The sequence below is a fragment of the Halichoerus grypus genome, chromosome 12, assembly GCF_964656455.1.
Source record: "Halichoerus grypus chromosome 12, mHalGry1.hap1.1, whole genome shotgun sequence".
Classification (NCBI taxonomy): domain Eukaryota; kingdom Metazoa; phylum Chordata; class Mammalia; order Carnivora; family Phocidae; genus Halichoerus; species Halichoerus grypus.
The window spans coordinates 48,700,119-48,844,297 of record NC_135723.1 but is presented as its reverse complement, the minus strand read 5'-3'; the positions used below and the strand labels follow the sequence as shown (position 1 = coordinate 48,844,297).

General features: G+C 35.1%; 2 protein-coding genes across 2 annotated transcripts in view; both read left to right on the top strand.

Moving 5' to 3' along the window:
* Positions 1-40,417: 40,417 nt before the first annotated feature.
* On the top strand, positions 40,418-106,210 carry MEOX2 (mesenchyme homeobox 2). Its single transcript, XM_036068888.2, has 3 exons — positions 40,418-41,273; positions 89,959-90,131; positions 104,807-106,210. The coding sequence occupies exons 1-3, from the start codon at positions 40,760-40,762 to the stop codon at positions 105,029-105,031; spliced, it is 912 nt and encodes a 303-aa protein (XP_035924781.1). The 5' UTR covers positions 40,418-40,759; the 3' UTR covers positions 105,032-106,210.
* A 4,177-nt stretch (positions 106,211-110,387) lies between these two features.
* AGMO (alkylglycerol monooxygenase) overlaps positions 110,388-144,179 on the top strand; it is a 372,856-nt gene continuing 339,064 nt past the window's right edge. The window contains exon 1 of the mRNA XM_036068884.2: positions 110,388-110,432. The gene's annotated coding sequence lies outside the window, so the exon portion shown is untranslated. The remainder of the gene's footprint in view (positions 110,433-144,179) is intronic.

Below are 144,179 nucleotides of genomic sequence, written 5' to 3'. Positions count from 1 at the left end.
AGTCTCTATTAGGGTTCCCAAGAATACTAGCTGTGATGAAATATGGTTTCTCAGAAAGCCACGCTCCCTGACTCTCCCTTCTCAGATGGTTTGCATTGCCACTAGTCTAGATAATTTTCCACTTTAACTCCAGAAACTGAGAAAAGTTTTTCTCGAAGTATAACAAAACAGAGTGGTTAAGATCATAGACTCTAAAACAGGACTCAATTGGTTTTGCAATCTGCATCTACCACATTTCAGCTATATGACTTTAGACATGTGATTTAATCAATTAAGCCTAGGTTTACTTATTCACATGACAAGCATGATAATATTTTATGAAATTTTTACAATTCAATGTTATCTTCCATATAACATTTGTTGTTATTGCTTTGGCACATAAATATTAACAATCATCATTATAATTCCTCAAAATGACAGCATTTTTTTCTTTTGTTTTTTTACCAGTGTATGCATGAAGCCTTTTAAAAGTACACAGAATATTTTTGTTCATGGGAAGAATATTCTGACCTATACTATATAAAAAGAAATAACTGACTGATACGAAGTATCAGTAACTTTTAAAATGCTTTCCTCCTCTTTAAGCTCTTCTTGCTTTTCCAGCGTCCCATAAACCTGTGGTTCTTTCCACAGTCTGGTCTTTTTGGTGAAAAGCCTTCCTTGGAAACTTGTCCATCCAAGAGTACACCTCTTTCTTACCAAAAGAAAATCAAAGTACATAGGTATCTATCTATATTCTGGAACTCTTTATTATTCTTCCTAATTAAGGACAGTGTTATTTTAGTGAACCCAAACTAGCTAAGTTAAAATGAATGTTTCGGATAAATACAGGGGAATCTCCCCAACTAATTCGAACGGAATTTAGCAAGGACTCCCGGAAATCAGAAAGTCACCAGGATCCTGCTCATGGGTTGCTCCTTCAACTCCAGGCTGTTGAGGCTGTGCTCATTAAACCGAACTTCTTTTAGTGACAAGGGTCCAGGCGGGGGCTGCAGTGGGCAGCACTGAAGATGCCTCTGCTTGGCGAGGTTCCTAGGACTAAGAGTTACCAACAGCCTGGGCCTGAGGGTTGTCCCGTCTCTTCAAAGGTGGGTAGGCCGGCCTTCGCTTCTGCATAGAGCAGCTGGCGCAGGAAAACTGGTCTTCAGGACGTAGTGCGTCGGCTGGCTCACTTCACATGTTCGGCGGCCTGAGAGGAACAGTAATACTCCTTGTGGGCGATGAGGGTGGACAGACAGCAGTACTTGTGGTCCCCTCGTTGGTAGTCTGGACGCCTTTGTCCAAACGGAAAGGGGGCGTCGTCAGCAAGGACGGCAGCGCGTTCGGGCGCTGGTGAGATGCTGTGGGCTGAGTTGGTGGCGGCAGACCCGGGTAGACAGGACGTGGGCTGCCATCTACCAGGCCCAGGGGCCACTCCTTCAGCGCTTGGTCTTTGAGGTGGTCGCACGGGCCGCCAAGCCCGGCGCCTGAGGGTGGGCCGCACAGACCGGCTTCCGGCGGGGGGATTCCCCCGACCCCAGCAGGCAGCGCGCCAGGCGGAAGTGACCCCTGAGGTCTCCGGGGGCCGTGCCAGTCCGGGGCTGTAGGAGCACTGCCAAGATGTGGGTGAAGGCGCGCAGAGGCTGCGGCGGGGAGGAGCATGAGACCTTCTTGTGCGCCAGGTAGGCCTCTGGGCTGTGGAAGTTGGTGCAGTCGTGGTAGTCGGACAGTGAAGCAGGCCGCGCGCGGTCCCGGAGGCGAGGCCGGCGTGCGGCGGTTACCTGCTCCCGTGGACTAGGTCCGCTTCCGCCTCCAGGCTGCGGCGACCGGAATCACCCTGGTCGGTCTCTCTTACCTCTTAGTCGCTCATTCTAGCGTATGCTCATTAAGCCAAATAGTACATTTAATTTGCAGCCAGATTTCTCTGTTTAATTATCAGCTTCCACATTGCTGAAATTGGCCGCCAGCCCTCAGAATAGATAGCCTTAGGTTTCAGTGTCCAGCACCCTCTGAATATCAGTGGCACATTAGCAGCAGTCTCTTTTCCCTTAACCCCCACTCACACCAAGGTTAACGTCTCAAGAGAAGCGTCACTAATTACGCAGTCATACGGCACTAAAGTCTCATCATCTGTTACTGTTACTGAAGTGCTATGATCTCTTCTATTGTTGCAGTATCTTTTTAACATTTAACATGGATATAGGGCCTATTTCAGATCACATATTCCATGCAAGGGAGAGTTGAGTTTAGAGCAATGGGAATTTAGTAAGAAAATACCAGGAATTAAAGAAAAATTAGGGGAATTGGTTATCTGTTCTGTACTCATTTTCTTTGACCACATGCCTCAGCCTCCAGGGGTGGAGGGAGGGCTTTCCAAAATCAAGACTGAATAGGACTCCGGTATTCTTTTCAAGACAGAGTCACACATTGATGGTAAGGAATACAATGATTTCGTCTCTTCCACTTGGTCCTCATAGGCATACTTGACTAGCCGCATTCCCAAACTAAAACAGAAGGAAAGAATAATCTTCAAATGCATCATTCTTTCCACATTTGACTAGTCAGTATGTATTGAGCATGCAGCATCCCCTTGCCTTGGAAGTTGTGTGCAGAAATGATGTTGCAGAGCGAATAAAGGGTCAGGCCATTCTGGTATTTCACCTGAAAAAGTGGAAAGTAGAGATGGTCAGGTCCAGCCACACATTAGAATCAGATGGGAGGTTTTATAACCTACTGTGGCCCAAGATCCACCCCTGACCAATTTAATCAGAATCTTTGGTTACGGGTTCACACATTGGTATTTTTTTTCAAAAGTTACCCTGGTGATTCTCATGTGTAGCCAGGTTTGAGAAGCATAGGCTAGCCCTGAGGGAAATAAAAGTTATTAAGAACACATGGGAAGCAGAGTCTAGCCAGCTGGATATACTTCTCCAACCTTAAAAAAATTTTTTTTTTTTTTTTTCAGAAAAACCCAAGTATTTAAGAAACCATGGAAAATAGGGCTAAGTGGGCAGCCTGGTTACTTCATAGGTAGGGCTGTCACTCAATCGTAGTTCCCAAAGCTGTGTTCTCTACCTCAGGCATGGGGCAGAAGCTACTAAATTCAAACTTCACTGTTCTAGATTACACACTTTGTTTAGATAAAAAGAAAAAAGCAAAGCATGTTATTCTTACGAGGCCATTGTATGTAGCTAGATTTAGTCATAAACTAATGTTATTGATACTAAGAATTTTTAGGAACTGCTATCAAGATATAAGAAGGGGAAGGAACACTGAATGATAATTGTCATCTGAGTTATAATGCTATTTTTTTTTTCAAAGAGTGGACTTAGGTCTCTTAAACTACCTCTCAGTTTCCTTGTTTCTAAAGTTACTGAGTTGTTTCTTTTCTTTTTTTTTTTTGTTCTATCATCCAGTCCATTCACTTACTCAGTGAACTTATACTGATCAACAGTCTCTAGTCCAGTGCTAGGGTTACTAAATGGATCAGGTATGCATTCTGATAGAGGGGTTCAAGTGATCAAGAAAGAGTTCTCAAAGTAGTGTCATTTTAGTATGTACTAAAAAATGAGTGAGGATGCTCTAAGCCTATGAGTTTGGGGGATTGGAGTGTGTGGGGGAGGGAGCGAGAGAGTAGGAAGGAGAGAGAGTGCAAGTGAGCTCAAGATCTTTAAAATAACTGTCCTCTGTTCAGTGTAGCTGAATTTCAGGTTTGAGTAGAGAAGTAGGGTTATGAAGTCTTGTCATGAGGGAGTGTTGTTGAGGACCAGTGTGTATTTTTATGCAGCAATGGAGAGGTAAACCCCTTAGAAAGATCAATCTGATAACTGTGGGAAGGATGTATTGAAGAATGGTGAGACTGAAGTTAGGGAGATAGGGAGGGGAGCCATACCCAGAGGATAAATTATGAAAGTCAAATTCTAAGTTAGAGAGAGAATGAAAAAATTGAACAGAGAACCTCCAAAAAAATAATACCTACAAAGTTTTTTAATGGCAAATTCAGAGCACAATTAATATATACATATATAAATATTTAGAACTTTGAAGCCAAATTTCCATTACCTTCTTTTAATTACCAGTGGAAAGATTATATTAATGTGAGAATGAATAGACCTATAGGAAGGTTGACTAATAGTACTGGGTTTGAAGATACCCACAAATTTTTAAACAGCTCTATACATCTTTACTTATCTCATCTCTGACATAGCCCTGGGGATTTTTGGAAAAATAGCATGTAATGTCAACTCTGTACTTAAACTATAACAATCAAACCCTTGGGAACTATCAAGTTATCAGTCTTTACTACTGAAAACATAACACAGTTTAAGTAGAGCTACTCTAAATGGTTCAGATTACATTTAAGTAATATTTTGAGTGAGATGAAGACAGAGAGATTTTCACCCAAACGACTAGTTTGAATTGCCTACATTTGTGTCCCAGATTGTTTTTTGTGAAGTCAACCAACGGTATAAAAAGCTTCCTTTCCCAAAAAGGAAAAGGCCTTTATATTGCTGAGGTCTGGACAAGTGCAAACTGAATACTTTTTCTTGCTAAAAGCAAAAAAATTGGAACATTATTTGTGGGGCTTTAAACTTCTTTATAAAGTTTTTAAAGAAGAAGTCAACCAAATAGAGCTTTATGATCCAACAAATATTCTTTTCATTCATTTCATTTGTAATACATAATGGAGATTATATATGAAAGAAGAAATACCTTGAGGCAAATGACAAATGTGTACAACTTTTTGTTGTTTATGCATATAAGCAAATTATCTTTTTCAATCTTTAGAATAGATTCAAGTACCAAAGCCGATTTGATTACCCATGGGGAAGCATTTGTGTTTCATCTTGAAAACTTGCTCACCCTTCAGCCTCACAGTTTGGGGTGGTTCTAGAGTTTGCATAGCCTCTTCTGCTTTTCTAATTGTGTAGTGAAAAGAGAGACATGTTGGGCCCCAGAAGGACATTTATTTCAAAATGCTCAAATAATTTCTCTGCTTCTGTCAGAAGAGGAGGAGAAAGAGGAAGAAGAAGACAAGGAGACAAGGAAATGAGAAGGGAGCCAGCTGTTAGTTTTGGAAAGAGAAGATTATATATACCACATACCAGCGACAGATTTTAATGTCTTTTAACTGAAGCAGGGGTTCCAACGCAAAATGTAGCATAGCGTGCTTCCCATTCTATAGGCTCGAAACCAAATAACTATATGAAAACATCTTGTGATAATGCTTTAATGATTTAGTAATAAGTTTTATTTCATTTATTTTCAAGTATCACAAGAGAAAAATAAAGACTAACCTTCTAGGCCTTTAAATGTCCAGCTCATATCTGTACTAGCATAAAAGATAGGATTTTTCTGGATCCTAGAGAAGGCCAATGATACGTAAAATATTTACTGCATGACATACCGTCACAGTTAGAAAGACATGGACAAACTCTGAGCACAGTATATTGTCCTGGAGAAATGTTGGTTGTGATAAAAATAACTGAATTTTCAAATATTAATTGATCTAGGAAACTGTATTTTTGTATGACATGTAGATCTCTACATATTCATGGATTATGTGACTACATATTTTCAACTAACTGGAAACCACCTACATCATTTATTATGAGGCCATAGAGAAAATATAAAATGGTGAGTTCAAAATAAAATGTTTCATATTAGACACAACTGCATATTACATGATTTAAGAAATTGTTTTGGTTATTTATAGTCAAGAGACCTTTAGAATCTCTTTTTCATTGCAGTTTAAACTGCAACTGATAGATGGCGCTGACAGGATGTGATTCAGTGTCACAGATGAACACGCTGCAGTTTTTTTCTCAGAATTTCAAAAGCCAGGTTCATATTAGCAGAATCTGTCAGAGGAATGTTCTTAGGTTTTAAACATACTGAGAATTGATTTTCCAAGTAATTCTCAGAAACGTCATTGTATTTTGTGAAGTACTTTTGGTGGGCTGTTATTCCTGGTACTTAAGATACCTAAATCTGGTGTTCCTGATAGACTTTAACTTCTCCAACACTTAAGCATATTTTCCAGTTTTTCCTTTTTTTTAAGTTCTGTTTTGTTTTTGTATTTTCCCTACATCTGGGTTTCAGTGGTGTATCATATAGGTGTGGATCATATAGTAGTCTCCTTAGGAAACATGGCCTTTCTTGTGTGTAAGTCTATTTTGTTCCCAGTACAACTTTTTCATTCCAGAACATCTAAACCTTTAAAATCATGCAGGGCTAAATAATAATAATAATAATAATAATAATAAACTCTGTGGTACAGCATTCTTTTTTTTATCACCTTTCAGCCACATAACTGCTTAAGACTATCTTGCTCACTTGCTTGAGAGGTTAATAAATAATTTTAAAGTATAAGTGAAGGGAATCTGAAGTTTGTGGCAAAAGCAGGTAATTCAGAGGGGAAAAAAAAAGAAGAGGAACAAAACAAGGAAATATATCTTTCAGGTTTAATTTCCTTAGTGGTAGAGTGGTAGAGTCAGCCATTTTTATGGTTCAGTCAACACAAGTTCAAAACATCTGGCCACTGGAAAAATAGGGATTTTCCACATCTGCATATTATGGGTCATTTCATAACAACAACAACAATAATAAAACACTTCTTAGAAGTTTTTTCCTAGATATACTGTTAATATAAATTAAGATGTAATTATCTGCAGAAGTTATACCCTGTTGTTTTTTATTCTCTATTTAAAATATGAATTTTAAAATAATGTACATGTATAATTAGCAAAATGTCTTTGTTCAAAGGATTACAAAGTTAATAGGGCTCTTCTCTCACCTAAGAATGACCATTTTCTAATAATTATGGCTGAAAAATTTCACAAAGTCTAAAATGTGTAGTTTTTAGATTGATACTCCATAATAAAAGCAAATAAGGAATATTCTTGAAGATAATATCTCCAGCTTCTCTTTTTTCTATAAAGATTACATGGTATTTAATACAGGCTGTGTATAAATTGGGCACCCAAGAAGCATTCTAAATTTGAGGCATTAAAATCTATACCATTTTAATGTAAATTTTAGTATTTTTAATTTAAAAAGTAGAGTTTAACATCTTGACTTTTTAGATTTTAAAATTCAGCTCTGGGAGATTTCTAAGTATTTATTTCTTGCCAAAAATACGAAAATAGAAAAAGGAGCAATGTTTAAAAAAAATTTTATCATTTAAATTAAGTATGTCATTAGAATATTTTCTTTGCCTCTATAGATTACTTTAATTTCTAGCTATAACCCAAATACTCAAAATGCATTGTATCATGTGGAAGTGTGACTCAGTTAAATATGTCATCTTTAGCATCTGCTACATTGAAAGAAATGTTATATGGTGTGAAATGATGGGTCATATTCACTACTGAGAACTGCATGGAAATTAAAATTCCCTTAGGGAGGCAAGAATTCGGGAATCCAAATATATGTCCTCCTGACATCAGGATACAAGTGTGGGAAAGAATGAGACAGTAGTCCTAGAGCCTGTGCTGCTTTGATGACAGAGAAGCATGATCATTTTGACTGGATTTAATCAAGTCAGTGGCTTTTAGTCACTCATGAGGTTTTTACTTTTTTTCTGTTATAATACTGTTTATTTGGGGAAAAATATCTCTATGCATATGTATGTATTGAGTATATACATATATATTTACATATGTATTTAGAATATTTATTTAGAGTTCTAGAATATCAGAGGTCTAAATTATTCCAAGACTATTTGAAGATTTTGTCATCATCGTGATGGTATTTGTAAACTATGAACATTGAGATTATCCTGACTGTCAGATGCCATGTCACAAACCTGAATGAGCTTTTCTTGTCCAATAATGAACATTTTACAAACTCCAGGATTGGGTCTTTTTAAGATAATTTGTCTTTCTAGAAATACTATTTAAAACAATGAATATTCTACTTATAGAAAACTAGAAGTAAGTATCTGAATAAATGAAATTATATGGGAAAATGCAATTGTTTAGAAACTGGTTCTCAAAGTAAATATTTTCAAGAAAAGAGCCGTATGTTACTATATGAAAATAGCTAAGATTGGATGATAGCCAGATTATTGCTTTGTAAACAATAGGCTGGTATTATATTGTTAAATACCTCTAATTTTGATGATAATTTTTTAGATAGAAGTTGCCGAAATAAAAGCTTTTATGCTCACCTAATGAGGTCAAGAAAATACTTCTCTGTAGTACCAAGTACAATATTACAGATATAAATGTTGAATTTTTATTTTTTATTTTTTTAAAGATTTTATTTATTTCAGAGAGAGAAAGTGCATGCACAAGTGTGGGGGGGGCGAGTGGCAGAGGGAGAGGGAGAAATTTTTAAGGTGTTATGAGAAATGCCAAACATTTTTAAACCAAACTCTTTCATATTAAAATATTGTATATTCAGATATGTAAATTTAAAGTCAAAACAATTAGAATTTGACAAAACGTCAGAAATTCAGCTTATTGCTTCCAGCTGTGCACTGTAGTTCTTCTACTATATCCTATTATTTTGCCTTAAATCATTCCTTTCTTCTTAAAATAAACTAAACCTTTATGAGTGTTTTCAATTAAAATATGCGTTGACAAAAATTAAATCTTAATAGTATAGATAACATTAAATATTATAACATTCTATTTCTGTGGTATTATAGAGATTTTTAAATATCATGTATTTTTTATTGATGTGAAAATTAAATTTGTGTGATAGCAGTAAAATGTCTCTTAACATTTCCCTGTATCTAAAGCTGGACTCAGAAATAATTTTTTTGGTATAGTGTCTTTTTCAAATACAGGCTTGCTTCAAATTAGGAAGGCATCTTACGAATTTAAAATAAATCTTATGAAAATTGCATAGGAAGAAAGTCCCTTTCAGATCATGTCATTTTCTATTTATTATTCTTTTGGCAAAAATCTTTAGTACTCTCCCAGTTTATATTCTACTTTGAGGTATAGGTGTGTATACTCCCTACACCTTTATTAGTAAGGAAGAGTGTGTGTGTGTGTGTGTGCGTGCAACCTAATTCTTAAGAAAAATGAAAGGTTCTTGGTTTCTATCTCTAGAAAGACAGATATCTCTAGATGTGAGATATAAGACATGTATTAGATACAAGATATGTATCAGTTACAAGATATAGATATCTCTGTCTCTTCTCTATATGTGTAAGCATATATCTATAGAGAGATCTCTGTATTCATAACTGTCTAGGTAGATAGAGAATATTTGTTTTAATAATTAAGATGTAAGTTATCTATGTTTCAAAAGTAAGAAAACCTTACCCCACTACACCTAATTGGAGAAGTCATAGTAAGTCAATAGTGGTGATTAAAAGAATTAAAATTCATTCTTTGCCATTTTATGGGAAGCGAACATTTTATCTAAGTTGAAAAATGAGTAATTCTGACATACATAATTTAATCCCACCCCTATTCAGATAATCACCAATTTAAGAAGCTTGTGGTCCTTTAAGGAACCTTTTATTCTCCTTTGCTTGCAAATTGGAATACATCCTTATAGTGTTTTAATGAATATCTGTTGAACAAATGAATAAAAGCAATGTTGTCAGTGGTGGTTGTATTTCTATCCTGACCCACAATGTTCTTTTTAGCCTCGGTATTGTGCATAAAGAATAACATTGCAAAAAAATTAAACAAAAGGAATATCCAGTCAAAATTTTATGTTCAGTGGCCCCAGTCACACCCCAGCCCTGACACTGGAATAAGAACACTCTGCCTGGTTGCAGTATTTGGCATTTCATGAGCTCTAAGCTACTGCTGGTGGCACTACATCTGGGACAAGGGGTATGGAGGGGCTGGGGAAGAAGTGGAGATGTGGATTGGGGATAAAGGCTCTAGTAGGAGCACACTTCTCTGTCCAGGAGTCTTTCTTTCATCCTTTTTGTGTTCCTTTGAGGCATGAATTTGGCTGCATGATTACCTTCTGTTGGCTTTGCCTGTTCCCACCAGACTCTTTAATTCTGTCTCCTTCCTTGAACAGAATGAAGTCAGCTGTGTCTTTTTTTTCTCTCTTGTTTTTGAAGAACACAGAAGCCCACTGATGTTTTGAAAATCTTCATACTTACTGATTAACAAATGGAGAAAAAGGGCTGTGTAGGAAGGGCTCCATTTTTATCTTCTACTCTCCCCCTTTTTTTCATTTGTCTTACTCATTAAGAATATAGAGACATGCAAGCACATGGAAATAATAATTATAAATGGTGCAGAAACTTGAGATGAGGTTCCTGTGGAGGATCCTGTGTTCTCAGAGGCACTCTGACTGGCAGCAAACCCGATTGCTTCTTTTTGTCTCTTGGAGCATCACCTCTGAAGCAAGAATGATGGAATGAGATCCATATTCTCATGGGCATGCTCTCCTCACCTTCATTCTGCCCTTTGTCACTCTCAGTCCTTACATGGTAAATTCTGCCCTTTCCCAGAATTGGAGGAAAATAAATGTGACCATCCAGAAATTAGATGAAGTGAGAAATGTAACTAGGGTAAAAGGAAGCACAACGTAGATATAATAGTGTGTTTGTGTAGAAGTATATAGATATTCTAGGAAATATCAGAACTTGAGGTGATAAGATAGAAAGCTGTCAAGTATAATAGGGAAGAAAGGTCTGGAAATCCCCTGGAATATCATTTTGGAAGGGGAAAAGATTTTCCAAATCCCTAGGCTAGAATACTATTAATTCTTTATGACATTTAGCTTTAAGGGACATATTTAAATTGGATTGATGCAAATTGAGAATGTGTCTCCACTTTTAATTGTGCACCGATTTCCTTTATCAAAATCACCTTTCTTTGTTTTCAGGCACATTAGATCCAAATATGTTCACAGAAAGTTTCGAAAGTGTGTGAACTCCCAAAAATAACACAAAAATTAGAACATAACGTGTCAGCATAAAATGAAGAATCTGCACATTGGCAGAACCGCGATATTACAATAGTCAAACATTCTTACTTGAAAAGTTAATGATTTTTCCCATGTGACAAATTTGAGTTTTACTTCTAAAAATATTTATTTTCATCTTCATTTGTCCATACCTTTAGCACTACCCCTGCCACCAAATTCAAAGTTACTTTAGTAAAAGAAATTTGTCAAATTAATGCTTATAGTTAATCTCAGAAGTACAGAATCCCTGTATGCATTGAAAGTGTGAGACTTTTCTTCTCCCTGAAATAAGTTCTGGGATGTAGTTTAAGGAACACACGTCCTATATTACTAACTTCCCAATGCATATCAATTTGTACCTAAGAAGTAACATCAGTCCCTTCTCATTTTAGAATGACTGCAATCCAGTTCATTCTCATTGTTACAACTGTAATAAATATCATTTTTAATGTTATCACCATGATACAATGTGGATAAAAGGAATATTAAGATAACATTATGTGAAAAAGTTTCACAGATCAATAGTCTGACTAATTCTTACTAGAGTTTATACCATACACACAGTGTGTGTGTGTGTGTGTAAAATAAAGGCTGGTTCTCCACCTCAAATTTATCTCATAGTACAATGGCTCCCCTAAGAGGGTTATAATATTCCATTGACTGCTTTGTGGATTCATTTTCTGTGAGTTATTTCTGGCCAGTGGAAAGCACGCAGTTAACTTTTGGGTGTTATTCAAGCAGACACTCTACGATTTTACCAGAGATTGTTTCTGTAGGAATAAATCTGTGTACTATTTGTCTAGTCAAAACCAGAGCATGCTGACATGGAATCACTGGGGGACTGGAAAATGGATCAGGGGTTGAAGGGAAAGAGAAAGGGGAAATCTGCTTATTTTAATAATATACCTAGGATAGAAAAAAACGTTCATTTATGCCCCCAAAAAGGAAAAGTTATTGAAATAATGTGTGCGCATGGAGCTCTATCCACCAAAACTTTAATCAGTGTAACTTCTCCACACACATATTTAACTCTCTTTTCTATATCACATAAGTTTTTTGTCAGTGATTTTTGTTCCTCTAATTTCTGGGTGTATTTCATCATTTTAAATGCTACCTTGTGCTTGATTTCGGAAGATAAATAAATATGCAGTTCTCAAAGTCCTGGAAAAAAAAATTCTTTACCTCCTCATCACTTACATGGAAAAAGATCATGTGTATGCACATAGGCATGTATGCACCTAGGTGCCCACACACACGCATACGCACACACACTCTCATCAGAGCTTTTGACTTTTCGTCCTAAGAACCCGCAGTGAAAAGGATGTTATTTGGTTACTGAGGAAAAGACATTTAATGTATTACAGTATCAGACAATGACTCTTAATCCTTCACACCACATATCTTTTTATGATAAATGTGCATTTTTCACATTTAAAGGATAAATGTTTACCTTCTAAGAGAAGCCCCTAGCCTTAGAACTTTTTTAGCAGTAATGCTTAAAGTTAGTATATAGAGATTGATATATAAATTATTAAAATTAGAGGCTGAATGAGCATAGTAGGTATTTCTTTTCCATGCTTTCCTTTCTCTCAGCATTTCTGTAAACCAGTGGCTTGGGCTTTTATGCCATCCTATTTACAGACAGCATTTTGTTTGTTCAGGTGTAGGTGTGAATTTGTCTAATTAATAATTACTAATACTACTCAAGTTAATAGTCACTATTTTTCCAGTAAGATATAATTTAAAATGTAATAGGGAAATGTTTCTTCTGGTTCCTATAAAAGTGTTCTCTTGTATATTTGTCTGATGTCTTTATAAAGGGTATTCTTTTTCATGAACATTCTTGATTATTTGGCCTTGATAGCTGTTGCTAATGTTAACTTTGCTGTGCATTTTAAAAATAAATTTAATGAAACTTTAAAAGTGTTTATCACAAAAGACACAGGTCACAAAAGGAACATTAAAACCTTAATATAACTGAACCTCCATATACAAAAAAATGAATCTAGATATAGACCTTACATCCCTCACAAAAATTAACTCAAAATGGATCACAGTACTAAATCTAAAATGCAGAATTGGATGATGAGCTTGGGTCCGGGGATGGCTTTTTAGCTACAACACCAAGGGCACAGTCCAGGAAAGGAAGTTTTGATATGCTGGACCTCACTGAAATGAAAAAAAACTTCTGCTCTATGAACAAGAATTTTAAGAGAATGAGAAGGCAAGCCACAGACAGGGAGAAAACATTTGTAAAAAGACAAATCAGGTAAAGGACTGTTGTCCAAAATATACAAAGAATCTTAAAACTCAACAATAAGAAAATAAACTAATGAGCCAGAGACCTAAACAGACACCTGACCAAAGAAGATATAAAGATGGCAAATAGGCATAGAAAAAGATGAAAAGAAACTCTGCATCATAAATCATTAGGGAATTAGAAAACCAACAATGAGATCCCACTGCACAGTTATTGGAATGGCCAAAGTACCAAATGCTGGCAAGAATATGAAACAACAGAAACTCTCATCACAAAATGGTATAGCCACTTGGGAAGACAGTTTGGCAGCTTCTTTCAAAACTAAACATAGTCTTACTGTATGATCCAGCAATCACACTCGTTGGTATTTACTAGGAGGAAAATTTATGTCCACACAGAAACCTGCACACAGATGTTCATAGCATTTTTATTTGTAACTGTCAAAACTTGGAAGCAACCAAGATGTCCTTCAGAAAATGAACAAACTGTGATACATCCAGACAATGGAATATTATTTTATTCAGTGCTAAAAATAAATGAGCTATCAAGCCATGAAAAGACATGGAGGAACTTTATGTATTACTAAGTCAAATTCAATCTGAAAAGTTTGCATATGGAATAATTCCACCTGTATGATATTCTAGAAAAGGCAAAACTATGGAGACTGTAAAATCATCAGTGGTTGCCAGGGGTTGTGGAGAAGGAGGAATGAACAGGCAGAGCACAGATGATTTTGAGGGCAGTGAAACTGTTCTGTATGATATCGTAATGGTGGATACATGCCATTGCACATTTGTCAAAACCCACAGAATATGCAACACCAAGAGAGAGCCTTAAGGTAAGCTATGGACTTTGGGTGATGATGTGTTAATGTAGGTTCCTCATTGTACCAACCTGGTGGGGGACGTTTTTAGTGGGGAAGGCTGTGTGTATGGAGGCAGGGATTTAATGGGAACTCTATACTTGTTGCTCAGTTTTCTACGAACCTAAAAAATAAAGTCTATTTAAAAACCAGAACAAAACAAAACCTTAGTACTGTGTTTTATTTAAGAAACCAGGTGAACCTACTAAATCATTTTTCAAAGCTGATAACCAGGATAGGGCAAATTCTGTTTGATTTGTAATGCTTTCTTTCGCTGTCCCTTCCTTTTCATTTTGGAAACTGCTAATCGACAAGGAAAAAAGGCATAAAAGAAAATCAATGAGTTTGGATTTTTCAAAATTAGGCAGTTGACATTTAGCTAAAATAAGCACAAATTTAAAAGTTGGAAGTTTACAGGCCTCAAAACTGTCTAATACTGAGATACAGGAGATGTATCTGATTTCTAAATGTGGTTGAAGTCCATTTATCTTTTCATAACGATTTTCCATAACAAGTTTTGAAATTTTAAAAATTCACCAGTTGATTTATTTTGATTCTTTTCCTTTTTTTTTTTTTTGTTTTGTTTTGATTTGTTTTTTGCAGGGTAGAGACAGCTATTCAACATATAAACTCTTCTTCTTCTATTTCAGAGAATCTCTAATACTGCAACCTCTCATCATTAATATCCATTCATAGACTTCCCAAACAGAGTTCAAAATCCATGACTAATATAAATGAAACTTGGACGGATGACTAGGCAAACCCCTTCCATCATGAGAAACAATAATAGCAAGGATTCAATACATTTCAGTTAAATTAATATGTGAATGTCCTAGAGGAATTATGAATGGATATTCCCAAAGGGTTTCCATAAATTAACCTGAGAATCTTCATTTAGCATATAAAGTTTTTTTAACCTGTAAGATGAAAAAATAATGACATTTTCTTATTATTAATGGTGAATTTTATGATGGTAAAATTTATATTAATACTCAACATGCAATATTCTAGGAATGATTCCATTTGTAATTCTTTTAAAAATCCCGCTGCTGAATGAAATGGGAACTGTTATAACCACAATTTTCCTGCAGCACTGTAGTATGAATGGTCTTTTTCTAAGTAGCATTTCCATTACATGGATTGAATTTTAAACAGTTTTTTTCAGTGACCAATCAGACATTATAAAATAGTTATGCTACTGACTTGGTATGTGTTCAATGTCAAGCCACTTTTTTCCATTGAAAGCTTGAGAAGATTGTAAAACCATTAAAAAATTTAAACTTGTGGCTCAAAGGGACTTTCTACAGTTAGACTGCTTTTAATTTTCTCATTCTATTTGGTGAACACCTGCCTTTCCTTGAATACTGAAGCAAAGTAAAACTTACTGGATTCTTTTAGCATTTTTATTTTAGAGCTCAGATAAAATAGAAACTCTTTTATATTTTAAATATTTGTATAAAGAAAAAAAAGAACTATTTACAGTTAGGCTTTACATATCATAAATATATACCGTGAGACCCTATTAAAAAAATATGCATTCAGTTACTTACGGTAAAGGAGTATTATTTAAAGAAGACATGACTTGCCCTATTCATTGAGAATGTCAGAAGTTCTGGAAGAGTAATTTAAGATGTAGTAGCCTGATACTACTATCAGTATGCTCACTTTTGAGCACTGCATTGGATAAAAATTCCTGTAAAGGCTGACACTGTATTATTTACCTTTGTATAGCAACACCTCCTATAGAGTTCAGCACACAGTAGGCAATTAATAGCTATTGAATTGAAATAACCGTCCTTTGAAACAGCCTTTTTCGTCAACTAATTCTGAGTACTGACTTTGTATCAGACACTCTTTTCAGGTGCTTAGCATTCAAAGGTGGAAAACATAGTCTCATCTTCAAAAACTCACAACTTAGTAGAAGAGAAAGACAAATATATAGTAATAGATGTGGCAAGTGATATGCTAGAGGATTCTCAGCTCAGACTTCACATTGGAATCACCTGAGAAATTTAAAAAAGTTCCCTTGTCCAGACTTCATTCCAGACCAACTGAATCCGGATATTTGGGAGTGGTTTCAGGTCATTAGTATTTTGAAATGCTCTACCAAGTAATCCAGTGTTCAGGAGGTTGAGAGGTACTGTGCTTGAAGTAAGCAAGGTCATAAGAAAGTGTTCCTAATTCAGCCTGGTAGAATCAGGAACATTTATTAAGAAAAGTTTAAGGAATACTTAAGATGAGTCAAATAGAGACATGGTGAAGGGCATTCTTGGAAAGGTGAAAATACGGCTAATGGGGAGAAAGAGCATGACACATTTAGGACACGAGATAGTTTGTCATGATTAGCATTTAGAGTATGTGTATATGAATCTGGGGCTATAACATGCAAAAATTAGATATGTTACATGAAGGGAACATGTGTTGACTCTTAGTATTCCTTATATTCCAGATAATTATTCCCCACATATCAGTAAGCCTGTTGTAGTAATTTCATTCCTTCTCTAATAATTGGCTCAGGAGTAAGTAGATGTAAACAAGTCGAAATCAGTGAGAAACTTACTCTAGCTCCATGGAAAAGAAAAATAGTTTTTCTCCAACTAGATGAATGGTGGGAATTATGTTCCACAGTTACTGCTGGAAGTCTCTTGCAACCGTGAAAGGAGCCAGATTGAGAATCATTAGCTGATACAAGGCGGAGTCAAAAACCTGAAAAGTGGAGCTGGAACCCGAGCCAGAGCCCACCGTGTCTCTAAACTGGTATGTGAAATTTAAAATGTCTTCTTATTAAGCCACTTTAAGTCTAGGTTTCTTGTGCCAAGTTCATCCAATTAATTCATCAAGGCAAAAGATTTTCATTTTGAAGATAAAAAGGAGATAATATGCCAATTTAGGGAGAGAATTTTTAAAGGAGAGGAAAACAACATTGTTCTACCTTAAAATGAAATGGTATTTTTCTATATATGCCAGGCATTGTGTGTGTGCCTCACACATGCATAAAAAATTTACAAACAGATTTAGGTTTTATTCTTCTGACAACAGTACATAGGTTGGACTTGATGAGGCATACACTAGAAACAAAAGAACTTAGAAGTTATTTTATAAACTATGCAATATAGATGATTTTCAAGGGAAGGGGAAAGTCCAAACTATTTAGGAGATAGAATTGGTAAGATTTGACAGTTACTAGAACTTTATGGCTAAGAGAAATGGAAAATTCTAGAATAAACTATTTCCTGGAAATACTTGACTATGTCTAAGTGAGAATGGATTGAACTGAATGTGAAACACTGTCCTATTGGCCCTGGTTTTTGTCATGAACTTAAGTTGGACAAAGCAAATGCTTCAGGAATGAAGTAACTCAAATTTTCTCCTTACTCTGTTGCATAAAGTGAGGGTTCACAATTATACATTGTAATTCAGAAGATTTCATTTAACAAAGAAAATGCATTTTATACAGACTTCATTGGAATTCCAGGGGGACTAGACCCTAAAATCTTCCTATTGAGCAGGTATTGTAAATAAAAGCGAAATGCCTTGTACCTATTTTACTTACTTTAAGTATGTGAGCTCTGGTAGTCTTGTTATATCATGTATTACACTTAGAATTTTATTTCAAAGGGTGTAAAACTATTGTGTATATTTTTCACTAGCCTCAGTCTCCCAGCTTTCATTTTTCATGCACTTTTTGTTTAAATGGGAATTTTCCTTCTGTAGGAATTTTTATTGCCTTCAGTGAATGAAGTACAAATAGTGTACTTCATTGGTATGTATTTCTTCTCATATGTAAGTTTCCGTAGCTGTAATTATATTCTGTACCTTTATATTATACATATCATACATGGTCAAATATCGACTTATTTAGCATTAACAGCACAGAGACATTGGTATTTTTTATCAATATTTTCTCTTCCAAATTCTGTTGGTATTAATGAATGGCATTTTTGAAATCCAGTCCAGGATATTGCATCTATCACATTACTGCATTTTTGAAGTTAATACAATTTAAGTAGCAGAGCTAAAACAGGTACACCTGAAAGAATGTGCCTAAAAGCCAAATTATTTTTTTAAATATTTTATATGGATTTTCATCTCTTCAAAAGCTAGAAATCAGAGAGTCCTCAAATTCACTAAAGTAACATTTGGAATATACATTTTTCAATTAATTTTCAAGTTAAATTATACTATGACTCAACACTAAGGCAGCTTTTAAACCAAATCAGGTATTTTAAAGAACTGTTAAAAATGAGAAAGTATGCGGATTATGCTTATTGCTTGTTTAATGCTTCAGGGTCTACAGGAGGTGCAGAACAGTGGTTCACAATGACTGAGCACTTGCTCTCTGCCAAATACTGTTCCATTTACCTGACATGGAGTAATTCATTAAATCCTCACTCCAGTAATACTTCATGTATTATTATTTTCACTTTGCAGATGAGGAAATTGAAGTGCAAAGAGATGGAGTAGTTTGCCCAAGCTAGAATGCAATAAGGCCATGTTACAAATTTAGACTCTTAAGTCCTTTGCTGCCAAATGTATTAATCTGCTGCTTCCCAGAGGAATCTAAGGAGATAAGACAAACTTAACTGAAACAACTAGGCTGAAGCACTTTCCAGTTCCATCATATCAATCATAAATGCTGTGAATACTTTTGAAAAGTAAAAATTAGTGAAGGCTTTGCAGAAGGCATGGATTGCAGTTTGAAAGTATTAGGCATTAAGGTGTTCCTCGACTCCAAATGCTATGCAAAGTTGTTTGAACTATTAACATCTCATTGATGCGATGATTCAGAAATAACTATACTCTATGTTAGAGTTTTCTTTTCTTTTCTTTCTTTTTTTTTTCTTTTTGAGAAGCAATAGACGATATATATAGAAGACTAAGTAAATAACATATGATTTAGGTTTCCTGGCAAAAGTGAGTATCGGACTGGGCCTTTAAGGATTTAGAGAGAAAAAGAAAAAAAAAAAGAAAAGAGGGAGGGGAAAGAGTGAGAAGAAATGGATATATTGCTGTATCTCTGAGCTGTATCCATCTAGGATGATAGACGCATTCTTGTCTTTTAATGGGGTAGACACAGAAACTTTGCTAAAACTCCATTTATGGAGATTGAAGTGTATTAAGCTTGATTTGAACTCTCCTTTTGAAAAAAGGATATTTATTTTGTTTTTCCATTGCAAAGCATGCCAGATATAATTATCTCCTTAAAGATTAAGAACAACCTTGTTTCTGTGGTGTCAAAAAAAAGGCGGGAGGAGGGCTTAGTAGGTCAAATAAACATTTCTGAGGGGGCAAATAATAAGAAACCATTTGATTCACCAGACTACCATTTATGCCTGACTCTAAGGTCATTTTTGCTATAGAAAGATGCAAAATAAAGATTTTGGCCATTTTGGTTATATAAACTGTAGGGAATATAGGCAAATAGTCCTATGTCTATATTATTTAATGTATCAATTTTCAAAAACATTAAATTATGTAGTATGTAAAATAGTATATGGTTTAGAAATGTTGTTTTTTTCCATTTTCTACTTTTATGGAATACTTTTCATTCACTATATTGGATTGGATATTGTCCCTCCAGAATTCATGTCTGCCCAGAACCTCAGAATGTGACGTTACTTGGAAATAGGGTATTTATAGATGTGGTAATTAAAATGAGGTCATATTAGATTTGAGTGGGCTCTAAATCCAATATAACTGATGTCCTTATAAGAAAAAAAAAAGACGCAGTGAACGAGGCCAGGTAATGATGGAGGCAGGGATAATGCACCTACAAAGAACTCTAAGGATTGCTGGCAACCACCAGAGGGTAGGGAGAAGCAAAAAAGAATCCTTCCCTAGTACTTTCAGAAGGAGCATGGCCCCACTATACCTTGATTTTGGACTCTTAGTCTCCAGAACTGTGAGAGAATAAATACCTATTGTTTTAAACTACTCAGTTTTTGGTAATTTGTTATGGCAGTCTAGGAATACATTTGCAGTAATACATTTACACTCTTAATACACACTTCACCATTCATGCATTCTTATATACTGGAGTCATGTTTTGAATTTTCCAAAACAGTTTTCAATAGTACATAATCCACACTACCTTTAACACTGAGACACAGTGCTTTTTAAAACTGTGTTAATTCTTTCACACAAAATTTTGTCTTGTTTGTACCATTTGCAAAATACTAAAACAGATTATTTTATTTTTCCTAGAAGTGTGTATGCTTGATCTCACAACTTAGTTAAATCTTTAAAAGACTTCTTTACAGAAAGATGAAGTATGATTTAAGGTTGACAAAGCATGGTGTAGATTTGTATGAAAGAGAATCTTAAAAATTCATAACCGGAAGTGAAGTGCAAAGCACTTTCTTCTGATAGGTGTCTAAAAATTGCAAGCTTAATGACTTCCTGAGGTCTTTTTTTTTTTTTTTTTAAATAAGAGACGGAGGGGGAAGGGACAGAGGGAGAGGAAGAGAGAGAATCTTAAGCAAGCTCCACGCCTGGTGTGGAGCCCGATGTGGGGCTCAATCTCACAACACTGAGATCATGACCTGAGCCGAAATCAAGAGTAGGATGCTTAACGGACTAAGTCACTGGGGTGCCCCAAATTCCTGAGGTATTAATGAGAGTCACTTAGTTGATTTTCTTTACCAAGTTCTTATGGGTCAGAATCTTGATGTCCCTATTTTGATTACATTATTACATCTTATAAAATTAGTAATTGTATTATTTATTACTTATTATAGTATTTATTGTAGAACTCATTGCAAATACTTAAGGAGAATGTTGTATATCAAACACAAGCATCCTAAAATGGTAAAGTTGAGAGAGAAATATACCTGGAAAAGAGAAACTAAAGCCTCTAATATTCCTTATTATTAATAAATTCTTAATTATTCTTTAATACCAAAGTGAGGGGCGCCTGGGTGGCTCAGTCGTTAAGTGTCTGCCTTCAGCTCAGGTCATGATCCCAGGGTCCTGGGATCGAGCCCCGCATTGGGCTCCCTGCTCAGCGGGAAGCTTGCTTCTCCCTCTCCCATTCCCCTGCTTGTGTTCCCTCTCTCGCTATGTCTCTCTGTCCAAAAAATAAATAAAATCTAAAAAAAAAAAAAAAATACCGAAGTGATACTTTATTAAAACTCTGCAATCCCATCCCATTGTATAGAAAAAATATGGTGACTTTTAATATGTTTTGTAAGTGGCACACTTCTCTCTTTCTTCATTTAAAGTAAACTCATCACCTAGTCACCTTCTCTGACTTCCAAAAATATTCTTGTTTCCAGACAGAGGATCATAGAGGAAGGGAGGGAAAAATGAAACAAGGTGAAACCAGAGAGGGAGACAAACCGTAAGAGACTCTTAATCTCAGGAAACAAACTGAGTGTTGCTGGAGTGGAGAGGGGTGGGAGGGATGGGGTGGCTGGGTGATGGACATTGGGGAAGGTATGTGTTGGGGTGAGTGCTGTGTATTGTGTAAGACTGATGAATCACAGACCTGTACCCCTGAAACAAATAATACATTATATGTTAATTAAAAAAATTTTTAAAAATGCAAAAGATAAAAAAAATTCTTGTTTCCATAATTTTTGCCTTTTCCAACTAGTTTTCAATTATCCACTCAATACATATTGGTATGTGCAAAGTGATGGCAACATAATCAGTTTTCTAACTTTAACTTCTTAGAAGTTGCTTCTTTCTTAGGAAAAAGCAAACAAACACAAACACTTCCTCTATCTTTGCTTCTCCTTTAGGTAACTGCACTTTTTTTTTTCTGGCTCATATACAGATTTTTGAAAAATACTGCATCCATTTCATCTTTTCCTGTTGCATTCTGGATCCCCTGATACTCTGATGAAGCATTCTCTATGCTGTTAACCATATCTTTCTCTTAGTCTTTTTTTTTTTTTTTTTTTCCAAATATTATCTTCCACAATAGCTCTATTTTACTTGAAACTATTCATCACCCATTTATGGAATTTTTCTTTTCTCTTGGCTTTCAGGATAATGTACTTGTTTGCCACTTGCTTCTCTGATAATTCATCTGATAAGTCTTTTCAAGCCTTCTTTATGGTTTTCAATCCTTTTCTAAGTACAAGGCTACCACCACAAGGCTGAGCTATTATTTTTATATTGTTACCTTTTATACTACCTTAGAAAGCTCATGCATAATCACAGTTTCAGTGATCACTTGGCAAGCAAGCCTTACTTTTATCCTTCTAATGCAAGCTCCAGTACATCTAATAAAGGGATCTTTTCAACAATCAAACATTAGCTTTTGTTCCATGTATTTAATGTAAAACTAACGACCTTCTTCTCTAGATGGAATGTTTCTGATTCTGTCAACTATGACATTCTACTAGTCCCAAAAGGGTGGACACCATGGCTATCAATAACAACTTCTTTGATACTAAAATATAATCAGTTGAAAATTCCTGTCTATCTAACTTGCTGCTCCAAACAATGTATAGACATTCCCTCTAAATGGAATTCTAAGCTCCCTTCAGATTTATGCTACTTCATCTTCTTACAAGGGGGCCTTTGCAAGCCACTGTAATACATAAAGCCTTTTTTCTTTACATTCACAAATTATAGAAGAATATATGTTTTTATATATCCTTATATTATTCCCTATCTGCTTCATCTGTATAAATCTTGTCGTACTAAAAATAAGCATGTTTTCTCAGGACAGAAATCTTTCTATACTTTGTAATATTTCCTTTATGACTGAGCACTTCTTTGGAGTTATTTGGAATTTTATTACATCCTATTTACTTGAATTTATTTGATGGTTAACAATTTTTTAGCTAAACTAGATAAGTGTTTAGTAATTAAAACTGAAATGTTTTAGTACAGAATGAACAATTATATATATATATATTTATTTAAAAGAATAAGATCCAGTGGAAAAAGGTGAAGCAGAAGAATATATCTATAACAGTATTAAAAAAAAACAAACAAAAACCTAGCTGGTTGTCATTTATTTCAAACAAGAGTTGATAACCAAATGCTGGCAAATGTAAGAATCTGTGTGTCCTTTAGTGCCTATTTAAGCAAGTGTTGATCCCTGTTTTAAAATGTATTAAAAATATATTTTTATTTCAAGGTTTATTTTTTTCTTCTTTTTTTATTATTTAAGTTCTAGTTAGTTAACATACAGTGTAATATTAGTTTCAGGTATACAGTATAGTGGGGATTCAATATTTCTGTACAGTGTTTGTTGTCATTTTGAACCTGAGTATTTTTTTTACTATAGAATCAAATTATTATGATTAACTTGATGATTTTCATTTGCACTAAACATGGTAATAGAATATACATGCTTTATATGTACATTATCTCTCAGATGAACCAGTAGTACTTGTGTTCACAAATGTAAAAAATGGTTTTCATTTTATTTCAGTTAACAATTCCTGCTCAGTATTGACATTTTCATTAAAAGTGTAATTTGCTCTTTTGGCACATAGTTAATATTGTTTTGCAGATTATATAATTGTTAAAATCTATGATGCTAAGAAAACAACAATTGTGGATATTTGTAGTAAACATGTGCTCTTAAAATGCAAATATCACTTAAGTCTAATCTGAAGTGCCTGAGATAGAAAAATTATTCTTAATAAGAAAATCTTGTACCAGGGGTGCCTGGGTGGCTCAGTCAGTTAAGCATCCCACTCTTAATTTCTGCTCAGGTCATGATGTCAGGGTTGTAAGATGAGCCCTGCCTTGGGCCCTGTGCTGGTTATGGAGATTAAGATTCTCTTAAGATTCTTTCTCTTCCTCTCCCTCTGCCTCCGCACTGCCACTTGCTCACTCACTCTCTAGAAAAAAAATAAAAAATAAAATCTTGTAGCAAATACTGTACAAGTCTTTTATGTGCTCAATCTCATTTAATCCTAACTACAGTGCTTCTATTTACAGAAAAGAAACTGAGGCTCAAAGAAGTTACTTCTCCAAGGTCATTTGATATTAAATAATGGAACAGAAATTCAGTCCTTGTTTTATCTGATTTTACAGCCCATGTAGAACATGTCACACTTGTTCAGATTTTCAGTGAAGACTTATTGACATAATGTTAATTTTTAAAAATAAACATTGTATCATATTCATATTCTTGACACCTCCTTCAGAAATGCTGAGCTGATGGCAAATTTTAGTGTGTAAATTTATTGCAATCAACTTTGGACCCAAGCCATATCTGACCTATTAAAATTAAAATATATGGGCTATTTTAGAGCCAAATATTCCCATCATTGTGTCATGTATATTTAAAAACAAAACAAACAAACAAAAACTATTACCACAGCTGCACTTTGTCAAATATAATAAATTTTTTGAATGGGAGCAAAATAAGTCAAGATAAAAGGAGAGATACACTACTGACATTTATCAGATAAATAAAATGATGTATTTTTTTTCTCCATCTAGCGCACATTTTGTAGCTATGGAATCTTGAACCTCTTCTCCTTTAAACCACAGTTTTTCCCACAAACCTTTTTGTTTTATCATTTTATAATAAATAAAATATATATCCACAAGATATCATGAAACAAACTCTTCTTAGTATACAGGTTAATTATGTTTATAAGAAAATGCTTACTTATGTATGATTTATTTTAACATGAATTAAAATGGTCCTTTATTAGATGCTTTAGTAGATTATAGAACTTTGAGGTAATATAATAATTTATAGCCAATGGAAAATATTTGCTATGAAACTTCCTTAAGTATAGGTCATAATAGTGCCTCACTAATACATATTTGCAAGGAGACTTTTATGGACAGTTACTTTTAGTTAACCCTGGTTATACAAAATAAAAGAACAATCTTTTAAAGATTTAAGGAGACAATAAAATATTAACATTTCACACATACATTTTGATATGAATTAGGGCAGTCCACTTTTCTCAATCTTCAGATTAGTTCTTTGAAGACGCAAACATGTTAGGGGCGCCTGGATGGTGCCGTCTTTAAGCTACCTACTCTTGGTTTCGGTTCAGGTCTGATCACAACGTCATGAGGTCAGGTTCTGCAGTCAGCACAGAGTCAGCTTGAGTTTCTCTCTCTTCCTGCCTATGCCGCTCCCCACCTGCTCTTTTTCTCTTTCTCTCTCTCAAATAAATAAATAAATCTTTTTTAAAAAGATGTAAACATGTATTAACTGAGACAACCTAGAAATTCTGAGTCAAATTATTAACAGCAGAATTAACTTTATAATTGAATTAAATATAAAACAAATTTTGCTTTAAAATTTTCAACTGGGAAACCTGCATATTAAAAATGAGCATTTTTTCTTTTTTTTTTTAAAGATTTATTCACTCTAGAGAGAGAAAGCACGAATGGGGAGAGGGGCGGAAGGAGAGGGAGAGAGAGAATCCTCAAGTAGATCCCCCTGCTGAGCACAGAGCCTGGTGCTGGCTCTGTCCCAGGACTCTGAGATCATGACTTGAGCCAAAATCAAGAAGCTTAACTGACTGAGCCACCCAAGTGCCCCCCCCCAAAATAAACATTTAAAAATAAAATATGTGTGCGGTAATAGCAATGGGGTAGAAGACAGTCAATTTGGGGCATTTGTATCTGATAATCAAGTGATATGTTGCAGGTGCTTCAATAATTACACTTGAATTATTCCCAGATAAAATTCCTTTTATACACACATCAGATAGCCCTTGTGGTTGTATACATGTGCCCTTATATATGAGCTTGACTATGGTGTCAATACTAAGTGATGTCACAATTTTGGTGGGGGCCAGAGCTATGTGAAAGTCCTCAGCAAAGGCAAGCACCATACAAGGAGTTGCTTTGACTGCCACTTGTGGCCTGGCTGGATACAGATCTGATGGGATTTGGAGGAAAAGTCATGATGAATGAATAATGAACACTTTAGTTGGTATATTTCTTGTTTTTCCATCTGTACATTCAAAGCTAGAGAACTATAGTGGGTCTGTTATCTTAAAGAAATTCTTACAACAATTTTTTCATCAAAATGTAACCATGCCCACTTTTAAAAATATATGTTGTACCTCAGTAAGGAATTTTGGAAAATAAAGAATTGTGCTAACATTTTCGAGGGACATTCATCTAGATTTCGTGAATTCCTATATTTATGAATGCCATTTATATTCATAGTTCCTCCCTCCACAGCTAACAATATATGTAACTAAAAGTGAGAGAAACCTCTTTAGAACCTTAATAATCCTGGGGCACCTGGGTGGCTCAGTCGTTAGGAGTCTGCCTTCAGCTCAGGTCGTGATCCCAGGGTCCTGGGATCAAGCCCTGCATCAGGCTCCCTGCTCCGCGGGAGGCCTGCTTCTCCCTCTCCCACTCCCCCAGCTTGTGTTCCCTCTCTCACTGTGTCTCTCTCTGTCAAATAAATAAAATCTTAAAAAAAAAAAAAAATCCTTAATGAGAGTTTGAAATGGATAATAATGAAATAATAGCAAACATCAGTGTTGCTTTGAAATATATCAGATTTGTTGGCTATCTGAGATTTAAATTTTCTAACAGCCCATTAACAAATTACTAATTTAATTTAGAACTTTATGGATCATTCATAAGTTGTCAATAGCCTTTTTGTATCCTTTATATAAAGAGATTGAACTAGATGAGCTCTAAAGTCTCTTCCATTTCTAAGATTTGTTTTTAATTTTACATTTCAGTGCATTTCCACCATGGTTTAATCTCTGATAATGCCAAGGGTATTTTGATTTTAAAGATACCAATAATAATATCTAAGTCATGTGCTAGAGAGAGAGGAGGATAAGGAGGACGGTGAGCAAGAGAGAGGATGTTTCTTTACTGCCAATGGATGTTAAACTGTGTTTTCTTGTTCAACATTCTCAGTAGCAAGTAAGGAAAGAAATTTTGGTTATATGTTAGAAATTGGGATGTGCTATTTTGCATTGTTAACCTATTTCCCAAGATGATATTAACCAGGAGAAAAGGTAACATTTTGAAACTCTGTGTGAAAATCTCAAGACATTGAAACTCTGTAAATTTCTGCTTTAACACTGTAGCAACTCATGCTTCTTGGACAATAGAAGGTGTCATATGATACCCTGAACTTTTTCTTGCCATACCTTAATATGAGAACACCTTCTGTTCTGACCTTCACTAAAGATTAAACCTTGCCATTGCCCTCCCCCCAAAAAAAATTCCCCCACCCAATCTCTACTTTCACACATGGGAGAAGAATCAGTTTCAAATTTACTATAACTCAAACCATTAAGGACTTTATTTGTCCAAGACAACACCTTAGTTTATACTCCAGATACTGCTAAGCCTCCAGCGGAAACTCTGAGCCTTAGGTGTAATGCACTCCATATGCTTCAACATACTGCATAGGCAGACAATTGGATCTTTCACATTTGAGTTGGTTCACATAAGTTGCAAATTGGAGATAGCACAATAATATAAGTTTAAAGCAATGGATGTTAGTTAAGAATAGTAGTTTCTAAGGCAGAGATATAACAAATATAATCTGTGCGTTTGACATACACTACTAGCCAATCACTAATTATGGAATGATTATGTCTATACATAATGGAATTATTTAACATATATATGTTTTATTCAAACCACAAAGGCTTTTTCTACTTCATAGGACACCTTTTAATTATATAGAAATAAAAATGTCATTTTCTTTCTTTCTTTTTTTTTTTTCTTTTTAAAGATTTTATTTGACAGAGAAACAGTGAGAAAGGGAACACAAGCAGGGGGAGTGGGAGAGGGAGAACCAGGCTTCCTGTGTAGCAGGAACCCAATGCGGGGCTCGATCCCAGGACCCTGGGATCATGACCTGAGCCGAAGGCAGATGCTTAACAGCTGAGCACCCCAGCCGCCTAAAATGTCATTTTCTTGACTATAAAGTTGATATACATTCATTACTCAAAATTAGAAGACAGCTTTAAGACCAGCCAGAGATAATAGTAAACTGTCATTCTGAGTATGTCTTTTGATATCACATATGTGCATATCTGTGATATACATAACAAATATATAGTATAGACATAACAAGATGTATGATGTGATTATATTTGGATCATCTTTTACATATGTTTGTAACCTGTTTTTTCTTGCATTATATCATAACTGACTTTCTATACTCTTATTTAGAACATGATTTTTAATAGTTGCACTGTATTTATCATAATTTGCCATAAAGCATTTAATCAATTTTTATGATTTAATATATATTTTCAATACAATACATGTTGTTTCAGAGACTTGGTTATACACAAGCTTTTTGATATATCTGATTATATATATAAATCTTGAATTAACTTTGAATACATTCATCTGGAAGTGTAGAATCAAAAATTAACATTTTATGTATTGCTAGTTTCATCTTGGCTATCTGTTTTAATTATATAAGTCTATCAGAGAAAGACATGTATCATATGACCTCACTGATATGAGGAATTCTTAATCTCAGGAAGCAAACTGAGGGTTGCTGGAGTGGTGGGGGGTGGGAGGGATGGGGTGGCTGGGTGATAGACATTGGGGAGGGTATGTGCTATGGTGAGCGCTGTGAATTGTGTAAGACTGTTGAATCACAGACCTGTACCTCTAACATAAATAATATATGTTAAAAAAAAAAAAAGATAGTAGGAAGGGAAAAAATTCAAGGGGGAGAAATCGGAGGGGGAGACCAACCATGAGAGACTATGGACTCTGAGAAACAAACTGAGGGTTCTAGAGGGGAGGAGGTTGGGGGGATGGGTTAGCCTGGTGATGGGTATTAAAGAGGGCACGTATTGAATGGAGCACTGGGTGTTATACGCAAACAATCATGGAACACTACATCAAAAACTAATGATGTAATGTATGGTGATTAACATAATAAAAAAAAAGTAAAAAAAATTATACTCTTACCAGTAGTGTATGAGATGTATTATTTCTCTAAATTCTTGTCACCATAACCAATTTGTTTTTTAAACTTTGTCATTTTGGTAGGTAGAAAATGCTATCTTTTTTAACGTGTATTTTCATTATAAGTAAACCTGTAGTATTTTATATTTCTTGATCATATATATTTCTTCCTTGATAATTTAGCAGTGTGTGTCCTTTCTCCTTTTCCTATTTGATAATCTGTTTTTCTAGCACTGAATTCTCTAGGGGTTAGATCCTTTTAATTTTATTTGTTTGTTTCAAGTTTTTATTTAAATTCTAGTTAGTTAACATATAGTGTAGTATTGGTTTCAGGAGTAGAATTTAGTGATTCATCACTTAACATGTAACACCCAGTACTCATCACAACAAGATCCTTTTTAGATTCTATTAAATAGCATTGTGCTGTTCAGACCTTATGGAGATGTTTCTCACAGCTTTTTTTTTTCTAATTTGGATTCTTGATAAATACGGGATTATAATATTAAAATATTATCCACTAAAAATATTTCTGCAATCATAGTTTTTGGCAATCTAACCTTACATGTTTTTTAAAAAAATTAGAAAATCTGAAGAAATTGAAAACTAGACACTTGAAGACTGAAATAAAAGAAAGTAATGTGGCTCAAATATTTGCCCCTGGAATATGCCTCTCAAATGAATTAATGGACCAAGGAAACACAGGTATGGTATTTCAGGGGCCATTTTATCAGACTGATTGTATGTATTAAAGATGAGTGGTTTTTCAGGTTGTCTCCCTAGAACCCTTTGTTTCTTTGTAGGTGCCACACACACAGTGGTAGGTGAGAAGAGAAAACACTAGGCAGGGGATACCAGGTCCCCTTTACCTGTATATGTTATAACTGTTGTGCTTCTCACTGGTCACTTTATAGAGCTGTATTTTTGTAATGAGTTTCCTTTTTTAAAAAGAGAATTTATCTGGTAATTAAGATTTACTGCTCCAGAAAGTTTTCAGATCTTTATGTGAAATTATCTTGTTATATCAGGTTTTACTATAAATCACCACAAAACCTTTCAAGAACTAGGAAGAGATTCAGTTCTAAAATAAAATGGATTTTATTTTTTATTTTTTTTTAAGATTTAATTTATTTACTTGACAGAGAGAGAGAGATCACAAGTAGGCAGACAGGCAGGCAGAGGGAGAGGGAGAAGCAGGCTACCTGCTGAGCATGGAGCCCGATACGGGGCTCGATCCCAGGACGCTGGGATCATGACCTGAGCCGAAGGCAGACATTTTACCGGCTGAGCCACCCAGGTGCCCCTAAAATAAAATGGAATTCAATCAGCATAATAAGAGATAGCGTTCATATATGTCTACTAAGCTATATCAGATTATTCAGGTATAGATGATATAGCAGTATCTGGACATTACCATGTAACAATTAACTTTTAGCATAGTTTATATATACCAAATATTTGAATCAAGCATAAGTTAAGTACATAGATATTAAATTTTAAGTTCTAGGTGTTACTTGTTTCAGGGATATTGTTTCATTGTTATTATGTCTTACTGTTTGGAGTTGAGAAAATTACATATTTCAACAGAATTGAGAGTAGGATTAATTCAGTTGTTACTATTCCACTAAAAATTTCTTATTAAAGAAGTGTTCATTACCTCTGAAACAAATGTTAGGTCCAATAAAGCCTAAAATAAAAGATGCCAAATAAATTTACTCCAAGGTACTATAATTAAGCAGTGTCATTAGCTTCTTTCCTATTTCTTAATAGTCCTTTTGGCCATAATGAAGAGTTTCTGTCACTCATCCCAGTATGAGTTTTAATCATATTTTGAAGGAACTAGAAGAATCAGGTGAAAAGTGTACAGCCTGAATGTATGACCATTATTTACAAAATGTTGAGATAATTAAGGTGCAGTTATCATTAGCACGGTTTTTATTCATTCAACAAACATTTATGGAATTTTGTTCTAGGATAAGATGTCATGAGATATTATTAAAGTGTTAATTGGGGGAAAAGTGGAATGAATGGCTAGATATAAGTAAATACTCCCAAATTTTCTTACAAGGACTCCTTTTTAGACAGTACAAGATCCTCAAGACTGATGATAATGAAAATTATCATAATAATATCTGTCATTTGTAGACATACTTAATAGACTTAGGTTGATTTGCTGGATTATATCATTTGTCAGTGTGAAACTATAGAAATAAATATCTTTATTTAGAGATGAGGAAACCTAGGTACAAAAAAGTTAATCTTGCCATGATCAAAGTGCTATTAAGTGACAAAAACAAAACACAACCCAGGGTATCATCTTCAGAGTCTATTCTGTGAACCATTACAGAATGGACAGTATTGATTGAAAATAACAATATCTGACAGTGAATGAATCTCATTTACACAGAGATTTGTGTCACATTATGACTGTAGACATTTGAAGGCAAATTGCCCCAAAGAATTTGAGCCATTCTCATTACATATGGACACGAATGTTCTAATTCCAATGAAAATTAGTAATAGATCTCTGCTCTAGAGCAAAAATCAGAGCAAAATATACAAAAAACAAAACTGAAGCTGGGTTGAACATTTATCAGTTAAATTTTCTTTGCAGTTATATTGCAGATATACTTTTCTGATAGCAACTTCATGGGTACTAAAGCCTAATGATAAAGTGAAACTTACAGATCTAAGTGCTCTGGTGAGTAGAATTATTGTTTACTCTGTGCCAGACACTTTGTTGGAAAGCACCAACATAATATGCCAAGAAGACTCCAGGAATATATTGTTTAGTGGTGTGAATTAGGCCTATTAGGAGCAAATTGAAGTTTGCTAACTCCTGATGTGGCCGAAACATTTACTGCTCACAAAATAGCCATATGCTTTAGAATATTTCCCAGTCCCCTTACAGGTCTATCAGGCTTGGTTCTGGCCTACAAGCTATTCACATGTATTATCTCCTCATCAAAGTATGTAAGACCACGTATATAACCCTCCACATCTCTTTTCCCCTGCTGTGGTATTTTGGAGAAACATGTTGAGGTGACTAATTCACAAAATCACTTGCTAAGTGGAGAGCCAACCATCTTGTATCAGAATTTGTAGGAATAAGAAATAAACTTTTGTTAAGGTTTAAGATACAGAGCTTAACCCATTGTGACTGCATCATCTAGTCCATCATGGATAATACACATGGCTCTTCTTTTTTTGCAAAGACTATTGCTAAATGAACTCTTCCAAGCTTATCAACAGTTAGTTAATAATGATGCTCCTGATGCACAAAGGAATAGCTGAATGTCTTCAAATAGGATGTTTTGCCACTCCAGGAATTTCCTGTGTTTCCTTGAGATTTTGTTCGGGAGGTTTCCATGTGTGGTACCACATTGTGAAACTCCTAATCAGGGGGTCAAGAGGATCAGTTTACAGAGATATTTCAGATCCTACATCATTTTGACAGATAGATATGTAATTTGGTACTTATTTGCAAGGATGTGGGGGATGAGAGAAAAATTTAAGTAGCATCCTCTAGATCACTGCTATTCAAGAGAAATACAATGCAAGTCACATATGTAATTTTATTTTTTTTACATATGTAATTTTAAATGTTCTGGTAGCTACATTTAAAAAGTAGAAAGAAAATTAACTTCAGTAACATACTTTTAGTCCAGTGTATCCAACATTTTAATTGCAAACAGTTATTAATTTCACATGAAGTCTTTGAAATCATGTGAATTAATCTCACGTGAAGTCTTTTAATCTTAAAGCACATCTTAATTTGGATGAGTTACATTTCAGATGCTCAACAGCCACATGATGATGTATTCAACACTGCAGCTGTAGATGCATTTTAAATTTATTCCACTTTTTCTTAGGCATCTTGTTAGGTACACTCACAACCTTGTCATATTTGTTCATTATAATATTCTTTTGCATTAGTAAATAAATGAATGCACTCGCAGAGTTAGAAAGTGACAGAACTAAGGTTCAAAGCAGCCCTCCCTCCTGCCTCTGGAGATAGAGCAGTGCGCAGGGCGAGTAGAGTACCATTGGGAGTCCTGTGTAATCCAAGCAACAAGGGCGAGAGCCCCAATTAAAGTAATGGCATTGGTGATGTAGAGAAGGATGGAGTTAATGAATATTCAAGTAGAATTGGGACTACTCTACTTGAGGATTGATTGCATACTGGGGAGGGGTAGAGAGGGAGGTGCTTGTTGGGGGTGGGTTCTTCTAACTTAAACAACCAATTTGTCAGATGCTGTTTAGAGAGGGACTGACATGAGCCTTTTAATCTGAAGTAGGATTTAGCAATTTTTGATCACTGGAATTGCCTGTACAGTGCAAGGATTACCCACTTTTTTTTTTGTTTTAACCATGTCTATATTACGTTTGGTCACAAATGCCAGAAGATAATGGCATCTGCTAACTATTTTTTTAAAAAATGAGTCTACATAAAGAACTGCACATGGATTGGCGAGTCTTTAACATTATTATAGAAAGAGGAACACCAACAGCTAATTCAACAACCTCAGATATACAGAGTGTAACATTTACTAGCTTTTGTGTGCTTCTTTATGTCTTTTAAAAAGATATTCAGCTTTGTCACCACACATAAAACAGTGGAGATTTTTACAGAATTTTCTAATTATGTGTTTATCTTTGGGCCTGAAAGAACGATTCCAAGTGTTGCCATCTGGGCATTTGTCTTGGCAAAGTCTATCAGATGATGATATGTCACATACTTTGGAAAATCTGATCTTAAAAAATGCAAAGGGACTCAGCTTTTTACTCTGATCCAATCATATTTTCACTTAAACAGTATAGGATACAAGATTTGACTAAGAACAAAACTTGTAGGTATCCGGGCGTTACATAAGCTATTGACAGGTAATGCTGGTCCACAGATGAGAACTGTTATGAAACAAAATGTAACAATTATCCTGAAAACTCATAATTGTGCCATTTTTATTTCTCTGTATTTACTACATCATGGAAATATTAAAGTTGTTTTCAATAAGTAGAGGTGTTACTATATTTGATTATGGGTGAAATTTATTTAAATTGACTTTGATATGTCTTCATAGAAACATTAACCTCACTGCAACCAGCACACATAATCATAATCAGATCACTACAGATGCTCTAAATTAGAGGAAAGAACTGTCAGGTTTCCCATTACTGTGTAGCCTACTTTCAAGATCAGTAGTAAGTTTTACTGTATTTTATCATAAAGTATTCCAAGATTGTTTTGAGTTTTTTAGTCATAGCTCTGTTTCCCTATTCATTATTTATCCCTCAAGAGTTCGTCATTAGAAACATGGAGTTGGACCAAGGTGGTTCCTGCCTCTCTGAGATTATTAGGCAAGAATCATGCAAAATGAATAGGTCAAATAGGAGGAAAGAATCTTCTGAGGTTACTCTGTGTTGAAGAAGTTGCATCTAGTATTTATACATTCTTACCTAATATAGAGAAAGCTTCGCTTTGATCACATGTCTCCTTAGTTGGTGAAAACAATTGTTAGCTGATGGTATGAGTAAATGCCTTATGCTGGGCCCTTGGGCTCAGAACTGATACTCCTTTTGAGTTCTGGTTAGTGTTTGATTCTGTTGGATTCCCTTGTACTTTGAAGTGCTCAAAAATGCAGTTGGCCCAATAGGTTTCTTTTTTTTTTCTTTTTTCTCAGCCACTGAAAGCTTTTGAAAACCAGTTTATTCTCTTCCCATATACTGTTACCCCAAATTAGCAGGATTCATTCTCTAAAAATAAATAAAATTTAGAAAAACAATTGACTACAATGAGTTTCAGATTACAGATTTGTAAGACAAGAAGGCAGTGATTCAGAATTTCAGACACTCAGTAGCTTGCACATGTCCAGGCATTGACCCCATTTTTACCTAACTTTCACATTATGCTTATGTGATTACTTGAAACTTTCTCAGAAGAACAGTATTTTGTTAGTATTTCTTTTATCAAAAATATATATGTCCATTTAAACATAAACCTATGTGATTACTTATTTTTTTAAAATTCCAGTTAAACTAAAACATGTACCTGGGATCTTTTTACCATTATTATAAGTGAATGTGGCTTATGAATTACATATTTGTATTATCAAATATAGAATTGTTTTTCATATATATCAGCTTGTCTTATTTCTCTATCTTTTCATCTACTAAACACCTTCTTCTGGTTTTCCCTTGGTCTATTTTGTGCTTCTATCATCATTTAAATTCCTTAGTCAAGTGAGACATAAGCAGATAGTTGTCATTTAATCATTTTCATTGTCGTTTTGATCCATTTTCATGTGGCCATTTCCTTGTATAAAAATACTCTATATTCTCAAAATCCTTTATAAATCTGAGTTTATCGAGGTACTAATATTAAATCCTTAAAATATTTTATTATAAGAGAGCATGTGTTTCACCTTAACTTTCTATTTTGTTTGTACACAAGCACATTTTTCCTTTATTCCTACAAACAAAAGTGTTGATATCAAAGGCAGCTGGTGTTTCTTTGCTGAGTCAATCATATAAAACTAGAGTGTGACATTAAATATTTTGGGAGAGCTATAACAACACAGCTAAAACACAGAGATTTTTTAGTGATTCAAATCATAAACCCAAGCTCAAAATGAAAGAACCACCTTAAGAATAAAACATGCTACAAATTGATGAGGCATGAAAAATAAAAACACATAAGAATAACCTACCATAGTGCCAAAATTACATTAGTCATGTTAAACCCTTCAAGTTGGAAAATTTAAAACAGAAGACTAAGGTTTTACCTATAATTCCTGTGTTTAGTTTCGATTGAATTTTTTTTCTCTGAGATTTATGAACTTGTTCGAAATTCAGTCCACTTAAAAGTGTAACGTTGCTTTTTATGACATGGGAGAAATAAATGGTTTATTTCCCTTAAACTGTGGATAGAAATTTAATGCTTATGAATTTGATGGTATAGAATATATAACGTAATATATAGCATTTTATTATGGAACTGTCTTGCATTAGTGTGCCTATACTTCTTACAGGTAGATACGTAAGGGGGGCAATTTGAGATGCATACATTTATCAGCAAAAAGAACATACAAGGTGAAGGCAAATGAAAATGTAGAAACTGAATGTAATTATTTCCCATGTTCATTGTAAGGAGACTGTTGAAAATTCTGGTTTTAAAACAGGTGGACAAAAGGAAGTTCATATAGAAGTTTTTGAAACTTGAGAAGGTAGTCAGTGTCTCTTAATTTTAACACTCACTACATACACACAAAAGGATAATTAGAATTTTGTAAAATGTATGTGTTAAGGAATTGGAGTAATGAAAGATTGCATATATTTTGAACTTTTAATTAAATTTTATAAATTTAATCAGTCATAATCTATATTTCATGCTAGTTTTCTGAACATTATTTACTATATGATACTTGAAAATCACCAATTTCTGAAAGAAATCATAAGACTATGTAGGAAGAGACAGAAATTAGGAGAACAGTATATTGGGTATTTACACTTTTTTGAAGTAATGTTTAAATATTCATTTAGTAATGTAGAAACATAACAGATTTTATTGTGAAAGCATCAATTAATGTTAGGTAAAAATAGCAACTTATTTTAAAAATCAGTAAAAGTATATAGAATCACCAAATAACATGCATTAGCCATAGCAGAATTGCTCTTGAAATATTACAATGCATAATTCCTGGAGAAAGTCAGTTCCGTAGTTTTAAATATGGAGTGCATCATAAATCACATAAATTACCATTGGCTGTTTAGCATATTTTAATATATTTTCAAAATTTTTTATTTCAGAAGAATCAACTGGGGACATAACTTACTTCTTGGAGAAATGTAGCAGAAAGAATATTTTTTTGTGCAACAAAACTTTGAAAGACAAATTCCAATTTTGGCTTAATTTTCCATACTTAAATTCATATATCATGACTATATGCTACCAAGATAAATTTGTCTGGCAGATAAAATGCAAGGCAAAGTTTATAATATCTTTAGCTAAAGATCATATTTAATTTTAAATATTTTTCCCATCATACCTCATGTCACAAATGTACAGAAGAATAGCAACTCTTAAAAGAAGCATCGTGATTCTTAAAATTTAAAGACATTTTTCAGATTGCTTAATTTAAGTTGTAGTCTCTGTAAAATAATCTTAATTAAAAAAATCTCTGCCTTTACTGTTGAATATCGTTTTGTTAAGCAAGAGGAATAATAGATGTACACATTTACCAAATTTAATGAGCCTAGCACATGCTTAAAATAATTTTGATTATGTTTTCTAGAAAAGACTGGCAGCTTACATTATTCATATATTCAAGCTCTTGTTATAATGCACTGCTTGGTATCAAAACCTTGCATGAAATATTGGTATTAATAGAATGTTCTTCAGGAAAATTCAAGTATATTAGAAATATAGGATAAACACTATACTATTTATAGTTTAAAATGAAAGCTATAAAAATTCTATAATAAATTTTGTAATTTTTACCATGCTTCATAATATAATTAGCCATTAAGTGTAAAAAGGTATCTTTCAATATTGGGATATAGTTGTGGACACCGAAGTAGCTGTTATAGGAAATGTTAGGACTTTTTCTTGTTGTGACATTTAAAAATTTTTTCCTAAGGCCTAGAAAATAAAATTCAGTATTTTTTTCTTATTTCAAATATTCTAGGAAATGAAAATTTTGAAAAAAAAACTTTATGGAATAACATATTTTTGGAAAATCAGAGAAAATAAAATATTTAATTCTGGAATGCATCAAGAGCATTTTTGTTTCTTCTTTGAATCACACTTTTTCAAATAACATTTTTCTTGTATTATGCTTTCTATTAGAAATCTAGACTTCATCCTTTTTACTGATATTGTGTATTTTGGGTCATCAATTAAAAGACCTATGCTGCTAGCTTTGTTTTAATTGTGTGCTTTTCAAAGAGACTCCTTCTTTTTCTAATCTTTTCTGACTTTTCTTTCCCGGTCTTCTAGTCTCATAGTTCTAGAGGCAGACTGAGGCAGGTTGTAGAGAAATTTCTGGACATGTTGTTAACATCTGACACAGTAAGAGAAAAAACCAGCACGATCACTGGGCAGGTTCAAGGAGAATTGACAGCTCCTGGAGATGAAAAGTTTGTGTTTGCTAGTTGCTAGTTACCTGAAGCACACTGGTTAAATTCAAATCCATTCATTTCTCAGTTGCTTTGCTCCCTCTAAACCACTGTAATGCAAACCAAAAGGGGACCTTTATGGATGTTTTCTGTTGATCTGTGTAGATCGAGTGAGTGTATCTTTCATTAGCCTGGTCTGACATTTTCCACAATGCTTTTAGTAGACAGTATTATATTATGTAAATATTTCTGGTTACTGTTTATGGAGATGGTTGCCTAAATTTCTCTTTGGATAAAGCCTTTAATGCATTCATCCATAATCCCTATAGAGGAGCTACTCAAGTTTGGGAAGTTTTGTGTTGCTCTTTGTACTTCAACTTTTAATATCAGAACACATATTGAAACCATAAACACAATGAAAATTCAAAAAATATTCCGACTATATTAGAAGAATATACCCCCTCCTTTTTTTTTTTTTTTTTTTTTATCCTTAAAGAGCCAAGGGCTTGGGGAGTGGCGGAAGAAACATTCTTAAGATCTAAGCCCTGGACGCCATCCTGGGAGTGCTTAAAACCCTTAGAAACATGCAACCTGAAGAACACCCCCTTTCGAAGTCTAAAACAATATTAGATTCCCAAAACATATCGGCAAAGAAAGTCTTACCGTCAAATGCTTGCAGCAGGTTCCAGCTCAGACCCAGACTGAAAAGCTGAGCAGCTGGTGAACAAAAGTTTTAGCTTTTTTTTTTTAACGAAGTCTGCAAAACTAATTTCCCTCAAAATAGGGCTCAATTTCCGTTAAAGAAAGCAGCGCTTACAAATCTCAGAATTCCTGATCACCCCCACCCCATCCCACCTCTAAGCAATGGAAAACAATTCAAATTTTCACACGAATGTAAAGGTTTATTGAGAGGCCACTCTTCTGCAGTAGGGCTTAAAAGACAAGGGAGATAGGCTGAAACCTGAGGGATTGGTTGAGGGAAAGGTTCTGCCTTGGGGACACTTCTCAAAGATTAATCAATACTTTTTCCTAATTCAAACCAGATGGCTGGCCCGGTTTGCTGTCCTCATTAATCCCATTAACAACTTCAAAGACTTGGTCCCCATCCTCTGGACACGTGAGACAATGAAAATAACGGGGTTACACAGCTGGTGGCATGTTTGGGGTCCTGGGCTGGAATAGGTGAGCGCCCATCTTCTGATGCGACACGTCCCAGGCAGGACTTGACTGTTCCTGTAGCTAATTACGTGCCGCTTGCTTACCTTGTGTAAACGACTCTGCCCTAGCAGACAGTGTCACCCCTCAAGCAAGTGGCAGTATTAAAGCCCAGCCGCCGCTCATACTGATTCACTGGTGGCAAGTTTTCTAACTCATTTTGTATGATGCAAGAGTGTAACCAGGGAGATCTGAAGCAGTACCCATGTTTAGTGAACTTTGGGGGATACTGAAGTGTAATATTTCCCAGTAAATGGAACCATGGCGGCAGGCGGGGGGGAAGGGGGAGGCAGAAGGGGTGCCATTAGCTGATTTATTTTTGAGCGGAAGAGAGGGTGAATTTCTGGAGGGAGATGAGGGGACATGGGTTGAGGTTCTGGAGGTTTGGAAAGACTGGAAATGTGCTTGCAATATACACATCACATGTGACCAGGACGATATCGCTTCGGGTTTTCCTGACCGAAAAGTTTTGCGTTGACAAATGGCTAGGAATTTGACGTGGACCAGGCGAGCAAGAGGAAGGACATTGTGCAAAGCAGGAAAGGTATATACGGAAAGCCAAAGAAGAAAGACCCCACCTGACACCGCAGGTGAAGATGCCCGCGTCTCTGGACATCTGCAACTATCGCCGCCCCACGCTTTTCTCCCACCCACCCCACCAGGTCTGTCTCTTTTTGGCGCTGAGAATGGCCCTTTCCTACCCGCGGGGCACTCCCCAGAAACCTCGGATGCCAGGTCCGAGCCCATTAACAGCCCACAGGGAGAAAACAGCTGCAAAAAGCTAGATGCGCCACTTAGCCCAGGGCACGAGTTGATACTGAGTTTGAAAAACTTGGCTGAGCGCGCGCCAAACTAGCTCTGATCTTTTTCCTTAATCCTTCTTCCTCTTTCGTGCTCCTCAAGAGCTAGGCGTAACCCTAGCTTTCCTGCAGGTGACAGTGCCCAAGTGGCACTGATAAGACAGCTTTCTTAAGAGAAGTGAGCGGGTCGGACACTGGGTGCAGAGTTGGGGCTGGCGTGCGCGGAGGAGCACCTTGGCCGACCGGGCCAGGAGAGGAGAGCCGCTGTCCGTCCCGGCTCGGGTTAGGCGCCAGGCGCGCCGCTTGCAGCCTCGGCTGCTGGCAAGGGCGGGCGGGCGTGGACGCACTGCGTACGTCCAGCCCGAGATAGGAAGTGGAACTGGGAGCGCGTGGCGCAGACTGAGCGGGAGTTTTGGAGGGAGTTCGCATGTGGTCAGCTCCGGGCTCCTAAGCCAGCCCCCAGCTCACATTACACTCTGTTTATAACCTCTCAGAGCCGTTTCCCCCTGAAAGCAGTTCTCTGGGACCACCTTCTTTTGGCTTCAACCTCTCCTACTCTTGACATCTGAGTAGCTCGAAGGGAAGCTTCTCCAGGTCCGAGTGTTTATATGTAAAGGAGACTGGCCGCTAGGGCTCAGGACCGGGATTATCCGAGCTCTGCAGAAACGGCTGCTATTTGTTTGGGAGGGGGAAAACACACGATTTCCAGTGAAAAGTGACAGAGGGTGGTAGCGTTTGGAACCATCGTGAAGTCTTCTGCTTGGAACCCGAGACTTGCATGCTATGGAACACCCGCTCTTTGGCTGCCTGCGCAGCCCTCACGCCACCGCGCAAGGCTTGCACCCGTTTTCCCAGTCCTCTCTCGCCCTCCATGGAAGATCTGACCATATGTCCTACCCTGAGCTCTCCACTTCTTCCTCGTCTTGCATAATCGCGGGATACCCCAACGAGGAGGGCATGTTTGCCAGCCAGCATCACAGGGGGCACCACCATCACCACCATCATCACCACCACCACCACCAGCAGCAGCAGCACCAAGCTCTGCAAACCAACTGGCACCTTCCGCAGATGTCCTCCCCCCCGAGTGCGGCTCGTCACAGCCTCTGCCTCCAGCCGGATTCGGGAGGGCCCCCGGAGCTGGGGAGCAGCCCGCCGGTCCTGTGTTCCAATTCTTCCACCTTGGGCTCCAGCACCCCGACCGGGGCCGCGTGCGCGCCAGGGGACTACGGCCGCCAGGCGCTGTCACCCGCGGAGGCGGAGAAGAGAAGTGGCGGCAAAAGGAAAAGCGATAGCTCAGGTAAGCGCGCACCGGGCACTGTCGGCGAAAGTGGGCGGGGAGATGACAGAGAAGATTCTCGCACTATAGTGAGGCAGCAGGGAATAAGGTATGTGTCTTGCCCTCTCTGGCTTCCCGCCGGCAAATTCGGTGGGGCTGCTTTGGTCCTGTTATTTGGGGGCACGTGTTTCTCCAAGGGCAGCACTGCAGTCAACAGCGCTAAGCTCTCCGAGGTTCAAACTAGTTTACCAGAGGGTTAAGAAAAAAGGACAAGTGACAGTATGTGAAATCGATTGCGAAGCGTGACCTTCCATCTGAGCGGTGAGGAGGGGAGTGCAGCCTGGGATGCAGCGTCCGCTGGGCGTGCGTGCGGGTGCTGCTCCTTGACTTTTCACTTGCAAGTTCCCGACTCCGAGTGGCTCGATTTTTCCCATCGTTAACTGGGTTTCCAGATTATTGCACAATATTTGGAACTTGCAGTGGAACTTGGCAGAACGTATGAGAAAAAAAAAAGTTTTAGGTTTTTTTTTTTTTCCTTATTCTGATTTCAGAGTTCTTTAAATAGCACCCTATTCCAAATGGTAAAAATTTCCCTTTCTTGGGGAAGAAGACAATCTAGGAATTCAGAGGATTTTAAGGAATGTATCAAAGAATGGTAAATAAATACATGTTCAGACTCTTGAAGAAAAACGATTTTTAGAAGTAGTTGTATTTCTGTGGTGCTAATTAAATAGATAATCTGAGTTTCAAAAGTGGAAAGTAAAATCTCCTTCGGTTCAGTATTATTGGAGGCAAGTATTTGGAAACAAACAGCAGCCCGGAGTAGTGCTGGTTCTCTACGTGCTTGAGGCTAGTATGCGAGGGTGTGCGCAGGAGGCGCTGATCTACGTGGGGATAACTTGAGTAGCCACGCAAAAGGGAACCTTATAAAACGCAGATGCTTGAAAGTCCAGACAGCCAAGTAAACTGTAGCAATCCTGAGAAACTAGTTTTTCGGGCAGCTCCTTAAAGCCCTTAACAATCTGTATCATCATTAAATTGTTAAAAGATACTTTACAATTAAGGGAGTTGTGCATTTGTTTTCTGTAGCTCTAGCGTATCCTGCGTTCCATCTTTTTGGAAAGTGTCATTTTTTAAATATAGTATTTACGTATTTTTCTTTCTTTGCGGAATTGGTTTAACAGTCCTAGAAGGTAATTACAGATATTGATGTGAAGGATTGGAAAGTGTTTGTTTTTCACAATGCTTTAGGTAAGATCCCACGTAAATGGCAATGACTGAGCCGCATATTTCATGTTCCTTTGCAGCGATCGTATCAGTCGTTCTTCAGCGTTAGTATGAGGTGGATTCTTCTATCACACACTTAAAATCTAACTTTTACTTTCCAAGGTCAGGGGTGAACTTTTAATGCTCCATCACAAATTAGTTTATATCTAAGAAAGTTACCAGCAGTATCATTCATTTTTAATGGTTTTTACTAATACATGAAACTCTCTTAAGACAGAGTTGAAAGGTTAACCATAGCAAGAAGGTTTCCATCTTAATTTCTTTAAAAAAAAAAGTCACTTAAACGCAGTGTTCATTTCCTGGTTCAGCATTTGGTATCAATGTAACTTTTTTGGAAGCAGATCCCAATTCAGGTTGGTCAGTCCATTTTTGCAATTAACAGAGGCTCTTACTGTTCATTTTATTTTCTGCAGTGAAAAACCTGTGATAGACTGTTCCTTTTGCTTCTGAACTGAATCAGTGCACCTAAGCTTCTTAGGGTAAACTGAATTTTCATTTACGCACATATTATTTTGGTTAGGGGGAAACAAAAAAAGTGGGATCCAAGAACTGCTTCCCTTAAATTATTTTGATAACAAGTTTCTTAAGAAAACTGGTAATACTAATAGTGCTATCCTCTTTTGGTGGGAAATAACCATATAACGAAATAAGTTTATATTGACATGTTGAAACTAATTAGAATACTGGAAAAACAAACACAAAAATTTGCATCAGCTACATAAAGTCTTAATTAGATCTTGAGTGGGAAATACAATTAGCCATCATCAAGGATAAAATCACTGGGGAGTTAGAATGAGCGTTTTCTATTCATGATGGGATATATTGAAAGAACTTTTTGACTAACTAAAAGGAAATATCATGATGGGTTCCAGTTAAATATATGTGTACTCATAAATTTAATTTGGCAATTTCACTATTTGAGTTAATATATGTTAGATCTTTAGAGAGATTTAGATTCAAGATATCTTTCTCCTGGGATATTTCAGTTGGTCTTCCATACTTATGTTTATTTCATTTCATAGTATTATAAGGGCATCCTGATCTAGCGGGAACTAAAGCAATGTAGAAAATCATATAATTGCTTACTGCACAGTTTTAATATTTCAATATTTCAAAAAATTAGATTAATTTCTGAACTCTCAAAAGTTTAAAATTGTATTAGATGAAAGTTATATCATGCTTAGTAGAGTTTACTTATATTTTGTTAGGAAGTTTATAATTACTATGTATTTATAATCGAAAGTAAATATAGTACACAAATCCAGGACAAAGTCAGAACCAAAATTCTTTATCCTTGCATATAATACCCAGATTGTCTGTGTATGTATATGTGTGCATGGCCCTGTGAAATTCAAATAGAATTTTAAGCAACAGAAAATACTGAAAAATGACCCAAATTTTTATCCATCATAATGATGCTAAAGCTACAATGTGTAACATTTTCCAGTATGCCTTTACATGTATTTCTCCTCCCAAACACACACATATGCAAACTCAAGAAGCTTAAGGGTCTAGAAACAAATATTTACGGACTTTGGGCTTCCATTATAGTTTATTGACAATTGAAAATAGCCGAGTTTAATGGAAAAGCACACTGTTATTTTTATATGTGTTAAACCTTTTTGCAACTTTGAACCTGCTATGCTTTCCAGCATTATTAGCAAAGCCAACATCTGCGATGTCTTCAAAGGAACTCTTAAAAATCAAAACTTTACAACTGCACTTAAAACCATCTATACAAAGCAGGTGATTCTGAAAAAAAAAGTCTATAAATAGTGTGAATTACTTGGCTTCAATTACATTTGATTGTTCTTCAAGCAATGTAGTAATAGGTATAAACTGTCCAGATTTAGCTAAAATAACCAAAACAGATTAGTCAATCTAACTTTAGTTTTTATGCAGGTAAAATACAGTTATAAACATGTAAATATTTCTTATTCAAATTAGTTGAATGAATATAAGCATACATTTTATAAAAAAATCAAAATTATATTAAAAAGGAAGGAAATGGTTTGGGAATGTGGATTTTACAAGGTTTTGAATAATATTAGATTCTTGTAAAATTACAAATATTTATAGCTACAATATCATAAAATATTTGTTGTCAAATTATATCTGTCTATATGCTTGGCTATGCAGAATAACAAGCAAGTATTACCTTAATAAGCTGGAACTTAAATACAGAGGAATGTCTTCTCCACCCTGACTCTGGTATTATATTGTAATTTTTTCTAGATATTTCAATCATCACATTTTCTGAAAGGAAAAAAAATACTTTATTATTCATCTCTGTGTTACTGGATTATGACTTTTCAGCATTTGCTTTAGAATTTTAAAAAAGAGTCTATTGGATCTTGATAATTATAGAGCAATACTAAACAAATTAAATGTCTCAAATCTATGGAATAAAAGAAAAATGTCATTTAAGTCTTTTTCTTGGAGTGGTAGATTAATTTTAGGTGTGAACATTTTTAAATGGTGACCTGACATAAAAAAATTCTAAGTACCATTGACCTACATGAGTGTTTTCAAATGATTACACTCAAAGAAGTCAAGAGCAGCAGTCCCTTTAGAATTAAGGTGCTTTATTGTTGAAAGTTAGCAATGAATGGAAGGAAGAATGCAAATAAAAATAGAATAGTTTCAAGATCTTTGTAAATATCTTTATTTATAGTTCCTTTGAAAAGGAAAAGCATTAAATGCAAGGCATGGCACTGCTAAAACTTTCATTTTGGTGGAAAACCCAGTAATGAATATTTAAAATTTTAATCTTTATTTATAGTAGCTATCAATGGAAACCATTATGTTGGCACCCTGTAAGCTGATCTCTACTAATAAACTGAAAAAAACATTTTAAGTATTACCCTGTTTTCCCTCTGTGTGATGTGAAACATCGACCCTTCATTACAACATTGGTATTTATAATAACATAATGTTTATTATAAGACCTCTAAGAAATTAATTTTAAACAAAAATGAAATGACAAATGTGGATAAACTTTTTCATCAGATTCAGGGAAATTTGGGAGACTAATTCCATATTTAATAGAAAAATTAACTTTTTTTCATTTGAGAAATAACTTGTCCATGACTAATAGCTGAATAATGTAAAAATTTACCACATATAAATCTATTTCATATACCTGGCCTGGTAATGGTGCCAATTTTATTCATTTCCTATAGTAAGATATATATATATATATGCTGGGCAGTTTTATTAACTATATTAAAAATGGCAGCCAGAAACAAAGATGTGAGGGCTTTTTAGATTTTCATTTCAAATGGAAAGACCAATATAATACAATAATATATTTTCATTTTTAGGACTTGTTCACTTAAGTAGTTTATTTATAAAATTTCAGATCATGTCTCTTTTCTAAGCATTGCTATAATGATTATGAACATCTATAAATGATACATGCTAAGGATAGGAAATTATTAGAAAACAAAATATATTCAGGAATTCCTTAGTATTTGTTGAGTTAATAGTTGTAGATGGTTTATCTCTCTCAAATTTTCTATATTTTTGCTATAATGTTTTTTATAATAATAAAACATTTTCTGGGAAAATATATTAGCACATGAAGTGAGACTATCAGGAGTAGCATTTTTTCCACCTTGATTGAAATCATAAAATAAGAAGGATTAATTCTTGAGTGGCCAGTTAAATTACATTTCCTGCGTTATGGTACTGGTGACTGATTCTAGTGGTTAAAATAAAAAGAAAATTAAAAAAAGATGAAATACAAACCAAGACCAAAGTTCACAAATTAGAAATTGAGGTAGGTATGATGTATTTCCTCTTTAATGTATTTAAGCAGTAAAACACATTTTCTTGTCACAGCTTATTTTTCTGGATTATGTGTTTTAGTCATTAATATGGCTTAGTTATCAATGACAAGCTTTCTTTCTGTAAAGAAAATGAAGCACTAACAACTTTCCTATTTTTGTTATGATGCTCTTATGATTATTTGTTGGAATAGCTGTATTAAACTGAAACCTCTAAGTAGGGATGGAGGAACACAGTCAAGAAAAGTTACTTGTAGCACTCTACGCGACTCCTAAATCATAGTCATCGGTGAGGTTCAAAATCCAACTGGAGAAAATCTTGCAGAATATTTTATTGCTCTCATGGAATAAAACTTAAAATGGTAAAGGTCATTTAGGTCTCAGCCTTTAATTTGCCATTACCTATGTTGAAGCAGAATTAATTTAAATCTAATGTCCTTTTCTCTGATGGTTTTCCATTTACATTATAAAACTGTAGGGAATTTATTATTCCTTTAAGTAAGTTGTGTTAGATAGTATTTTAAGATACAAAATAACCAGTAATATATCTATTGATCCATCTGTATAAATTTCAGACATAGTTTTTATATTTCAGAGTAAGCATTTCTATTTGAAACCTTTTGACATATTTATTACTAAATTAACAGAAAGTTACTTAGTAAGAGAATACATTCATATGTGGTTGAGTGGGTCAATTATTAATTTTCCCTGTATTTGGAATTTTAAATATGCAATAAAAAAGTTTCCAACTATTCACGAAACTTTCATTTATATGTGACATTTTCCACAGCAATATAATACTTCTGAATTTACATGTTACTCTCTGTAAATTTTGTACCGTGTATTGGAATTCTGGTTTTCATAGGGTTCTGAAAATATTTTCTGATATGTTTTTTGATCTCTTCCATGTGCATATGAATAAGACTCATCAGGTTAAAATCTGTACTATATGCACACATTCTTGGAAAGAGTTTGTGTGAAAGAGAGGAAAATGCTTTCAGAAATAATCAGTTCTCTCTATACTATATAGATTTAAAAATTAACAAATTGGATCTTTAACCTACATGATATTATTGCTATGCTTCTTTAAAAAGTTAGTATTTCCTAAAAGTTTAATGATTCTAAAATACTTGTGTATTTTGGTGACTCAATTCTTACATCCTTGGAGTTTTCCTTTTACTGTAAATATAACAAGTTTACAAGGTAGTAAGTCATAGTGGTAAAAACATTAGGGTTTTGTTTAAAGATTTAAATTAAAAAATTATTGCTCTTCAAAATTTCATAGAATCCACTCATATTTGAATATTTCAAATGTACTTAAATGTCCTCTTTGCTTTCATAAGTTTTCTAAGATGTTTCAGGTATGTTTCTTGAATTTTGGATAAACTAGATTGGCTGAAATTATGAATATGAAGTTTATTCTTCATAGTTTTCAGTTCCTACTGCGTTTTAGTAGAGAGGTTAGTGGTGAGAAGAAAACAGGGAAGGAGCTAAATTAACTAGGACATGGCAGCTATTCTTAAAGCACGCTTTAAAATAATCTGTTTATATAAAGATACACACGGATACACATATGCAATAATAGAATTCCAAACTTAATCTCTTGATAAAAGATCATCGGAAGTAGACCATTCACATTAGAGACCTCAGTATGACGTTACGTGTTCTGGTGAGAAAATAAAATATTGGGTTTGAAGCATATACAGCTGTGTGGAGAGTCCACCAGGCTGAGGCTGGTAACCAATGACAGTCATTAAGGTCAAATCTGCCAACTCCCTGCAGTTTTTGTTTTCTTTTGTTTTTCTCTTCCTCTCGCTCGTTATTCTCCACACACTTGGAGAGATCCCATAATGCTCTAAGAGAAGAAAAACCCTCAGGTATCTTACATGACTCCAGGCAAGAAAATGATTAAGATGAAGTCATCTCTCTCTCAGGCTCTGGGGAAACGTAGAGGAGGGTCCAGTTTAGGTGGGTGGATGCCAGTAGAATTTCAAAGGCCTGGAATTTTGCTCTTTGAAAATGTAGCCTTAAAGCTTTGCCAGAAATGACACCCAAACAAAAACTTATTTTTGCAAAGTGATAGTTATTTGCAAATGTAGTGGTGAGATGTATTCAGTGTCCGTAGAGGCGGCTTCTTCTATTGTCTAGGCTGCATAGTAAACTTGTAGATGATCATTCTTAGCATCCTGAAAAACTAGCAAACTAAACTGAAGTGTATTCTTGTTAGTCAAAAAAGAAAACAGTACAATGGGCAATGACTCTTAACAAATGAACAGTGAACACCAAACAAATTTCACAAATGACTGGTTTTATTTTGAGAGCTAAAACATGAAGTTCAGGAAAATAGAACTGTGTCATTAGAAACTTAGTGGGAACTAAACAGATAAAATGTAGTTTTGATTTTGTAGGACACCAATACTTTAGCAAATGGCTTTCACATTTTAAGAACCATGTGAAGAGGACTCTACGGTTAACTGGGTAGATTGAAATTAAGTGACATCTCTCCTTATTTAATATTTTTCAAATGTAAAATGAGCTCTCAGTGTGTTTACTGCCCTTAACAATTAAAATCTGTCCAACTACAGGCTACGTTTACTTTGGGATTTTTTTTTTTTTTTTTTAATTTGAAATACAAACAGATCTGGGTGCGTTAAACTAGACAGCATCTAGAAGTAAACTTTTGAGACAGATTGAAATGACAGGAAAGCCTGTGGCTAGGCATTCAGATCTAGGGTCCTGCTGCTGCCCACATTTCCAGGATTATCATCTTTTGGATGCCCACCTTCAGAATGCAGGGAATTACATATATCTTTTCTTCTAGAACTGTTCTTTGCTCTTGGAAGTTGGCCTTTACCAAATTTATTCTTGTACACTCAGATATTTGGGAAAATAAAAAGTAACAGAGACACTGTGTGTGTGTAATTGGCTTACTTAGCCATTAGTTGATAAATCCTGAAGGATCTACCTTATTTCTTAGTCATCCTATCAGACAAGGAAATAAGTGTCACACTCAAAGGGATAACTGAAGATAAAGAGAGTTTGATGATGACTGTTTGATGGTGAGCAGTATGTAGGGGAGTAACAGGAAATGGTCAATCATCCAGGGTCGGCCCACATTTGGAAAACATTAGGTCCTCTAAACCTGAGGTGGCAAATAAAGAGAGCTATTACAAGAATCCAGAATCTAACGAGAGCAGCAGGACAGAAGCCTTCTGGCAAAGTGGGGACCTCAGGTGGAAGATTGCAGCTGATATCAAATATCATCCAGTAAACTATCTCCACGCCTTCCAATCTCCTTTTGTTACCTCCCATTGGCCAAATATAATCAGAAGACAGTGAAGAGACCACACTAGTCTTGGTAGTTAAAGCCGTGGAAGTCATAAAAGGAATGCAGGCTACAGGGGAGAAATGTCAATAGTAAATCCGGGAGAACCCAAGGTCTTGCTTTGTCTCTTGCTAGCTGTTATTCAAATTCCCTGTTTCTTCGTTTCCTAAACATCAAAGCAAGTTAATAAGCATAAAGCACTTAGAACAACATCTGGGTCAGTAAGTGTTGTTATTTTTATCATATATCAGTGTAGGTGCAATTATGTCATGGGTGTGCCCCATCTGAAAACGATCTCTGTCTTATGTTGCCTATTTATTTGTATTTTACTACTAATATTGCTATAGGAAATGTTGCTCGCCTAAAAGATTGCTGAAGATTTAAAATAATCTGCCACTGTCGCTAGAATTGTAAATCTCATGTCATTTTCCTGAAATGTAGAGTGAGTTAGAGACCAAGTTGTATAAGAGACTCAAGTTTCTTTCACTTAATCACCCTTAAGATTCCCATCCCTTCCGTAGCCTCTTTTGCTTGGGCATCTCCTAACCTCCTTTTTCAGGTGTCTCCTGCCACTTTTCCATCAAACACTTCCTTTCAAGAAGAACATACAGAGGAGCATTTAGTCAAAAGGGAGCAGAACTTAAACCAAAGGGATTTGAATATTATAGTGAAATTTCAGGTCTCTGTTTTCAGCTATTAACTAGGAGAATATATGTATGACATTTTTTCTGCCATGTTTTGAAGTTTATTGCAGAAAGAATTTACATATTGTAGCTCCTTGTTATTTTTTGTGGTTTCATTTGGAGACCTTTAGGAATGGTAAATATGCAGATACCACTAAAAGCTAAGAATGTATTATATCCCTCATAAAATGCATAGAAACAGTTCTACTTGATACTTTTGTTTTTCATAGGAAAAGACAATATTTTTACTTATTTGTCTATTTATTTATATTTAATAAATTTTTGATAATTACAGACTACTCGCCTTTACTTAGTAACCAGTCCTAGATGATTGGCTGATTTCACTCTGGTAAGCTTAGTCACCTCTCCTACACCCACAGTTCAATGTGAGGAATTCAGACAAGTACTTTAGGGAAATTTTATTATATTTGATGATCTAAGGCAGTTGCTTTTGAATAAATAGTAGAATCAAATACTGTATTAAAATTCTAAATGCCAGAGTTAATGCTTCAAAGTTCCTAGATTCAAAGCAATATAAATCCTTAAAATTAGAGAAGTTCAAATCACTAGTGATTGCTTCTCTGCTGGATAATGGAAGGGCTGGGAGGGAGTAGGGAGAGGGGTACAGGAAGAAGAACAGACGATTAAATGTTTCATACTACACTGCAATGACAAGAAAGGGCAAATTATATCGTCTAGTTTATTATTCTTTGATATCAAGGTAGGCTAGATCGGTCGATTTTCTTAATGAGTTGTGATCTTTAATGTTTAAATGGATCATTAGAATCTGAATTACCAAGACACTAGAAGACTCCCAAGGCATCACCCAGTGCAGTGAATGTATTTCCTAGATGAGAGAGTGTGCCCAGAGAAATTAAGTAATGTCTGTCCATTCAGCCAAGTAGTGGAAGCTGAACTTCCATATCCTGACTTCAGCCTAGTGCCCTTAAAAGGAAAATCTCATAAAATATTTTGAAACCTTAAGTTTTTAGTCTTCCCAATAAAAATAAATTTCAGCATCATTTAAAATGTTGGCTACTGCTTTTGAGTGAATAAAATGGAATTTGACAAAGTGCTTCTCTTGGGTGTAAACTACCTCTTTCTAAATCTGGTTTTATGGTTACCTCAGTCACTTTTCATTCTTGTTTTATGAATATAAACACTGTTATACTTTCTTAGCTTCAGTTTTCTAATGACATGGTTCTTGTTATCAATTACAACTTTACCTGCATATTTTTGATACCTTCTACAATAAACCATAGCATTTTAAAGTTCAGTATTTGGTAATGTGCAGGTGGACTTTGCTGTATTATATCTATAAATAATAGATATTTAGCTAACAATCATATTTTGGATAGCCATTTGTGAATTGAAGAATCTGTTTTCTGTTTTAAAATTTTAAATTTAACTCATGAATTTTGCTAAGTTGAGCTTTACTTAAAAAGTATTTGCTTTTTTATGTTCAAAGTAATGAATAGCCACAAGTAGATACCAAGCAGCGCTCCCTTGTCTTCAGTCATTAACTTTATCTCCATTCTTAGAAAAGTATTGATCTTAGTTTTGATTTGAATGCAGTCTTCTTGCATAGAAGATACTCAGAAATATTAGTGGTTGGCCATTTAGCCTTGGCTAACGAGCTATACCTTTCTTGTATGGCGTCCTTTCCTGCCCACATCCATCTACCCCACAATCTGTAAACACCACACCCATCTGCTCCTCCCCAATACATTGAATCATACAACCTCTGGATCACTCTAACACCAACCTTTCGTGATGATTCCAGATCCTTGGTTTTTACTGGACCCTTAAAACACAAAATTTAAACATCAAAAATACAGTTGGTTCATTCAAGAAATTTTCTTTTCCTTTTTATCTCTAAACACAACACCATTTCCAAAATAATAAAACGTGATCCCTCTTTTATGTAGTTAATTTTAATTTACATTCAGAATGCTTTCACATTAATGGTCTCAACTGATAATTTCTCCTTTTCTACTAGACTTATATTCAGGATTCAGCCATGCAGCCTCTTCCTACACAGCTTGGCCCAAATCCATTCTATTTCACATTCTTCTGTATTTTTTTTCTTATTTGTACTTTGTCTCTTGCACTTAATTTTGTTTTCTTTCTTGGACTCCTGATATAGCTCTCTTCTGAGTATCTTTTTTTAATCTCTTTCCCTAATGGAATCCTATATTCAGCATATAGTAATATTTTGATTCTCATTCCTCTTCTTAGAATTCTACATTAAACTGAAATTATTTCATACTTATAGTATGAATGTTTAATTATAGGCTTTGATGCATGAGGCACATGGAGTGGCTAATACCCATCAATGATGTACTACTAGATTTTACTTGTAGTGTTTTTTGTGTGCACCGAAATTTTGCTTAATATCATATGTACATAACATATAATTAGATCTACTATAACATATAATAATATGTCTTATAATCTCATATATATTATATATAAAACCACATAGATAGATATTTAAAGTAGTGCTTTTCTGGCAAAGTGATTTTTTCATTTAGTCTTTGGAACACAATGCTTAGCATTTGTGTTAGTTTAAAACAGTGTTCTGATATTTCTTATGTGGGTACCTAAATATATATCATCATAGCTGAATTCAAGAAGTTTTCCACAAGATTTTCTGTATCTCCCATTTAGTCAAGATCTCCTCATGATATGCAATGTATTACTTACTGCCTAACTTCCTTTGGGAAGAATTTAGGGCTATATATTAATGGGCTTCCAGCTGAACTCTCCCAACACAATCATTACAGGCTTTATCGATCAGCTGGGTCAGTTTTGTTGTTATTGGTTTTTCTTTTATTTTAACCAATATTTCTTCCTAAACTTATTTATGCCTACCCCCTTAAAAAAACCTTTTTATTTTGAGAAAACTGTAAATTCACATGCCATTGTAAGAAATAATACAGAGATCTCATATACCCTTCACCCAGTTTCCCCCAGTGGTAATATCTTGCGTAATTATAATACACTAGCTTAACCAGAAAACTGATACTGATACATCCACTAATCTTACTCACATTTCACTAGTTTTACATGCACTTATGTCTGTGTATATTCATCTCTATGCTGCCTGCCAGGTTTATTTTTTATTTTGATCCCGTAGCCTGTAATACCTTTTATCAATACATATTCATTATTTTCATTAAAAGCTGGCTTATGACACCTTCTCAGGTCACTACCACCTTACTCTAATCATTGCATTTTCCTTACCACATTAATGTCCAAATACTGTATAATAATACACTTAAATTTTGCCTTGAGGTTCTCTTTGCTGTTCCTATTTCATATATCTCCAGTCTTGAATTTGAATTGCATGCACTCCCTAAGGAAAAATCAGTGTCGTCTTTTTCTTTTAGTGTAATATCCAGCATCAGTTTAGGTATGTAGAAGTGCTTAGTAAATCCTATTTGTGGCATAGAAAATGCTTCACTAATGATGAATGAATTATCTGTATTAGGGTTTTTTTTGGAATTCTTGGTTCCAGGCTTTCAGTAGTAGGGCAAATTTGGAAGATTCTTGGGCAGTCCATGGGAGAGTTTAATGAATATACAACCTAAGTAATGATCTGTGCTTGTTTCTGATTGACTTTTATGGATGCTTTCTAAGGTCAAATACCAGTAAGTGTGTGGTATATAGTTACCACTTGTGAATAAATCAGGACAAAAATTAATATGCATTTATTAACAACTTTATCATAAATCAGTAAAAAGAAACCCCTACATTTTAAAAGTTAAAGTGTCTATATTTTCAACAGTTCAGTTGATTGTTAAACCTAACTTCCTGTTAATTAAAGTATAGGAATGCCTCATTCCATTATTTTTGGGTGAAACATGAGATTCTACAAACATTCTGTGTAGTTATGCCATGCATTGTTGAGCTTTTGAACATTACATACAACCAAGTAATGGTAGTATTTAAGGTGTCTGTCCAACAAAGTCCCCCAAATTAAACTAAACTTGAAATCATTGAGCAGTTGGGAAAAATATGGAATATTAATTGATCTGCATTGTTGTTTTGGGTAGTGGCACAAATGGTAATGCGAAAAAGAAAAATGGGTTATTTTCATAATGCCTTTTTATGAGGACATTGTTACAATGATGCTGATTCAGTCCACAATGCCTTGGCTTCTGCTTTGAACATGATTGACTTAACCATATTCAAACAATGCTACACGATGAGAAAATGTGAATCTAAGATACTGATAAGTGGCCTGGCTAGTAAGGAAAGATCAATGATAGTGAGGGGTGGGCAAGTTAAATAAATCATCTCACTTGTGGTTCTGAGCTTAGTCACATATCATATAAACTAATGAAGGGAAAGTTTGCAGTAAGCCTCCCTGTAGAGTGAGTTAGCTTTTATTTCTGTAAAAGAGTTAAAATTAATCCATATTGTGATTCATTTTGATGATTCTTAAAAATTGTTATCCATGACTCTGACTGTGATATTGATTCTATTTCAACAATTCCCTCATTTCATAATGAAAAATAACTTGCAATGTCTCCATGCTTCTGGCCTTTTTTATTAACATTTTTATTCACAACAGTAACTCAACACTGATATTATATTGGAATGATTAGGGCAGTCTTAAAAAATACTGATGCTTCATAGATTATGATTAAGTTAATCTAGAGTAGAGCTGGAATTTTTTTAAATTTTATAATAGAAAATTACATTTAAAGAATAGAGAAAATCATATAACAAACACTCATGTGTCCATTGTGTTCAATATTTATCAACACATGGCAAATCTTATCTCATTTATATCATCCCACTCCTCCTTCACCTTGTTTTAATTATTATTTTTTTAAGGTTTTATTTGTTTATTTGGGAGAGAGCGAGAGAGAGCACAAGTGGGCTGAGGGGCAGAGGGAGAAGCAGACTCCCCACTGAGCAGGGAGCTGGTCGCGGAGCTCCATCCCAGGATCCTGGGATCATGACCTAAGCCGAAGGCAGACGCTTAACCGACTGAGTCACCCAGGCACCCTTACTTATTTTGAAACAAATCTCAGATATCTTATTTCATCTGGACATTGGTATTTTTAAAAACTCCCAAGTGATTCTGGATTGAGATTGAGAATTACTGGTTTAGAATATTGTTATTAGGTTGAAAAGTTCTGAGAAGCTTGGACTTTATATTCTAAATCTTATCTTTTTCTGCACATGGAGAGCAATGTTAGACCTGGTTGCTCAATAAAAAATTATAGTTTACTAGAAATGGCCATTTGTGTGACTGTGTGTATCACCAAGAATCATAATACTCTTCTATGCTGTGTAGTGTGGTAATCACTAACCACATATAGCTATTTAAATTTTAATTAAAATTACATAAAATTTTAAAATCAGTCCTCAGTATCACTAAGCACATTCCACATACTTACCAGCCATATGTGGCGCTGTGGCTAATGTATTAACGAGTACAGACAGAGAACATTTCCATTTGTTAGAAAGTTCAACTGAACAGGGCCTTTAGACAAAAAGACAAACTTCCTTACTCTTCAGCTACTATAAGAGTCACCAAGGATGGGAATCTCCTCAAGTGGAGAAAGAGATTATGCAAATTTAAATACCACACTAAGCTAAATGCAGTTAAAAGTTTAACTGTAAAGTTGAAGCATATCTAAAAGTAAAATGTAAAGAGCATTACTTTGTTCAAAGACTTTTTGGATAAATGCTTGCTTGCTTAGTCAACCAAGTGTTTACTAAAAAAAAAATACATTCACGATTTTAAAGAGGCCAAGATGTATCCTAAAATAATTATTAATGAAACATAATGGATAAGCCTGGGATTTGGACAGTTACCAACATAAAAGCAAAGTCAGAGATATTACATGGTTGAGTTATAAATACAGAATTCAAATAAAATAAAACACAATATAACAATGGATGTAAATATAAAAAAAAACACAAAAAACAGAATTTTGGAAGAGGGAAGGCAAACAAAGCATATTCAAAAATGTAAGGTCAACTAGGGAGATTCTTCTAGGCCTCTTGAGGAATAGGGAGGGGAACATTTTTCTGGGAAAGGGTGGGGAACATGCCAGGAATTAGGCTAGATTTTCCAGGGGGAAAGTATGAAAACTTAATAGAATCAGACAGTGGCAATTAATGACAAAGAGTTGTTAACTTTTAAAGCCTCTCAAAAGATTTGGTCTTTCACAGTCCCTGGTGTGATTTCTGGAATTACAAGTCAGGTAGCTGACAGAGGAGCCTATTTGAGGAGATTTTTAACATTTTAGGGGGGAAAATGAGGATAAAGCATTCATTTTGGCATTAGAAAGGAACAAATGCGATGAAGAGTGGAGTATAGGGAGTATCACATCTGTACTGTGAAACATCTGGGCATGTTTGGCTGTGGCCATACATTACACAATTAAGTTGCCACAACTGCAGACTTTTTAATATGTGGGAAGCAGGAGGACTATTCATCAGTGGATTCATTTTTAATAGGATTAATTGGTAATTGATGATTGAACTGCTAGCGATTTGTGGGAGAAAAGGCAATACTAACACTACATATTAAGCAAAGGTATCCCTGGATACTTTCATGTTAGAATTTATAAGTTGAGAGAGTACATTCAAGTATGAAAATGTGGAAAAATGTTAATGATTCCGTACAGGCTATCTTAACACAAAAAACAAATCTACACATTACAGCTCTGGGGCAAGCATATGCAAGTGTCCAGGTAGCTCTCATTGTTTTTAAGATGTTTTGGAGCAGAATCAGGACAGATCAATTATAATTTGTAATAAACTTTTATTGTCAGTGTAGCAGAAGAGTAGGGAAAACATGTTAGTAGTTTTCAGTGAGTGAAATTTGTTAAGTTTACTTTATTTTGAAAATTTGCTTATATGATATTGGTGGCCTTTGGTGCAAAAATGTGTGGATATGGTAATCTGTATTACTAACGGCAATTATTTTTTTCTTTTTTTAAAGATTTTATTTATTTATTTGAGAGAGAGAGAATGAGAAAGAGAGCACATGAGGGGGGGAGGGTCAGAGGGAGAAGCAGACTCCCCGCCGAGCAGGGAGCCCGATGCGGGACTCGATCCAGGGACTCCAGGATCATGACCTGAGCCGAAGGCAGTCGCTCAACCAACTGAGCCACCCAGGCGCCCGGCAATTATTTTTTTATTTTAGATGAATAAATCTTAGTTTTTCTCAATTAACAAAAGTGTGCTTTTCCATGGACACAGTAAGCAGAGATAAGAGGGTTTCTTGTGTTTTTTTTTTTTAATAGAAACCACTTAGAAGAAATAGTCTCCATATGCAAAGCATTTGTATAAAAATAATCATCACTAATTAAAATATGTTAATTACAATCAATAAAGTAGTTAAATGCATGTTAGCATACAGTAGAAATAGTTGACTTCCAAACTGAGTGGTTTTACCTTGAAAACTCAGAATGTGAGAAAGCCAAACTAAACCAATAAGAAATTTAAATATGTTATTCAAGGTGGATGGAAAAAAGTCGATCCATAATTTAACTATGTCCCTAAGAGGTGCTGAACTGAGGTAGGGAGAGCTACTTAACACAAATTACAAACAGAAATATTATTAGGGAATTTTCTTCATGAGGTGGTTGTGCTGTTCTCAGGTCAGATATAAATACTTTCTCACATTTTCTCTATGCTTTTCCTAATATTGAAAAAAAAAACCAAAACCTCATTTTAGACTTTCTAATAGCATTTCACTTCACTCTGAATCACCTAACTATTAATGTTAGGAAGCAGCATTAGAATTTTAAATCAAATTGAATTCCTTAAAAATAAGTAACTGCGAGATGAACTAATTAGATAAATGGTTATTAGTGTCAGATTGTAGCCCATCCTCCCTTTGGCCCCAGACACACACACCAATGCCGTAGGTGCTTCAATAGGATCCTAATTCACAAACTCATACTTACTTCACTGAATGCCTGCTATGTGCCAGGGTCTTTATTCTGTGCGGTGGGTGCACCAAGATGAATAGAACACCTTGAGGTTTCTGGAAGGGTCCAGAGCATGGTAGTGAAGGCAAAGATGGAAACAACTGGATGCAACACTATCATAGAGTATATAATAATGTAGCAAAGATGATGAAAATATCCAGAGAAATCCAGGAAGGTTTTAGGAAATATATGTCAACTGCCTCAATTCCTCTCATTTCATATTTTTTACTTTGGAAGTTATGAATGCATGAAAATCTATTAGACTGCAACTGGACCAAATCACCATTGGTGAAAAATATAAAGATCCTTGTTGAATCATGAAGATATGAAATGGAGAGTACGTTTTTGGGCTCCTGGAGTCATGCACAATATGCATTCTTAGGGCATTCTTGTTCATATCCTTGGTTTTCAGATTTAAGCTTTCCTTTGTCTTCTGCACCAAGGTTTGTGGGTAGTAATTGATCATAGATAGCTAAACTTTACAATTCAAAAATATTATTTCCGGGATGTCATTTGATAAAATCAGAGTGGAAGGTAAGAGATTTTGCTAGGCAATTAAGTATATATGCTGCATCATTTTTGGCATGAAATCAATATCATCTTGATAAGGCAAGGAAGAATTAAGCCCATGGAAGACATTGTGGAATACATTTACCAATGTGACTGTGATATTATTAGCTCTCCCATATTTCAAGGGTTGACTGTAGATGAATACTGTGAAACAAGTGAAATGACTTTTAGTCCTTCCTAGTTTCCCTTTTTCAGTCTTCTTAGCATTTCTTTCCATCTTTATCTTAAGAGTTGTTAGGACTTTCCTGCAGGCCATATTCAAGCACCTGCAAAGAATGTTAGAATTGGAAAGGATTCTAGATTCATCAAAACCATCTCTTTAATCTTAAAGATGAAAAAATTGAGGCTCGGAGAGTGGCATCCCTAAAATAATGTATGCAGTGCTGGGACTAATAACTTCCAATTTAGTATCTTTCTTTTAGTTCTACAATTTGGAATTCTCATTCCATTTATTTATTAAGATGTCAGATCGTTGAAATTTTCCTTTTGAAGATTGCTCAACTGTACTTTCTACAATAGGAGTTATGATAGCATGTGCATCTACTTTTATAGACCGACAGTGTTGTCACTGAGTTATCACTCTCCATTTGACTGGAATGAATCCTCAACATTAGTTAGTTGATTTTTTAAAAATCTGGAAGAGATAGAATTTCCATTGATGAGATCCCAGTGTCTGCCTTGCATGACATTTCTTTCCAGGTAAAATTGGTCATTCATTGAGGAGCAATAATTTGGGCCATTCTGGAGTTGATGTCTGTTTTTCAAATTTACTCTGAAAATTTCACAAAATATTATTGAAAATTAACAAATATTTTATAATTAAATCTATAATGTTGTTACACTTGCAATTACTTAATGATCTGAGTTTGAGGGTTTTTCTGTGTTGCAAGTACTCTTTCTGAATCCCAGGCATCTTACTTGAATCCTTGCAATTCATGACTGTTTTAATATTCTTTTGGTGATTTTCCAAAAGATACTCGGTGTCACCAATTCTTCAGGATGTCTTTTTTTCTCTTAATTTAGGATAATAATTTGTTTTCTTTGCTCATTTGCTCTTCTCTGAGTTATTGTGGAAATGTATGTGGAGATGGTCATATTAATTCACAAATTTGACTATATTGAATCACGCGGGTTTGATTTGGCAAATACGTGACATTGTCTTGAACATTTAGAGTGTGGCTAGAAGGAAGCCTGAACTGTAAGAAAAGGTTTTTGTGTGTGTGATGTCCACTTAACTAATAAATCTGTCATCACTGACTGGTCTCCATTTCCTCTGAAATAAACAAATCACTATTAAGTCCTTTGAAGCAAGAGACTGCCAGGAAACACGAAAGTCACTTTTGCTTCATCCTCCAAGATAAAGTATTCAATAAGTGGAAATGAGATGCGGCAGAAGGAGCCGTGGGGTCTTCACACCTGCTCGACAGTCCAGGAGATATTCACATAGCAGGAATTCAAACAAACCTCAAACCTTGACATTCAGCACAAGTGCAGAGATGAAGCCAAGAATGAACTTTTGTAGGGCCCTTGGAAACTTCCTAAGTAGAAAGCCTGAATTGTGGGAACACATGAAATTTGAAGAGAAAAGGCTAGAAATCTGGAGGCCTGTGGCCCTTAACTGAATTGGTCCTACAGTTTTTTTTATCTTTAGATTATTTCATATTCTACTTTAAATCAAATGGTAATTGATCCATAAATAAGAACTTTTATTAGAAAGGCAGGGATTTGGTTAAGGAGTAAACATCAAGCATCCATTGTCAAGGACTTTTTTTGTTTGCTTGCTTTTTTAATCTCTGAATTCCAGATATATGTTTTATTTTTATTTATCTAAACCAAAATAAATGAGTTATTTTAAAGTAAATTCACATTCAAACTCTCAGTCCATTAGGGAAATACAAGCTCACATAAGAGGCAGGACTAAAAGAGAAGACAAATGCTAGCACTCCTAGAAAGACCAAAAAACAAGATACAAAGGAAATAAAAAACAGCCATTAAAAGAAAAACTGAAAGTATATCCCAAAATTAAATTTAAAGGGGGGATTCTTTGCTATTTTTTTCTAAATTTTGTCTGCATCCTTTATTTTTGATTAAGGAATTTATTTGTCTCAACAACAGATCCAATCTCTCAACCTATGTCTTTTCTTTGTAGTTATTAGCTCTTTGAGCACATGTAACTGTGGTTGATACTTGTTTCAACAATCATAATACTAAAAACAAAAAGAAAAAACAATTGGCCCAAACTAAAATTTTCATTTGAACTAAACATTTTCTTCACTCAAGTTTTGATAAACTTCTCAACTCAGGTGTGTGTGTGTGTGTATGTGTGTGTGTGCGTGCACGTGTGTGTGTGTGTGTGTGTGTGTGTGTATTTTATTTTTTTAACCCTCAAATACATGATGTTGAAAGGCCTAGGAGTATAATTTGGGAGACCAAAACTGCAAGTTGTTTTGTATTTTCCAGTAGCTCAGTGACTGGAATGTTGCTACTATTATACCTATGCTTCTCACTGCCTGCTTTATACTAGTCTGTTCTTATTTTAAGGATGCCTGCAAAAAGCACATTTTTGTTGTTTTAAAAATAAATTTAGTGCTATGCCATTCAGACATTTTAAATATTATTTTCTTAGCAACATTCAAATTTGCAATACAATATTATTGGCTCTAGTCACCGTGCTGTATATTACATCCCCATGACTTACTTATTTTATAATTGGAAGCTTGTACCTCTTGATCACTTTCACCTGTTTTGCCCAATGCACACTGCCTTCCCCTCTGGCAACTAGCAAACTATTCTTTGTATCTGTGAGTTGTATTTTGTTTTGTTTGTTCATTTGTTTTGTTTTTTAGATTCCACATACAAGTGAACTCATGTGGTATTTGTCTTTGTCTGATTTATTTCACTTAGCATAATACCCTCAAGGTCCATCCATGTTGTCACAAATGGCAAGATTTCATTCTTTTTTATGGCTGAATAGTATCCCATTGTATGTGGTACATTGTATGTACCATATCTTCTTTATCCATTCATCCCTTTATAGACACTTAGGTTGTTTCCACATCTTAGCTATTGTAAATAATGCTACAGTGAACATGGGGTGCATATATCTTTCCAAATTAGTGTTTTTGTTTTCTTTGGGTAAAAATCCAGAAGTGGAATTACTGAATCAAATGGTATTTCTACTTTTAGTTTTATGAAGAACCCCCGTACTATTTTCCATAGTGGCTGCATCAGTTTACTTTCCCAACAGTGCACAAGGGTTTTCTTTTCTCCACAACTTCACCAGCTTTTGTTATATTTTCTTTATGATAATTGCTATCCCAATAGGCATGAGGTAGGATCTCATTGTGATTTTGATTTGCATTTCCCTGATGATTAGTGATCATCATTACATGGTGATGTAGTGTACAGCATGGTGACTATACTCAATAATATTGTATTTCAAATATGAAAGTTGTTAAGAAAGTAAATCTTAAAAAACTTCTCGTCGCAAGCAAAAGAAAAATTGTAGCTTTGTATAGTGACAGATGGTAACGACTTATTGTGGTGATCATTCTGCAGTGTATACAAAGGTCGAGTCATTATGTGGAACACCTGAAACTTATATAGTGTATGTCAGTTATGCTTCAATAAAATATTTTTAAAATATGGATTACTGTAGAAATTTCTCTCACTTGACAGTAACAGATTTGTCCACAATATGAAAGTTCTTATTTCATTCTGCCTTTCTGAAAATTAAATCATTCCATTCATCACCTTTTCATCAATAGATTTATAATTATATTGGTTTTTAGAGATTCCTGATACTTTTAAAACAAAATGCAGTTTGTGGCTGTGAAAGAGTATGTTCTGTGTGGCCCTAGTCATTCGGAGCTGCAATGGAAAAGTTGATTTTCTATCCATAGGTATAGCTTTGGCTATGTACAGATGTGGGAATGACCACTCTGTTAGTTTATTTGTGGATTGAGTAATGTACATCTCTGAGTTATTTGATAAAAAGGTACAGAGGACTTTTAATTCTAGGATTTCTGTTCCTACCACATTGATAATCCAGAACATGAAGAATACATTGTCTTTGAGGTTATTGATTTCTAATTATGGGAAACGTTTATTGGTTTAATGGAACTTTGTTTTTAAATTTTTATATGCACTACATGCAATCATAAATCTTTTGGAGTGGCTTCATTCTTTATAAATATCAAGATGAAATACAGATACATTACCAAAAATATCAGTCACTGCTCTGTGCTCCTTGTGAATATTAAAGAGGATTGGAAAGTTTTGAAGGAATGGGGGATTGCTCCATTTTTCCAAGCCAAAAATATCAAAATTTGGCTTATAAGACTATGGAAACTAACAGTCTGCATATTCCTAGAGGGGATTAATACATTACTTAACCTTGAAAAATATTATTGCCTGGCAACTACGAGGCATGTTTAATTTTCTCAGCCCTATCTTTATTCCTTTATTTTGAGTCCATTTCATTCAAAAGTTCTGATCTGGAGGCACCTGGGTGGCTCAGTCGGTTAAGCATCTGCCTTCAGCTCAGGTCATGATCCCAGGGTCCTGAGATCGAGTCTGGCATCGGGCTCCCTGCTCAGTGGGGAGCGTGCTTCTCCCTCTCCCTCTGCCTGCCGCTCCCCTGTTTGTGCTCTCTCTCTCTCTGTCAAATAAATAAATAAAATCTTAAAAAAAAAATCTCTGATCTACCGGTAGTAAAAACCTCATTAGAATATTGTACAGCTGTTAATCTCCTCATGCTATGGGAGCCACTTGATATATACACCTTTTTGTTGATGATAAGTACAGTCAATATGAAATTTTTTTCCAAATATACTTAATTGTTTTTTAGGAAAGTGGAGAACTAAAAAAACACTAAAACCCAAACACTTCCCTAAAGAAAAAGTTTTATGTGTTACATTAAGATGGTACCCTTCTTTGAAGACCTCAAAGCTGCTAAATATAGAGCAACTGATTTGCTCTATATTTACACAGAGCTGATTTTATTTTTTTCTCCAAAGTAATCCAGAAGGCAAAGAGCAGTAGCAGTATTGCTTTTCTGTTCTAGATTTCCTTAGTCAACACCCAAAAAGAGAATAAACTGTAATGTGGGGGGAGCACTGATCTTGTCCTTTTTAATTCCAGAGCATAAGGATGGTCTTGCCTAAAATAAAAAGAAGTAGTTACCTTTGCATAGCTCTAACTATAAAATTATTTTCATCTTACCCTATTTAACTTGATTCTTTCCATTTCATAATGCTATCTCATGTGATTAAATATAACTGTGATAGTAGGAGAATCTGTATCTGTTACCTCAGCCAGTCATTATCTGTTCCGGAAATTTGTCAGTTAGCTTAAGCCATTAGAGGGGTGCTAATAATGCCAAAATCATAGGCTTAGGTTTTGTGTCATTAGCATCTTTCAGAGAATGACTTTCCTTCGTGGCTATACAGAGCGCTGCCCTAATCACTGCCGGCCGTATAATAAATGCATTCTGTGTTACACAGGGAACTGTGTGTGTTTGCCCAGCCATAAATGGAAAACCCCTTTAAGAATTCCAGTTTGAGATGGTTGATCATATTTTTAGGATGATTGATTCATCTCCCCCACTCCTTCAGTCATTCAATCATTTATAATGTGCATATTGAGTGCCTCTTATTGGCAAAGTGCTGTACTTTTTATAAAATGTGTGGTTAATTCAAAAAGCAGAAAGTGTCTAAAAACTCAGACCCCATATATTATGTAGGTGCCCATTTAACCAAATCAATCAATGAATGTTAATGTATTCATCAATTAAGAGGAAAATTGAAATAATTTGAATATTATTCTCTCAAACCACGCTCATTAGCTTAGCTCTAAGAGCTCAGCTACAGATCATGACAAGTTGGATAAGGAAAGAAAGCCACTTACCAGTAGTAGAACTATTCATGTATTTAGTTACTTACCAAAAACTACCAATTTTCCATTCTGAATCACTTTTTCATATTCCCCATGCCCTAATCTCTTAATTTAGAATATAGTTTTTCACCTGTATAATTACAAGAGTTCCTCTCCAGTTTATCCTGATGCTTCTTTCTTCCTCATTTTTTTTTTTTTAATGCAAGTGTGACTGCCAATTTAAACATCTTTCATTGACCACTGACTATGTGTCAAGCTTAGTGCTGGAGCTCAAAGGCAGCCTCAGTTTTCTCAAACCAGGAGACATTTGGCAGTATCTAGAGACAAATAATCTTCATGCGTGGAATGCTATTTGCAACTAGTGCTTAGGGGCCAAGGATGCTGCTAAATATCTTCCAGTGTACATGACAGTCCCCACAAGAAAGGATTATTGGGTCTAACATGTCAGTTGTGCCGAATTCAGAAAGTCTTGTGGGGAGATATAGATGGAGAGGTTCTAAAGAATAGTCAGGTTTTGGCTCTTCAGGCACACCCATCTAATCCTACCCTGATTAAAGTCCTCAAATTAATATGTCCCATGTAGTTTATAGCCCACACTCTCTTCCAATTTTTTTTCTCCAATTCTCCAACTTTCTGCACATGCTGGCCTTCAATCCCAGAAGAGTATTGCTTTCCAAAGGGAAGGGCATTCTGTGCCCTTCGGTTTGTAAGATTTTGTTCTTGCTTTTTTCTTTGTCTGGAATGCCCTTCTTTCTGCATCTACAAAAAATTCATTCATTCTTTAAATCTCACTCCACATGTCACTTCCTCCTTGCAGCCATCATTGAAACAAAAAAGAAAAGGTATTCACTGCCTTCCTCACATAAGTCTTGTAGCTTATCGTGTATCCTTTTATTTTTGAATGAGTCATTTTGCATTAAAATTATTTATTAACCCCTATCTCCTAAATTTGGTAGCAGGGATTGAGTCTTTAGCTCCAAGTACATATGACAATGTCTGGCAAAAAGTTTCTGTTCAGGTATTTGATAAAAGAATGAAATAAGTACCTGAATAATTATAGGAGAATGAAGGATCTAAATTGCATGAAACTTTAAAAATAAATGTATTTGATCTACTCTACTCTCAAGTGTTTAGGCATTAGGCATCCTTTGACGTAAAACAGACACAGATATGAAATTTGCATTCTTTTTTTTTAAAGATTATTTATTTATTTATTTGAGAGAGAGAGAGAGAGAATGAGCGGGGTGGGGAAGAGCAGAGGTAAAGGGAGAAGCAGACTCCCCACTGAGTAGAGAGCCCAATGCGGGGCTCGATCCCAGGACCCTGGGATCATGACCTGAGCCGAAGGCAGACGCTTAACAGACTGAGCCACCCAGGCGCCCCCAAATTTGCATTCTTTATACACACATGAGAGTGTAAGATCATTTCCTTTTCTCCTACTAATAATCCCTATACTTGCAAATAAATGCATAGAGATTGCTTCAAAAAAAAAAAAAAAAAAACCGCACTCATATTTTAAAATAACCTTGCATAGTCTATAAATAAGTTGATATATTAAAGTAGAATTGGGGGTTTCTGCTTCCAGAAAGAATAAATCTTTCTGGAAAACTTTTCTCGATTCTTTCCACTAGGTACAACTGAAAACACTGGATGTTATATATAAAATGAACCTAAGAAGATTCTGAAAGGTAGACAGGAAAGCAGAATGGGTAGTGATTTTGAGACCCGAGAAGTGACGTGGTGGTGAATTGCCTCGGTCTACTTTTGCCTATATGTTCCAGACTTGGAGCTGAAGCAACCAGCCACCTCAAAACACCAACAAACACAAACATAAAAAGCTCCAACAGAAGTCTGCTATCTTTAGGCAAAGGTCCAGGAAAGGGGTAAGCTTCACAAAGCAAGATACTTTGCGACAAAACTGCTCTACTCAACCAAACAACTTCTGCTCTGTGCAAGACCCTGCTAAGAGGGGCGGGAATTAAAGAGGAGGGAACTGTCCATGAATCTCAGCAACTTAGATGAATCTCCAAAGAATTATGGTCAGTGAGAAGAGCCAATCCCCAAGGTTAGGCACTGTATTATCCCATTTACAGAGCATCCTTGAAAGGACAAAAATTATAAAAATAGAGAACAGAGTAGTGGTTGCTAAGGGTTAAAGAAGTGGTGGGGCCCATAGGGAATTGGATGTGGCTATAAAAGAGTAGCATGAGGCATCTTTATGGTGATGGAAATGTTCTGTATCCTGTCTGTTTCAATGCCAATATCCTGCGTGATATTGTGCTCTAGTTTAGCTAGATTACTACTGGGAACACTGAGTAAAGCGTCCCTGGAATCTCCTTGTGTTATTTATGGATTGCATGTGAATCAAGAATTATCTCAAAAAGGTTCATTTAATTAAAAAAATATGATGGCTTAGTAGTTCTTTAGAATGTCTTTATATATACTCTACTATAATAAAGTTTATTTAACTCTTTATATGCGCCATGAAACTATTCATACTCATAGTAGATCTTTTCTCTTCCCATGTGGAGATGTTAGTGCTGCTTTCAAATAGGAACAACATCTTCTGGCTGAGAATAGAAGATCTGCTTACATGACTGGTGTTTACAAAAGATATCACAAAGGGCGCCTGGGAGGCTCAGTCGTTAAGCGTCTGCCTTCGGCTCAGGTCATGATCCCAGGGTCCTGGGATCGAGCCCTGCATCGGGCTCCCTGCTCGGCGGGAAGCCTGCTTCTCTCTCCCACTCCCTCTGCTTGTGTTCCCTCTTTTGCTGTGTCTCTGTCTGTCAAATAAATAAAATCTTTTAAAAAAAAATAAAAGATATCACAACACATGTTCCATACTTTTATGTCATATATATTTTGTTGAAAATATTGTAAATTAATTAAGTGAGAGTATTCAGGAAGCATGAGTTAATAACATAGTAGTTTTACACTTTGTGACAGGGTTCTAAAGAGACATCCTAAGAATATCCTACTCGCAGCTAGTTCACTTATTCACCTAACATAATTTCTTTTGAGCAGAATAATAATAAAAAACATAACTGCACTTGAAACAAATTTTCAGAAAAGTCAAAAGAAAATGAATTTATTGCTGAAATGCCCATAGGTTCAAAGCAGTTGACACCTAATACCCTACCATTATATTCAATATTGAATATCAAAATAATATTCAATAGTACTATCAAAGATGGTATTTTGCAAGCTCTTTCAATCCCTTGTTGGTAGAGTGTAGGGCTGAGAAGAAGATGAGTTAATCCTTGGATGGGTTCTAGATATTTCCTTCTTCCCAAGATACACTTGCTAATGTCCGGTGGTTGTATGTTGGGGGAGTAAAATTACAAAGTAATCATGTACATCTATTAATGATGTGGTTACCTATGTAATTAAAGGCCTTGAGAATTTTAAAATCACTTATGACTTTAGAGTTTTTAGATTGGGAAAGGTACAAGCCATTAGGACAAGGGAAGGTACAAGCCATAGTGGTCTTTTCTCCTTATTTTGCATTTCTTTCAGTAGGATGTCTTGTGCAATGATTAAGAGCTCAGACTTTGATTGAAGATTCCTCAGGATTAAAGCGTAGCTAGTTCTGTGCCTTGCAGGCCATGTGACCTTGCATCTGTTGCTGAATCCCTCTGTGTCTCAGTTTCCTTATTCCTGAAATGAAAGATTACTTGAGTCAGTAAATGTAAGTGCTTACGATACAGCCTGGCACATAATAAGCACTACGTAGGGATTAGCCATTATTATTATGCCAACGTTAAGAACACTGTCGAAATAACATATTCTTAAAGAATTCCCCCCCCTTTTTTTAGTGATTAGAATGATATTCCATTGAAACTGCACCAGAGACAATAGCTTATTATCTTTACCATCAAGATTATGCTAGAATTAATTGATTGGTTTTTGTCCAGTGCCTGCCATGCACTGTTACTGGTGATGCTATATTAAGTGATCCCTGCCTCTAACCGCTCTGGAGAGGAGCATGAAGATTTTCACAGCAGTAGCGAGGGCGCATGTATCATACTTTATTGACAGATATCAAAATTAGGCATTCAAAATCAATCTTTTACTCCCTGTTTTAAAACTGTCAGTGGCTGGTGTGATACGCAACTGATGAATCACTAAATTCTACCCCTGAATGCACTATCTGCTAACTAACTTGAATTTAAACTAAAAAAAATAAATAAGATAAATGAAACCATCAGTGGCTCCCTATTATCAAGAGAAAACACTCGGCATGGAAATCAAAGGCTCTCATGGGCTTGCCCTGGCCTCTTCTCCCATCTTTCCCCACATCCCTGTTTCTAGCACTTTGAGGTACTTAATTTTCCTGTATATTCCAGGTGCTCTGTCAAGTCCACTGTTCACTTTGATCTTAATGCAATTCCCAGTTTCTCTTTTAGGAAAACTTTTCTACATGTTCAAATTCTGGCTTGCATTTGCCTTCTGTGGGATTTCTTCATAACTAAAATCAGGCAGATTGAGTGCTTCGCTTTTCTTAAACCACAGTGGAAATCCCTCTGCTCTATTAGCACCTCCTTCATTGTATTGTCTTATTTTTTTTCCAGTCTATTTTATTTCATATTTCAAAATTTCTAAGTACAGAAAAGTACAAAGAAGAGAATAATTGGAATCTGTGGGTTTGTTTGTTGTTGTTGTTGTTGTTTGTCTCTATCTCCTCCTCTCCTTTGTCTTCTCCTCCTACTTTTCCTCCTACTCCTTCTCCTTCTCTTTCTTCTTCTTCTTCTCCCCCCCTTCCCCTCCCTTTCTCCATCCCTCTTCAATGCTATGTGCTCCTCAAGGGCAGGGATAATTTCTTACTTCTCTTTGTGTCCTCTCAGTACCCTGCACAGATTTGGCACATAGGAAGCGCTCGTAAACATTTTATGAATAATCGCATTTGCAGGAGATGGAATTGGTTTGAGATATTCTTTTTTTTTTTTTTAAAGATTTATTTAGTTATCTGACAGAGAGAGACACAGCGAGAGAAGGAACTCAAGCAGGGGGAGTGGGAGAGGGAGAAGCAGGCTTCCCGCTGAGCAGGGACCCCGATGAGGGGCTGGAATTAATTGATTGGTTTTTGTCCAGTGCTTGCCATGCACTGTTACTGGTGATGCTATATTAAGTGATCCCTGCCTCTACCCGCTCTGGATAGGAGCATGAAGATTTTCATAGCGGTAGCGAGGGGGGCATGTATCATACTTTATTGACAGATATCAAAATTAGGCATTCAAAATCAATCTTTTACTCCCTGTTTTAAAACCGTCAGTGGCAGGTGTGATACGCAACTGATGAATCACTAAATTCTACCCCTGAAACTAATAATGCACTATCTGCTAACTAACTTGAATTTAAACTAAAAAAATAAAATAAATAAAACCATCAGTGGCTTCCTATTATCAAGAGAAAACACTCGGCATGGAAATCAAAGGCTCTCATGGGCTTGCCCTGGCCTCTTCTCCCACCTTTCCCCACATCCTTGTTTCTAGTACTTTGAGGGAACACAAGCAGGAGGAGTGGGGAGGGAGAAGCAGGCTTCTGGCCAAGCAGGGAGCCCAATGCGGGGCTCGATTCCAGGACTCTGGGATCATTACCTGAGCGGAAGGTAACGATTGAGACACCCAGGCGCCCAGTTAGTAATGAGACCAACATCATTTGGACATACCATGCCTTCCTTGATACAATAGGAACATACTTTTAAAAAAAGCAGCGTGAGAGCAATTTCAGAAGTACCTAGAAAGCAGGCAAACAAGTGTGGATTGGGCTAAGCGATTATTGTAGTAATCTTAGCACAAGATGCTGAAACTGACTCAGGTGTTGTTTCCTATCTCAAAGGAAAATGACACAGAACATTGTGACTACAAGTTGTGGGGGATGGAGACAAGTAGAAAGAATCAAAATCCTTTAAGATTAACTCGTACCACTGATAGGTTGGAAAAGGAAGTTAGTTTAGTTTGGGGACAGAATTTAACTCAAAATGGATTGCCTCAGAGGGGCAGGCAGGACAACCACGTGGGAATGCCCAGTAGGCAGTTGGAAGGGTGGGGCTGGTGAGAGCTCTCCACCCCTTCTTTGTTGTTGAGTTTCAAAACCTTTGATCTTTAGCTTTAGGCTAATCTGGTTACAAATTTCGAGAGGTTAGGGATGAATTGTTTTGCAAAATATACAGGTCCATCCCACCCTTTAATCTCTATGGTGTTGTCTAAATTTGAAGGTCTTCTTTTTTACTTTTCTATAGGATATCACGCTCTCTGCTAAACTAGAGGCCTGCCCTGAGAACAGTTTTTTTCTGCTCAAAAACATATTAATTCCCTCAGTCTATCGTTCAAGGCACCACATGGCTTCAGCCTATCTTTCTGGGATGATCCCAATCATCTCTTCCATCTGTAATTATTAACTGTTTTCTGTACCCATTACTCCATCTCTAACCTTAATTTCCCTGTCACCTGGAAAGCCCTCTAATGCTCTCTCCCACTGTAGAAGCTTTGCCTTTTCTTTCAGAACCATCATAAATGTAATCTGTTCATGAAACTTTTAATCCTTCAATTTCATGTAATTTTTTTTTTTTTATCCTTCTTTGATTATCCATAGGTGTTTGTATCTCTCTTCTGGCACGAAGCTGTTCTTTGATGTTTTGAGCTATTTTTGAGATTAAAAAAAAAAATCTCTGATATCTACACCAAACACAAACGCACGTGGGTGCATGCGCGCCACACACACACACACACACACACACACACACACACTCAATTTTTATAAGCTCCTTAAAGAAGTTACATATTACTTACCGATGTGCTTGTACGTATTCAATAAATATTTGTGGAGTGGAATTCATATGGTAATTGACACCTTGAAAATTGTGAACAGTTTAGTTATGGAAATTCTTTACAGAAGCACAGCCCTTGGAGAATTCCCCATTTTGAGAGGGAAGAGTAAGGAGAGCAGAGATGGGGCAGCCCAGAGATGATGACTTGCTTTGGTTATCCAGGGAGTTGTGGGAGGGCCTCCCTGGAACCCAGGTCAACTGTGGCTTAGCCAGTGAACAACTTAATTTCATGTAAATCAGCTATATTAATCATTTACAGAGTGAGACATTTCTGCTCCTCTTTTATAGCTGTGCTGGCAAGTGGGTGCCAGAGAAAAAGGGAATTCCCTGGGTAACTAGACTCCAACCTCAAAGCTCTTTACTTCCTCTGGATGATTAATTATGTTGCAAGGTTCTTAACAAAGGACCCTTGATTCCGATCTCCAAGCACTAGGGTATTAATGCTGCAGCACTTTCGCTGCATCCTAGGTCAGTTAAATTTTTCTCAAAGCTGGTTCCTATTTCTGGCAGTAACTCTTCAGTTCTGGAACTTTAGTTCCAGCCAAAATAAACTATTGTCTCAGGTCTGTATTTTTCCTGAAGCACCATGGCATTTTTATGGAATGTGGAGACAGTTTTATGTAAGACTTTAATGGTAACAATAAAGGACCCAGATCCCCTTCTCTGGCTTGCTATCCTTTCCTCTGTATCACAGCAGTGATTATACAGCTTCCAACGAGAGAGCCATGTTCAAACTTCCAAAAGAAATCTGTCATTTATTTACCGTGTGATGTGATCCTCACTTCCTGTTTTTTTCCTTCATCCACAACAGCATAAAATCATTTTTTTATATGTAGCTATATTTTTCAAGAAAAAGAAGGCATTCTCCTACATTATGATTAAATGTTCAAAATTGTTTTGTTTTTCAGTGAAATAATGCTAATAAAGTCTTATCTTTTAAAGTAGCTATGCTTTATCTGTAAACATTTATTATTCATACTGCTAATGATAATAAATCAAAGAAGCCAATATGACATTAAATCTTAAAGACTTTTTAAATATAAAAAAGACAAAGCTTGCTTATTCTTGATATTAGTTTCCCAATGTGTATTAATGTAATTAAAAAAACACATGTCATAAGGATGAATTTGAATGCTGTGGGAATATCACTAGCCTGATAGGGTCAACATGTTAATATTTAGCATTTTGAAGACCAGATTTTCCCACTTCAATGAGTGAATAAAGGAAATTCTTTTGAGATTATGATGTTTCCATTATCCGAGCTTGTCTTAGGAGCTCTCCAAAACAGGGTTTGTAAATTGAGGAGTTTAAAAGTAAACTAGAGTTCTGAAGTGATATCTTTGTAAGAAGATGAGCTAATGCATACATGGTAATCCTAGAAAAGGTGAAGTTAATTAACTTTTAAATATCTTACTGTTTTGTTAAATGATTATCTTTTAAAATGAGAGATTATGTTCTAGCAATTTAAGGAAACGTACAATAATAAACTTTTTGTGATTTGTTGTTGTTGGCTATTAGAAACAATTATAAAGTTTCCGTTTTGTGGAATTGCCACTAGTATATAATAACTATTCACAGCAGCTTCAGTTTCATGTTCCGTAAAATTGAGCTTCCTGTCTTTACATTTTAGAACCTAGATCGTGATCCTTGAGATTTTGCTATGTTAATGCATACAATTACTAAGGAAAGGAAGTGGTGTAATATGAGAAGACAAAGAAATCAAGCCATCAAAGTAGACTTTTGCATAACAAGCAGAATCTTAGTGCTTGTTGAACTTAGCTATAGAATTTACTAAAACATATCTTTGAGCCATATGTCTGGAAATGTCTTACCGTTTTAATGTGAGAAGCACAGAGACCTCACTGAGATAATGTTATGGTGGGCTCATGAGGCAAACCTGGATTATTGGTTAAAATGAGCATTGACAGTGTTCTCCCAACATTCATTGTATGCATGTTTAAGTATCATAGGTTTGTGGGAATTGCATGATGATTTCTTCTTCTCAACAGAAACCTCAATTGATATTTTTAGAGCATAATCATAATCAGAAAAGACCTTACTTAAGCTATTAAAAGCTTTCTTCTTACAGAACTGTTGAAAGACCTAAATTAAGGAATTTTTCCAATATTTGAGTCTTATTTATAAATGTTAGGTAAAGTATAAGCTTTAGGTATGGCTTGTTTAACATATAACAAATATATTTGTTATATTTGTTTCTTGGTGTGTATCCACATGTATATAAACACAGAATACGTGGCTAAATTGCATTTAGTGTGGCAAATACATTTTTATTTTTTTTTATTTTTTTTTTTTAATTTTATTATGTTATGTTAGTCACCATACAATATGTGGCAAATACATTTTGACGTACAAACAACATTCTCTATATATATAGTACCTTGAGGATAATGAGCTAGCAATAAAGAGAAAACACTTATTTAAATCAGTTATTATCTTAGGAAAGGTTAACACGGATTCACTAAATCATTCTTTCATACTTTGGATATTAATTTTATGTCAGTGTGATTTATTTAAGTGAAAAACAGTAGAGCTCTTCTCAAATTGGTGATTTAATATAATTAAGAATTATAGAGCTTTCTCTTTTCATTATGAAAACCTTCTCAAGTTCCACCGAGTACTTTTAATAAGACATTGCTTGATAGCCAGCTAAGTGCGTGATGGAGATCTCTTTGTAGTATAATAAGCATTTAAAACATAATCACTTAAATACAGTATTTCTAGTAGCCCAAGATCTTTAATAGCATGGATTTTACTGTTTCATATACTTTATCAAACTGAGTTCAAAACTTTCCTATGTTGCAAAGATAGCCTGTTCTTCAGTTGAGAAATGGTATATTCCAGAGTGGAAAGAGGTAAATGTGTAGGTATGTGAGAGAGATGGTAATAGAAAGCCAATGTCACTTCATCCAAGGTCTGGAGAGAAAACAAAATGCAATTATATCATGAAGACATATCTCAAAGTGCTTTAGAAACTTTATCTCTGGTAAAACTATTTATTTATGGGGAAGTTTATGGAGCACTTTTATGTGTATTATCTCACTTGTCTGTTTAAGAAATCTGTGAGGCTGGCAGTAAACTGAGAATAAATGGATTACAACTGTTAGGTCACGAATAGAGACTAGCCCTGAGGTTTTATGCCACGCCTGTTTCGTTTCCACAGCTATCCCCAGAAAGCTTAGTGTTTCAGTATAGATTAATTAACATTTATTTTGGGGCTTCTAACATGGAGCTTAATTATAAACACATTCTTTTTCATTTCCAGTGTTTCATAGTAAGTACCCATTATAGAAGATTCCCTGATGTAATTCAGTGTAAGCTTAAAAATAGGAAATCTTCCCTTTTATTCCTGCCACATGTACATACACACATGCACACCCTTAAATGCGTGTGACACCAAACTACTCGTACACATTCCTCAGAATACAAGGTTTATGTCCGTTTCTGTGTGATTTCCCTCTGTTTACTAATTGTAAGCCAGCTTCTTCCTAGAGACCAGGTGCTTTGTATTTTTTACTTACTTTGTGTGGTACTTAAAATAGCATGATAGTCCAGAGACCATCTGAGAAATCCTTTTTTCTTTGCTGACAATCCCGACAATTCAGGTACTCTAATGTCTTTTTCCAAACAATTTTTTACATTTTTCTTTGTTTTAAGTCGTAAGTGCCTTAAGTAATTTCAATGTAGAAAAATTTTCAAGAGAAAATAAGTCCAATTTCCATCTTAAAAGGAAAATATTACTGCAGCTGTGGGAAGTGTGGAGTTTCTTTTCACTGGTATGAGACCACATCTATACTTTTAGTTTCCAGTATTTGGATATTGAAGGGTGGTCCCTTTCTTCTTGATGTGTTTTATACTATGCTTTAGGTTTGGCACAGTATTTCATTTAAACAACAAAACACTTAGATGTGGTCATTATTGCTGGATACCCCAATAATCTATGATTGGCGGTGGTTTACTCTGTGTTGCATAAAATAAAAATAAATCTTCATCACTTATTTAAGCAACTCCTAGCCTTTCTTTGCCCACAATGGCATGAGCATAGCCTTTGTGATTTACCCATTTTGGTGAATTGATTATCAGATCAACACAACAATAAGGGTTATTAATGAATCATAGAAAATTGTTAGTTTTATAGATGAACTTTAGAATACTCCTGTAAATACTACTGTCTAGTCCTTGAGATCATTTCCAAATTATTGCTAAGCATACACTTATTAGCCTGATTGATCTTTCTTTCATTTCTAAGACTTTATTACTGTAGACATTGTTATTCATGACTTTATGATAGTTTCTGAATACCAGAATTTAGTTTGTGACATAGTAAGGTGTTACTGCTCTGCTGGGGCCATTTAAGTAGGGACTCTTGGGAACCAATTGTTAAAATTTTAGGGAAGTTTGAGAACCAGTTGACATCACCTTAGTGGCTTGAAATTCACTAAGGTGGGAGTATTTACATCATGGAAAGTGGCAACTTGTACAAACCAGGGCATTTTTCCCTTCCTACCAGTACACAACTGGGTGTAATTCATTCCAAATCATTCAAAAAGAGGAATCAAATATTGCACAAGTGATTGAAAATTTAAAGATCTACAAATGTTTTAGGGGTGCCTGGGTGGCTCAGTTGGTTAAGCAGCTGCCTTCAGCTCAGGTCACGATCCCAGGGTCCTGGGATCGAGCCCCGCATCGGGCTCCCTGCTCAGTGGGGAGTCTGCTTCTCCCTCTCCCACTCCCCCTGCTTGTGTTCCCTCTCTCGCTGTGTGTGTCTCTCTCTGTCAATTAAATAAAATCTTAAAAAAAAAAAAAAATCTACAAATGTTTTAAATACATACCAGAAATGTGCATGAATTTGACTACATGCATATGTGACCAATGGTGATTGAAGAAAATAAAATATTTTAAATGTTTCAAATATAAATATATATGTATATATACTTACATACATACAGACATACACTTTTTATTTGGTTTACTTTGAAAATAAAAGATAGTGCCATTTAATTATACTCAGAAAAAAATATATACTTTAATTTTGACTCCACTTTTTAGTAGCAAAGCTGTAAAAAGAAAACATGAAAGAAATAAAATCAATAAAATCATACAGACTTGCAAAACCCATTTATTTTTTTAAAGGAAACATAATTAAATCTTGCTGATTGGCCAAAGAAATTATGAGCACAGCTGGGTCTTTTAAAATATGTACTGGTAGAAAGAGCTAAAACAATATATAATCAGCTCCTTTTTAAAATCAATTTCATTTTTTACAAAACACATCAAGATGTATTTCACTAAAGGCTAGGTGTGATATGACAGTTAAGTGATTCATATAAAATTAAAAGTCTAATAAATATGATTTAGTAAAAATTTCAGTTAATTAAGTCTGACTCACGATACATCTTTAGTTTAATAATATTATTAATAATAGCTATATATTACTGCATCGGTTCTACATCTTAGATATACACACTTTAAATTCCCTAATTTTCCTCTTCATAACAATCCCATGTGGATTCTGTAAATGGGGTATCTGAATTTCAGAATACAGGCTCAGAAGACCACACAGTAAGTAGCAACAGTGGATTTCCAGCTCAGGTTGGCTGACTTCAAAGCTCCTGCTACTTCCCCCCAAGTCATTCTTGCCTTCCAGATATGTAAAAGTTTTAAGCAGTATGTAAAGTTGTAAACTTATACAGCTTTAATTGTAATCACAATTCTGTTTAGTCAATGCAAAACTTTAAAAGATGTGTACTAAGATCATTTCCACTGATTGAAAATTATTATAAGATAAGCGGAGGATATGCTATCTGTGTGTGTGTGTGTGTGTGTGTGTGTGTGTGTGTGCGTGCACGTGCCCGTATGTGTTTGTTTGTGTCTGTGTTGGAAAATTACATTTTAGGAGTGAACTGTACATGTCTTCTGCACAAGACAGGTGTTAACTCCCAGGTGTTACATACAACAAAAATGTTGATACTTCAAGCCCCTTTCCTTCCATGATGTAGTGGAATACTAAATGCTACTTAATATCTAAACTTCATAAGCTTTTTTTTAAATAATAAAATGATAATTTATCTATTTATTTATTTATTTTTATTATGTTAGTCACCATACAGTACATCATTAGTTTTTGATGTAGTGTTCCATGATTCATTGTTTGCGCATAACACCCAGCGCTCCATTCAGTATGTGCCCTCTTTAATACCCATCACCAGGCTAACCCATCCCCCTACCCCCTCCCCTCTAGGACCCTCAGTTTGTTTCTCAGAGTCCATAGTCTCTCATGGTTCGTCTCCTTCTCTGAAGCTTTTGAAACATTTCAAAAGCTATAGACTGTGATCTATGACGTGTGAAAAAATCATTAAGTTGTGAGTTTTGGTGGAGTGCCTCAATTTGATGTAAAATTACAAGCCATGAATTGTCTGCCAAACCTAGATGAAAGCTTCACTCTCTCATTAACCTAACTCCGTACCATTTGTATACTGTCTTGGTAGAGATTAGAAATAGGTGTAGAGGTTTTTTCACACGTAGTATAATATAAAAGATATTATGATAATTTTTATATTTTAGACTTCAGTAAAAGCTATCTTCCAAGTGTACATTCAAGTTAGCCTCTAAAATATTATGGATGCACAGATAATAATTGCGCTTAAGTTCTTGAGTTTCTATATCAAATGTATAATTGCCTGTAAGGCTTTCAAAAATGTCTTTTAGAAGTTTCCTGTATAGCAATTCTTAAGACTTTATAGAATGTTTCATACCATATGTGGGATTAAAGGAAGGCTTCGTGGGTAGATGGTTAGAATCTGTTATATATGCAAATATATATATGTGTATCTTTCTACAATTGCCCGTCACCCCAAGAAATTTAGTAATAGTGATTATTCAGGTATTTCCCACAAAATGGTCTGACAAAAACACAGGTTATACATCCCCAAACACTAAATTTTAATAAACAGCTGCAGTGATGTTACACCCCAAATAGCTACTTATAATTATTTGTGGATTTATCTTTAGCAGCTTTTATTCCCACCTTGATTGTAAGCTACTTTAGGATAGGTGTTATGTTGAGTTGATTCATTTGATAGCACATGACACAGTAAATTATTCATGTATATATATATATAGCACACCACACTCTCAGTGTAGAGTATAGGCCATAGATACCTGGTTCAAAGATGGATTATAGCATAAACTGGTGTGTAAATGACAATTATTGAGCCTCACAGTTCAACAATATTGTCAGTTCCTAATACGCCTTTCTCTATAGACAGATTCCGGACTCGAGTATCATTCATACCTTCCTTTGTCCAAGAAATAGAACTCTAGAATCAGTCTCTCTGACCTCAACCTCTTCCTCCATCTCTCAGAATAATATTTATGAACTAAATGGAGACCCCATCTTTTCCTCCGTTATTCATAATCTATTAGACTCTTGCAACCATTTGGGCTTCCCAGTCTCTGCCACCAGCCACCTTTGCTTGCACATTCTTTATGGCACAGGCCAGCGGTCCTTAACATTTTATGGTCAAAAATCCTTCTCAGTTATCATTTGATCCCTGTACTCAGATCTCATGTTTCAGATTCTTTCCAAGTGAATTTCATTGCAGTTTTTCCCAACTCAAAATATATGTAAGTAGTAGTAATAATGATGAGGAGAAAGAGGATAGTATGACTTGTACATTTTGAGATCCATCAGCACATGTTTGTCATTTTCATATTATGCTCAAACATATTTACATCACACGTAGTCTTTATTATTTAGGGAAATTATCAAATCACACAAGTAGTTGATTTAATCACAGCGAACTGATTATTTATTTATTTCTCTATTTAATAGAAAGCAAGCGTTCCCTAGTCAGTGTGAACAGAATTCTATTTGTGGAGGGGATTTAAGTAGTGTTCCATAAATGTAAGTTCTAAATTCTTACACTTCTTCCAGTTGGGAAAATCCCTTTATAAAAGTAATCACAAATTGCCTTTAATGCAGATGAGTCACCCCGAGACTGTTTTCCTTCTTGCTGGTAAAGCCGCAATAAAGAAATAGATCACAAAGCATTTAACTCAGAAGGAAGCTAACTGCTGCTCGGTTCCTGGGCCAGAACCCCAGCTTGGTTGGGATTTTATGATTGTTTTTATTTTATTACTTTAATATCTTATTTATTACCTTTGTAATTTCTTTTCTACTATGAAATTAAGGCAAAATAAACTTATAAATTATTTGCCATTAATCTTCTAATATGATTATTTCTGAGGTTAAAAAATAACTAAGTGATTTACTTCTCAAACCTTTCTATGTGAAGAAAATTATTAGTAGACAATATTTCCAAGCAAACAAATAAGTGCACAGAATTTAAGAGAATATGTTTATTTGTTTGGTAAATAACCCTGACCTGATTTTTTTTTAACCCAGTTAATAGTGTTTGCTAAACATTTTGTATGCTCTAACATCAAAACAGAATGTGACTCCTACCTACCTAAACTATCTAAATCCATGTAGATGGCTGTCAGGATTCTTTAAAGGAGAAGAAACACACACACACACACACACACAACCTGACTCTAGTTTATTGGATTGCCGGGTTTAGTTAAGTTTTATCAAATTTTTAAATAAAAACTTTCAGAGAAACCAGAAATCCACACATTGTTCCCACGGGACGTATAAACTGTCACCTCAACAGTTTCACTGGAATATCATAATTAAACCTTAAGCTTAATTTTATCTGTAGACTAATCAAAAGTAACACACAGATATTTTTAGGGATTCATTAATTTTCGGTGTAAAATAGAAGTTTGCTAATTACTGTGTAAATTCTAAATTTCTTAGGTTTTAGGTTGAGTTCTATTTTCAGAATGAAATTTTCCTACGGTTTAAAGAATTATTTATTTATTTATTTGAGAGAGAGAGAGAGAGAGCTGGGACTGGGAGGGGCAGAGGGAGAGGGAGAGGGAGAGAGAAACCCAAGCGGACTCTGCCCAGTGAGGAGCCTGACTAGGAGCTCCATCTCAGAACCCCGAGATCGTGATCAGAATGGAAACCAAGAGTCAGATGCTTAAACAGCTGTGCCACCCAGGTGCCCCCCCCTTTTAAGATTTATTTATCTATTTTAGAGAGAGGAAATTTTCCTACAGTTGAAAAAAAAAAAAGCCTTCTAAAACCTGATTCTATCAGTCTATCATTGTCAATTACTGAGGTCCTGGGATGCAATGTTAGGGTCCTTCCTTAATAATGGCTAGAACTTGCAACTGATTATTGAGTGCCCACAATATGCAGGCACTGTGCCGAATGATTTACTTAATTTAATCCATTTTACTTTAATTCTGTGTTAAAGATGAGAAAAAGGGATGGTTGAGACTGTGCTCTTAACATCTGTGCATTTGGCATCTTGGGTAATAAAGATTCTGTGTGGATTTTAGCTTTCATAGCCATACTCAGTATCACAGTTAAATGGTGGTGTTTCTCAAATCTTTGTTCTTATGAAAAGGCCATGCAAGATGTAAAGGATATTTAGGGAGTTCTGACAATGTATTTATGTCTGTTTCTGTAACTGACACTGGAGGCCAGAAACATTGTATGACAGTTTGGGACCTTCATTGAGCCCCTTAGTCACTCTGAGTCTCATTTTTCTCATCTATGAATAGAGTAGGTTTACAAATTGATGATTTGTAGGGACTGTTCAGATTCTAAAATCCATGCATATCAAGATGTTCCAGATTTATTAATTAAATAATATATTTAATAGAATAATTAAATTAGTATTAATGCTTATGTGCTTTGATGTATTATAGAAACAATGCTCTCATCTGAAATCTATTGACACTTAACACATCTCTGAAAGTATAGCTTAGGGAAATGGCAAAAAAAAGGTATCAATTTCATATGCACCATTTTGCTGTTTTGTCTGGATAATTCTCTAAAGTTGTTAGAGACACTTACTCTGCAGTTATATATTTGGATAAATTAGCATTGACAAAAACACTTGTTGAGCAATTTTTATCATCAGACAATCCAGTCAGTGGCTTGAAGGAGACAAGGATTGGCCATAATGTAAAGAAGGTATTATTTACATCTAAGAAATTCACCTTGACTTCTGAATCAGTCTGGTCACTCCCAGAGAGAGTTGTGTAACTTGGAGTTACGATGTCTTGTCTCAGGTAGCACCTGTGTGCAGTGGGGCTCAACTGGGAGAGATTTTTCCCCTTAGGAGACTTTGGCAATATTTGGAAACATTTTTGAATGCCACAACCGGGACAGGATTGCCAGGATTTAGCCAATATAAATACATCATGCCCACTTCAGTTTGAATTTCTGATCAACTTTTGATAGTTTTAATATAAGTATGTTCCATGCAATATTTGGGATATACTTATACTAAAAATATTCATTGTTTATCTTGATTTTTGTTGTTGTTATATATCTGGATTTTAAATTGAACTGGGAGTCCTGTATAGTATTTGACAATGCTAAAATGGGCTTGAGGGTTGCTAAGGCATCTAGTGAATACAAACCTGAATGCTCCTAAACATTCTACAATGCCCAGGCCAGCCATCACCACCATTTTATCTTGAATATGTTCATATTTCACTGAATATAAATGTAACAAGAATTATGCAGTGCAGCATGTCAATCAGTAGCACTAAGGGTGGTAATTATAATCTGTGTGCAGTCTGTTTCACTTGTATAACATTTAGTCTCCTCATTTTTTGAAATATTTTATTTATTTATTTATTTATTTACTTACTTACTTACTTACTTACTTTGGAGAGAGAGCATGCATGCACCTGCACAAACAGCAAACAGCAGGGGATTGGGGAAGCGGAGGAGCAGAGGGGGAAGGAGAGAGAGAGAGAGACAATCTTAATCAGGCTCCACCTAACAGGAGATCCCTATGCGTGGGGCCCCATCTCAGGACCCTGAGGCCAAAACCAAGAGTCAGACACTTAACTGACTGAGCCACCCAGAGCCCCCAGTCTCCTTGGTTTTAAATTTTATAATAGTGACACTGATTTGGTGCTTTTCTACCTAAACATGTTTAGAGATATCATTATAGATAAAAATGTAAGTAATATTCCTTGTCCCCATCTGCTATTTTTTTTTTTTTAAAGATTTTATTTATTTATTTGAGAGAGAGAATGAGAGAGAGAGAGCACATGAGAGGGGGGAGAGTCAGAGGGAGAAGCAGACTCCCTGCTGAGCAGGGAGCCTGATGCGGGACTCGATCCTGGGACTCCAGGATCATGACCTGAGCCGAAGGCAGTCGCCCAACCAACTGAGCCACCCAGGCACCCCCCATCTGCTATTAATTGATGCGTATAAGTGCTTTGACAAGTTAATATAAAGCAACATTGCTGTGATGCTTTCTCTTTTTTTAAGCTGAAGGTTATTTAAATTCTGATAACAGAACAAAACCCCTTAGGATTATCACTGGAATCATAATCCACAACCAGAGCATGAAAATCAAAGTTCCAGTAGAGATTCAGAGCTAGGTGCTTAATATTGGGAATATGAAGATGAATAAAGCACATTTTTAAATCTTAGATTAGCTGGAGTCTAGAGTTCAGAGAAGTAAAGCAGACATGGAGATGAATAACAAGCTCAATAATTTATTATAAGAGTTACTGCTATAAAAATATGTAAGAATCACTATGGTGACTTGATAAAAAAGGCTCAGAACCATGGCATAAATGCAAGCCCTCACACTCTTAGAAGATGCAGGCTTGTCTTCCAGAAGAAAAACAAAACAAAACAAAACAAAAAACCTTTATGGAAGCTCTCCTTTTACATGTTCAAGGAATTTACCAAGCTGCTAGCAGAATTGATACTGAGTTTTTTGGTGCCTCACTGCAAAATCTGTAATGGTGTTTTCTGAAGTCATAAGAGATCAAAATCCTTTGCCCTTTTGACGGCTGTAAATTAGAAATGTCACCATTCTTCAGGCCCTGCCAAGTTACTTATTGTCCCTAATTTCCGAAAAGAGTTTCTTTCCCTCCTTATTCTCTCAAGGATACAGTAACACCGTGTAACTCCAAGCCATTTCCTGATCTAAGAGCTAATAGGAGGTGGATGGGGGTGGGAGTGCCTATGCAAGTTTGCATCCTCTTCATGCCCTTATCTATTGCTTCTGCATGTATTGGGATGTACACGTCATTGTCAGGATTATCTTTATGTTTGCCTCCAACTACTGAATAGATGAGAACAGTAGTATGCATCAAACATTTATATCCTAGTTGAGGAAACAAAGAATATATATAGTGACAGAATGTGGTAAGCATTGGAAGAAAGAAACAAAGATCATTTGATGAGATCTCAGAGGAAGGGTACATTCTTTAAACTAATAGGATCAGGAAAATGGAATGGAATGCTGTATGTCAAAAGCTCTTCACTAGGGGTTCCATTGGAGGTGCAAATGGTGATTGTTGTGAAGTCCTTTGCTAGCAGGCACACTTCAAACATGTACATGTGCCTTCTTTTGATAGACAGTCATGGTATTTCTGTAGTTTGTGTTTTCTCTCTGGGATATAGCAAGAGGCTTAAAGTCAATTCTGGGCATCTGTAACCAGTTTCTAATCCTAGAAGTATGTAGCAAGATTGAAGAAGTTTACATTTACCCAGAAGACATATGCTGGTTTTGTTTTTGTGTTAAATACTTTGAACTTGGTAGTGGGAACTAAAACTATGCTAAATTTAACTCAAGTAAGTTGTAATGTGTTCCCATTTTGTGTGTCTTTGTCTCTTTTTAAATTTTTAACAAAAATACTGTTTTATTAAATATATTTGGAATTATACAATATTAATTTCATCAAAATATGTTAGTTCTTTGTGTATTTTACTTTGTATTTATGGCATAGAGGAAGAACTATTAGGTTGACATCCTCTCACTATCAGAAAGAACTACATAGTAAATAAATAATAAGAAGGGCAAGGTAATGGGGCGCCTGGGTGGCTCAGTTGATGGAGCGCTGCCTTTGGCTCAGGTCATGATCCCAGGATTCTGGGATAGAGCCCACCATTGGACTCCCTGCTTGGCGGGGAGCCTGCTTCTCCCTCTCCCTCTGCTGCTCCCCCTGCTTGCGCCCTCACACACTCTCTCTCTCTCAAATAAAGAAATAAAATCTAAAAAAAAAAAAAGAAGAAGAAGGGCAAGGTAATGAAATTAAAATCAATTGTTAATGTGTCATTCTTTAAGAACAAAGGGACTCCATTAAGAAGAGGCTGTAAGGTAAAAATGGACTCATACATTGATGGGCACAAAAAGTAGGGAATTGAAATAAATGACTGACTAATAATCAAAGAGGCAATGAGCAAGGAACTCCATAGAATGATTTTTGAATGTTGAATACAACTATTACCATTACTGGTACTATTACTAAATTATAAAATGGCCTTTGAAATTTGGGTTTGCTTTATAAGTAAAGAGAAACTATTATTGTAACTGTATGTTTTTCACATCAAAGGTGCAAGAAATAGTGGATGTTTTCAGTGCCTATTCCTATTCTATATAGAGTATATTGGTTTTCAATCCCATTTTTCCTGTACCATCTCAATGTGTAATGGACTTATTCATTAGTAATAGTAGCTCACTATGGCTATGGTTGTCAAATCTGGAGAGTGGATCATGGATCAGCAAAAGGATTTAAGAACCCCTGGGGGAAAGTTGTTTATTCTGGAAAAAAAAAATCTGGAGAGGCTGAAATTCCTACTCATTAAGAAGCTGGAGTAGCAAGTTGGATAAATTTCCCATAAGGCAGGCTATTTCCCACTTAAATGTGAAAATACTAGCATCTATAGGATTATTTATAGATTTCCCTGCCTCCATCCACAATCCTTATTCCATGTAAAGATAATTATTAGCTTCCTATACCAACTATTCAGCTTTGTTAATAATAACAGAATATCTGTCATTTTAGATAGATTACAAAACATTGATACAAGTTGCAAAGGACGAAAATAGACAATGGCTTAGTATTCATTCTTCCTTCAGAATATGGAATAAATATTCATTGTTGTCTAAGCTATAGAGACATTCCTTTACATTTTGATATTTTACAGACATAGGTAAATTATGTTCTTCATTTAAACAAGTTAATAAGCTTACCCAGGATAGCCAAAAAATATACTCCATCATACTTTAATATTTCTCTTTTGCTAAAAAGCATTCTATGCCACTAGTGAACAGACCAAGCCCTTACATTACTTGTCTTCAATAAAACATTATTATCTTTTGGCATCCTCTTGCACTAGGGGAAATAAAAAGTCACATGTGGAGAAGTTCTAAATGCTAGACAGAAATGATCCTTGGAGGGCAATTTTTATCCTCCACGGAAGTATTGCAGACTTCTTCCATTAGCATAGTCCCAGGGAGCAAAAGGTTAGGGAACTGGGACTGCCAACTCTACCTGAACACATAAGTCAACATTTCCTCCAAGCGGCGAGGGAGTGTGAGAGTGCACCCACATGTGCATTAAAGTATCTGAGACGAGAAACAACAATTGTAATATTTTACTTTGGAATATACTGTACAGATGGTGACATTTTGTTTGTGGTTGTAGGGAAGAAAGTAAGGCAGTTTCCAGATTCCCCCCTCAACACCTACCATTTGGCATAGGATATGGGAGGTTGAAGAAAACGGAGGGATTTTTGCCTCAGTTGAAACAGCTGGAAAACAGATGGAAGCTGGTGTGCAATTTGCCAAAAGCCTTGTCCAAGTCTCCCACCCATTTTCCACCAAAGAAAAACTAGTCAGGTGATAGCAGTGGAGGCCTTAGGGTCAGCAAATGATGGGCTTCAGGACATGTTGGGGAAATAAAAAGAAAAAGAAAATTTAAAAATCCAAGTTTATAGGAAATACAAGTCCAGAAATGTAGTTCCAAGGAGCATGTTTTCAATAGGAAAGAAAATGTGGGAGCAACATGGGTGAAAACCACAACAGAATCACGGATACACGGATGAAAGTGTACACAGAATTAATTAACATTGGTGCTACCTCAACTGTTGCCTTTCTCTCTCTTAGGTGATGAATTCAGGAAGCACACACCCACTCTTTGTCAAGTTAGGTACAATGTCATTATTCCACGTGCAATTATGTTAAGTGTAAGTGTGCACAGTTCACATTGTTTTAGTCACTGGATTTTACTCGCTGAGCTACTTTGGTTTGGAATTCAGGCATTCAATAAATTGCTTTTGGATTTAAATGTTGAATTATAGCCAGACTTTTGTTTAAATTCAGTCACTGGATATATAAACCTCCTGTTGTATATTTCTAGTTACAATGGGCATGTATATAGATCCACTCCAAGTGACCGTTCTTACAAGCATTGGCCCAAGTTCTGTGCGCTTGTGTATTTGTGTGTGTATGTATGTATTGATTTTGAAGTACTTTTGAATACTACAAAAGTTAAAGTATTTCAAAAATAACAAAGTAATAGGCTTTCCTCAATGTGAATTTGTTCATTCATGCTTATATAAGGGAATGTGTTGACCATGAATCATTCAAATTGAATTGCTCATGAGAAAAAATGCTCTGGCTTTGCTGTCAGTTTCCAGAGTTGCTTTACAGAAAGGAAAAGAGTATTGTCCCCATATAAAGAATAATCATCTGCAGATTTCAGACTGAGCATGGCTCCAGATTGGCAATAATACTTTTGATTCACATGGGAATATAGATCCTGTGAGAGGTACTTATCTGAGTATTCTAGGCTGTGACTGCGTTTGCAGTCTGCCAGGACGGCCAATGGAAACATTAAATGAAAAAAAATTCAATCATCAGGAAGGTTTGCTCACACAGAATAGCTAAATGCTGTAAAGATGTAGAGGTTGGCAGATCTGTAGCTAAAAAAAATAAGTGGTTGATCACTGCAGGTTCCACTTTGAGTCAGGGAAGTTGGCATCGTGTGAGCACAGCCTATCTGAGAGCTTCCACGTCATCTATTACAGAACTTCTCTTGTCCTAGTCCGTGGCTTAGTATACGGTAAAGCCTGTGTGTGTCATATCACAAGCCACTTTTGCCCTGAATTGAGCCCTGCCTGCTCTGCCAAGGTGGGGAGCCAGTCAACACAGGTAAGTGTGACAAGCCCAGAAATGTGCTCGGGGAAATCTGAGAAATTTGCGACTGTGCCACGGCATCAGTGAATCCTCCTGTGATCCCTCAGAGGAAAAGTAATGGCCAGTGCACCAAAATTTCGATGCAGACTGTTTGTAGTTGCTGCTGCTGCTGGACCTGCACAACTTTGCACTGGGCCAACGGAGATTCAGTAAGAGTCAGAACGAAACTGTTTACATTGGAGTGCCTTGTCTGGTGGATTCCCATTATGTAGGGCCCTCTTGACTTCAGTGAGACTTTCCCCGCCAGACGGAAAAGAACACGCATATGTATATATATACTAAATACTAATGTATCTATATGTATTACTTAGCATATTTAAGCATCATTGGATGAAGAAACAGATGTTGCCCAAAAAGGTCTTTCCTAAAGTATACCATATTTGTCAATTTAAAAAAATTAAAATGTCATTCTGTATAACCTTTTTTTTAAGAGACGGGGGGAGGGGCAGAGGAAGAGAAAGAGAGAGAATCTCAAGCAGGCTCCATGCCCAGTGCAGAGCCCAATGTGGGGGCTCGATCTCACAACCCTGAGATCATGACCTGAGCTGAAATCAGGAGTCAGACGCTTAACTGGCTGAGCCACCCAGGTGCCCCACACTTTGTAACCTTTGATTAACCATCATTTTTCCTATTTTGCGTCTCTCATTTTGGCTCATAGAAGACTTCATTGTACTCCCACCTGCTAAAGACATCACAGTTTATGTGCACATGCTCAAAAATAGAGAATTGAAGTAAATTTTAAGAGAGCACAAACACACCACTTACCTTGATCATGTTGCTATTTCCCTGAAGATAGATTCAACATGAACTAGTAGAGCTGGTATGATTACCTGTTACTGGTTTATGTGGATTTTTTTTCCATTATAGGCTCACATTCTGTTCTTCAGTATATTAAGAATGTCTTCTAACCTACATCTCAGGGATATGATAAGGATATGTGAAATACTATATGTTAATTACATCTTAAACACATACGAAGAAAGATGGAACAATATGCTCCAAATTATTATTATTTGTAAATGGCATTATAAGATTTGATGTTTGGGTAGCTTTTGTTAGGTGTTGTTCATCTTTTTTTTTTTTTTTTTTTTTTTTGAGATTTGTTTACTTAATTTAGGGCACCTGGGTGGCTCAGTCGTTAAGTATCTGCCTTTGGCTCAGGTCATGATCCCAGGGTCCTGGGATCGAGTCCGCATTGGGCTCCCTGCTCCGTGGGGAGCTTGCTTCTCCCTCTGCCTCTGCCTCTGCCTCACTCTGTCTCTCTCTATCTGTCTCTCATGAATAAATAAATAAAATCTTTAAAAAATAAGATTTATTTACTTATTTTAGAGAAAGAGAGAGAATGTGCCCACAAGTGGAGGGAGGGGCAGAGGGATAGAGAGAGAGAGAATCCTCAGGCAGACTCCCCACTCAGCGCAGAGCCCAACGCCAGGCTCAATCCCAGGACCCTGAGATCATGACCTGAGCTGAAATCAAGAGTCTGTGGCTTAACTGATTCAGCCACCCAGGCGCCCGAGTATTGTGCATCTTCTGTTTATTTCACATATAATGAAAATACATTTAAAAACTTTTTCATAGTTTGAATTATATGAACACAATTTTATTTATAGATTCCACATTGGAATACGTATTATACAAAATAAAAGAATCGCATTGCTATTGCCCTCAAAGAGACTGAACTTAAACAGAAATTAAAAGGTCAGTAAATAACGCACACATTCTTATGTATGCTTGTCTGAGCTTGAACTGACTTTTGTGGTCCAGTTGCTAAACATTCGAATTGCTTAAATATTCATATACTAAGTCAATGCTTTTTTTTTTTTTTTTTAGAAATTAAAAAGTTCAATCCTACTTAGATTACTTAGATCCCAAGTATACATGTTAAACAAGTTATAAAACACAATTTTACATCTAAAATTGTGTTCCAGAGATGGTTTATTTATCTTTTTATCATATTAAGAGCAGTTACGTTTTTTGTTCATATTTTGAAAGAATCGTAGACAATTTGCAAGTTAGGCTGTGAGTCACATGAGAGGAGATCAAAAAAAAAGAAAAGGAAAAGAAAAAGAAATGTATCTTATCCTGTTGTGAGATCAGTCTTACTGCTCTCTATTTTTCCCATGTCTAACACAGTATCTGAACAAGTAGTTAGTAAATGCTCCTGGTATGAATGATGTGATTGAATGCATTTGAATGCATGAAGTAAATCTAATTCTCTCTTACTTTTTTTTTTTTTTTTCTTTTTTCCAGACTCCCAGGAAGGAAATTACAAGTCAGAAGTCAATAGTAAACCCAGGAAGGAAAGGACAGCTTTTACCAAAGAGCAAATCAGAGAACTTGAAGCAGAATTTGCCCATCATAATTATCTGACCAGACTGAGGCGATATGAGATAGCAGTGAATCTGGATCTCACTGAAAGACAGGTAAAGTTGGACATTGTTGTGATATGCTGGTTTTAATTGCATTGAGTCAACAGTCTTCTCTCACCATTTCTGAAATATTTAGATCTGTGGTTCTTAGATACCATTTGGAAGACAGGTGTTCTATTCCACGATGAAGTTTTGGCCCAGCAAAATGACAAAATTAAGGATAAGATAGCATTGTTTTAAGGAAAACTACATTTATTCAGTTTAAGGAATCATCCTTTATTCTGTAATTGTGTCCTTCCTATATATTTTGGTTTAAAAATAATTATTTCTTGTATATAATGATGGCATATAGTGAGCAATTTTGTTTGCTTCTATTTTAAAATCTCCTTATTTTGGTGTAATAGAAAGCTGCAACCCCATGTTAGTTTCCTCTTGCTCAGGACAGGGTTTGCTATGTAACACATTAACCCCCAAACCTCAGTGACATAACAAAAAAGTTCACTATTTGCTCACTCTCCATACTAACTTTACAAGTCCAGCATTGCAGACAATCACTCACTCACGGACACAGTCTGACTCTCTGGCATCTCGACATGTGGTGTCCTCGGTAACCACAGGAGGTAAGAAAGAGTTGGAGGTTCATGCATTGACCTTTAAATGTTTTCACCTGGAAATGACCCATGTCACTTCCATTTATACTCTAAGGTCCGGAAATCATCAGTGGTGCCACTTAAGTTCAAGGGGGCTGGGAAATGATGGGAGCAAGGGCATATAGATCATTGGTAAATATTTCCCAAAGATTTTTGAAATTATATTGTTCTCAAAAATTTTAAATCCTGACATCGACTCACTTAGAGAACACTTTGAAATTATTGATGATCCGTGGACCCCAGTTGATAAAACCTAAAAAATGCTTTTTAATTAATTACATTTTAGGTCCTTTCTTGGATTTTATTTGCTCCAATAGTGCTCCCAGTGCATTCTTTTTATGGATTCTGATTTGCCCTGGGAGAATCTAGCCTATTGATGGTTAACAGTTGCTAATCTTTGGAAAAACATTCCTGAAAGGCAAATCCAAACATCTTTATGGACAGTGCAGTTATGATTGGCACTCCTAGGACTGGAGTCTCATTTCCTCTTTCACTGTATGCACCTTCTCCAGGGATCCCATTGGAACCAAAGAAATACCAACAGGGTGTGGACAAATGAATACTATCGTAGGAGAGCAAGTTATTTTATCCAATTTCTTAAATCATCTGCTTTCCTTCTTTTAATTTCTGGATTTCAGCTTTTGGTAGGATATTTCTGGGTAGTGGGAATATATCAAGAAACACTTTTATGTGGTTTTATTTATTGGCAGCTTATATTTTATTAAATATTATGGCTAGTGCCTAAGTTATAAAGCACAACATTTTCCTTCCCTTGAACTTCACATACAAAGTTCCCTCCGTAAGTGTACAACATTTAGCATGCTGGAAAGGAGAATCCAAAATCTACATTATTGGACATGTTTTATTTTCATTTTTTTAAAAACTGGGAGCAGATAAAGAAAAGAAGGGTGGGGAGGAATTACATGTTAATGTCCTTATATATATCAGTGAATTCTAGGAAATGCAATCATGTTTTATATGATACATAAAGGAAACAAACTAGGATTTGCTTCCAAGCTACAGAAATAATGGGATGCAGTACTATACTCTTAGTCAAGAGAAAAGTGAAGATTCTGTGCTTGCTATCCTGGGGATGGCTTTGGTTACCTGTGATTATCTGATTATAAGGCAGAGGTTTCACTTTTGGTTTAGAGTAATTTATTTTTAGAAGCAATTCTAGAAATTTGGTCTGGGGATTTTTTAGGTATTTTCGATATGTATTTTTCTTCCTGAGTTGCCATTTATAGAAAACAATGATATGCAATTTTAAGCAAAATTATACACACACACACACACACACACACACACAATTTTAATCTTGTTTTTGTTTTTTAAAGGTCCCTTTTCGGTTTTGTATCAGTTAGCCTTTGCTATGTAACAAACCATTCAAAAATCTTAGTGGTTTTAACCAATAACCAACGTTCAGTTTGCTCACAATTTTGTAGGTCAGTGATTTTGACGAGGCTCAATTGGATAGTTACACTGCTGGACTTACCTAAATCCTTCATAGAGCTGTATTCACCTGCTAGGTTTGAAGAGCTGGTTGGTCTAGATAGCCTCAGCTAGGACACTTGTCTCTGTTGTGTGTGGTTTCATCTTCTTCTGATAGGTTCCCTGGGACTTTTCAAATGGGGATAGAAGCATTGCCAGAAGTAGAAGAAAAACTCCAATGTACAAGGGCTTTCAAAGACTCTGCTTACCTCACATTTATTATGCCTCATTGTCTAAAGCAAGTCATATGACCAAGCACAGTGTCGATGTAGAAGGGGACCATCTAAAGGAATGGATACACGGAAGGAAGGCAACATTTGTTGGAGGCCATTACTGAAATGATCTAACTATAGTGTCATAGGGGAAAAAACAAACAAACAAAAATCCTTGAGATATAATTGGATTTTCAAAGAACTGAAATTTTGTTTTGTGCAGAAGATTTTTTTATCCTATAAATCTTTGTTTCCAATTTTGCAAGTTAATATGAAAAGGAGATTCATTTATATGGAATCCAAATTCCCACAATCAAAATTAAGTCTTTAGAGGGCCACTATGTGTTAGTAAGAAAAAATTGAATTATTATGATAAAAATTTGAACAAAACGACTAGATTTTCCAATTGGAATTGTGTATTCTTAGACCAGTAACAATCTCCCTAAGGCATAAAATGGAAATTAAAACTAGCTTCTCTTGCTTTTACTCAGGTTTATATGTCATAATGGGTATGAAAGGATTTCTAGCATAAACTATAAAACACAGTTGTCAACCAAAGGGGGGAAATGTCTACCATTCAAGATACAGTGAATTAATTATTTTGTAACACAAATATTTGTTGAGTTAGATGCTAGAAGTAAAACCTTGCTAAAATAAGCTAGACAGGTTTTTGCTAGAACATGGGAGAGGCAAAGATTGATGAAGTACTAACAATCGTGATGAGTGTTGAATATTACAAGAGAGGAATGACAGGGTTGTATGGGAGAATGTTCCTGATTCTGCCAGATTTCATTTTATTCCTAGACTTCTGTGTACACACAGTATCTTAAATTGAGTATCTGAAGGCTTTATTTATGTCTTCTGGGATGAATTTTACTATGCTAAATTTATCAGAAAAATATTGTATGCTGTCAGTCATCAATTTTACTCTTCTTAAAGGTCTGAAAGCATATTCCTTCAAGATGCAAGAGCTTTTGTCCCAGTGAGATATTTTCAGTTTATTTTCTCAAGCTTGGGCTTTTAAATTTATAAATATAGAATTATAAAATGAACCCATTTCATTCATCTTCTTTTAATTGTGACACAACAATTCCATCACTTTAATTTTGCACTAATGCTATACCTACTTATCTAATGCTATACCTACTTATCTATGTAATCTGTATCCTAACCCTATATATTCTTAAATAACACCCCTTGTATAGGATTTCCTGATGTAAAATATTCTAATTATAGACATGTACTTTTTTCATTTCCATTCTGCAAGATTTATCTTTCCATACTTTAAAATAACCTGAGACTTATATCCAACTCCATATTTTACAGTGTTTTCCTTAACTTTAATAGAATTTTCAATCTCCTACAATGTTTTTCTTGACTTTGTAAAAGCTTTTCAAGACTCAAATGCAAAGGTAGAATTCATATGTGTATAATGTAAAAAGAAAAAAATAAATATTAAATAATCTATAATAATTTATGGTGGAATTGTTTCACAGAAATAACTTTCTCCTAAATGAAAATTTAATTTATAATCAGAAGTAGTCTTTAGATGTACTTTCATCTAGGAATTTTATATAATTGCCTATTAAATATGCCTATGTATAACTTATATGTTATTTGTACATACCCCTACTTTGTTTATATCACGAATCAACGTACTTGCTACATTTTATTATAGGCCACGTACATTCATTATAAAGACGTACTATAAAAAAACAGATTTGCTAGGATGATTAGGTTTCCTTTAAGGAAAAAAGTAAGATTAAATCCTTAAATATCACTCAGGACCTGAATTTTCAAATCCCTACCTGAAGAATAGTTCTGCAATTTTGCAAAGAAGTCAGATTCTTAATGCTTGTGTCTCCCATAATGCAATGCCTTTACAGGTCAGGGAAGTCTATAATCCCCTTTGAACTCCATCGGGTCAAAAAAGAAGAAGAAGAAAAAAAAAAGAGGCTCATTCTGCAAAGTAATTCCACATTAGCACATAGGTATTAAAGAAAATTATGTTAAATAAAAATGGAGATACTAGAACACAGTTGAGCTTCAAATATTTTTAATTACATAATGCTGTTGTGTGGAAGTTACCATTCTAGTATCTCCCAGCTTCTAACGTAGAGTTTCCATTTTACAACATATTCTTACATACCCTCCTCAATCAACAGCTAATAAGCCTCAGTTGGCAGAGCCACTTGGAATATTTTGAAGAGCCAGTCTAAAGACCCTCCTGTCCCAAGGTATTTTTACATTTGACATGCTTATTCTGGCCTTTTCATCCGTCCAGACACACTTGGAGAAAGCTGCTGCCAATTTTGTAGTATCTCACAGTGGGAAGAAGAGAGAAGGCAGCTGCATGAAACTATAACAGGAGTGACAAAATGGACATTTTTATACAGCTAAAGCTGCCAAATATAGGAAGAATGGGAGAGATCCTTTCATTTCACAAAGCTAATCAAAGGTGCAATGTTGCAGATTTGTAAACTAGCAAAGATTACTGGAATAAACAGACCGAATTCATGATTCCTCTGCCAAGATAAATGGAAAATCCCACCTACTTGGATCATATTCCATTAGTGGAAATGAGAGGGATTATGCTTTGTTTGTTACTCCTAAATCATTAAATGGCTCAATGCCAAGTATTTTCAAAATAGGCATCCGTTTTTTGGATCACTATGAAGGAGAATTTTCCATGGGCCAAATAAACAGTGGTTTTGTCTTTTGCTCATCACTTTACACAATCCCTGTCCTTTGAAAGTTTATTTCTATAAATTCATATGAATACTTTTAGTTATTTAGCTAATAAATTATTCTCCATGACCAGACATACTGTGTGTTTAAGGTAATTCAGGACTACCTCTGAAGCCAATGATGTTAGAATATTTCCTCATTTTCTTTAGAGTAGTATTTAACAGTCACCTGAAGTCACAGTAAGATGTTTCTTTGCTTAAGTCATGGTGTGTCTGCTATTTTAAAAGATTAAACATGAGGGGTGCGTGGGTGGCTCAGTCGGTTGGGCATTGACTCTTCGTTTTGGCAAAGGTCGTGATCTCAGGGTAGTGGGTTAGAGCCCCTCCTGGCCTCGGGCTCTGTGTTCAGTGGGGGAGCCTGCTTGAGATTCTCCCTCTGCCCCTCCCCCTGCTCACTCTCTCTCTCAAATAGATGAATAAAATCTTAAAAGAAATAAAAATAAAAAAAAAAACAAAAGATTAAACATGAATTGACCCCTACTAGAAAAATGGTGGTTAGCATAAGGTGGAGGAGTTGATGGTGGCATATGATGGAATCTTCATTTGTAATGGAAAGAGGTATTGCCTGGGTGCTGCTGTTGTTTTTTTTTTTAAAGAAATGCATATGGACAATGTACAATCTTGACTTTTTTTAAAAAGATTTATTTATTTTAGAGAGAGAGTGCGAGCAGGAGGAGGGGCAGAGGGAGAGGAAGAGAGAGAGAGAGAAGCAGACTCCCCACTGAGCAGGGAGCCCGACTCGGGGATTGATCCCACAACCTCGAGATCACCACCCCAGCCAAAATCAACAGTTGGAGGCTTAACCAACTGAGCCACCCAGGGGCCCTGAGACAATGTACAATCAAAAAGCAGATTCAGAACTATCTTACATACTACAAAACAAAGGCTATGAAGTAAGAAGAGTAATGTAAGACAATCAATTGTAAAGCAAGATCTATAAAGAAAAGTTCAATGATTTAACCCTCTCCTAAATCAATTTTTAGAAATATTACCTGTATAATGTAGAAGGCTGAGAAATAAGCAATTGATTGATCTCTAATAATTTACAAATATAAATATCCAAACATGAAATAATGTAGAAAAAAATCTCAGAAAAATAAGGCCCTACCCTTATTGAAACAGCCTTGAGAATATATAGCAAATCAATTTTTTAAATATTAGGTGGATAGAGATAGTAATATACAGATATGTATCTATATGTATATATACACATACACACATATATATACACATACACACACATATATATACATATACACAGACATATATATGAATGTATGTGTATATACATATAGATACATATCTGTATATTGCTATCTCTATCTATCTCTATCTATATATATATATATATACACACACACACCTATAAAATGAGCCTTTATTTTAGAAACTTTATTAAAATTTGCTCTACAGATTCTTGCTATGAGCATTCATCAAATTGATATAATGAAAGGATAAGCATAATTCTTTTTAATCTCAGAATTGCCACATTTTATTTCCCGATTTCTTCAAAAAGGAAACAAATATATTAATTGATACTTAATCAGTAAACCAACAATAACATTCTGAAACATAACGTGCATTGTATCACAGGATCACCATCTTATTTTATTTTATTTTTTTTTTTTAAGATTTTATTTATTTATTTGTCAGAGAGAGCACAAGTGGTGGGGGGAGCAGCAGACAGAGGGAGAAGCAGACTCCCCGCTGAGCAGGGAGCCTGATGCGGGGCTCGATTCCAGGACCCTGGGATCATGACCTGAGCCAAAGGCAGACGCTTAACCGACTGAGCCACACAGGCGCCCCTGGACAGTTTTGGTTTTTTGTTTTGTTTTGTTTTTAAATTTTTGAACTTTTCCCAGATATTTAGGTTATTGACTATTTTTTGTGGTCAGTGCATTTGAATACGATAGTAATAATTACTATTACGCTTTCTTAAAATAATCCTAGGTCTAAGGAAGGATCCCTAAATCTAGTAAATGAAATGATGAGTGTAGTGAAGGCTCATATATATTATAATAATGAAGTTAAGCTTGTCTAGAAGTAATCAGAATATTAATTTCATTAGGTTGAACCATAGGAAGTTGCCTATTATTCTACTGTACTGATAAAAATAGTGTGTTCCTATGTTTCAACCACATACTTCTATTTGATGGGTTTCACTTAATTAGATCATGACTAGAAGCGTCTGTTAGTCAAAATGGTATATACTGACTGTGATATGCTGCTAACTCTTGTTAAACATCAGTCCAGAGATTAGGCAAAATGTTGAGAACAAAGGCCATCATTCTAGTTGATCTCAGGGGTGTGAACAAAATAAGTACGGGTAGTGGCTCAGAATACACAAATTCTATGTATTAAAGATTTGCTAGTCAGGGATTTTCTTAACACAATAAAGGATAAAGTTTCCTAATTTAGTTTTGGTGTGTCCACACAAATTTACTGAAGTCATATGTTCATACTATGCTTAGGTAACCAGTATTTCACTTAAAATAACTAAAAGGCACACCTATTTTTTAATTGTGTAAGAAATAGCATTAGGAATAATGAATTTTCACTGTAAATTAGTACTATTGAAATAAGCCATTTGAGTTGAATTTCCTCAGCTATGACAGAAAGAGGTATTGTTGTTAGCATCCATTACTAGTGTGACATTTCTAAAAAGTCAACTAAAAGGAATCACTCCTCTGAAAATGTTGCCCATCATGTGAATGACTACTTTGGTTGCCTTTTTGGAAAGGAGAAATGTGCTATTGGCTTGTAATTACACCCATGACATATGATTTATTATGGAGAATTTCATTTGTTGCCTCAAAAAAGTTATTTTTTTTGAAATATATAATTTGCCTATGGCTCCCAGTAGCTAGTGTGTATTCAGTTTGTTTAAAAATATGCAAAATAGTAAATATTTTATGACTACATTGGTGAGCCTAATTCTCAAGCATTCTAAATAGGAAAAAAAAAAGGCTTTAAAACTGAAAATTATAGAGGTGAGGAAATGATTCATTGGTCATAAACATTGTGCTAAAATAGAGGATAGTCATGAAAGGCAGCCCTCTAAACAGGGATTCAGGCTTTAGTCATGGAATATGTCGTAACACCCTTCATCGTCCTCAACACACACCCTGTAGCTCCCAAGCCCAAGTTCACGGCTATGGAAACAGCACAGTCAGCTGGTTGCTGCTTCCGTGCACTTCTGCAGTCAAATGCTCTACCACTGAGCTATACCCCCTTCCGTGCACTTCTGGAAAATAGCTAAGGGATTCCTTCTCTTAATCAGATATGAATCTATTCAGGCAGGAAGAGTATTTCTTTTCCACATTTTTCATCCTTACCTTATGGAGCATTCTTGGTTCTAATTCTTCAGTTCAACTGCTGACTTTGCCACTGAATTACTTGGTTGAGTCTTTCTAGGGTCTGTTTACCTTGGCTTACCAGATAGCTGCTGTGACCAAATTTAATCACAGGGCATGTGATTAAATCTGCAAATTGTACTTAATGAAATTATTCTTCGCATGTTTTCACGTGGTAAAGATGTGAATAAATATTTGTTAGATAATGTCTACAGTATTTCAAGCGCCCAGATACAAATGAAAACAGTATTAAATCTACAAATTCCAGATGTTTAGAAACCTCTAGATATGTCACTGAAATATTCAGTTTTCGTCCAGATGTTTGGTGTTAACGATTGTTTCTTCAAAAGACAGACATTTATGGTGTTATATAAATATGGGTCATGGCCTTATGTAGTCTAACATCCTATCAATCTGTTTGCCTCTGGTCATCTTAGGAAATTGTGTGGCAGTTGCAGATGCATGTTTCATTTGTGTTCTCCTGTGATATATTGTGAGCCCTAAAAGGACAGGTATTATGGACTTTTATATGGAAGGCTGTAATGTGAATGACTAAATAAATTAAATAAAAAGATAAAACAAATGTTTAGCAAATGGCAGCAATGATTCTCACAGGACAAAATATGATTTCTAAATTCTGAAATACATCACTCAAACAAATTAATCACAGCAAAAATCACTTGGCTGCTTTCTTCAGTAAAAACAGTCAAGATGTGAACAAATGATTTTCTGTTTATTTAAACAGTAGTTTGATCATCCAGGAAATGTAAATACTAAGGGATAACAAGTGAGACTTCTTCATAATAAGCAAATGTTCTGAAAAGTAAGGTGAATAACTGAGCAAAATATTCACTACCATAATACAGCGGGCTGTTATATATTTGTTACTTTTTAATATGAATATTTTTTGAAAGCTATCTGTATGCGTAGATGTTAGGAGTCTATAAGGTTTGGTTCATATTGCTTTGATTTCATGAATAATAGTATTTTTTCATAACTCAAATTCTTGGGATAAAGAATTTATTTTTATCTGAGCTGGTAATCATACTGTGTAACAAAACAAAATGCACTTTATATGGAATCTTGCCTTAGATCCAAGCTTGAAAAAGGAAATATTTGTAAACAAAAACCAAAACCTCATTTATCTAGCACTTTCCAGAGAAATTGTATACTAGAAACTAAAATTGGCTTTAGGACCCCCTTAAAAATAATGAAAGTTCACAAAATTTATATATTATGCTCCAAGATGGACAGATTTGTTTTAATTATCTGCAAAATGTTTGATGACCCAATTTCCTGGAACCTATGGTATTGCTCTAGGTTGCTAGGACAAAAATTTCGGATGCCAATAATATCAAGAGCATGAGATTCCCAGAGGAAAGAAATAATTTGCTATAATAATTATGTGGCAGTATAGCCGTGTGGAACAGTGACCATAGGGGTAGAGTTCTTTACTATATCATGGACCATTGGGAGAATCTCTTAATGGTGGATTAGCAACGATACCAACTAGAACAACAAACAGTTTAAGGATATTCTATAAAATATGAAGCTAATCTTTATATCAAAGGCTTTCATATACAGTCAGTAAACTGTTCCTTACATGTTTCTTTTCTTGACTCTGAATGTCTTGAGGGCAGGGACTTTGTCTTATTCATTTGTACATTCCCTCCCTCTAATCCCTCCCATTTTTGGTCTAACACAGTAGCTGTTGCTAGACATTCACTAATATGAAGTATATGAATGAATAAATGGAGCTTGAAAGTCATCAAGGAAATGTGAGATTGATTTTACTCTGTCTAGTTTATAAATGCAGATTAATATATAAAATGCACGTGTAAACTTTAATCAAAATAAATAGCATATTTATTTTTTAAAAATGAAGTGTCAGGCATTTGAATGATTATAGTTTAGCTAACTTATAAACAAAACAAAAAGCTGTTTTTTTCAATTCAACCAATGAAGCTGGATTATAAAATGATACTAAATTAGACTATAGTTTGTTTATTTATAAAACCTTGGTGTTAATAATCTAGTGGAAATATTGATTTATAATCTGGGATTACGTGTATAGATTTGTTTTTAATACTGTGATGCTAGTAGAAAAACATATGCTTTTCCCTTAAATCTTTCTCATTTCAATTCACCTCAATATTTTATAGTATATTTGAAAATAAATCTGGACACACTGACTTTTGATATTTTTCCATTTTTATATGTATCCATCATGTATTTGTTGCTGTTTTTTGTTCTGTTATTAATTTCATGGCATTCTGGTATCAAATACGTAATTTGATCTCTAAAGAAAAATAGTATATAATTACTGTATAATTATCAAATGCTTTCACATCCATAAGCATGTGTGTGTCTTTATGTATTCATATATCCATACATTATGTAGGTATATATAGCTACCATTGAAAATTATGAAAGCCTTTTATCAGTCTGTTTAAAAAAAAAGTAAAGTGGCAAATTTTCACATGGTCACAGAAAACAACACAAAATAGCCTATACAACTTCTAAAATCAATACCATATTCTTACATTTTTCTCATTTAGAATTGCACATAACAGGTTTTATACTGTTATAGAATTACTGTACCCCTTCTCCCAGAAAAGGAAGTAAGTGTAGATTTTAAAAGAAATCTATTCCTCCCATTTTCTGCTAAGATTATTTTGACTGAATATTTCAGCTCTTGGTGACAATGATGATGATGTGTTTCTTCCATCTGGAATTGTCCACGGAGAAAATGTCCCTATGGAGAATCTTGAAAGGCTCATTATTCCAATATTACAAATATGAAAATTGGGGTAGAGAGAAGTATAATTTTCTCAAATTCACACAGAAACTCAGAAGTGAAGCCAGGAGTAGAACCCAACTCATGTGGAAAAGATCTAATGCAACATGCAATGTCAAGCTTGCAAAGGTAATTAAATTGAGTAGTATAATTACCTAAATTATAGTACAGGAAATAGTGTCATATTTACGAACCTAATTATATCGAGTGGGAGAATTACATGAATGATAGTAATCATATGGATGGAGTTCACATACTTTATATGCTTTACTTCTCTATTCTAAATACTTAAAAAGTAGGAGTTTGAAACATAACAGGAACAACAAAAACAAAAGCCCAGTCTGAATCCAAACCACCCCCAGGTTTAAATCCTGGCACCCCATTTTCCCCTCTGTGTAATCCTAAACAAGTTACTTAACCTTTGAGTCTCAACTTCCTCATCTAAAAATCGGAATAATGTCAAAGGTATCTGGAAAAAATCATGACTATTAGAAATAGTTCATAAACAACACCTATAGTATAGTTGCCCAGCCTTAAATAGGTATATAATAAAAGGCAACTACTGATCGTTTCACTATTAAGTAACAGTAACACATGAACACCCATCAGCTAGTTTTTGTTGTTGTTGTTTTTAAAGTTTACCTATTTATTTTTTAGTAATCTCTACACTCAATGTGGGGCTCGAACTCACAACCCTGAGATCAAGAGTCGCATGCTCCACTGACTGAGGTAGCCATGCAGCCCAATCAGCTAGTTTTTAACCAATCTTCTTTTATTACATTTTCTGAGTTTTTAATCAATCTTTTTCATCATTTTCTTATTTTTTTAAATTGTCAAATGGATCAATATATATTTAGAGTAATGTATATTTATAAGAGTTCAATTATGGCCTCATAGGCCAATGAAAATCCAGAGTTGAGAAATGTCTTTCTTTCTTTCTTTCTTTCTTTCTTTCTTTCTTTCTTTCTTTCTTTCTTTCTTTCTTTCTTTCTTTCTTTCTTATTTTTGATGCAAACATCTGGGGAAGCTGTACTACTTTTGATGGAGTATTGTGATCTGAAGACCACTAAAATAAATACATTTTTGGAAATTTAATAGATTTCTCATCACCTTCTCTTTAGCACTGTGCATTTACAGAAACTGATACTGGTTTTTAAATGAAAATGGAGGATATTCAAAATATTCCTGAAGTAGACTAAAACAGAACTATTTCTACCAGATATAAAGACTTACTATGAAATTTAATAATTAAGACTGTGATTTTGTCATAGAGTTAGAAAAATTGAGTGCATCAATAAAGCTGTACATACATGGAAACTTGATTTATGATGGAGTTGAAAGAGTGATCACTGGAAAAACGGTGGACTCTTTAATAAATAGTTTTGGGCAACTTGTTATACATATGGAATAAAGAAAATTTAGATCTTTTCTTTGAATTTCATGAATTATTTCATGAATTAAGCACTTCAATTTGAAATGCAAACCTTAAAACTCTTAGAAGAAGACATAGAAGAATATCTTAATGACCTTGGGAGAAAGAGGGTTCTTAATGAAGACGTGAAAGTGATAGCAATTGATAAATTTGAGTATATTAAATTTTAGGGTTTCCAATCATCAAAAGGCACTTTAAGGAAAGGAAAAAGACTATAAATTGAGAGAATATAGTAGCAGCCATATAAGTGTAAAGCATTAATTTAGCATTCAGAACATTTTCTAAAAGTCTGTAAAGAAAAAATTAAAAAGAATTCAATGCAAACAAGACATACCAGAGGCATTTCACAAAAGAAGATTTAAGCATCATTTTAAAGAAGTTTTACTTCAGGGATGCCTGGGTCGCTCAGTTGGTTAAGCGGCTGCCTTTGGCTCAGGTCATGATCCCGGGGTCCTGGGATTGAGCCCCACCTCTGGCTTCCTGCTCAGCCGGGAGCCTGCTTCTCCCTCTCCCTCTGCTGCTCCCCCTGCTTGTGCTTTCTCTCACGAATAAATAAATAATATTTTTTTAAAAGATATTTTACTTCATTAGTAATCAGGAAATGCAAAGTAGGAACATGGTAAGATAACATTTTTAGTCACATTGGAAAAAAATTGGTAACTCCAAATAACTCCAAATGTTGATGTAGATGTGGATCAATAACAACTCTTACACACTGGACTGTATGTATGTATGTGGGGGGTAAATTGATGCAGCTTTGGAAAACAGTTTTTCTGTATTATCATGTTAAGTTGAATGTTCATATACTCTGCGACCCACTGATGCAATCCCTGGATATACACTCAGAGAAGTTCTATCATATTTTATCAGAACACAAATGTGAAAATGTTTATAGCAGCATCATTTATAAAAGGGGGAAAAAAAAGAATTCAAGTGCCCACAGACAGAAGAATGGATAAACTGTGGTATATTCAGACAATTGAATAGTATATGATCATAAAGAATGAATGATTGAAGTCTCTTGAATCAATATGGATAGGTCAAGAAGCCTGTAGTTAGACAGTCCATTTTGATAAGCCTAAAAGACAAGCAAAATTAAACAGTACTTTTTCAGGTTACATGTGCACAAACTGTTATCTATGTTTGTTTGCTTGTTTTATATAAAGGTTTAGAGATGATAAGCACGAAATTCAGGCTTGTGGTAACTTTGAGTGGAGTAGACAGATCAATGCAATGTAAAAGGACCATTTAGCTTAATAAGAATAAACAATGATGAGAAATACAATGTGAAAGGAACATAAAGTTCCTCCAAAACAAGAAGATGAAATGATGCCAATTTTATTCTTGTTCTGAAAATAAATGGTCATTTAATGCTTATTTATTTATTTTTGTTTTGTTTTATTATATATACACTTTAGTGTATTAGGCAAATTCAATTAAATTTTAGAAGGAAAACTTATGTCTACAAAGCTTAAGTGAAATATATATATATATATAGGTGGAAATACAAAGTTTCTGAGGTGAACTCACACCGAGGTGGTGTGGTCATATAAAGCTTTCTGAATGCAATGGCACAGAATGGTCCTTCAAGATGTAGCTTCCCCAACAGCTGAGTATGTTTTAAATTGGTTCAGGTATTGACAGCTAGATGTCAAGTCAAAGAGCTTGAGAGGAAGAAATGTTTGACCAAGATAATTATTAAAATGTTAGCTGATCTTCATAGAAACTCTTTATAAAGCCAAGTACCTTTGAGCAACCCAAAATGACAGAGTTCTTTCCCATCTATTCTTTTTATATTGCAAGTCATAAAATATGAAATATAGTACTTTGTATGCATCTTCTGAAAGTTTAAATCACTATCATAAATATGGGATCTGGTTAAATTCAGTGCTGGTTTATTTTCATATTCACTCGTTCACAGTGTCCTTGCCTAAGTCTTCGAGGGGCTGTTTGTACATTGGCGACCCAAAAGGAGGGAAAAAATGCCATTTCATTTTCTTTCTTTCTTTTTTTTCTTTCTTTTATTTGTTCCTTTTCTTTGTTAAAGGTGAAAGTCTGGTTCCAGAACAGGCGAATGAAATGGAAGAGAGTAAAAGGAGGACAGCAGGGAGCTGCCGCTCGAGAAAAGGAACTGGTGAATGTGAAAAAAGGAACACTTCTCCCTTCGGAGCTCTCGGGGATTGGTGCAGCCACCCTCCAGCAGACAGGGGACTCTCTAGCAAATGAAGACAGCCACGACAGTGACCACAGCTCAGAGCATGCACACTTATGATGCACAGCGAGGCTCAGCTCTCTTCTCAGGAAAGAAATGGTGTGATGGCAAGCCTTACTCAAACATCGTTTACACAGAGAGAGGACTATGACAGTGATTTTTTAATATTATTAAATTCAGCCATCTCCAGTCTGTTTTTCATTTTCTGATTTATAGAGGGTTTACACTAAGTGCCACTTATGAAAGATGCTTCCTCAGTGAAGATGGAGGTGAACTTGCTTTGACTATTCCAGATATGTTGGTCGTGTGTGTGACAGTAAGCAGGTATGTTTGCTTTTGCTTGCACTGAAAATTAAATTGCTATCAAGAGCAAACTATGAGACATTTTAATTCAAGATGCCTCCAGAGTGAAGATGCAGAAGATGAACTTGCTTTGAACATTCCAGATGTACGAGGTCATGAGTATGACAGTGGGCAGGTATTTGCTTTTGCTTGCACTGACAATTAAATTGCTATCAAGAATAAACCATGAAACATTTTATCCTGAATAGCCACAGTGCCTGAAATCACTCTTAAGTGGATAAAAAATGTATTTTAACTCTGTATATATTACCCTTAAGTCATTTTCCTGTCTTCACTAAGTTTAGCGATGCATTCATATTAGCTGATGAAAACAGGCACTCACGATGACAACCAGAACCAGCTTCCTGTCTGTTTATACACTTTGTCATCCCAGAAACAATCAGCACGTGCTTACTTGTGTTCAAGTAGAGGAAAATACATTAGCGTCTGATAGGACATATTCTTGTACCACAGACAAAACAAATCTTATGTTGCATTTTCTATCAACTGCTGCTAATACATTATTATAAAACTTACCTAGCTCCTCAATTCTTCCTATCTTATAGCTTGACAAAAAATTTAGGATCATAGGCAAATCAGTTAACTTACAGAAAGAGCTTTGTTTGACAGACTTTGTCTGATTTTATTTCTTTAAAATGCTAGCTGTTATATGATTTAATTAACAAGAAAAAGGTTTCCCCTTGATTGGTGATGGCATTAGACAAGTTGCAAAGCAAAATTGATTCCTCAAGTTGGTAGAAGATAAAATTCTGAAAGTCTTCAGATGAGATTCAGTAAAAACATTATTTTTTTCATATATGATGTATTCATGCAGAACAACAATCTTTGTATTTTGTAAAAAAAAAAAGTGTTTAATAAATGATCCTTTGTAAATAATTTTGGTCTCCCTGCTGTGATTTCCTAAATTTTTACAGGTTTTAATGTAAATACTTAAAGTCCCAAATTCATCTGCACTTGTGTATATCCAGATGATCATAATAAATGAATCATCTACATTTTTTCTCTGGTTTCTGAATTTTTTAACTGTGAAAAAAAATAAATCCTTGGGTAATCAAAGAGCATCTAGAACATATGTATTAAACCATTTTCCTGATTTGAAGAATATGCCAAGTAGATTTTTGTGTGTGTTTTATGAAATTGAAAATAAAAGGAGAAAAAGTAATATTATTTGCCACAATGAGGTAAAGGGAACAGTTACACATTTTGAAACTTCCATATAATAGATATGAATCCATTGATTGTTCCTAAGTTAAAACACCCAGAGTTTTTGATGTGAAAATAAGCTAAATAGGCTAATCCAAATTCTCAGTCCTAATGGAAATTACCAATGTAAGAGGTTAAGGATTATACTAATGTATTTTGTTTTGTGCATGGTTGCACATGCATTAGAGATCTAAGTCCTACTGATAACTTTATAACACTTTTTCATTTGTTCCATATTGTAACCTAAAATGTTTAGAAATACCCAGAAGCTCCCTCTCCCCCCTAAGTAATTCAAAATAGAAACAGAGAAAACTAATCAGTAAAAATTTCCAAAACCTCATTATTTAATTTCAATTGCTTTAGAATGGTGAGATTGACAAAAAAAAAAAAAAAATAGATTTGAATGATCTCAATTTACTTAGTCTAGCATGATAGAGTATTCAAGAAATTTAAAAAATTAGATTGTTTATATCACTTTTTTTTCCTTTGTGTAATAAATTTTATCACAGCAGTTAGCAACATTTCTAAATTAACTTTGGGGGCGAAGACCATTTACACTGACACCTTCCAGGCATAAAACAAACACTCTTCTATCAATCACTTGAATGAATACAAAGTATATTTGTACTGATGACATCTACTTGGGTGGACTGACTTTCTTTATTGTAAGATTTAAATTCAAAACATCTTGACAAATTGGAGAAGTGGGAAGATATAAATCGAATTGAGTTCAATAGGGACAAAGTGGAGGATAATTCATTGCGGCAGGAAAATAATTTCCAGAAATAAGAGGAAAAGACTGCTTAGGAGTAGCTAAAGAGAGAGCTAAGGGTTGTGGCCAAAGAGAAAGATATAAGAATTACAATTTTGTATGATAAATGAAGTAGGAAAAAGTGATTCTGAATAGATATGACAGTTAGGAAATGTGAAGCATTTGTATTGTGGACTTTATTAGAGAGTTGTGAGCTCTTCTAAAATGATGTAATGAAATTTGACTCCAGAGACCATGAAGAATCACTAGGCAGGAAGGACCACTGGCTGACCAAAAGGGGGCATCATTTTATTCATAATAGATTAAAATGATCACCATATTAAATGCTGGAACATGTTAGCACAATGATAACACATCGACAAGTAAACAAGCAGGCTAGATTAATTTTAATTAGAACTTGCTATCTTTCTGGAGTATTTTTGTATTCTTCTATCTAAAAAGTGGTACACAGGTTTGCTAGATAATACCTTAACATCATTCTAGAATTAAAATCCTCTGAGGAAATTTAAGATATTCTTATGTGCTATCAAGTTTAATTTACTCCAGATATGGCAAAATCTGAAAGAATTCTACTTGTTTTTATTCTACACTAGGACCCTGGCTTGCCATGGTATCTTTTCACATAATGCCCTTTTCATGTATTTCTGTCTCAGACTTGTAGCTCTGTGGAAATTTGTAATATCATGAAAGTACCTTTCTCTGAAACTAGTATGGAATCATGGTGAGAGCGATTTTTCCAGCAGGATTCAGAAGGATGAACACTACGAAGTTTTTCCAAAAGCGGATCCACATATTTTTAACTCATTATTAACACGACCCCAATTACCCCTTATTTCCCATATTTACCTAGGGTTGTCAGCATATGTTTTCCCTTTCAGAGACCTAAGACCTAAGTCCCACCCCCCTCCTTTTTTTTAAAAGAACTACATGCACACAAAATAACACCAACACAGTTTTAATACACTCTTGAATGATTACATAAAATAAATGTAGTAATGACTCATAAAATTCCGTAACAGCTTTTCTTAGGATAATGGGATGAGATTAAAGGGCAGATAGAAAAAGTAAATTATAAGAATAAATATTTTACGTTTTTAATGCTACTCGTTTCCAATAACCTTTTTAAAAATTACTAGCTACTGGTTTCCAATAACCTTTTTAAAAATTACTAGCATAATTATAATGGCAAATGCTAATTTTCTTCTTAGGGAAGTTGAGAAGAAACTATGGAACTAAAATAAAATCAGTAGCAAGACAGTAGAGTATCAGGTTAGTGACTAGAAATATTTACTATAATATGTTTTCACCTTAATTTCTAAATATACTTAGGCTGATGATTTTTAAGAATAAGTCACTTATAAGTCACTTATGCCATGACTTATTTTCTAATAAATTTCTAATAAAATGTCATTAAGAAAATTCAGTTAATATTTAAGGTCAGTGGTAGGTAGATTACAATGCTATCAAGCATGAATACTTAATTGGTGTAGTTCTTTGAACCATTTGGGGGATACTGTAATTATATTTTCTTGGCAGCTCCTTTTGTTTTATTTTTTCAGTAAAATGCAATCTATAAATAAAAATAAATTCATAGCTATTTAGAACTTAACATTTAGTTTGATATTCAAAACATTCCAAGTCATATATGCATATTAGGAATCTGCAGCATTGATTTGCAAGAACAAAGTGTTATAAGAGTATTTATAAAAGTTTTATAAAAGTGGGGTTTCTCATTATGTTTCCCTATTTCCTACCTAAAGCTGACGAGAATATTGAAGAACAGCCGCTCTCATGGATACCTCAACATTTCTGCTTTCAGTTCTTGCAAAATAATGCTAGAGGTAGTAGACAAAGGAATAAAATGACTCCAGAAAAAAGATCTGCAAACCTATAAATACGTATTTCAGGATTTAAATATGGTTTTTCTTTAGGTAATTCTCTATTATATATTTTTATAATATTCTCATCTTAACATTTAAAATGGTTAAATATTTTAAGGGTACAGTTTTTCTTTTATAGCTTATTTTTCTCCTCAATAGCTTTTATTCAAATCCAGTTTCAAACCACAGAAAAGAAAACAATCAAGAAAAATTTTGATTGTATCACAATGTATCCAACTAGCTCAGTAAATTCTCATTAAAATATTGTTTACTATTGTTAAAGATGGTTTCCAGGGGCACTTGGGTGGCTCGGTCAGTTAAGCTTCCAACTCTTGATTTCTGCTCAGGTCATGGTCTTAGGGTCCTGAAATTGAACCCCATATCTGGCTCCCTGCTCAGCAGGAAGTCTTCTTGAGATTCTCTCTCTCCCTCCACCCCTCCCCGCTCTCTTGTGTGTGCACACCCTCTCTCTCTCTCAAATAAATAAATAAATAAATAAATAAATAAATAAATAAATAATAAAATCTTTTTAAAAAATATGATTTCCAGAAAAAAACTTCCAAAAAGAATGAATTTGCAAGTACAAATTATTATCACATCCACTTCATATAAGGAGAGATACAGTGATTTGAGTAAATAGTAATATCAGGTTTAGGCTGTACTTCATATTTCGGTCCATTATGAGCAAATGAACTGCTGTAAACAGATTTAAATGAAAAAGAAATTACGTGACTTAAGAATAATTACCCTATCCTAAAATTATTTAAACATAGATTGTGTTTTTTCATATGTGTGATATTGATAGTTGAAAACATTAAATATTATTTTGTTTTTTATGTTTAGTACAAATGTTAATTTTGAAAATATATCACTACTTGCCCAGTTTGATGAAATGTCACACCTACATTATGTATTTAAAATCAAACTACTAATGCTGGTAAATTACTTGCATGGCTTTCACTTTCTTGAGGGCACGGTTTAATTTTCTTTGGATTTGCCAACATTGTATTGTACGTTAATATTCTGATATTACAGAATTCGTACAGTAGGCCCCCCTTATGCGGTTTTGCTTTCCGCAGTTTCCAGAACATCCCGGCAGCTTCGGGTCTGGAAGCAGACGATCCTCCTTCTGACGAATCATCAGAAGGTCAATAGTAGCCTAACTTTACCTCAGAGTGCCTACCTCACTCACCGCTCGTCTCGTTACATAGGCGTCTTATCATCTCACAACGTGGCAAGAAGGGTAAGTACACTATAATAAGATATTTTGAGAGACGCTACATTCACATAACTTTTATTACAGTATACTGTTAAAATTGTTCTATTTTATTATTACTTAGTGTTGTTAATCGCTTGTCAGGCCTAACTGACGAGGTTGAAATTTACCACAGTTGCGTATGCATAGGAAGAAACACAGTGTATGTATAGGGTTTGGTGCGGCAGTTTCAGACATCACTGGGTGCCTTGGAATGCAGCCCCTGTGGCTAAAGGGAGACGTCTGTGAATAAAAGAACTTATTCAAAATAATTTTACCTTAAATTTTCTTTCTTTCTTTCTTTCTTTTTTTAAGATTTTATTTATTTATTTGACAGAGAGAGACACAGCGAGAGAGGGAACACAAGCAGGGGGAGTGGGAGAGGGAGAAGCAGGCTTCCCGCTGAGCAGGGAGCCCGATGCGGGGCTCGATCCCAGGACCCTGGGATCATGACCTGAGCCGAAGGCAGATGCTTAACCGACTGAGCCACCCAGGCGCCCCTACCTTAAATTTTCTTTAAATGATTTTTCCAGATTACCTTAGCAAATATTTGGTTAATGTCGATTCAATTCAGTTCACTAATTCAGTCAACAAATATTTGCATACTAATTATATGTAATGCTCTGCTCCATCACTTTATTTACAGCGTTACTGATTTTTGTTAGCATATTTCTAAACCTTAAATCACATTTGGATTGATTGTGTATTCAGCATTTTTGTGTACTTATTCCATTTGGTCAATGCAGAAACTCACTTACAGCCCCTGAGTGCTGGGTAGGGGCAGACATAGCTGCACCTGGATCATCTTAAAGAGAGGGAGCACTTAACAAGGCCTGGCTGACATTTATGACCCACCATTTCTGTGTTTTCAACTATCATTTTATTTCTGCCAGCAGATTTTCAAGGTACTGTAGCAAAACCCATGATTCTTACCATTTACACTCCATATTTGGAAATTTATTTTGATCACTGATGGAGGAAACAAAGGCAAAAGAAAAATTTCCTTACTACTTATGCCCCACTGACAAGTCCTTGGAACAGGCAGACTGACATTCTTCTAGGGACTCAGCTGCCTCAATGTTAATACTTTGCTAAGGGCGAGAGGCAATCCTAGCCCTCCTCCCAGGATCCTGTTAGGCTACTCTAATATATAAAAATTCCTTTGGAAAATCGCTTTATCTCTCTCCCCCAAGATACATTTTGGCAATCATCCCCCAACCATATGACCCACCGATATACATCGGAAGGGTCTCATGCCTCAGGGTTTATTAAACAGTAATAAATGACCTTTTCCCAACAATAGCTAGCCCTGTCAAGGTCCTGGAAACCTTACTTCCAAAATTTCTTAGAGACTTACTCTATCCCTAACTCTTCCCAACTTGAAAGTATATAATGGGCCACTCCTCATGACCCCGGGGCACCTCTTTCTGTCCATGGGTCCTGTCCCCGTGCTTTAATAAAATCACCTTTTTGCCCCAAAGATGTTTCAAGAGTTCTTTCTTGGCCATTGGCTTCAAACCCTAACATCTTTCCTACATCACTAGTTATTATTTTATTGCTGTTTCTTTGAAAATACGTATATTTTAAAAGTTTGTTAGACAATTACATGGAATTTTACTAGGTCATAAAAGTTTCTTGTAAGTCATTCTTTTAGAAATTTGAGTACACCTCTAGTTTTCTGTGTCATTCTTGCTAATCAATTTTATAAAAGATAATTTTAAAGATGTTCAAAATAATTTTGATGAATATGTTCCAGGTTAAAGAAAGGTCATCTGCAGTTAAAAAAAAAAAAATTTCATGAATAAAGCCATACAAAACAGTGATTCTTTGTCAAACAACATTTGACATTGTAGGTGATTCCCTGGGCAGGAGGATAGAAGAATTGGTCTTGTACAGAGCCCACTTAAACCTTTAGGGAATCCTGACTCATGAAAATAGCTGTCCTCCTTGTTTCCTTTCTTCTGCTGTAATCAATTCTTCACACAGAAGGAACCAGAGTGGTTCCTTTAAAATGCAAATCAGATTAATAATCGGTTCATGGTGACTTTGCAAATGTAACATTTCAGGTGAAAGCTGTTGTCCATAATGAAACACTTGTAGACATTTTAAAAAGGCAATCAGATCATGTCCCTCCCTTACGCAAAACACTCCAGTTGCTTAGAATATGTGCTGCCGAAGCGAGCACTCCAGTGGCTTAGAATAAACATCAAAACCCTTACCTGGGCTTCAAGACAGTCAGATCAGACCACAAACTGGTGACCCCTCTTGTCTGCCAATACTTCCTCTGCATGGCCTCAACTCCCGTCACTCTTGCTTCCTGCCTACCCTTGGCCATGCTGAGTACTCTTCTCATTTAGGTCTTGCATTCCCTGGTCCCTCTGCCTGGAATGCTTTTCCATCATATATTATCTTGGACTTATTCCCTCATTTCTTTTAGGTCTCTACTTCCTCGTAGGCAACCCTTGATCTTCTTAAATAAAATGGCACTACTTGTCACATTCTACCCCTTTAAGTAATACTGTTTTTTCTTGTTAGCTTTAGGTAACTTTCTTCTTGGCTCCTCTGTTTATTGATTTCAGCCTTCATGAGAGCAGGAACTTTGTCTGCTGTGTTCATTGCTGTGTCTCTAACATCTTGAACAGTCCCTGTATGCCCCACCACCAGCCTCTATCTTGAATTTTTGTGAATTAGAAAACGGCACTCCTGCCTCATAATATTAGGATGCTAACACCTGGTGACCATAGAGATCATTGTAAAACTATATGGTTCTTGTGAGGCGAAGGACCCCCCCTTCAGATATGCAGTGCATAATGTGCACAGTTAGGAACACTGACTGCTCTTGACAGGTTGTAGCAATCAATAAATATTTGTTGAATAAATCTCTTCAAAGAAATACCTGTAAATCTCAATTACTTGGAAAATGTAGCTTTGAAATATGTTTTTAATGGCCATTATCAGGGTGTCACAAGCCAAAACAAGTTTGCTTGTAGTCTTTGAAACCGTGCAAAAAATGTATCAAGTCAGATGAGACTAAATAGAAAAGTTAAGGAGAATAGGCTTTAACAGATGTTCATTTATGGTTTGAGAGAAAAGGGAAATTTTTCCTTTTGCTCAGATGCCGGTCTTGAAATTCTCACAATTTTTTGCAGACAGTTTGGCTGGCTTCCAAACATACATTGTTGCTTGTCTGGTATGAGGAATGCCATCTGTGCAGTATGGAAGTCCTTTTTCAGAAACGGACTGCTAATTATGCTCTGGGCAGGTGCTGTTAAAATGAAATCAGGTGTCAAGCTTACAGTGGTCTAAAATGAATATGTTTTGCTGAAAAAGAATGGCATAATATTGTAAACTGGAATTTAAGCATGGCATATAAGCATTCCATTTTGGGGGTGTTGCGAAGGTCAGATTGCATAGCAAAATTTTAAGATTTTCCAACTACTTCTACCATCAATAGTGAAATAAAGCTTTACATTAAATCAGTGATATAGGCTACATCAAAGTTATAATTTTCCTACTAAAATATCTTCCCAGTTATTTTTTCTGAAAAGTCCATGAAAGAACAGTGAGATGAAAAGTATAGCCACCAATTCCAAAATGCATAAAGTAATTTTGCAAAATTAGTCAAAATTAGGTTTAAATAATTATTAAATGGAACCCATTTATTATCAGGATAAACAGGCCTCAGTGGAGGTTTTTAGCTTCCTCCAGGGCAAAATGACCAATTTATTTCCTTTAAATACATTAATTAAAAGGAAGTTTTACAGGCTTTCAGAGTTTTACCACAGACTCATGATGACACACATTCATTTGTTACAGTGCTAATTCATATAAAGCAAAGTAGAAAAACCTCAGACAATTTTTAAAGTATGCGTATAGAGATGTCTACTACAATAAAAAGTCTTCATTAGCATTATAAGAATCTAAATTTGTTATTGCTTATTGTGTGTGACCTATCTGCTATTTGCAGTATAATTAATACGTTATATTATTTAATCCTTACAGCATCTCTATTAGAGTCAATTATCTCTGTCCTAGGCTACAGATGAGATAATTGTGTTCAGTAAATTGAAGTGTCTTGCCTAAACATCACATGCCACTAAATGGCAGAACTGGAGCTCATAATTAAGGCTTTTGAACCCCAAAGACTATGTTTTAACTATTTCAGAAGTAGCCCCTTCTCAAGGAGGCAAGTATATTAGGTAGAAGGATTTCCCTTTATTAGCTCATCTAATCTCAAAGGAAATGACATTAGCATAGTAAAATCTCATAGTTTACATACTAATTGGTTTCAGCTAGAATTTCAGCCTCTGTAGCCATGACAAACAGTGCCACAAACAGGAAGTTTAAAAGGCTTCTCCTTCATCATGAATTTAGTGGATCTGTTAAAGCCAAGGAACTTTAAAGCAAGAAGCTTATTCTAACCAATTCAATTGCTCAGTTATCTTGTTTCTCCTCCCACAGTGGATTAGGATTACCAAATAAGATATGGGAAAGATATTATTGCCAGACACAGGGCTATGAACTGGAAGCTTACATATCAAAGGAGAGTGCAGAAAAATAATAAAAAGTAATTTGGAGCTGTTAAAACACGGAGGCACATTAAGAATTATAAGGGTTTATTTGAGCAAGAAGTGATTCAAATGGGGTAATTGCAAACTGAAAGTGGTTAGGAGCACTCTCCTGACAGGAGCTGGGGGGAGACACTTTTACAGAGAAGAGAAGGAAATAAGGAAATTATTGATTAGTTATCGGTTAAATTCCAGTTGGCTGTTTGTGATTGGATGGCCGGAGCATTTTGATTTTGTAACCTGGGGGCACTTACAGGCTTAGGTTTTCATTTGCTTACTTATGTAGGCTGCCCCAGGATCGGAGCCACATCAGTCTAATGGCCTTGAAGTTTAAGTAATTTAACAGAGCTAATTGCAGTTAGATGAAAAAAATCTGTGTTATGGTATGATTTGGTTATTAAGGTGTGTTAAAAACAAGACAACAGGCCCAAAATGAAGTGCTAAGCCCTCTGTCACCACACTGAGATTTAATTACAGTTTCAGTTTTCCCAGAAATGAAATCTTAAACCGGTCAAAAAGGAATCACCGGATGGGCACTAGTTAGGTAACCTGCCTGATAGATCCCTGCCATCTCCTGAAGGAAAGTAACTTTGCAATAACCAACCTACTTTTTCACCTCATGTAACTTCCTTATTCCTGCTCCCTTCTGCCTATAAAAGTCTTTGATTTTATATGGCTCCGCAGACCTCTTTTCTCTCTGCTAGATTGAATGCTGCCGGATTTGAATTAAATTTTGATCAAATAAACTCTTACAAATTTTAATGTGCTCAGTTTATTTTTTTAATAGCTCTAGGGTCAGAGGAGGAAACCGAAGGAGACCCCCAGTGGGCTTCCAGGAGCAATGGGCATCTAGAGACAGGTAGCTGCTGAGCCCCCTGAGCTCACTACTCTCTCAGCCCCTGGAGGGCTGGGTAGGTCTCTCTCAGGCCCTGGCTCCTCACCTTTTGCATTTAGTGCTTTTGGACCTTGAGTATTTCTTTTTCTGGACTGGGTCCATAAGCTGGCCAGAGTCAGCATGGGTCCAGCTTAGAAACCACATGGGGTCTGGTGTCAGACTGGGTCCAACTTAAGCTGGAATTGGGTTCAATATGAGGCCTCTGATAAGTAATATTTTGTTTTAAGGCTGAACAAGCAGTTTAACCTTAACAAAGGTAATCTTGAATTACAGTAGCCACAGTGGAGAACTTTTTACCTAGATATGCTTATCCATTTGTAAGGTGCCCTAGAGAAAAAGGGGTTTTAGCCAAGCACTCACTATGAAGGGTAGAGGGGAAATTATTTTTCCTTCTGTACAGTTTTTGGTGACCAGGATGAGATCCACTGAGACACCCCACTTGCTCCAGAGCCTGCCAAGGGCATCCTAGGAAAACTGTAAAAATCAGCAAAGGGTGAGAATTCTTATCCCGCCAGTTCTCCCAGATCTCTATCTGTGGTGCCAGGTCAAGAGAGAAAGGTAAAATTTTACATTGTTCCTTTCATATTGGCAGGCAAAAAAACATTAGATCTTTGAATTGTGACTTGTGGTTTTGCTTTCTGGTACTCATCGGTTGTTCATCCTTTCTTTGTCTTCTCATTTGTCTCATTTCGTGTCCTAAGAACTTGATCTTGCTGCCTAATGAGGGTATATGGGTTCTTGCCTGTGCATGCAGATCAACCGTCAGGTTGGTGGCTCCCAAAATATGGGCAGATAGAGTTTTGGGTTGCACTCCGTTTGTGGTGAGGATCTAAGTGACTGCTGGCGGGGTGGAGGGGGTGGCAGTTGTCTAAATCTTTCTTTCTTTTGGTTATCTTTGGGTGTAGCTCCGGATATTAGAAGGGTAGCATCATTTGCACCTCTTTGGGGATGCCTCCTGTGTATGTTGGATTTTTCAATACTGACAGGAATATTTACTCTTTGTCTCAGCTGAAATCGGACAAAATACTTGAAAGAATTTTTTTTTTTTAATTTTTATTATTTGACAGAGAGAGACACAGCAAGAGAGAGAACACAAGCAGGGGGAGTGGGAGAGGGAGAAGCAGGCTTCCCCCTGAGCAGGGAGCCCGATGTGGAGTTCGATCCCAGGACCCTGGTATCATGACCTGAGCTGAAAGCAGACGCCCAGCACCCGAGCCACCCAGGCACCCCTTGAAAGAATTTTTTGAAGTAGCTCTATGGTCAGAAGTTGGCCAAATTGGAAGCTTATATTCAGAACCTGATAGGAACTTTTTTTTTTAGTTCTTTTCCCCTAAACTTCGATGAAATTATGTACCTAGAGAAAAAGAAAAATATTCTGAAGCCTTTGTGGAAGGATTTACTAAAACATTACAAAGACACAGAGTTCTAAATCTAGAATATAGGAATCTTTTGACTTCCATCTTAGTTGAAGTTCTTCTCCCTGATACAAAGAAGCAAACTGAGGATAATATAGTTGGATAGGTGGGTTAGCCAAAATATCATTCAGATTGCAACACAGTTTTTTGAGGAATTAAAAATAACTGTACTTGTCTAACAAATTGAGTCTTTATAAGGACAGAAATGCAGCTCTAGAAACAATTCAAAGTCCACCTGTCCTTTTTACCAGTCCCCAAACCTCCTCACTCATCTTAAAAGGCTTACAGATATTATAAAAGATCTGGATTTATGTATGTATGTATGTATGTATGTATTATTTAAATTCAAGTTAGATAACATATGATGGACTGTTGGTTTTAGGAGTAGAATTTAGTGATTCATCACTTACATAGAACACTCAGTGCTCATCCCAACAAGTGCACTCCTTAATACCCATAATACCCATCACTCATTTAGTTCATCCCCTGCTCACCACCCCTCCAGCAACCCTCTGTTCTCTTAACTATAGAGTCTTGTGTGGTTTGTCTCCCTCTCTGTATTTTATTTTTCCTTCCCTTCCCTATGTTCATCTGTTTTGTTTCTTAAATTTCACATAGGAGGAAAATCATATGGTATTTCTCTTTCTCTGACTGACTTATTTCACTTAGCATTAATACACTCTAGTTCCATCCATGTTGTTGCAAATGGCAAGATTTCATTCTTTTTGATGGCACACCCCCCCCCCCACACACACATCTTCTTTATCCATTCGTCAGTCGATGGACATTTGGGCTCTTCCCATAATTGGTCTATTGTTGATAGTGCTGCTATAAACATTGGGGTGCATGTGCCCCTTCAAATCAGTATTTTTGTATCCTTTGGATAAATACCTAGTAGTGCAATTGCTGGGTCATAGCGTAGTTCTATTTTTAACTTTTTGAGAAACCTCCATACTGTTTTCCACAGTGGCTGCCCAAGTTTGCATTCCCACCAACAGTGTAAGAGGGCTCCTTTTTCTCTACCTCCTCACCATTACTTGGTGTTTCTTGTGTTGTTGATTTTAGCCATTCTGACAGTTGTGAGGTGGTATCTCATTGTGGTTTTCATTCATATTTCCCTGATGATGAATGATGTTGAGCATTTTTTCATGTGTCTGTTGGCCATTTGGATGTCTTCTTTGGAAAAATGTCTGTTCATGTCTTTTGCCCATTTCCTTATTGGATTATTTATTTTGGGGGTGTTGATTTTGGTGAGTTCTTTATAGATTTTGGATACTAGCCCTTTGTCTGATAAGTCTTTTGCAAATATCTTCTCCCATTCTGTCAATTGCCTTTTAGTTTTGTGGATTGTTTCCTTCGTTGGGCAGAAGTTTTTTTTTTTTTATCTTGATAAAGTCCCAATCATTCATTTTTGCTTTTGTTTCCCTTTCCTCTGGAGACGTGTCTAACAAGAAGTTACTGCAGCAGAGGTCAAAGAGGTTGCTGCTTGCTTTCTTCTCTAGAATTTTGATGGTTTCCTGTCTTACATTTAAGCCTTTCATCCATTTTGAATTTATTTTTGTGTATGGTATAAGAAAGTGGTCCAGTTTCATTCTTTTGCAGGTAGCTGTCCAGTTTTCCCAACATTTGTTGAAGAGACTGTCTTTTTTTTTTTTTTTTTTTTCCATTGGATATTCTTTCCTGCTTTGTTGAAAATTAGTTGACCATATAGCTGTGGGTCCATTTCTGGGTTCTATTCTGTTCCATTGATCTATGTGTCTTTTTTTCACCAGTATCACACTGTCCTCATGATTACAGCTTTGTAAATACAGCTTGAAGTCTGGGATTGTGATGCCTCCCACTTTGCTTTTCTTTTTCAAGGTTGCTTTGGCTATGCTGGGTCTTTTGTGATTCCATACAAATTTTACGATTGTTTGTTCTAGCTCTGTGAAAAAAATTGATTGTATTTTGATAGGGATTGCATTAAATGTGTAGATTGCTATACATTCCTTTGACTACTAGGGGTCTTTTCTGGTTCCACACAAATTTTAGGATTGTTTGTTCTACTTCTGCGAAAAATGCTGGTGTTATTTTGATAGGGATTGCAAAGAACGTGTAGATTGCTTTGGGTAGTATAGACATTTTAACAATACTTGTTCTTCCAGTCCATGAGCATGAGATGTTTTTCCATTTCTTTGTGTCTTCTTCAGTTTCTTTCGTAAGTGTTCTATAGTTTTCAGAGTATAGATCTTTACCTCTTTGGTTAGGTTTATTCCTAGGTATCTTATGATTTTATAAAAGATCTGGAGTTAGATAACAAAGACCTTCTTGGAGAAACTTGCATCCTTTCTCTGTGCCTCTGAGGTGGTCTCCCCAGGGAAGCCGTAGCCATAAGATCTATGTTTCTGTCTATATATGTATGTCTATGTATGTAAAACATGTGATTTTTTTTTAACCTCCAGATTGTATTGCCAAAACTAATTTATAAAGAACTCGATTTAATTGGCTTAAAGAAAGTAATTAAGAATACTCTCAGGGTGCCTGGGTGGCTCAGTCATTTGAGCATCCGACTCTTGATTTCGGCTCAGGTCATGATCTCAGGGTTGTGAGATCGAGCCTTGCTCGAGTGGAGTCTGCTTGGGATTCTCTCTCTTCCTCTCCCCTTGCCCCTCCCACTCCTGCTTTCTCTCTCTCTCTCTCTTTGTCTCTCTAAAATAAATTAATAAATAAATCTTAAAAAAAAAAAAGAATACTCTCAGAAATATAGAAACTAACCCAAATGTTTTTCAACTTCATATAGGCCAGGATAATCTTCAGTAAATAAAAGTTAAAGTTTGTTGTTTTAATTAAAACAGGCATATCTTTAGAACTATCAATATTGAATATAATGTAGGCATACAACTTTTATTCTACTTAAGTTTACTGAAAGTCAAATAAGTTCACGTTATCTCTGTTACAGAATTTCTCAGCAAGAAAGAGAACTTAAGATGATAGTAAACATTTAGTGTCTCATAAAATTTTCATGAGTAATCTCAGCATTGTATTAAGAGCAAGTAAGTCAGGTCACCTGGGTGGCTCAGTAGGTTAAGCGGCAGCCTTTGGCTTAGGTCATGATCTCAGAGTCTCTCCATAGAGCCCTGCATCCATCAGGCTCCCTGCTCAGCTGGGAGTCTGCTTCTCCCTCTGCCTCTGCTCCTCCCCCCGCTCATGCTTGCACTCTCTCTCTCTCTCTCTCTCTCACTCACTCTCTCTCAAATAAATAAATAAAATCTTTAAAAAAAAGAACAACTAAGTAGACAATAAGTAAAAGTTTATTGATAAGCTTTTCAACAATCATTATGTTTTATATCTACTTAAACATAGTTTCTAGAACCTTTTTGCTAACTTGAAACCTTACAGTTATACTGACATAAGTTAAATGATGAATATTCATTGAGTGTCTAGATCATTTCCAAATAAGATAAAATGCTGAAACATTAACTTTGGACTACTTTTTACTAAGGAACTAAAGATACCAGGGCCTAATAGTAGACATGTTTTGTGTCACATTGGAAAATTTACTATGAAGAATATACTTCCAGAAATTATAAAATGCATTTATAAATTTGCCAGTCAACAGAATGCTAGTGTACCAAACAGTCCACAATTGCTTACTTCTTAGTTTTCATTAGGAATTATGGTTCTAATGGCTAAAATTCTACTCAGTATATGTAATTAAAACTACTTAGAAATAATAAGAGTGAAAGGAAACAGCTGTGTCCAGAAAGTAGGTAAGGAAAGTAAAATTACTGGTTGTTCCAGAATGAGAAAAAGGAAAAAAAAAAAACAAAAAACTTTAGGACAAAAACTGAATGGATATAAAAAAGTTGTAGAAGGTTTGTGGAAAAGGAATCTTGGGAAAGGAATTTTATGTGGTCAAGCTGGCTAAGATTGGAATAGACTTATTCAAGTTTTTTAAAAATGAGTTTTAATATCAAAAATACACTGGTGCAAAACTAGAATCTGGTTTTCTCTCTGTTAAAAGAACAAAGTTTTCTTAGATTATTGGTCTGCTCTTAATAAGAAATTGTAAACAAAGATTTTTCTTTACCTTTTGTGTTTTACCAAAATAATTTACTACGCTTCCCATTGTCTTTATCAGGCCTCCAACTACTTAAGAAAACCCAGTCTTCTCCCTATTAGAAGAGCTAAATTTCATTCACAACTGTGTAATCTGCTCTGGTCTTTGACATCTCCTATTGTCATTTTGGTTAGGTAGAAAATTAAGTATTATTTCATAATGATTGTGAATTCTTCTGCATGTAATTTAAAATTTTAATAGCAAAATGAAACTATTGTATAGCTATATATTTTTAGTGAGTGATTCAGTAGCAAATAAACCATAATACATTTTTAACTAATGTAACCATTAAAATATGCAATTCAACAAAACTATGTAGGATAAAAAACACTGGATTTTACCCAGCATTCATTAATGAGTGATTACTTTTATGATGACATAGGACTATTTCCTTATCCCGACCCTGTCATGTAATTATCTGTCTAGAGCTCTAGTTCAATGACTTTGTTATGTGTGTTCCTTAGCTTATAACTGAATATTTAAATTAATTTATATTAATCTACTTTTGCTCACTGATAAATGTTTTTTTTTTAATTTTTAATTTCTTCTAGAAGTTTAGATCAAATACAGTACCCCAGGGTCCTGCTTTTACAGCTTCAGTTGATTCCAAATACCAGTGGATTTACCCAGGCTTCTGAGTATATGATTTAGGAGCATTCCCACCTGTGACATCATAGTAAGTTGTTGCAGGGACTACTTTCTGTAATCCAGGCCTTTTAATGTTTTGGGTAAGCTTTAAAAGAGACAGAGACTAATTTGAATTATAATATAATTTATCATTCTTCTGTATCCAAGGAGGTAATACAGTGTCTAAAACCTGTCTCACAGTTTTAAGTTTTTGTCTACACTTACATAGTTAAAAAACAGCTTCCCCTAGCAGAGTGTAGTTTTTTTTCCCATTTAGCGACCTCCCCCCCCAAAATTTTATCATCCACATCACATGACAGGAGACTGGAAAGAACATTATCAAGAGAGAAGGATTCTTTTTTTTTTTTAGATTTTATTTATTTATTTGACAGAGAGAGACACAGCGAGAGAGGAACACAAGCAGGGGGAGTGTGAGAGGGAGAAGCAGGCTTCCCGCTGAGCAGGGAGCCCGATGCGGGGCTCGATCCCAGGACCCTGGGATCATGACCTGAGCTGAAGGCAGGCGCTTAACGACTGAGCCACCCAGGTGCCCCAAGAGAGAAGGATTCAATCAGTTTCTACTGAAATCCTTACCCTTTGTCTGGGAACCCCACCCACTCTCCTTATAAACATTTGGCAATTTGTGACATATGAAGAGAAGATTTCATGTCCCATTAAATATCAACACCATATTTTTCCTATGTATCCAATAGAGAAAAAAGGAAAAAAAAAATCTAAGAAAATAAGAACAAATCCAAAAGGTAAGGAAAGGAGCGTTGTAGTATTGCTAAATGCACAATGACCGATGCTGAAGTATTGGCTAATCCTGGGGCAGTCAGTACTCTAAATCCCCTGTGGTAATGAGGGGCTCCTGGATGCCTACTAACTAGAGTGAAGCAAACCTTATGAATATATAGTATATCAAGAATATAATCAAATACTCATCTGCTGTCAATAGCAAAAAACGTTATTTCTTCCTTTTGCCTTTTAATTAGTTTTTTTTTTAACTTTGTGTTTTGAATTCTCTTAAGGACCCTTAGGGAAAAAGGAGCTCCCTTATTATTTGATTTTCTTTTTCATTTTGGTGACTCTTTCTCCTTCCAAAATTCCATTTAACAAAAATATTTCTGGAGCAAGGCAGTGTATAAACAATAAATATATGCCAATTGGTTAACATTTTCTCACCTTCAGGCTCAGTAGTAAATTATGATATTTTATACACTTCTGTCATGGCTTTCCATTCTGAAACTGCTCCCTGAACTTGATATTGTGATTGCATCTAGACTCTACTCTACCTTGTCCTTCGGAAATCTCAGTGGGTGAAAAGGTGTGAGGTGGGTTTTTCAAATGTCAGTATTGGTGGATATATTCTCTGACCCACAGAATCTGTTAAGGCTGAAGGAACCAGAATCTGCTGATGGTCAGAGTCAGTTTTTAATACACATCCTTGGTGTGGGAGCTTAGACTGAAGTTGGAGAGACACAGGCAGGTTGGCCCCTCATTTTCCCAAGTATTTATTTATTTATTTATTTTTAAGATTTTATTTATTTATTTCAGAGGGGGAGAGAGAGAGTGCAAGAGAGAGCACTAGCGGGGTGAGGGGCAGAGGCAGAGGGAGAAACAGACTTCCTGCTGAGCAGGGAGACCAACCAAGGGACTCGATTCCAGGACCCTGGATCATGACCTGAGCGAAGCCAGAGGCTTAACTGACTGAGACACCCAGGCGTCCTTCAGGTATTTAAATTGCTCTTTTTCAAAACTATCACTTTAAGTTCTAGCCTTTGAGAGTACATTTTTTCCTAGCATATTACCATATTATAAATCACTCAGAGTGATAATTTTTCCTTGTGAAACAGGAAATAAGAGAATACAAATTATTTATTTTCATAAGTATTGGAAACATAGCAAGAAAGGAGGAGGATTTGAATAAAGACAAAAGATGAAAATTCTTAATTAAGCTGTACTTTGTAATTTTGTCATATGGCTGAACAAGACCAATACAAATAGTGCTTTATAAACACAGAATTTCATCTGACACATTCTTAATTTATATTTTTAATTCAAGCATAATTTCTTATTTTCCAATATCATACCCCTGGCTTTCTACTAGAAATTCATAATATGCCTTACACTGGATTTAATGTTAGGTTCCCTGTTCTTTGGGGACCATGTTTGCTCCCCATTTCTCCTTCTGTCTGGTGTCTATATTTCAATTACTACTACCTCATTAGTCAGTGAATTGCCTTTTATTGTTGGTAGTAGGTCTTCTTCTAAAATGTCTATAAATCCAGTTCCTGGACATTCAGTATAATGTTAAGTATTTTTAGTCTTACATGGAAAATACTTGCGCAAAATTGCCAACTAAAATGGTATCTCTTTCACAGTCAAAGTGACATTTCACGAAGTAGTCATACTTAATATTTAACAATTATGATGGCCTTGTATTAAGAATTCTTTGATGTAATTCAAAATATAATCCAGTGTACATTTCCCATTAATCAGTTTTATATAAAACATTTAAAGGGTTATTTATGGCTACAGGTCTTATGCCTCAATGAATTTTTTTGAAGGAAAATGATTTCCCCTTCTTTCTAGCTAAATTGCCATATAGAAGATGTTAACATATCATTGTGGCTTACCTCCAGCCTCCCAGTGGCACCCAGTCCCTGAAGTCATGCTCTACTTTTTCCACATGTATATCCAGATCTTTAAACCCTCGGTTATGGTTTTGCTCTGTTGCTAACATTTTAACTCATGCACCACAGTGGGTTTTGTTTGTTTGTTTGCTTTTGTACTTTTCAGGAACACTTTCCTGGCAGAGTACATTCCTTCTTTTGCTTGAACCCCCTTTCCTGTCAGTGTTTTCCGAGACTACATCTGGTCCTCTTTGAGATTCTCACTCAGGCTCTGCTGAGTCTCACGGTTTTGCTCTGCATCAGGGAGCTAGCTCTCTGAGAGGATGACATATGTATGGGTTGAAATCAAAGCAGTTGAACTGAGGGGCTCCTGGGTGGCTCAGTCGTTAAGCGTCTGCCTTCGGCTCAGGTCATGATCCCAGGGTCCTGGGATCGAGTGCCGCATCGGGCTCCCTGCTCCTTGGGAGCCTACTTCTCCCTCTGCTTCTCTCTCTCTCTCTCTCTCTCTGTCTCTCATGAATAAATAAATAAACTCTTAAAAAAAAAAAAGCAGTTGAACTGAAATTCAGGAACAGTTGTTATTGACTCTTATTCTCTTTTACCACTTTCCTGAAAATGGATATATTTTAATTAGAAAAAAAAATTGCCCAAATTAAACTATTGGCTTTTCTTCCAAAACCAAGGGGCAAACCTTTCGCCTTATGAAATGTTTTGTAACCCCATTCTTACTCATTCTTTAGTGTATTCAATATAAACACTATTTTTAGATCTTTGCCATACTTTATTTACTATTTTGAATGAAATAATATATTTATAAGGTGTATGTTTGTATTTAGGGTGAAAAATGAATATTTTACTTTAGCTAATCTGTTTCTAAATGAATTAATTATTTTCACCAATTGTTTGCTTCCTTATATGGTTCAGGGCTGCTTCGTAAATCATTTTTTCTCAATGGAAAGAGTTAAAATTCCCTGGAAAGGGATTTTCATGTAAATATGCTGAGACAGAAAAAGAAAGAAAATAACAGAATTTAATGTGTTTAGGTAAACATAAACTAGGTTAAGAGCTTGCAAACAATTGAAAATGTAATTTTTTTAGGTATGATTTTTTTAGTTTTCAACTATTATTAGAACTTTGTATAAAACTTGAGATTGAGATAGGAATGTCTTCTGTAAAGTTGCAAACTGAAGAGGGGAATTTATTTCCAGTCTATACTGATATTTCAGTAGTGCCAGGTTTCCATATGAATGTGATAACTATAGTGAGGTACAATTTTTTTAATTGACTGAGTTTTATTAATTCTACTTCAAATATGTAAAGTTATGCTTCCATTTCACTTTTATAAATTTGTTTTTCCTTTATGTACTTAGAGAATTCATGACCAACATGACTATTTGTGCATTTTAGGCTTTCACTACATAAGCTATTTCCCATGAACTTTAACAGGTGGCGTTCACATCATGCGTATTCAGGCTGCCCAGTGATGGCAAATGCAAAGTGTCAGGTCCAGACATATAAAAAATATTGTTTTCCTAGACACTTTTCCTGTAATAGGACACATCTCCACCTGGAACGAATCCACTGATACTTCAAAGTGTAATAAATCCCATCCAAACTTACTAGCTCTTTCATTACCTAGACTGACTTCTCCTGTGTTATGTCCTACTCAAATTATACCACTGCAGGTTACAATTCTAAGTCAAAATTGCATCTTCCTTCTGACTCCTTTCCTTCCTTCACACTCAAACTGATGGTAGATAGTTCAGTTAACTCCCCTGTAATCTTTGCTCTGCGACTCCATCTTTGTTCTTATTAACCTTGACAAAGACACTCATTATTATTAGACAACTGGGTGATTTTATCTTTCTCCAGAAAGAATTCAAGTTTGCTTCTGGCATTCTTTTAGGCTAGGAGCACATAACCTTCATCCAGTTAGGAATGAGTTAATTTGTAGCTGAGTTTGTCTGTTTGAGGATGATATATTTCTAATTTATCCTTATTCCAGGGTATTACTCTGTGAGCTTCTCTTTATTGGAAACAGAACTCTTATGTTTTTTCCATATTCCACACCTACTTGCTTAGCCCCTTCAGATTATAGAAAGATTGTTGAGCTTCTGATCCTGTCAGTTACTTCATTCAGCTCAGTCATTTAGTTTCCAAGCTGATGCTTAGAATCAGCAAATGGTTTGATTACTTTCTTTCTCCTCAAGATTGAGGCTTATCAAGTCCTACCTTTCTTACTTTCTAATGTCTTCAAATTTAATTTTTTTTTTTGATGAGAAGTGCACATAACATAAAATGTACCCTTTTAAAGTGAACAATACAGTGTCATTTAGTACATTCATAAGGTTGTGCCACCATTCCTTCTACCTTATTCCCAAACATTTAATGATCCCAAAAGAAAATCCTATAACCACAAAGCAGTTACTTTCCATTACTGCCCTCACCCTCCAGCCCCTACAAACTATCAATTTTAAGTGTCTATGAATTTTCATATTTGGGGTATTTCATATGCATGGAATCATATAATATGCAACCTTTTTGTCTGACTTCTTTCACTTAATAGGTTTTTAAGATTCATTTATTTTAACCATGTATTCATACTTCATTCATTTTTATGGATGGATAATATTCCACTGTATGTATAGATGACATTTTGTTGATCCAGTCATCTGTTGATAGACATTTGGGCTGTTTTCACCTTTTGGTTATTGCAAATAGTGTTGCTATAAACACACATGTCCAAGTATTTGTTAAATACCTGTTTTCAGTTCTTTTGGGTATATACCTAGAAATGGAATTCTGGGTCACATGGGAATTCTATGTTTATTTTTTTGAAGAATTACATACTGTTTTTTACAGTAGCGGAATGATTTTACATTCTTACCAGCAATGTATGAAATTCTGATTTCTCTACATCCTTGCTAATAGTTATTATGTGCTGTTTTGTTTTTGTTGTTGTATTTTTTTAAATAGTAGCCATTCTAATCTCTAATGACTAATGTTGAGCTTCTTTTCACGTGATTGTTGGTCATTTGTGTATTCTCCCTTATTTGGAGAAATAGCTATTTAAGCCTTTGACTTATTTTTAAATTGGGCAGTTTGACTTTTTTGTTGTTGTTGAGTTGTAAGAGCTCTCTGTATATTCTGGATATTATACATTTATAAGATAATATGATTTGCAAATATTTTCTCACATTCTATAGGTTGTCTTTTCATTTCTTAGCAGTGTCCTTTGATGAATGAAAGTTTTTCATTTTTATAAAGTCCAATTTAACTATTTTTTCTTCTTTCATTCATGTTTTTGGTGTCATATCTAAGAATCCACTGCCAAATTCAAGGTCATGAAGAAACAATCCTATATTTTCCTATAACAGTCTTACGGTTCTAGTTCTTATGTTTAGGTTGTTAGTTCATTTTGAGTTATTTTTTTAATATGGTGTAAGGTAGGGATTCAACTTTATTCTTATATATGAAGTGTCTAATTATCTTAGCATAGTTTTTTTTTTTTTTTTTGTAGTTTCAAGTTTTTATTTAAATTCCAGTTAACATACAGTGTAATTTTAGTTTCAGGAGTAGAATTTAGTGATTCATTACTTACATCAGCACAGTTTTTGAAAAGGCTGTTGGGGTGCCTGGGTGGCTCAGTAAGCTAAACATCCAATTCTTGGTTTCGGCTCAGGTCATGATCTCACAGTCGTGAGATTGAACTCCACATAGGGCTCTGCACTCAGTGTGGACTCTGCTTCAGATTCTCTCTTCCTCTCCCTCTCACTCACACACTCTCTCTCTCTCTCTTAAATAAATACATACATAAATAAAAACTTTTAAAAAAAGAAAAGACTGTTCTTTTCCTATTGAATGACCTTGGCACTCTTGTCAAAAATCATTTGGATATAGATGTACATATGGGTTTATTTCTGAACTCTCAATTCTATTCCATTGGTTTGTATTTCTAGCCTATGTTAGTACTACACTATTTTGATTACTGTAGCTTTGTAGTAAATGTTACCAATTAGAATATGAGTCCTCCAACTTTTTTCTTCTTCTGTATTGTTTTAGCTCTTCAGGGCCCTTATAATTCCATATGAATGTGAGGATTAGCTTTCTCGTTTCTGCAAAAAAGACCATTAGAATTTTGATATAGATAATGTTAAATCTGTAGATCACTTTGAGTAGTATTGCAATCTTTTTTTTTAATTTTATTTTTTTATTATGTTCAGTTAGCCGGCATATAGTAGTACATCATTAGTTTTCGATGTAGTGTTCAACAATTCATTAGTTGTGTATAACACCCAGTGCTCATCCCAACACATGCCCTCATTAATATCATCACCCTGTTGTCCCATCCCCCCACCCCCCTCCCCTCTGAAATCCTCAGTTTGGTTCCCGGAGTCCACAGTCTCTTATGGTTTTTCTCCCTCCCTGATTTCTTCCTCTTTCCTTCTTTCCCTCTTTTCCCTCCCTTCCCCTGTGGTCCTCCCCGCTATTCCTTATGTTCCACATATGAGTGAAACCATATGATAATTGTCTTTCTCTGTTTGACTTATTTCACTTAGCATAATCCTCTCCAGTTCCATCCATGTCGATGCAAATGGTGGGTATAAATCTTTTCTTACGGCTGAGTAATATTCCATTGTATATATGAACAGGTATATAGTAGTATCTTGTTTTAACTTTCAAGTACATTGAGTCTGCTTACGGTACTTGCTCACTCTTTCCACTAGATAATAAGCTACTCAATAGTAAGCTTATATCATTATAGTAATATGTAGTAAGCTTTATATTGTTAAAGGTAAATATTATTTACCTTTGTATCAGTTATATACTGCATGTGTGTGGTGTTTGGCTTCAACAAGAAAACAAAATTTTGAAAAGAAAATGGTACTTATTTTGCCTTTCTAATCAACATTTTCTTAGTGTTAATTATGCATTTACCAAAGCAAAGCGAAGCATATGGCAATGTCAGGTCTAAGCTGTAAGAACAGCCTGAATGAAATTGTAATGTATCTGAAAAATATAAGAAATAAACAGATGATCCTTAAAGATTTTATTGTCAGGCATCTATTATAATGCTTTATATTAGGGAATGGACTGCATTAAACCAACCCTAAAATATAGTGCCAGCTTTCTAAAACTACCATGTTTTCTAGACACATAGAAACTGTTGGGGGTAATGGATATATTTATTATCTCGATTGTAGTGATGGTCTCATGGATATGTACATATGTCAAAACTTATCAAATTGTGTGTTTTAAAAAAGTGCAGCTCAACTGGGTGTTATATGTAAGTGATCAGTCACTAAATTCTACTCCTGAAATCTATTACACTATATGTTAATGAACTAGAATTTAAATATTTGGGAAAAAATTAAAAAGTACCTCTCATTATATATTAATTTCACCTCAAAAAGCTGTTAATAAAAGTAACTTAAAAACTGAGTTAGATTTGTTCCACTCTAGCCATTTCTTTTTGTTTTCTTCTTAGATACCCTAATTGTCAAAAATATAGTTTTTCAAAATGATAGACCAGAGGTAAAAGTAGAAGCTATTTTTTTCACATCAAAACCAATTATATCAGATGCATTCTAATTTTTAACATTAGCTTAATTTGATCATTTTTCTAATCAGGCTGAACTAGCTAGCCTGCAAGGAGGCACTTTGAAATGAAGGTACTGAATGCTAGAAATATGAATATATAAGCAATCAGATTGGTTAAAAAATCATTGTGGTCTCCTACAGAAACCAGTACATATGCAGATGGACAGGTGCACTTGAATATAATCATACAGCCGAGTCCTAAATTTAGAGAATTATTCATGAATCATTCAGTAAAATCCTAAGTATGAGTGTAAAATAAAGCTGGAAAATAGAGCAGAACTATATGCACTTGATAAAGAATGCCTGTAAGAAAAATCTACAGTTAATATAGTATTTAATGTTGGGAAACTAGATACTTTTCCCCTAAGATCAGAAATAAGATAAGGATGTCCCCTCCCTCCACTCCTACTCAATATTGTCTGAAAATCTTAGCTAATACAGTAATACAATGAAAAATGCATGCAAAATGGGAAGGAAGACATAAACCTTTCTTTTCACAAATGACATGATTGTCTATGTAGAAACTTTCAAAGAATCAACAAAAAACCTTGTAGAATTAATAAGCTATTATAGCAAGTTTTCAGGATAATAGGCTAGTTTACAAAGTCATTTAATTTCCTATATACCAGCAATGAAAAACTGGAATTTGAAATTCAAAACATAATACCATTTACGTTAACACCACAAAAATAAAATAACAAAATAAGTACTGGTATTTATGAGGAAAAGTATAAAACTTGGAGAAAAGAAGTAAAAGAAGTTCAAAATAAAATGAGAGGTATTCCATGTTCTTGGATAGAAAGACTCAATATTGCTAAGATTGCAAATCTTGCAAAAGCATCCTATTTAACATAATCTCAGTCAAAATTCTGGTAAGTTATTTCGATTCTGAAGTTTATATGGAAGTCAAAAGACCTAAAATAGCCAATATGGTTCAGAAGAAGAAAAATGAAGTCAGAGGACTGACACTATCCAACTTCAAGACTTAATATAAAGCTAGCATAATCAAGAGAGTGTGGTATTGATAAAAGAATATAAAACTATATCAATCGATCAGAACAGACAGCCCAGAAATAGACTCACACAAATATAGTAAATTGATCTTTGACCCAGGGCAATGGCAATTCAAAGGAGAAAGGATAGTCTTTTTAACATATGGTGCTGGAGCAACTGGGGCATCCATATGAAATTGAAAAAAAAAATGAATCTAGGTGTAGACCTATACCTTTTACAAAGATTAACTCAAAATGAATCGTAGACCTAAATATAAGGTGCAAAACTATAAAGTTTCTGGAAGATAAGCTAGAAAAATATCTATTTGATGTTGGGTTTGGCAATGATTTTTTAAATGGAACCAAAAGTGCCTCCATGAAAGAAAAATGTGATAGGTTGGTCTTCTTAAAATTAAAAACTTCTGCTCTGCAGAAGCTGTTAAGAGAATGAAAATACAAGCCAAAGATGGAAAGAAAAATATTTGCAAAACACATATCTAACAAAGAATTTGTATCCAGAATATACAAAGAAACATAAAGTTCAACAACAAGAAAGCAAACAACTGAATTTAAAAAATGGATAAAAGATCTGAACAGATACCTAAACAACAAGATATACAGGTGACAAGCGTATGAAAGATGCTCAACATCATATGTCATTAGGAAATTGAAAGTTAAAACAGTGAGATACTACTATTAGGTATAGTATACACTTATTAGAATGACTGACTCTAAGAAACTGCAAATAAATTCTGACAGGTATACAGAGCAACAGGAATTTATTATTTATTTATTGCTGGTGAAACGCAGAAATACTATAGCCACTTTGAAAGATAGTTTGGCATTTTTTTTATGTAAATGTAAACATAGGCTTATCATAGAATCCTACAATCATGCTCCTAGATATTTACCCAACTAAGGTGAAAACTTTTGTTTACACAAAAAGCTGCATATAAATGTTTATAGCAGTTTTATTCATAGTTGCCAAAACTTAGAAGTAACCGAGGTGTCCTTCAGTAGCTGAATGAATAAACAAACTATGGTTCATCCATACAACAGAAGGTTACTCAGTGATAAATGAGCTGTCAAGACACCAAAAAAAAAAAAAAAAAAAAAAAAAGAAAGAAAGAAAGAAAAAGAAATGGAGGAATCTTAAATTCATATTGGTAAGTGAAAGAAACCTTTCTGAAAAGGCTGCCTACTGTAAGATTCCAGCCATATGACATCCTCAAAGAGGCAAAACAACGATAGAGGCAGTAAAATGATCAGGGGTTGCCACCAGGAGGGGAGAGGAGGGAGGAATGCATAGGTAGAATGGGGTTTTAAGCCTGTGAAACTATTTTGTATGATGCTCTATTGGTGGATCTATAACATTATACATTTTTTAAAACTCATAGAACTGCAGAGCACAAAGTGAGTTTTAATATAAACTATGGATATCAGTTAATTAAAAGAAGTGAATAATAAATAAAACAAAGCCAGATATAATTTTGCATTAGTACTAATCCATATTCAAAGAATTTTGTTTTCATTTGTTTTATTTTGTGCTTTTAATTAGGTCCTAGTTTGTAATCTAATATTTGCATCTTTCTCCCCTGCTTGTTTACCAGCGTCCAGCTAATTGCTAATCTAATGCCCTATCTCAAGTTGTATTTTCCTCCTACACTCTGTAACAGTATATACAGGGCAGAAATTTGGGTATCATTATTTGCTTTACATTATATGAAAGTGTTCTAGTTTTCCAGTCATCTCTCCAACATATTCCCATGGTCTCTACTTTGTCCCTGACCACATAAATACAGTCCTGTACTTAACTCATGCTCCTTCTCTCTCTTTATCAACCCGACTCTTGTGATTTTATTTGCCAGTTTATATAGTTCAGTCTTCATCATTGTCTTATGTTTAAATTTCTGATTTGGATGTTTGAAAACTTGCTATAAAATTAGTCCTATCTGACCTTTCCCTTCAAAATTCAACATATTTTTTTTTAAAGATTTTATTTATTTATTTGACAGAGAGAGAGAGACAGCGAGAGAGGGAACACAAGCAGGGGGAGTGGGAGAGGGAGAAGCAGGCTTCCCGCCCAGCAGGGAGCCTGATGTGGGGCTCCATCCCAGGATCCTGGGATCATGACCTGAGCCGAAGGCAGATGCCCAACAACTGAGCCACGTGGGCACCCCAAAATTCAACATATTTAAAGCTAATATTTAAAAATGGTGAACTTATCGTCATTTTTCAAAATGATTACCTTCTAATTCCAGTGAAATGTAAGAACTTGAGTGTGAATTGTTGGAATAATTATTTCAAATTTCCTCTTTCCCCGTAGCTAAACTTTCATTTTTTCTACCTTTCATCCATTCCTTTCATCTGATTCCTATCATCACTACCAGATTCTGACTACCTCATATCTGAGGCCATTGTTGAAGTCTGCTGATTGTCACTCTGCTTCTACCATTTATTCCTTCCAATCCAACTATCAAATTCTGCTGAACTGATTTCCTGTTAGTACCATTTTCACACAATTTTGCTTCAAAAACATAGAGTTCATTTGTCAATAGGTTGGCCTTCATAGTCTTTCGTAATTCAACACTTACATACTTTTCTGATTTAGCTCCAGCACACAAGCGCACCAGCCCCACCCAGCAAAATGCAGCTATTGATTTGTTCATAAAACTTGCCTCTAGGACTTGAAGACACACATTCCCAATTAATATATTTTGTTCCCATTCTTATTCTCACCCATATTCAACATCCTACTCGTATATTGCCTTCTCTCTGGTCACTTTTCTCAATTTCTGTAGCTCTTATTAATTTTACTCTTATATTTTACTGTAAGTCATCTTTTTATGTCCTTTTTCCACAACACTATTGCAGGTTCTTGTCTGGGGTGTGAGGGGTTTACTATCCCAGCCCAGATAATGGCTATGATTTATACAATGGGGTACAATGTTTCCTACTTGGAATGGTAACCTTGCAGATAGGAAAAGTCCGTAAGAGAAAATACCATGGAGAAATTTTCTCTTCTAAAGGAAAGGTGGCATGTTTTGACATTTATTTATTCAAAAATGCTTACTGAGATCTTACTCTTTGTAAGAACCAGGATTAGGTCCCAAGATACCCACAATGAAGAAAACACTTTAAGGTTTTTATTAATTATTGTTCTAGGCATACTGCATTATGCTTTTTTAATATTCTGGGGCCTCTGCCTTTATCAAGCATATGCTTTATAAATATTTGCATGGTTGGGAGGGGGGAAATCATAGTACCTCAAAGCAGCAAGAACATTCATTATGGAAAAACACTACTTAAACTAGAGCCATATGTGTCCTTCTCTTTGTGGCCATATTATGCCAAGGAGACAGGCCTTTAACTCTGCTTTATACATCAACACAAAGGCGTTTTTCCAGGCAGGCCACTGTCCGTGCCAAATTTGCCACAGTGAAATCTAGAGAACAGGCCTTCCTATGTTTAGAATTTATAAGCCATAAGGATAGAAGTCATCCAACTATCTCCATTTTCAGAGGTCATAATGTCAGTATTTCTTTCTGCTTCCTCTAACTTACTTTGAAATAGGTTTGCACTTTGTGGTGATTCCTAAAAATTAATGAATTGTGTAAAATCATACTGCATTGTATCAGTTCATCCAAAATTTCTTGGGATTTTTCATTTGAATCAACAAGAAACTAGATATGCAATACAGTACTTGTTTTCAGCAAGAGTTATAAAAAAAAATGCCCTTTAGATTTTTGTTGGAAATTAGCAATTAATTAGTTCATTTTGAATTTTTTATATCAATACCTACACCCTAGTAATTTAATAAGGATTGCAAAAATTCAGAATGAATTGATTGGCAACCTTAATGATTACATGGGATCATTAAGTGTCTGCAAAAATGGTAATATCAACCTCTGCTATAATCACTAGAATCACAATTATGTCAAACGTAACTACAGAACTAGGGAGAAAAAGAAGAAAAGAATAAAAGCCCTTACCTGGCTGGCTCAGTTGGTTGACCATCCGACTCTTGATTTCAGCTCAGATCATGATCTCAGGCCCCTGGGATAGAGCCTTGTGTCAGGCTCACACTCAGCACAGAATCTTCTTGTCCCTCTCCCTCTGCTTCTGCCCCTGCTCTCTCTCTTTCCCTCAAATAAATAAATAAATAAATAAATAAATAAATAAATAAAATCTTTAAAAAAATAAAATTAAGAACAAAAAAACCCCAAACAAACCCTTGAAGAATAGGGAGAACATGCAGAAAATATATTTTAAGATGATAGACTTAAATCTGGCTATATCAACAATTACATTAAATATGAATGTTCTATGTACCACAATTATCAGGAAGCACTTTTCAGATTGAATTTTATAGCAAGGCCAAATAGCAGTGTATGGTTATAGGAAATAACCATTTATTTAATGTTTAAATATAAAGATGCAAATAGATTAAATATAAAGATGCAAATAGATTAAAAGTAAAAGGGTAGAAGAAGATATCCAATGTTAGCACTAACCAAAAGAAATCTGGAATGGTTATATTAATATTAGGCACAGTAGGTTTCAGAGCCAAAATATAACCACTGCTAAAGAAAGCTATTTCCTAATGATAAAGAGCCTGCATTAAGATGAAATAGCAATTCTACATATTTATCACCTAATAACAGAGTGCCAAAATACATGAAGGAAAAACTTAATAGAATTGCAAGAAAGGAAAAAAATCCATATTTATAGTCAGAGACTGTAATACCACCCCTCCCAAAAATAAATTGAACAAGCAGAAATCAGTAAGGATATAAAAACTTAAATACTGTCAACTAAATTTGTTTGTTTGGCATTTACTCACCATTTCACCAAACAACAGCAGAAGACACTCCTTTTGTATTTTTTCCCTAGTGCATAGGGAACATTTAGATAGAGGATCTCTTTGGGGTTATAAAACAAGTCTCAATAAATGTAAAAGGTTTCAAGTCTAACAAAATGCATCCTTTAAACACACTGTAACTAAATTAGAAATCAATAGTGGATCTCTAGAAAACACTCAGGTATTTGGAAAATAAATAACACACAGCAATAACCATGTGTCAAAGAATAAATCATGAAAGGAATAAAAAATCTTTTAAACTAAATAAAAACAAAAATGTAAAATCAAAATTTATCTTTATTCTTAGATGACATCGTCATATATATGTATATACATATACATATATATATACATATACATATATATATATATAATATCTACAAAATGCCTACTAGAACTAGTTAGTGTTTAACAAGGTTTTGGGAGGTAAAACAAGATTAATTGCACTTTTAAAGGCTAGCAGCAACACCTAGAAACTGAAAGTAAAAAAGGAGTACCATTTACAATAGCATCAGAAATTATGAAATAAGGATAAATTTGACAAAATTTATGCAACAACCGTATGCAAAAGGCTATAATACAGAGTGAGAAAAAAAGAAGTCCTAAATAAGTGGAAAGACGTATCAAATTCATAGATCAGAAGGCTGAAAACTTTTAAGATACTAATTCTATCCAAATTGATCTATAGATTCCATATAATACCAATTAAAATCCTATTAGGTTTTTTGTAGAAATTGGCATACAAATTCTAAAACTTATATTGAAATTCAAATAATCTAGAACAGGCAAAATAAATTTGAATAAGAACAAATACTTTGAGAATTAATACTATCTGATTTCAATACTTAACTATAAAGCTACAATAATCAAGAAAATATGTTATTGTAAAGGTAGAAAAATACAAGAGTGAACAGAATACAGGATCCAGAAATAAGTTTACACATATATGGACAACTGTTTTTTAACAAAGAAGACTGTATTTTCTCCACTGAAAAGGCTGTATTTTCTCCACTGAATTGCTTTTGCTTTAAGGCAAGTATAGTCTTTACAGTATTGCTGGAACAATTGGTTATCCAAATCCAAAAAAAAAAAAAAGAACTTTGATCTATATCTTTCACAATAAACAAAAATAACGAAACATTTTGTGTACCTAATATAAAACCTAACACTATAAAACTTGTAGAACATAGGAGAAAACATTTGTTTCCATGGGTTAGACAAAAGATTTTTTTAAGAAAGATTTTTCTAAATATAACACTGGAAGCATAATATATAAAACAAAAATGTTGATAAGCTGGACTTCATCAAAATAAAAAAAAAAAAACTTCTATGTTTCAAGAGATACTCTGAAGAGAATATAAAGACAAACCAGATACTGGGAGAAAATAAATTCAAAACACATATTTGACAAAGGACTCATCAAAATATGTAATAAACTCTCAAAACTCAATTAAAAAAAAACAGAAACAACTAAAAAAAAACACAACTCAGTAGAAAGATGGGCAATATATTTGAATAGACAACTCACCAGAAAAATTACACAGGTGGCGAATAAGCACATGAAAAGATATTCAACATTAATGTTCATTAGGAAAATGTGAAATAAGACCACGATGTGATATCACTACACACCTTTTTTTAAAGGCTAAAGTTAAAAAAGACTGACTATTCCAAGTATTGCCAAAGATAAGAACTCACTCTTGTACACTGTTGGTAGAATTTTAAATTAGTAAGTACTTACTTTGGACAGCAGTTTGGCTGTTCTTAAAAAGTTAAATACAAAAAAGATAAGTTAAATACACGCTTACCATATGATCCATCCATTCTACTCCTAGGTATTTTCCCTAGAGAAATCGAAGCATATATTCATACAAAGATGTGCAGATGAGTGTTTGCAGCAGCTTTATTAGTTATAGTAAAAAAAACTGCAAAATACTCAATGTTCATCAACAAATGAATGGGTAAACAAATTGTAGAATATCCATATAATGGATTTTGTTCAACAATTAAAGTGAGTAAACCTGATACATACAACAAGTTGGATGACTCACAAATGCTGAGTGAAAAAAACCAAAATGAAAAAGACTATAGTTCCTACTATATTATTACATTCAAAGAACATTTTAGAAAATGTGGACTTGTAGTGACCAATGGGGATGGAATTTGGGGGCAGAAGTAGAGTAATGTATTATAAAGGTCATGAGGAACTTTGGAGCATGACAAATATATTCATTATCTTGATGGTGGTGGTAATTTCATGGGTATAGAGATAGACATATGAATACTGTACTTTAAATATATACAGTTTGTGTATGTAGATTGTACCTTAATAAAGTTTAAAATATGTTGATCCATGTTGCACTTTGAATCATTTGTCTATGCATGATTTTGCAATGACATGCATTAGTTATTAGAAAATATCTGTCAACAGAATTACACTATCAAGCTGATGGTGGCCTATATAAATTTTCCAAGATGATACTTTTCATTTGGAAGCTAGAATTATTGTTGAAGTGGCAGGCTTATTTGGTTCAGTTTCTTGAAAATGTCTCAAGTACTAAACCCTGAATAACTCTAATATGTCCATTGTTCCTTTATGTCAAAGATTTCCATGGAAAAAGTGAATAGTTAAGCTCACAAGTCAATCACAAAAGTGATTTTTCTTGAGACATCTATTATACTTCATTAGGCAACAACAGTGTTTTGTGAGCAGTTCCCATTTTGTCAAGCAGAATATTACAAAGGTATGAACTCAAAGATTGAGATTTAATAAAATTAACATTTTTAACTGCTTGAGCAAGGACATTTTTTCAGTGTAACTGTTTTTTTTTTCTTTTGTTTTGCTCTGCCAGTCTGTTGTGCTAAAGAGTACAGTGATTCCTACCTAGCATAATTTGTTATCAGCAATTTTACTCACTATTGCTTTTGCACACAATGAAAAAGACAGATAATGTCTTAGAGCTATTGTGAAAATAGTTTTGACTTTTCAGCCCCTAAAAAGGTCTTTGGGAACCACAGGATTCTGTAGCCCATTTTCAGAACTGCTGGAAATGATTACATAATTAAAGGATAGAATAAAATTGAGGTATTATAAAGGCGAATAGTACAAGAAACAAACAAAAAAGAACAATTAAAAACACCTGGGAGAAAAAAAACTAAAGGGGTAAATTATGCTCCAAATATGAAGCAAACTAAAATGTGGCAAGATTTTAAACAGTTGAGAGAGTGTCTCAAACAAGAATGTCAATAACATTTTTCTTGCATAGTCCAGAGTTTCTGACATTGGAACATATGAAAAAGAAATATAATTCTCACATTATTTTTTACCCAGGAATAAAGAATATTTACATAGTTGTATAATTCAGATCTTGTTTATTTATTTCCAACATTTAAAGTAGACAAATCATGTAGTACTTGGTTGGGATTGCAAACTAGATTCACCTGTTAACATTGTGTGAGAGAAGAGCTCACCAAGGATGGGATGTGGCAGTGGAAATCCATTGGCAGGAAAGGTGTAGGAGAGAACAGGCTGCTAAAAAATAAGAGGCAAGAGATACTATTGAACAAGGAACACAGATTTAAATAAATTACTTTAAGTTAACAATTGTAATGCAATATAAACCTCCACATAGTGGCATTTAAAGGAGAAGACTGTGAAGGAGTTTGATGGCACGAACAAGCCAAATCTTCAGTTTTCAGGGCAAGCTAATTAATAGTTAACTGTTGAAACTGATAATCAATATTGGAGTAGAATAGTCATGAAAATAGCCTCTAACAATTAAAATTATACACAGTAGAATTCTGTTTCTAGGAAATTGGACTGAAGTAAGGAGGAAGAATGCTTTTCAACATTGTCTTCTGTAGTGTTTTCTTCAAATAAAAGCAGTGATTAATAATAATTATATAAATAATTATATAAAAATATATTGTACATTAATGTGTATTTGATACATAGTCATATAAATTATTTACATTTAAAAATATGTGTATGGTATATATAATTAAAATAAAATAAATTAATTAAAATAAGTAAATATTTTACCTGTGGTTTAACTCATATGCATTGCTCATCTCTCATAATGATACCTTAAAGTTTGATCTCCTTGAGTTTATAGGCTTTGTTAATTCTTTATATTCTAATGCATAGTATCTAGCCTATGGGATGTGCTCAGTAAATATTGAGTAAATGTATAGCTGTCATGGTATTGTTGTAGTCCCAAGGAATACTGTGACATCCTTTAAAGAATTTCATCTGATATAACTTTACTTTTCTCCACCTATCATTTTAGGGAAATCTAGTATCAAATAAAACTACAGTCTGGTGGTAAGTGTCCTTTTTCAATAAATAGAAAGGAAGAAAGTAATGTTTGTTGAGTGCCTACTCTTTGCCTCCTGAATCATTTTATTTAATCTTTACCACAATCACATGTATGAATTATAATAGCAAGACCATTGCAGTCATCTTGGTTCTGCTGCTTGTCCAGTGTGGGGCAAAATGAAAGAGCCTCATTAAATAGTCATTGAAGAAATATCATTGGAAGTTAAAATCATTTTAGTAAGAAATAGAGAAAACAAAGCATCAGAAACTTGAAGCAAGTTTGTTAGAGTTGTACTAGAACTGGTAAATGGTTTGAAGTATACCCCTGGCCAAGCTCAGAACCTTGGGATCCACATTATGTGCTGGTGCGGCACTGGGAAATAGACTGCCAACTGTGTGTGACAGTTCAGTGTTGTGGGTTTTGTTTTTTAAATTATGTAGTTTTATTTCATTTCAAGGGAAGACTTTGTGTCTGACCGTTGAATGATCTTTTAGAATAATAGTGACAATGTCAGTTCCATCCCTGATTAACAGGCTGATTCTTTGTAGCTACTTTCCTAGACCATGCTACAACTTTATGAGTGGAACACTATTGGCACTCAGTACCTGATTTTTCCCATAAAGAAATGTTCAGGAAATTGAGGTATAAGTGACAGTAGCGATTATATTTAACATTCTTACAACCTCCATGAATCTCACTGCATGGATTTTATCATGTAGCATGTTAAAGAATGAGATTAAATTAAGCCTTGACTTAGCATTGACTTGGATGCTTTACCAAGCAACTTGGTTCAGTCATGATGTCCTAATCCAGGCATATTCCAATGTCTGTTAAATATGTCCGTGCCATTTTTTAAAGTATAACACACACATACCAAGGGAAAAAAAAACCACACCTAACCTATGGATGCTGGCCAAAATTTAGCTTTTGATTTGGCATTCTCTGTACCAAGAGTCTGTGCTATACATGGTAACCAGACTAATAATAAATGTCACATAAATCCCTAAAAATAGACCACTGCCAGTTTTGATATAGTCTGCAAATAGTTGGAAAAGCAACACGAGTCAGTCTTTCAAGGATGTTCTCTTTTTTGTTAACTTGTTTTAATATTCCATGATAACATTAAGTGATAGAAATAAATTGCATTGGCTCAGTTCTGAATAACATTTCAAGTCCAGTAAGTGGCTGCTGATTTCACATTGTTCTGTCTAGCTTCTCTCCAACTTGTACTTTATGAGTTGTGTTTAGGTCCAGTATTCAGAAACTCAAACCAAAAGCATCTGGGGATTCTCTGTTTCGAAGTGTATATGGATCAGGAATAACCTAGAGAAGCGAGAATAAGCCAGCTTTTAAAGTGGGCTAAGTTTCTGATCGCACTCAAGTCTGATGGATATCATCAAGTCTTTTAAATATTTGAATAATTCCCACGAAATAGAATGTAAAAAGTATTTAATGTAAAGCATTCTGAAGTTAGTTTGTGGGAAAGTTTTCTTTTTTAATTCATATTTTAAAATATTCCTATTGTTTGAATCAGACTTCACTATTTCTTTTTTAAAGATTTTATTTATTTATTTGGCAGAGACAGAGACAGAGATAGTGAGAGCAGGAACATAAGCAGCGGGAGTGGGAGAGGGAGAAGCAGGCCTCCCCCTGAGAAGGGAGCTCGATGTGGGACTCAATCCCAGGACCCTGGGATCATGACCTGAGCCAAAGGCAGACGCTTAACGACTGAGCCACCCAGTCGCCCAAGACTTCACTATTTCAATTTTCACAATCTCCCTAGCTGTTCAGTAAACTACATTCTACCTCCTCTTTCTTGCCCCTTTTACAGTTATTTTTTGCTAAGGCATCAAACACATAATAGCCCAAGGATGGGCTCACCTGATTGTCATTAACAGAAGTGCAGGTTCCTCAAAGTTAGGTCTTTGGTTAAATGATTAAAAAAATGATAAAAAAAAATATTGTGTTTACCTTCAGCATAATTATCTTGACTTTGGTCATGTTTTAAATTATAAATATGACCTTGAATAATAATTAAATTATAAATATGACCTTTCTGATACCCAGCTCCCTCATTTGTAAAATGGGATAATATATTCCTCTTTTGATAGAGATTAAATAAAATAATATTTGTCAAACTAGTTATGTAACTATCAGTTTTGAAAATTTTTTGCTAGACCAATTATTTTTTAAATATCTTTAATTTTACTTAAAAATTAACACAATTTTTATAGAAGAAACTTTATATTGTAAACATAAATGAATACTCAATATTTTCCATAGATGGTAATTAAAAAGTAAAACAACAAAAATAAATATCATTAAATAATAACATTTAATAAAAATTTAATAAAAATAAGAACTTAAATGCAAATAATAAATATTTAATTATTTATAAAATGCACGAATGAGAAAATTTCTTAAGTGAGTAAAAGAAACTATTAAAAATCAGTGGGCTAGGAACTCAGCATTCGATTCAATATTGCTTTGTGAACATGAGGTTCTTCATCTATAAGACCTTTCAGTGTTTTTCCTTTCATATCATTTAGCATAAGAATACCAAGTGATATACATGCAACAGGAATAAATAGTGTATCATTGCTAAGATTGTCATTTAAAATTTTAATAGGGGTGGGCAGCCTTACTGTCCATGGAGGAGAGGTTCAATATTTATTAATTTACCTCAGTATGCTTAATTATCAGAAAGACACCACATATCTATAAATTTGAAGACCTTCAGGATTATTCAGGGTTTTAGAGGTAAAATATTAAGTACCTGGATTGGCAAATATGCTGAGGAAGATGACATCTAAGAAAATTCACAATTTTTTTCAAGGAATATTACAATGCAAATTTAAGAAAAAAATATTTAAATTGATAGTTTAAGCAGAGCTGTCAAATACTTCTTATCTTTAAAGTATATTGAAAAAGGGCACCTGGGTGGCTCAGTCAGTTGGGCCATCTGTCTTTGGCTCAGGTCATGATTCCGGGGGGTCCTGGGATCAAGTCCCACGTTGGGCCTCTGCTCGGCAGGGAGTCTGCTTCTCTCTCTCCCTTTACTTCTCCCGCTCTCTCTCTCTCTGTCAAATAAGTAAATAAAATCTTTAAAAAAAAGTATACTGAAAAGGTAGTTCGGGGACAGAAAAAAGACGAGTAGAAATCATGTATTAATGAATTTTAACATTCTTTTCATTGTAGTTTAATTAACATATAATGTCATATTACTTTCAGGTGTACAGTATAATGATTTAACCATGCCATACATTACTCAATGCTAATCAAGATTAAGTGTACTAATCACCTTTATGTATTTCACCCATCCTGACACCTGTCTCCCCTCTAGCAACCACCAGCTTTGTCTCTTTTTTTCTTTGTTGGTTCATTTGTTTTGTTTTTTAAAGTCCACGTATGAGTGAAATCATATGGTACTTGTTTTTCTCTGAATTATTTCACTTATCATTTATACCCTGTAGGTCCAACCATGTTATTGCAAATGGTAAGAGCTCATACCCTTTTCATGGCTGAGTAATATTCCATTGTGTATATATACCATGTCATCCTTACCCATTCTTCTATTGATGGATGTGGGTTGCTTCCATTTTTTGGCTATTGTAAATAATGCTGCAAGAAACATAGGGGTCCATGTATCTTTTCGAATTAGTGCTTTTGTTTTCTTTGGGTTAATACCTAGTAGTGGGATGACTTGATTATATAGTAATTCT

What these genes read in the sequence shown, in the direction of transcription:
- MEOX2 (XM_036068888.2), top strand. Translation starts at nt 40,760, where the DNA reads ATGGAACACCCGCTCTTTGGCTGCCTGCGCAGCCCTCACGCCACCGCG. An exon ending in AAGGAAAAGCGATAGCTCAG is followed by an intron (nt 41,274 to 89,958) that starts GTAAGCGCGCAC and finishes TCTTTTTTCCAG; the next exon opens with ACTCCCAGGAAGGAAATTAC. An exon ending in TGGATCTCACTGAAAGACAG is followed by an intron (nt 90,132 to 104,806) that starts GTAAAGTTGGAC and finishes TCTTTGTTAAAG; the next exon opens with GTGAAAGTCTGGTTCCAGAA.